This window comes from Bufo gargarizans, chromosome 6 (assembly GCF_014858855.1).
Source record: "Bufo gargarizans isolate SCDJY-AF-19 chromosome 6, ASM1485885v1, whole genome shotgun sequence".
In the NCBI taxonomy this organism is placed as follows: Eukaryota; Metazoa; Chordata; class Amphibia; order Anura; family Bufonidae; genus Bufo; species Bufo gargarizans.
Window position 1 is genome coordinate 252,548,083 of NC_058085.1, and position 105,673 is coordinate 252,653,755.

Genomic DNA, 105,673 nt, shown 5'->3' on the forward strand with positions numbered 1-105,673 from the left:
CAGGAATCATGACAGGTTCTCAGAAAGTCAGAGCTGCTTCAAAAAGCGGAAATTCACATTTTTGTACCATAGTTTGTAAACGCTATAACTTTTACCCAAACCATTTTTTTTTGCCCAAACATTTTTTTTTATCAAACACATGTAGAACTATAAATTTAGCGAAAAATGTATATATGGATGTGGTTTTTTTTGCAAAATTTTACAGCTGAAAGTGAAAAATGTCATTTTTTTGCAAAAAAATCGTTACATTTCGATTAATAACAAAAAAAGTAAAAATGTCAGCAGCAATAAAATACCACCCAATGAAAGCTCCATTAGTGAGAAGAAAAGGAGGTAAAATTCATTTGGGTGGTAAGTTGCATGACCGAGCGATAAACGGTGAAAGTAGTGTAGTGCAGAAGTGTAAAAAGTGCTCTGGTCATGAAGGGGGTTTCAGCTAGCGGGGCTGAAGTGGTTAAGGGCTTGTGCACAGAGAGTCCGTCATTATTTCGGCATATACGGTACATGCCAGTTCAAATGTGGGAATCAGTCACACAATAACGCCTTACAGTCTCTTCATGTCACTATAGCGCTTCATCATTCCTTTAGGGTGCTTTCACACATTTAGTGTTTTTCAAAAGCATAGCTTGCACGACCATGTGCGGTTTTCCAGGCATTTTGAAATCACCTTCTTTCTCTTTAGGTGAAAAACACTTTTGGTAAGCCACTGAAAACAACCCCATATCATTAGGGCTCATGCACACGACCGTGGTCGGCCTGGGAAACACGGGTCCGTTTGTTGCGTCTCCTCTGACCCGAACTGACTGTATCATAGTAATTTGTACCTCCCAACCTGTATTTCAGTGGCTGTCCCGTGGTTGGAGAACAGCTGAGGTATGTCCCGCTCTCAGCTGTTTCTGTGTCCATAGGATGCAGAGACAGCTGATTGTAAGGCCTCTTTCACACGGGCGTCATGTTTTTGGCCTGGATAAGATGCTAGTGCGTTGCGGGAAAATGCGCGATTTTGCCGCGTGAGTGCAAAATATTGTAATGCGTTTTGCACGCGCGTGAGAAAAATCTGCATGTTTGGTACCCGGACTTCTTCACAGAAGTTCGGGTTTGGGTTAGGTGTTGTGTAGATTTTAGGTGTTTTGGTGATGGATCATGTGACGGACCATGTGATGACCGCAGTGACGTCACCACAGGTCCTTTTCCTCAAAGAAGAAGACAGAAGCGAAGCAGGGCTGCGCGAGCAAGTGGATTAAGGTGAGTTAAATTATTATTATTTTTTAACCCCTCCAGCCCTATTGTACTATGCATTCTGTAGTCAGAATGCTATTATTTTCCCTTATAACCATGTTATAAGGGAAAATAATAAAATCTACACAACTCCGAACCGAAACCTGAACTTCTGTGAAGAGGTGCAGCTCTAAACACAGCACAGGAGCAGACCTTTCTCTTATACCTTATGTCTGTGGAGGCTCAATCACTGATGGAAATCACTGACCAAAACACTGATGTGTGAATGAGGCTTAAAGGAAACCTGTCACCATGATTTAGCGCATAGAGCTGGGGACATGGGCTGCTAGATGGCCACTAGCACATCTGCAGTACCCAGGTCCCATAGCTCTCTGCGCTTTTATGGTGTTAAAATACCGTTTTTAGTGATATGCAAATTACCTCCTATGTGTCCTGTAGCCGGAGATGAGTCCAGCGGAAGGGAGCCCAGCACCGCCCCGCGTCCGCCGAATCTCCTCCTTGCCTGCTGACGTCATAGAGCTGCAGTGCCGAAATCTCGCGATGCGCGAGCTAGCGCATGCGTAGTTCGTTCCCTGTGCTGATTCCAGTACAGGGAATGAACATGATGCCGAGACTGCGCATGCGCTAGCTCGCGCATCGCGAGATTTCGGCAATGCAGCTCTATGACGTCAGCAGGCAAGGAGGAGATTCGGCGGACGCGGGGCGGTGCTGGGCTCCCTTCCGCTGGACTCATCTCCGGCTACAGGACACATAGGAGGTAATTTGCATATCACTAAAAACGGTATTTTAACACCATAAAAGCGCAGAGAGCTATGGGACCTGGGTACTGCAGATGTGCTAGTGGCCATCTAGCAGCCCATGTCCCCAGCTCTATGCGCTAAATCATGGTGACAGGTTCCCTTTAAGGCTAAGTCTACACGGCGACATTTGTTGCGCGACATTTTGTTGCACTAATGTCGCGCGACAATTTTTATAATGGCAGTCTATGGTGTCGCACTGCAACATGCTGCGACTGCGACGCAACAGTCGCAGAAAATCGATTCGAGATGGATTTTTCTGCGACTGTTGCGTCGCAGTCGCAGCATGTTGCAGTGCGACACCATAGACTGCCATTATATAAATTGTCGCACGACCTTGGTGCAACAAAATGTTGCGCTACAAATGTTGCAGTGTAGTTGTGCCCTATCTGTCGTGCGACATTGTCGTCGTGTAGACCTAGCCTTAGGCTACTTTCACATCTGCGTTTTTCTTTCCGGCTTTGAGATCCGGCACAAGATCTCTAAACTGCAGGAAAACGCACCTGTTTGAATAATACAACCGGCTACATCTGTTCAGAACAAATCTGGTTGTATTATATCGAAAATGAATATGCCGGATCCGGCATCCAATAGCATTGTGCCAAGTAAATGGGCGCCAGATCCATTTTTTCGGACCTCCACGACAAACACAAAAAGCGGTTTTGCAGGGCTCCAGACTAAAAAAAATATCAAGGAGCCATTGGCTCCTAACCTGAAAAATTTAGTCGCCAAATTTAAAATACATATAATTACGGTATAACCGTATAAAAAAAAAAAAACACGTGTCTTACCTAGGGTTGCCAAAATTTTGACTCGATTTCGATACCATAAAAAAGTATTGCGATACTGGTGATGAAACCGCCCTAAATTAGGGCATTTAAGATAGACTCTGGTGTTCCAAATCAATGTACCCCCCCAGGGGTTAATATCCACGCATGGCTGAGAGACTAGACACTGACACAGAAGTTGGTCAAGGCAATCTCTAACCTTTATTACATGGGGTAAGCGTATATACATTTTCGGAAGAGGGCAGTCCTCACTAAGGCTTAAAACGTTCCATTGGTCAAAAAGGAAAAAGAGATAAGAGACAGGAGATAGCACCTTGGCTTCTGCGCACTGGGTCCTACTTTGGAATGTGAACTAATGTAAACATCTGGTTACCATCGCCATTTTGTAATGGAGTTTATTCTAACAAGAATACTGCCTACGTCATATGTGACACTTCAAAGAGGTGCTTCTCTATAGGCAGTGAATAATATATACATATCATCGAGCCATATGATTGGCTTACGCATTCCACCACACTCTATGGGACACCTGTAGAAAGATGAGAAATCAGACACTTCCCACAGCACAGCTCTTTGCCCCCCTCTCTCTCCTCTCCAGTCTTGAAACAAAGAGGGGGGTGGGTGGGCACTTGGAAGTAGAAAAAGTTAACTCATTACAGTCCTAGATATACAAAATATAGAATAAAATTCACACATCTTTAACACTGGATACCACGTGAAAAAAATAAAACACCAAAAAAGCTGTGTGCTTTCCAGATTTTATGGAACGTCTGGACCATAATAGAACAGTCCTAACCTAATTTTTGTTGGGACAAGGTGACAAAAAAATGGCAAATTGCAAGGTGTTGTTTTTTTTTTCTGTTACGGCGTTCACCACATAGGAGATATTTTTAAAAATTTTAATAGTTTGCACTTTTTCGGGCGTGGTGATATGTAATTGTTTTTATTGTTTATATGTAAAATTGGGCAAAGGGGGTGATTTAAACTTAATATTTTTTTTTACTTTTTATTTAATAACTATTTCCCCCTTATGGGCTAGAACCTGGGATCTTTCATCCCTTGTCCTATTCACCCTAATAGAGCTCTATTAGGCCCCTTTCACACGGGCGAGTTTTCCGTGCGGGTGCGATGCGTGAGGTGAACGCATTGCACCCGCACTGAATCCGGATCCATTCATTTCTATGGGGCTGTGCACATGAGCGGTGATTTTCACGCATCACTTGTGCGTTGAGTGAAAATCGCAGCATGCTCTATATTGTGCGATTTTCACGCGACGCAGGCCCCATAGAAGTGAATGGGGTACGTTAAAATCGCATAGCATCCGCAAGCAAGTGCGGATGCGGTGCGATTTTCACGCACGGTTGCTAGGAAATGATCGGGATGGAGACCCGATCATTATTATTTTCCCTTATAACATGGTTATAAGGGAAAATAATAGCATTCTGAATATAGAATGCATAGTAAAACAGCGCTGGAGGGGTTAAAAAAAATAATTTAACTCACCTTAGTCCACTTGATCGCGAAGCCCGGCATCTCCTTGTGTCTCCTTCGTTGAGCAGGACCTGTGGTGAGCATTAAATACAGGTAAAGGACCTTTGATGACGTCAGATCACATGCTCCATCACCACGTGATGGACCATGTGATTGGAGCATGTGATCTGACGACACCACAGGTCATTTAGCCCACAGCTCATTCAAGAAGTAAAGAGACCGGGAACTACGTGATCAAGAGGAGAAGGTGAGTTAACTTTATTTTATTTATTTTTTAACCCCTCCAGCATTATTATACTATGCATTCTGTATTCAGAATGCTATTATTTTCCCTTATACCCATGTTATAAGGGAAAATAATACAATCTTCAGAACATCAATCCCAAGCCCGAACTTCTGTGAAGAAGTTCGGGTTTGGGTACCAAACATGCGCGATTTTTCTCACGCGAGTGCAAAATGCATGACAATGTTTTGCACTCGCGCAGAAAAATCGCGCATTTTCCCGCAACGCACCCGCCTCTTATCCGGGCAAAAAAACTGACGCCCGTGTGAAAGGGGCCTTAGGGTGAATAGGACTTCACACTCTCCCTGCTGCTTTGTGCATAGTACACACAGCAGCAGGGAGCCGACTATGGCTGCCAGGGCTTCAGGAGAGTCCTGGCTGCCATGGTAACCGATCGGAATCCCAGGCTTACATTGCTGGGGCTCTGACAGGAAATGCCACCAATGAGGAGGCGGGGAGAGGGGACCCTGTGGCCACTGACACCAATGATTATAATATTTGAGGGGGGGGGGGGGTGGCACACTGCGCCACCAATGATTGTACTTTATAATACTGGGGTTGGGGGGGGGCATCGGAGGGGTTAATAGCGGCAGATCGCAGCGCGCAGTCATAGAGGCTGGGTGCCGGGTATGGGATATGTCCGGCACCCGCAGCCTGCGCTTGTATTAAGCATAAACGATATTCATTGGTGGTGCAGTGGCCACATCTACCAGCCCATTGGTGGCAGCAGCAGTACAGGGGGGAGGGACTGCCTTCTTCTCCCCTGTGCTGTTGAGAAGAACATGGCACGCGCTGACAGCAGCGCGTGCCATGTCAGTTTGTGAAAGCGGCAAAGCAGCAGAGGGTCTAGGCTCAAATGGCAACAGTCTTGTCGCCATTTAACAATTCTAGGTCGCATTTGTGACCATTTTGGTTGCCATCTGGAGCCCTGTTTTGTGTCTGGCATGAGGACACAACAAAACTGAAAGAAATGCATTCTGGTGCACTCTGGTTTGTTCAGTTTTGTTCTCCTTGACAACGAAGGGGGACAAAACTGATGCATTTTCCTCTATTCTGAGATCGTCTGCTGGATCTCAAAACCGCAAAGGAAAAAACTCAGATGTGAAAGTCGTCTAAGCCAATTTTCCTTTATACCAGTTTTGATAAATCTCCCCCTATATGTGAAACTGCAATTCACTACTTGAATATGTTGCATTTCCATTCCTTCATATCAAGCATAAAATAATTAATACAATGAGCCTGCCATTCCTGTAATCTGTCCACAGCAAAATAGCATCAGTCGCTTATTACTCATGCTGCTGCGCGGGCGACATCTTGAATATGGGCAAAGTCCGTGACGCACAGATGAGGTGTCCATGGCCAATAATGTAAGGGCATACGGTCACGTGCTAAATAGTCTCTGAAAGCAGTGAGCGGAAGTGACGTTACGGAGGAGAGGAATGCTTCCGGGGTGAGTGAGTTCAGGGGCATTATCAGCTGTTAGATTGTGTTCAGGCTGCTGATGCTTTCTTATAAGTTCTCCATAACTCCTTTCCGCTGTCGCATAGTACAGTGTGCTCTGGGGCAGAGCTAGAAATGCCCTACACTCCCTGCTGCTGCGGTGTCTGTGCCATGTATGATGCAAATACAGCACTCCTCACCTGTACCTGCTCTGCACACAGCGTATAAGACGCACCAGTCCTTCATGTCAGTAGCCACAAGAGCTGCTGGGGGTGCATGCACCACTGTGTATGGCTGCATTCTCTGTACACAGTATCTGTATTATGAGCACAGTATATGCCCACAGATAGAACGCGTCTGCGGTATTTTCAGGCCAGAAATGTAGCCTATGAGCCAGGAGCAGGCAGAACCTTGGTTGGAACCAGTAGTCACATTGCTGGAAGAACAACTCCAATCATAGCGCAGCAGTACTGCGATTGGTTGCTATGGGCAATGGACATGTAGGAGATGATACTTGGGGTCAGGAAAGGGTTACATTTGTGAGAATGAGAACTCGTGTGTCAGCGCTGAGAAAGTCCCAAAGCGAACACAGCAATGCTCCAGCGGTGATCAGAAAGGCGCCATACAGTACAGACCTCTGCTGGGCTCAAACCTGCAGCAAATGCCGGAAATGTTAAAGGGGTTATCCAAGGCTATAAACACCCCCCCCCCCCTTCATATGCCGGGCCCCTCACAGTGAATATACTTACCTGGCTCCCTGTTCCCCGCGCCGCTTCTGGTCCAGGCACCACCGCTGCTTCTTCCCGTGCTCAGATGAAAACATCCGGTGTCTGGGGAGCCCCACCTCAGCATCACGGTTGACTAGAGCAGAGATGCCCAACCTGCTGTCCTCCAGCTGTTGCAAAACTACAACTCCCAGCATGCCCGGACAGCCTACAGCTATCAGCCTACAGCAGGGCATGATAGGAGTTGTAGTTTTGCAACAGCTGGAGGGCCGCAGGTTGAGCATCCCTGCTCCCCCCCCCCCCCCCAACACCGAATATTTCCATCAGTGCACGGGGAGAAGCAGTAAAATCAGTGTGGGGGCAATTTATAGCCTTGGATTACCCCTTTAAGATTAAAGAGGTTGTCCGTGTTACAGATATTAATGACCTGTCCTCAGGATAGGTCACCAGTATCAGATCTCTGGGGGTCGGACTCTCTCTGCATCCTCTTCAGTGTTTACCTGCACCTTGTCTCTCTTGTAGTGGCAGTGCAGTGTGATTACAGCTTTTCTCTACTATTTACTTAAATGGGACAAACCGCTGTGATAACACTACACAGCCACTACAATGGAGGTGGCAGCAGCAAGCAAACAGTGAAGAGGATTCACGGCTCTGTAGTATTTAAGTGTGTAGGAAGGAGCCATTCCATAGAAGTGAATGGGATGACTTGTAATTACACCTGCTCACCGCTTCGAGAGGTATACAATGACGGGAAGGCAGTGCTCACACGGAGCGCGGCCTGATCGGCGGGGGTGCCGGGTCTTGGACCTCTGCAGAACTGATTTTGATGACCTATCAGGCGGATAGGTAGATTTAAATCCCGGAAAACCCCTTTATTCTAACAGTGACCCTACAGAATATGATTTAACTTTAAACAACCCCTTTAACTCAAGAATTCCCTGTAGAATTTTTGAGAATCATGTGCCAATCCAGTTAACCCTCCAGATACCGGAATCCCTAGTTGTATTTTGGGAGACTTTTGAGAATCCTCTTCAAGAGGGATTCATTCCCTGCACACGTTGCAGAATATGTGCGTTTTTTTTTTGCAGTGCAGATTCCCGTGCACAAAAACCACAGGGTAGTACGGTACCAGCAAAGTGTATGAGATTACACAAATGTCGCGTGAACTTTGCAAATGTTTACTGTGCAGAAATTGACCTGCAGTGTGGATTCCCAAATCCGCAGCATGTCAATTATGTTTGCAGTTTTCGCTGCAGATTTCACCCTTTTCAATGGAAGGGCGAGATCTGCAGCAAAAACGCATCAAATCCTTACCAAAAAACAGTTAGAAATAACGGATTTTGCTGCAGAAACACACATTCACACTGCATATTCTGGTTAGTTTTTGTAAGCCAAAGTCAGATGTGGGTCCAGTACATGGAAAAGGTACAAATCTTTCCATTATACCTTTTCTCTGTAGGTTCCTCTTCCAGGTTTGGCTTGCAAAAACCTGATTAAACTTTGCCATGTGAATGAGGCCTTGTCATGGTAGTTTGGCTCAGCTCCAGCTCATCTTATACTCCTTTTCCTTTACAGGAACCAGTCAGACTTGGCTCATACACCTTTAAATGTCTGTCAAAATCAGCAAGAGCCACCTACAAACATCTCATCTGGCCAGCTTGGTGTTGAAGTTGTACCCCTATGTCTTCTGTTTGTACTTGGCTAGAAGTAAGTTGTTTTGATGACTTTGTCCTGTATTATATTTCATATGCTCCTTGGGAATAGTTATTTAGGTTTTAGGCAGGATCGGCTGACCATCTAATATGTGTGGTAGTCACTAGATTTACTAGACCGATGGTACCTGTCTGGGTGGACAAGGATTGTTCAAGATGGATTTGAACGTGCCTGTTCCCTTGTTCCCACCAGGGGCTCTTTCCCTTTCCTTCATTGTGTATGGGAGTGTTATGAAGGATAGATGTCTGCTGTTCCACTTGCCTTTTGACTTACTTAGGGCTCATTCACAAGACCGTATCCGTTTTTGCGGACCTGCAAAACACGGATACCAGCCGTGTGCCTTGCGCATTTTGCGGAACAGAACATCTTTCTGCATGATAGAAATGCCTATTCTTCTCCGCAAATACGGACAAGAATAGGACATGTTCTAACTTTTTGGTGGGGCCTCTCCTGGGAGCGCTGTTGTTCTGGGGACAGAATGGCTCACCATGCTGAGATTGATTAAGCTATTCGGATGCTATGGCAACATCTGAAGGTTTCGAGGCCTGTCATAGTGAATGTTAAATCATTGCATTCTACGGGAGAAGCGAACAGATGATCACATATTCAAGTTTTGTTTTTTGGGGGGGGGGGGGGGCATAAATGTGAAATAAAAAGTGAAAAGTTTTTAAAGATATAAAAATTTAAACCATCCCCTTTCCCCATTTGGAAAAATAAAAATGAACAAAAAAAAAAGTAAGCCATTAGCCCAAACTATTGAAATATAGAAAATGTTATGTCAGTGCAAAAAAAAAAAATATATATTATATATATATATATATATATATATATTATTTTTTTTTTTTTTTTGTATTGCTCTAATGGTACTGACCCGGAGAAAGAAGTTAACAAGTCAGTTTTACTGCATAGGAAATGCTGTAAAAACGAAACTGAAAAAAACTATGGCTGAATTTATTTTCCCAATTCCATTTGGAATTTTTTTACATTTTCCCATTTTTTTCCCAAAGTAATACTTTTCCACTTGTCCTGCAAAAAACAAGCCCTTCTATGGCTTTGTAAACAAAAAAAATAAAAAAAGGAGTTCTGCAGTTTGTTTAAACGGATGATCTATCCTCTGGGCTAATCTCCATTCGAAGTGAACAGAGCTCCTGGAGCGCCGCTGCCTTCTCAAACAGCTGATCGGTGGGGGTCCCAGGGGTCGGACCCCCACCGATCAGACGCTAGAGGATAGATCATCAGTTTAAACAAACTCCAGAACCCCTTTAATATTACCCGTTATTAGTTCAACTTCTATTTTTTTGTCTGCAGACAGAATATATCACCTGATGATTAGGAATGAACAAACTTCTGTTTTCAAGTTCGGTGTACAAGGTTCGAGTTACCTAAGAATTCCGTTATATGGATTCCGCTACCACGGACCATAAGTTATGGTCCCTGGTAGCGGAATCCATAACAGAATTCTTAGATAACCCGAACCTTGTACGCCGAACTTGAAAACAGAAGTTAGCTCAACACCACTACTAATGACATCTCCTTTATAGTTTCTCCTGCAAGACAATAGTCCTGTTCCTGACTGAACTACCAAGAATGGACATGAGCAAAAAAGTGATGACTGAGAAGATATTAAATCTCACCCTGGAGATCATCTACCTGCTGACTGGCGAGGTGAGGAATTCAGCAAATTATGTCACATGACTGAACTCAGTATTAGGTCCCTTTCACACGAGCGAGTTTTCCGTGTGGGTGCAATGCGTGACGTGAACACATAGCACCTGCACTGAATCCTGACCCATTCATTTCAATGGGTCTGTGTATATGAGCGTTGTCTTTCACGCATCAGTTCTGCGTTGCGTGAAAAGTGCAGCATGTTCTATATTCTGCGTTTTTTTTCACGCAGCCCTGGCCCCATAGAAGTGAATGGGGCTGCGTGAAAAACGCATTGCATCCGCAAGCAAGTGAGGGTGCGATGCGTTTTTCACTGATGGTTGCTAAGAGATGTTGTTTGTAAACCTTCCGTTTGTTATCACGCGCGTGAAAAACGCATCAAAACGCATTGCACCCGCGCGGAAAAAACTGAACAACTAAACGCAATCGCAGACAAAACTGACTGAACTTGCTTGCAAAATAGTGAGAGTTTCACTGAACGCACTCTGAACGCATCCGGCCCCAATCCGCAACGCCAGTGTGAAACCAGCCTTAATCCAACAGCACTGTTGCCAGAAGGCCTTGATTTTTTTTTTCTTTTTTGGGGGGGACTGTCCTAGTATATAAGGGCAATCCTGGTAAATATTTGTTGGAGGCAGTCAAACAAACGCAGGGGCACCAGTAATATATTAATCTAATAGATAATTAGTTATTCACCTCTCATGGCTCATAGAAATTACACAGTTGAGTTACATTTTTCTGACCACCAGCTAATATCCAGAGTAAGCACCATCTGGACAGCAGCTAGACAGTCTCAGTAAGGTACTGGTAGGTTAGGTTCTCAAAGGTATCTGGAGCCATGCTGACTGCAGTGCATCCCACAGATGCTGGAGGTTGTGTGGGAGAGGATCCATAGAGCGAACACGACGATCAAGGTGGTCCCATAGATGCTAGCCGTGTGACATGTCGGGCATTTCAGGCATTTCTAGCCGTGTGACATGTCGCATTGTCTTTCCTGGGGCGGATTGGATCTTCCAGGAAGACAATCAGCAAGTATGAATGTACCTGATCTGCAAGGGTGGATTCATACCCAAATCTGTTGAGAGCACCTTCCACGTGGATGTGTAGGACCCAGAGAATTCCACAAAAACATTCCCTAGACCATAAAGCTGCCACCACCAGCTTGTGCCATTTGTCCACTGAAAATACACTTACACCACAGCAGCTCGAGAACAGTTCTGAAACTACGCAGTTTGAGAAATACTGCCATCCCAAAAGCCAAAATTCATCCCTTTTTGCAACTCTGATAAATCACCCGCCCATTATAGAACTGTCCTATCCTTGTCCATAATATGAACAATAATAGGACTTGTTCTATTTTATTTATTTTTTGTGGAACGGCCATGCACACATACGGAAACGGAATGCATTCGGAATAAATTAGTTTTTTATGCAGACCCATTGAAATGAATGGATCCGCATACGGGCCACAAAAAAAACCGGCACAGAAATGGGGAAAAAAATACGTTAGTGTGCATGAGCCCTTACGTTGTTCCCAATGCTTGGTTTCAACAATGCTGCAGCAGCTTCCATGATTGGGAAGGTGTTATACAGTACAGGCCTCTACTGGAATCAAGTCGGCAAGCTTATAATCAAGCAAGATAAAGTTTTGGAAACATCAAGAATAATGCCTATTATGGTTCATCACTGTATACACAGAGTTGCAATGTAGTGAAGAAGAAATCTGGTGAATGTGTGATCCCTGGTGTATCAGTAGTATGGAATAGGACCCAGAGCCCCACCATGAAGTCTCCACCTCTCCCGCTGATACCTGAGAGAAACAATGACCAGAAGATCCTAGAACTTGCCAACACGATCATTGAGCTGCTGACTGGAGAGGTGAGCGCTGCTGGGAATGCTGGGACATTATACTGTAACACAAGGGTTAATGTATCTGGATAATGACTGTATCATTGTGTGTGTCAGGTTCCTATAAGATGTCAGGATGTCTCTGTCCATTTCTCCATGGAGGAGTGGGAGTATTTGGAAGGACACAAGGATCTGTACAAGGACTTAATGATGGAGGACCACCAGCCATTCACTTCACCAGGCAAAGGTTTTACTGACGGTAAAGGAGAAAATAGTTTTGAGAGCTACTCTGATTATCACATATACACAATGTATTCAGTCACTGGGGGAAGGGTACAAAGACCAGCGCTTCATACAGCAAAAAAGGGACCATAATATTTTGTTGAAATCTGCACTTGAGCCAAGATTTGTGTCTTTTCTATTCCAGAAAACTATGGCATTATTCACCCCTCACCCACCCCCGGGTGTTTATCTCCTACAGATAAATCCAGTGAGAGAAATCCACCAGAATGCTGTATCAGTCCTCTGTATTCCCAGGATTGTCCAGAGGAAGATGAGAATGTCCCACAGGATGATCAGGTAGGTTAAGCTGTGGTCTCGCCAAATACCAAAGTGGATCTGGTTTGTTGTGAAGCTGAACCATTCCCTGGTATAGTCCCTGTTCTTTAGTGTGTGCTATGTAATAAGGAAGGAGATAATGGGATGAAATTAGGTCAGGCACTGGCCAAGGTACATTTGTATTACTTTGTCAAATCCTTTGTTGAAACAGGTTGAAGATCTCTTTGATATGAAAGTTGAAGTTATGGATGAAGATGAAGAGATGTATGAGATGGGTGATCAGCAGTTTAAGGAGGAGAGAATCCCTATAGGAATCAACCCAGGTCAGTATTGAGCACTAAATATAGAAAAAGGGATATCTCTTTGTTCAGTACTTACTAAACCTGAAGGACCTAGTCAACCTCATTTTGTCCTACAAGCATATGTTGCAGCGCTGAGTTATTCTGAGAATCCCAGTGTGAGTTGGTTTGACCGATAGTCTAATATGCATGAGAAGTTCCCCATCTAAATATTTTCACCCGATCCTTTTGGTCTGCCAGGAGATAAGCATCCACCAGAAATGTCAGACAGCAGGCTTCTCCCCTCTCCCCATTTACACTGAATGTATGGGGGAGTCAGGAGAGAACGTTTGGCTAACAGCTGTGTATGGCTAGCTTAAATGGGTTCTCTTATAATTTAACCTAATTGTTCTTTGGTACTAACCTGTGGGAGGAATATGTTTTACTCTTCGGGCAAAGACCCCCAATGCCGGATGAGCGGTGGACTCCGAATTAGAAGTTATATGAGTACTCATAGAGAAACTGACAACAGGCGCAGTGCTGTGTATAAGTGTTTCTAACTTTATTGAAAGTAAGCAGAGACTATATAGCAAGTTTCTGGATCATTTCCAACTGGACGCATAGTTATTCATTTACATCATATAACTCCTTGAAACCAAAATCTGAAATGAGCATCTCTTAGCTTTATATATGTAGGTACTGCGCGACTTGTACTCCCTATTGCTTTCTATATCAGAATGGCACCATGAAGATACGCAGTGGTTATAGCAGGGACTTACAGTTTGGTTGTGATGTCTTAATCCTAGATGCTCCTCTGTGGGCGCTGTTCTCCTGCGTCTTTCCAGTTCTCTTCTTTTTTTTTTTCTTTTTTTTTTGGTGCCGTTCGGGATGAGGAAAGGTTTGGGGAGCTGAGCCCTAATAGTAACAACTGTTTTTAATAAGATTGTTTCTTGAGCTTGCCCCGGCCGGTGGCACCGCTCGTGGTTTAAAAGAAGCCGCTTGTTCGCGCACGCTCGGAGCGCTGCGTGACGTCACGACAGTGGCTACGGTGGACCAGGAGGACCAAAGTTTTCTCCAACACGTTTCGATTAGTTCGCTAATCTTCGTCAGGGATGAATCCTCTGTCTCCTGATGCTACTTTTGAAGGTATGTGACTCCTCCCTTCCCTAATTCCTGCATCCCTGGCTTGCTTGATTGGTGTGTTAGTTGAAGGCAAATAGTTCTATCTCTGAGTTAAGACCCGAGGGTACCAAAGTGTTTAAATTAAATATCCAGCGGCTTTCTGATCTGGACATTTTCTTGATAAAATCTCCTCCTCTTTTGTCTTTTTTAACTATTTCAATACCCCGGAAAGTGGTGCTGCTATAGTTTCCTCCGTGTTTGTCCTTATAGTGTCTAGAAAGTGGGTGGCCCTCGTATTTCCTTCCTATGTTGTAAATATGTTCCCCTATTCTTTTACTTATAGTTCTCTTTGTACGTCCTATATACATTTTTTTGCACGGACATGTTATGGCGTATATTGCTCCCTGACTACTGCAGGTTATGTGGTCTTTTATTTTATATGTTTCTGTATCCCCTGTCCATTCGTTTTTTATTTCCATGTTGGTGTGCTGTTTTTTATTTATTTTTAGTTTTTTGCAGACACCACAATAGCCGCATGGGACAAAGCCTCCCTGGGATTTTGTTCCAAGAATAGTGTTTTGTTTCTCATTTTGTTTACTCAAGCATTTGTTGGTGGGGGCTATTATGCTGCCCACATTTTTGGCCTTTCTGTAAATGAATTTAGGATTTTTTGGGATCTGGTCTCCTATTATTTTATCTTCCTTCAAGGTTTCCCAATGTTTTTTGATGATCCTTCTCAATATTCCTGCTTGGCTGTTGTATTGTGTGATAATTGGTGGCATTTCAAAGGTTTCCGTTTTTTCTGCATTTTATCTGCCTCTATTCGGTATTCGCTTTCCTTTGTACAGTTACGTTTTAGTCTCATCAGTTGTCCCTTAGGGATATTTTCCAACCACTGTGGGAGATGGCAACTTTCACGGGAGATGAAGCCATTGACATCTGTAGGTTTATTGTATGTCCTGGTTTCTATTTTGCCATCCTCTATGTAAATGGTTAAGTCCAAGAAGTTTATTTCATTCTGACTGAATATTGGTGTAAATTCTAGGTGGTAATCATTGTTGTTGATTTCTTCGAAAAATGTATTTAGTGCTTCTTTCTCTCCTGCCCAGATGAATATAATGTCGTCTATGAAACGTTTCCACAGGACGAGATTCGACCGGAGTTCGCCGTGGGGATAGATGACTTGATGTTCCCACTGTCCGACATATATGTTTGCGAACCCCGGTGCGAATCTCGTCCCCATCGCGGTCCCCCACTGCTGTATGTAGAACTTATCCTCAAATATAAAATAATTTCTTTTTAGAATGAACATAATGCATGCACCAATAAAATCTATTTGTTTCTCCGGTAGGATTCCCTGATTCTGTAAGCAGATTTTTGCTGCGTTACATCCTTTTTCATTTTCAATGATGGTATATAGGGATTTGACATCCAGGGTGCCTAGAATGTAGTGTGGTTCCCATTTGACCTGATTTAAGATGTTGAGGATGTGCTGGGTATCTTTCAAGTGTGTTGGTAATATGTCTACACACGGTTGCAGGAAGCGGTCTATATATTCGGATAGATTGCTTGTCAGGCATTCTACTCCTGATATTATTGGTCTTCCCGGGGGGACCAATAATATCAGGAGTTCTTGTCTGCAAAAAACTAAAAATAAATAAAAAACAGCACACCAACATGGAAATAAAAAACGAATGGACAGGGGATACAGAAACATATAAAATAAAAGACCACATAACCTGCAGTAGTCAGGGAGCAATATACGCCATAACATGTCTGTGCAAAAAAATGTATATAGGACGTACAAAGAGAACTATAAGTAAAAGAATAGGGGAACATATTTACAACATAGGAAGGAAATACGAGGGCCACCCACTTTCTAGACACTATAAGGACAAACACGGAGGAAACTATAGCGGCACCACTTTCCGGGGTATTGAAATAGTTAAAAAAGACAAAAGAGGAGGAGATTTTATCAAGAAAATGTCCAGATCAGAAAGCCGCTGGATATTTAATTTTAAACACTTTGGTACCCTCGGGTCTTAACTCAGAGATAGAACTATTTGCCTTCAACTAACACACCAATCAAGCAAGCCAGGGATGCAGGAATTAGGGAAGGGAGGAGTCACATACCTTCAAAAGTAGCATCGGGAGACAGAGGATTCATCCCTGACGAAGATTAGCGAACTAATCGAAACGCGTTGGAGAAAACTTTGGTCCTTCTGGTCCACCGTAGCCACTGTCGTGACGTCACGCAGCGCTCCGAGCGAGCGCGAACAAGCGGCTTCTTTTAAACCACGAGCGGTGCCACCGGCCGGGGCAAGCTCAAGAAACAATCTTATTAAAAACAGTTGTTACTATTAGGGCTCAGCTCCCCAAACCTTTCCTCATCCCGAACGGCACAAAAAAGAAAAGAAGAGAACTGGAAAGACGCAGGAGAACAGCGCCCACAGAGGAGCATCTAGGATTAAGACATCACAACCAAACTGTAAGTCCCTGCTATAACCACTGCGTATCTTCATGGTGCCATTCTGATATAGAAAGCAATAGGGAGTACAAGTCGCGCAGTACCTACATATATGTTGCACACATCATTTATTTGATATCCAATGGTGGCGATACCATTGCGGTACCGCTGCGTCAGTTAAAACTCAGTGCAAGCGTCGGTGTATTACTACTGTTTTATCTCTTAGCTTTATGCCTGAAGCATCTCCTTGATTCTAACTGTGGGTGGTAATCACGTACCAGTCTCTCTAGTAATTATAGAAAATCCTTACTAGACCTGAGTGGTGGGGGCTAGGAGTGACCTTGAGGTTATAGCAACTTTCCACACAGAAATTCACAGTTTATAACATAAAATGGCAGTATGAAATACAAGATGGAGTCTCAACCTTCACACCCCGCTCTGCCATGCCGCCATCTCCACCGCACTGGCAAAAGATGCTGGTTCTTCCGCCTGGGTCCTGACCGGATGTACCCGCTTCATTTCCTGTTCAGTTGCATGGTAGTGAATGTAGTTGGGACTAAAGCAGAAGCGCCCGCGTCCTGTGTCAGCAGAGATGGCAGCATCGCAGAATGATTACGTTAATTGACCAGAGAGCCCCTTTAAGACCAGAGCTGTCCGGAAATAAGTATGCACTGACAATAATAATCTTTATTTAGATGGGATGTCAGAATTACGTTTTTTAATATTTTTTTTCCAGTTCCACCCCATTTAGAATTTTTCCAGTATCCCACTACATCGTAAGGAATATTTTTTTATTTTGCTATTTAATAATGAGCAAATTGATTAGTATGAATTGTGTTCATTCATAAATCAGCCCCTTGAGCAGTGAGGGGCTGACTGCCTGCTCAAGATACTCCCCTTCTCCCTTGTTTGACAGGGCCAGACATCTCGCTCGCGCTGCCAATCTCACGCCTGCACCATTGCTCCAAGTAGCAGGTCAAATGCAGAGGCTCTACTGCTGCTACCTGAGCATGCAACTGTGCAAGCACAGCTTACATCTGGGTACATCCGGAAGTGCAGAGGCGCATGCCGAGTCGGAATCTGCGCTGCCAAGGCGAGATGTCTGGCCCTCAGGGGAGGGTTTTGCTGCTCAGGGAGGCTGATTTCTTTTTTTTTTTTAACACATTAGATTTGTGAGAATCAATTTGCTTATCTCCAGTGCCATTAGAAAGTATAACTTTTATTGCAATAAACAAGCCCTCATACAATTATGTAAACAGAAAAATAAAATTAAAGCTTTTGGGAGACAGGAAGTAGTAAAACTAAAAATTAAAATGGTTAATGTCAGCAAGGTTGGAGACAAATCACTTGTGAACAGTAGGGGTTGGTCATCATATTGAGTCCCTATTTGATGTTCCAGCACAGTTTATAGGCATGTGAAGTTTCTCCACACAAACAGCTGTTTGGTTGCAAAAATGCTTTGAGGGTCATCAAAGCACGCAGAATTAGTAATGCCTACCTTGCAGAATGTGGGACACAATAGTAGGCGGCAGGAGGTCACAAGGCCAAAACGGCAGAGGGGTATGGGATCAGCGATGCCTCACTGAGCCTTATAGCAGATATTGAGTGGCTGAGAGCACATCTGTTTTAAGATGCTTCTGATTTACATGCTCCTCCCTACCAAGTTGCACTAAATGTGTGCCATGTGTGGTGCAAATTTAGTGCAAAGTGATCAAAATCACATTTTCACAGACATTAGGGGAAATTTATCAAAACTGGTGTAAAGGCAAAGTGGCTTAATTGCCCATAGCAACCAATTGGATGTATCCTTTCATTTTCCAAAGGAGTTCTCAAAAATGAAAAGAGGAATCTGATTGGTTGCTATGGGCAACTTACATCACTTTTGATAAATCTCCTCCATTATGCTTCTTACTACATTAGAAGTTTACATAAATCACTACAGGGAAGGTTCTAGAATATTTCCATTAAACGGTGTTTAGAACAACTAAAAATAATATTAATTTTTCTACATTCTCTACAGATGGCAACAGCAAAGGAAGTCTTTCACTTCCCAATTATGAATTTGGAGAAAATGATTATACACAAAATTCTTCAGGAAAAGATCACATGTCACAAATTATTTATCGAAATCACAGCCAAGATCTGTCATCTCATGCCTCATATCAAGATCATCTTTCTCCTCATAAATCACAAATCATTGCTAAACATAGAGAGTGTGAATTATTTCCTTTTTCAGAGCACAGGGAACGTTTTACACAAGAAGTGAATCTTCAAAATGATCAGAAGACCCACATGGACATCAATGAACATCCATCTTCGAAATGTATGAAATGTTTTACCCAGAATGGTAGTCTGTGTACTCATCTGATGATTCATAAAGGCTTGAAGAAGTTTTCATGTTCACTTTGTGGGAAGTTTTTTACCCGAAAATCATATCTTGTTCATCATCAGAGAATTCACATGGGGGCGAGGCCTTTCCCATGTTCAGAATGTGGGAAACGTTTTACACAGAAATCCGTTCTAGTTCAACATCAGAGAATTCACACAGGGGAGAAGCCATTTTCCTGTTCGGAATGTGGCAAATGTTTTACCATCAAATCAAGTCTTGCTGAACATCAGAAAATTCACACAGGAGAGAGGCTGTATTCCTGTTCAGATTGTGAGAAATGTTTTTCCAAGAAATCAGATCTTGTTAAACATCAGAGGTTTCACACAGGGGAGAAGCCTTTTTCGTGTTTGGAATGTGGAAGATGTTTTGCAAATAAGTCAAATCTTGCTGCACATATGAGGAGTCACACTGGGGAAAGGCCATTCTTATGTTCGGTATGTGGCAAGTGTTTTACCAAGAAATCAATTCTTGTTAAACATCAGAGATTACACACAGAAGGAAGGCAATTTTCTTGTCCAGAGTGCGGGACAATTTTTACAAAGAAAGCTGATTTTGTTAGACATCAGAGAACCCACACAGAGGTGAAGCTGTTTACGTGTTTGGAATGTGGGAAAAGTTTCACTCGAAAATCTGTTCTTGTTCAGCATCAGAAAATTCACACAGGAGAGAGGCCGTTTTCATGTTCAGAATGTGGGAAATGTTTTACCCAAAAATCTGATCTTGCCGACCATCAGAGAATCCACACAGGAGAGAAGCCATTTTCTTGTCTGGAATGCGGAAAATGTTTTACTAAGCGAACAAGTTTGGCTCAGCATCAGAAAACTCATACAGGAGAGAAGCCATTTTCATGTTCAATTTGTGGGAACTGTTTTACCCAGAAATCTTATCTTATTAGACATCAGAAAATTCACACAGGGGAGAAGCCATTTTCATGCTCGGAATGTGGGAAAGGATTTACCCGGAAATCAAGTCTCATAGCACATCTAAAGGTGCACACTGGGGAGGATCCAGCTCTTGTTGACCGTCAAATAATTCAGATAGAGGAGAAGTCGTTTTTTGATCAAACTCTGGGAGATGTAAATGCTAGTTCAATCTCTTTTCTACCTAAGATCTTCAACAGTGCAGACTCTTGATGTCTCTAGTAATGTTTTTCCAACAGTTTTTATTTTATTTTTTTTATTCTGTAAAATAATCCCTTTTTTGCTTGTATTGTATTTATGAAAAAGTTTTCTATGGCCAGTGGACAAGGTTTTGGATATGTAATTATGTCATACAAATTGTATTACTATACATAACTATGGTGTGGGATGGTGATAATAACAATATTCATTTTTATATGAAAGAATCTGGTCCGCACAGTACTTAATACAAGACCACTTTCACATGGTCAGTATTTAGCATTTGTATTTGTAAGTCAAAACCAGGAGTGGGTCCAAAACACAGAAGAGGCACAGATTGTTCCGTTATACTTTTTCTCTATATGTCCTACTTTTTGATTGGCTTACATTGATGCAAAAATACTGACTATGAAAGTGGCCTGAGTTATATGATCATCTACTTACACCATAAAACAGGTACAGAGGAAGATAACTGATAAATATACAAGGTAATACATTAAAGGGGTGTTCTAGCTAAACAAAAATATTTGACAGCAGGCTCGGGGGGGGGGGGGGGAAGGAGGGCTTAAGGCAATCCCCCCACCCCTTCTTCCATTCTGCCCGACATGCAAAGGGAAAATGACTTAACTGCTTCCCAGCTCCAGCTGCTTGCTCCTTCTCCTGCAGGCCTGCGATGCTCTGCCGGGGTCCAGCAATGTCAACATCCGGTTTGACATCACTGCAGCCAATAACAAGCCACGGAGGTGTCCGGATCCCCTTGCGACCATGTGACCATTTGTCATGATGCAAGGGGAGCTGGACACTGCCGTGGTCTGTTAATGGCTGCAGTGTCGTAAAACTGGATGTTGACATTGCTGGAGCCCAGAGGAGCATCACAGGCCTGCAATAGAAGAAGCGAGGAGCTGGCACCGGGAAGCAGTTAATTCATTGTCCCTTTACGTGTCTGGCAGAATGTGGGGGTTTCCCATTTCCTGTGTTTTAATATGGGAGGTAGAAGTAGAGTGCCATTCACATTTTTGCTTACATTAGAATTTAATGATCAATGCCTGACATGAGGACTAAGGGCTCTTTCACACCTGCGTTCTTTTCTTCCGGCATAGAGTTCCGTCGTCGGGGCTTTATGCCGGAAGAATCCTGATCAGTTTAATCCTAATGCATTCTGAATGGAGTGAAATCCGTTCAGGATGTCTTCAGTTCCGGAACGGAACGTTTTTTGGCTGGAGAAAATACCGCAGCATGCTGCGCTTTTTGCTCCGGCCAAAAATCCTGAAGACTTGCCGCAAGGCCGGATCTGGAATTAATGCCCATTGAAAGGCATTGATCCGGATCCGGCCTTAAGCTAAACGTCGTTTCGGCGCATTGCCGGATCCGACGTTTAGCTTTTTCTGAATGGTTACCATGGCTGCCGGGACGCTAAATTCCTGACAGCCATGGTAAAGTGTAGCGGGGGAGCAGCATACTTACCGTCCATGCGGCTCCCGAGGCGCTCCAGAGTGACGTCAGGGCGCCCCACGCGCATGGATGACGTGATCGCATGGCACGTCATCCATGCGCATGGGGCGCTCTGACGTCATTCTGGAGCGCCCCGGGAGCCGCACGGATGGTAAGTATACCGCTCCCCGCTCCTACTATGGCAACCAGGACTTTAATAGCGTCCTGGCTGCCATAGTAACACTGAAAGCATTTTGAAGACGTCTTCAAATGCTTTCAGTACACTTGCGTTTTTCCGGATCCGGCGTGTAATTCCGGCAAGTGGAGTACACGCCGGATCCGGACAACGCAAGTGTGAAAGAGGCCTAATGCCTAAAAGGGGTATTTTTTATTTATATAATAGGAAATCATACAATTTTCTAACATACATTATATAACATTCTGAATACATACCCTTCTTGTATCGGCATTTGACCCCTATATGCAGTAGAATGGTACAGCCCACGTGTCAGTCCTGTGTAATGTACTCATAGCCTAACTGAAACATGTTATCAGTCATGTGACACATCCTAAAATCCCTGACATTCACTAGGCAGCAGTGTTAAATACATATGCTGGGTTAGGACACAGGACATATTCATGTACTAGGTAAATAAGACTAGCGGTGGACTCATGGTTTTTATTGAGGGTATTACAATAACTACATTACCGTGTGTATTAACAAGGCTGCCTGTCTGTAGGTTAGTATGGAAAATGGCTACCTGTTTCTAGATGTTGTTAATAAAGTTTACGCAACACACACAGATTTGTTTCTACGCAGATACTGACAGATATGAGGACATACAGTCTCAGGTAGTGATACTATATGATATATACTACTCACCCGGCCAGTTAAAGGGGTATTTCAGTAAAGTAACGTAATTTTTGAAAAAATTGGTGCCATGAAAAAATACAATTTGTCCCTTAAACGATATGTCAACAGAAAAATCCTTGAGTGGTTGCCTAGGTTTTTAATTGCCCTATTCTCAATAACCAATCAGCTGTTATCTTGTAGCTCTGGTGTTGGATCTACACAGCTCCATCCGTGTACAGGAGTGGACTGGTCATAGACCCTGCAGGGAAATTTCCTGGTGGGACGATACCCAGGGCCCTACCAAGCTCCCCTCACAGCTGATGGCTGGGTACATGATCTGATGATCTCAGCATTAATGCTAGGAGCATCAGGCACTTATGCACCTGTCCAGCGGCTGCAGGTCCCCTCCTGAATTCAACTGTATCGCCGTCCTCAGGATGATGGTACAGTTAAATACTGCAACAGTATTTTGTGCTCCACTGTGGTGTTTGGTTCTGCTGGGGCAGTAATTTGGCTCCACTGTGGTATTTGGTTCTGCTGGGGCAGTAATTTGGCTCCACTGTGGTGTTTGGTTCTGCTGGGGCAGTAATTTGGCTCCACTGTGGTATTTGGTTCTGCTGGGACAGTAATTTGGCTCCACTGTGGTATTTGGTTCTGCTGGGGCAGTAATTTGGCTCCACTGTGGTATTTGGTTCTGCTGGGGCAGTAATTTGGCTCCACTGTGGTATTTGCTTCTGCTGGGACAGTAATTTGGCTCCACTGTGGTATTTTGTTCTGCTGGGGCAGTAATTTGGCTCCACTGTGGTATATTGTTCTGCTGGGGCAGTAATTTTGCTCCACTGTGGTATTTTGTTCTGCTGGGGCAGTCATTTGGCTCCACTGTGGTATTTGGTTCTGCTGGGGCAGTCATTTGGTTCTGCTGGGGCAGTTATTTGGCTCCACTGTGGTAATTGGTTCTGCTGGGGCAGTCATTTGGCTCCACTGTGGTATTTGGTTCTGCTGGGGCAGTCATTTGGCTCCACTGTGGTATTTGGTTCTGCTGGGGCAGTCATTTGGCTCCACTGTGGTATTTGGTTCTGCTGGGGCAGTCATTTGGCTCCACTGTGGTATTTGGTTCTGCTGGGGCAGTCATTTGGCTCCACTGTGGTATTTGGTTCTGCTGGGGCAGTCATTTGGCTCCACTGTGGTATTTGGTTCTGCTGGGGCAGTCATTTGGCTCCACTGTGGTAATTGGTTCTGCTGGGGCAGTCATTTGGCTCCACTGTGGTAATTGGTTCTGCTGGGGCAGTCATTTGGCTCCACTGTGGTAATTGGTTCTGCTGGGGCAGTCATTTGGCTCCACTGTGGTATTTGGTTCTGCTGGGGCAGTCATTTGGCTCCACTTGTGGTATTTGGTTCTGCTGGGGACAGTCATTTGGCTCCACTGTGGTATTTGGTTCTGCTGGGGCAGTCATTTGGCTCCACTGTGGTATTTGGTTCTGCTGGGGCAGTCATTTGGCTCCACTGTGGTAATTGGTTCTGCTGGGGCAGTCATTTGGCTCCACTGTGGTAATTGGTTCTGCTGGGGCAGTCATTTGGCTCCACTGTGGTAATTGGTTCTGCTGAGGCAGTCATTTGGCTCCACTGTGGTAATTGGTTCTGCTGGGGCAGTCATTTGGCTCCACTGTGGTAATTGGTTCTGCTGGGCAGTCATTTGGCTCCACTGTGGTATTTGGTTCTGCTGGGGCAGTCATTTGGCTCCACTGTGGTATTTGGTTCTGCTGGGGCAGTCATTTGGCTCCACTGTGGTATTTGGTTCTGCTGGGGCAGTCATTTGGCTCCACTGTGGTATTTGGTTCTGCTGGGGCAGTCATTTGGCTCCACTGTGGTATTTGGTTCTGCTGGGGCAGTCATTTGGCTCCACTGTGGTATTTGGTTCTGCTGAGGCAGTCATTTGGCTCCACTGTGGTAATTGGTTCTGCTGGGGTAATAATTTGGCTCCACTGTGGTAATTGGTTCTGCTGGGGTAATAATTTTGGCTCCACTGTGGTAATTGGTTCTGCTGGGGTAATAATTTTGGCTCCACTGTGGTATTTGGTTCTGCTGGGATAGTAATTTGGCTCCACTGTGGTATTTTGTTCTGCTGGGGCAGTAATTTGGCTCCACTGTGGTATTTGGTTCTGCTGGGGCAGTAATTTGGCTCCACTGTGGTAATTGGTTCTGCTGGGGCAGTAATTTGTGCTACGCTAGATTGCTGGCCCTGGACTTGCCTACAACATGGGACCTCTTTTTTAGTTTTTTTTTCTTCCAGGGCCACTTGAAAGGGGTTAGGCTAATTTCACACTTGCGTTTTTGCCTGACCTGGCAGGGATCAGCAAAAACGCTTCTGTTTGTGATAATACAACCGGCTGCATCAGTTATGAACAGTGTTCCCTCTAAGCTACGCGGGTGAGCGGCCGCACAGCAATTATTGTGCCCCCGCTCACAAGTTTAATAAGTCCGCTCAGCAGCACCCGGTCACAAAATGGCCACACTTGCCCACACTATTGATGACACTATACATGTCCCCGCACTACTGCTGCCTCCTCCTTTTCTAACTGAAGAGGAGGACTGAGCAGCAGTGCACAGGCAGAGGTAATGTGGCAGTCTGATGGAGAGAAGGGCCCCGCTGCTAACGTCCCCCAGCCCCATAAATCTCACTGCTGTGCAGGTGGAAGAAGGAGACAGGGCAATCCCTGTTCATGAAAATCCCAATGTATTCCTCACATCCCGCCCCAAAGCAGTCACCCTGACACAGGTATAGACTGTATATAGGTATAGGCTGTGTATAGGTATAGGCAGTATATATGTACATAGGTATAGGCTGTGTATAGGTATATCTATCTATTATCTTTCCCACAGGGGTTATATTGTCTGGCAAGGCATGGTGTAACCTCCATACATTTGCTGTACAGTATACTTTATAATCCATACACAATGCCGTTCAATATATAGTATAACACCTACACTGTAGGGTTATGTTGTATATTGCACGGCATGGTGTATGGATTATAATGTATATTATACGGCATGGAGTATGGATTATAATGTATATTTTACTGTATGGTGTATGGATTATAATGTATTCTGTACAGCAGGCATGCTTAACCTGCGGCCCTCCAGCTGTTGTAAAACTACAACTCCCACAATGCCCTGCTGTAGGCTGTTCGGGCATGCTGGGAGTTGTAGTTTTGCAACAGCTGGAGGGCCGTAGGTTGAGCATGCCTGCTGTACAGCATGGTGTAAGGATTATGCTGTATATTACACAGCATGGTGCAGGGCTTTCATTGTATGCTCTTTAACCACCTCAGGACCGCCGTACGCAGGATTGCGTCCTGCCGGCGGTCCTGCTCTTCTGGGTGGACGCATATACGCGTCCTCCCGCGAGAGCCGAGATTTCCTGTGAACGCACGCACACAGGCGCGCGCGCGCTCACAGGAACGGAAGGTAAGCGAGTGGATCTCCAGCCTGCCAGCGGCGATCGCTCGCTGGCAGGCTGGAGATCCGAATTTTTTAACCCCTAACAGGTATATTAGACGCTGTTTTCATAACAGCGTCTAATATACCTCCTACCTGGTCCTCTGGTGGTCCCTTTTGTTAGGATCGACCACCAGAGGACTCAGGTAGCTCAGTACAGTCGCACCAAACACCACACTACACTACACCCCCCCCCCCCCCCCCGTCACTTATTAACCCCTTATAAACCCCTGATCACCCATGATCACCCCATATAAACTCCCTGATCACCGCCCTGTCATTGATCACCGCCCTGTCATGCTCCGTTCAGACGTCCGTATGATTTTTACGGATCCACGGATACATGGATCGGATCCGCAAAAAGCATACGGACCTCTGAATGGAGCCTTACAGGGGGTGATCAATGACAGGCGGGTGATCACCCATATACACTCCCTGATCATCCCCCTGTCATTGATCACCCCCCTGTAAGGCTCCATTCAGACGTCCGCATGTGTTTTGTGGATCCGATCCATGTATCCATGGATCCGTAAAAATCATGCGGATGTCTGAATGGAGCCTTACAGGGGGGGGGGGGGGTGATCAGTGACAGGGGGGTGATCAATGACAGGGGGTGATCAGGGAGTCTATATGGGTGATCACCCCCCTGTCATTGATCACCCCCCCCTGGTAAGGCTCCATTCAGACATTTTTTTTGGCACAAGTTAGCGGAAATTTTTGGTTTGTTTTTGTTTTTTTCTTACAAAGTCTCATATTCTACTAACTTGTGTCAAAAAATAAAATCTCACATGGACGCACCATACCCCTCACGGAATCCAAATGCGTAAACATTTTTAGACATTTATATTCCAGACTTCTTCTCATGCTTTAGGGCCCCTAAAAAGCCAGGCCCCTATAAATACCCCACATGTGACCCCATTTCGGAAAGAAGACACCCCAAGGTATTCCGTGAGGGGCATATTGAGTCCATGAAAGATTGACATTTTTGTCCTAAGTTAGCGGAAAGTGAGACTTTGTGAGAAAAAAAAAACAAAAAAAAAAAAAAAAATCAATATCCGCTAACTTATGCAAAAAAAAAAAATTAATTCTAGGAACTCGCCATGCCCCTCATTGAATACCTTGGGGTGTCTTCTTTCCAAAGTGGGGTCACATGTGGGGTATTTATACTGCCCTGGCTTTTTAGGGGCCCGAAAGTGTGAGAAGAAGTCTGGGATCCAAATGTCTAAAAATGCCCTCCTAAAAGGAAGTTGGGCCCCTTTGCGCATCTAGGCTGCAAAAAAGTGTCACACATCTGGTATCGCTGTACTCAGGAGAAGTTGGGGAATGTGTTTTGGGGTGTCATTTTACATATACCCATGCTGGGTGAGAAAAATATCTTGGTCAAATGCCAACTTTGTATAAAACAAATGGGAAAAGTTGTCTTTTGCTAAGATATTTCTCTCACCCAGCATGGGTATATGTAAAATGACCCCCCAAAACACATTGCCCAACTTCTCCTGAGTACGGCGATACCACATGTGTGACACTTTTTTGCAGCCAAGGTGGGCAAAGGGGCACATATTCCAAAGTGCACCTTTCAGATTTTGCAGGGCATTTTTTACACATTTTGATTGCAAAGTTCTTCTCACACATTTGGGCCCCTAAATTGCCAGGGCAGTATAACTACGCCACAAGTGACCCCATTTTGGAAAGAAGACACCCCAAGGTATTCCGTGAGGGGCACGGCGAGTCCCTAGAATTTTTAATTTTTTGTCGCAAGTTAGTGGAATATGAGACTTTGTAAGAATAAAAAAAAAAAAAATCATCATCATTTTCCACTAACTTGTGACAAAAAATAAAAAGTTCTATGAACTCACTATGCCCATCAGCGAATACCTTAGGGTGTCTACTTTCCGAAATGGGGTCATTTGTGGGGTTTTTCTACTGTTTGGGCATTGTAGAACCTCAGGAAACATGGCAGGTGCTCAGAAAGTCAGAGCTGCTTCAAAAAGCGGAAATTCACATTTTTGTACCATAGTTTGTAAATGCTATAACTTTTACCCAAACCATTTTTTTTTTTTTGCCCAAACATTTTTTTTTTATCAAAGACATGTAGAACAATAAATTTGGTGAAAAATTTATATATGGATGTCGTTTTTTTTGCAAAATTTTACAGCTGAAAGTGAAAAATGTAATTTTTTGCAAAAAAATCGTTACATTTTGATTAATAACAAAAAAAGTAAAAATGTCAGCAGCAATAAAATACCACCAAATGAAAGCTCTATTAGTGAGAAGAAAAGGAGGTAAAATTCATTTGGGTGGTAAGTTGCATGACCGAGCGATAAACGGTGAAAGGAGTGTAGTGCCGAAGTGTAAAAAGTGCTCTGGTCATGAAGGGGGTTTCACCTAGCGGGGCTGAAGTGGTTAATGTGACAATTATTTTAGGTTTTCCTATCGCCCACCTTTGATGGCGCTGTGTCCAGCTCTGAGGCGACCCCGCTCAGCACCTGCCCAGGCTTAGAGGGAACACTGGTTATGAACAGATCCGGTTGTATTATCTTTAAAATAGCCATGATTGATCCGGCACTAAAACCATTGTAAGTCAATGGGGAGGGATCCATTTTCTATTGCATCCCATGCCAGACAGAAAACTGCAGCTTGCGGTTAAACGCAAGTGTGAAAGTAGCCTTCTCCGGTAAAAAAAAATGATGACCTATTACCAGGATAGGTCATCAATATCAGATCAGCGGTGGTCCAACACCTGGGACCTCCATACATCAGCAGTTAAAAGAGGTGCCGGCTCTGACGGTGTTGCCAGCAGACCCAGAAGCAATGAGCGCTTCCATCAATACAGATGGAAGCGCTCATTGCTTAAGCGCTGACACCCGTGACCCAGTCCCACACACTATGGCGGGACAGAGAGCGGAGCGCATAGTTCCCTGCCCCACCGCTGAGTAGGCCTGAAGCCTATGCGGTAGTGAAATCCCGGCGCGCGTGCCTGTGCTGGGACTCTGCGAGGAAGCGCAGGTAAGTATTTGGCTTTTAAGGTTTTTTCTCTCTTTTTTTTTTTTTTTTTTCTTTTATGTGCCAACTTTGGGGGATATGAGGGGGGTGCACACAGAAGGATGTGGGGGGGGGGATATGGTGGGATACTGTGTGGCACAGTGGGGGGCAATTTATTATGGGAGGGATGGCAATGTGGGGGACATTACTGTGTGGGGGACACTACTGTGTGGGGGACATTACTGTGTGGGGGGCAGCGTGAGGGACACTACTGTGTGGGGGGCAGCGTGGGGGGACTACTGTGTGGGGGACACTACTGTATGGGAGCAGTGTGGGGGACACCACTGTGTGGGGGGGCAGCGTGGGGGGACTACTGTGTGGGGGACACTACTGTATGGGAGCAGTGTGGGGGACACTACTGTGTGGGGGACACTACTGTATGGGAGCAGTGTGGGGGGACACTACTGTGTGGGGGCCTTTCTATTGGGGAGGCACTGTAGAGGCCATTCTATTATTTCTCTGGACACTATATAGGGATTATTACCTGGAGCACAGAATTGGGCGTTGTTATTACTGAGTGTACTCTAGGGGACATTATAACTGCTGTAGACATTATAGGGACATTTGGGGTAATTTATCAAACTGGTGTAAAGTAGAACTGGCTTAGTTGCCCATAGCAACCAATCAGATTCCACCTTTCATATTTGACAGCTCTTTTGGAAATCCAGTTCTACTTTTCACCAAATTGACAATTGTGTCTACTGGGGTCACTATTTCAGCAGTATAGTTCCTGGGGCATTTGGGGGCACAACATTGGGGGTGGCAGCAGGATGACACTGTGGGGATACCAGGATGGGGGGCGGGGGGATTGATGGAAAAACTGAGAAACCTAACATGTCTGTGTTACAAACTCTGTAGAGACGAGATGTGGCAGAAAGAATTTGTCATGGCGGTCTAACGGAGGAGAAGAGGAAAGAGAAGGTCTACAGGACAGGAGATGTCCCTGGATGTATCATGTAAGAGGTATGTGGTCAAGTGTTGAGGGGGGTGCCAGAGAAATGACCCGCTCCGGGTGCCAAACACCCTGGGCACGCCACTGCCCACAGTCTGACTCCTGCAGTACACTGCATGACATCCCGGCGCACCAGCAGTCTTGCAGAACATTGCATGACATCCCGGTGCACCCACAGTCTGACTCCTGCAGAACATTGCATGACATCCCGGTGCACCCACAGTCCTGCAGAGCCTGGTACCAGTGGTTCTGCTGATATTCCAGCACAGGGACCAGCAAGCTCCAGTGATGCAGCTGTGGTGAAACCAAGACTCCCGACATGCACACTAGCCTGGCAGCTTTCAGAAACGGTATATAAGTGAAAGGTGCATGAGGGGAGTTGTAGTTTCACCACAGCATGCTGTGCTCATGTCTACAGCAACTGCCCAGAATCCCGGGAGAACATGCATTGCTCCTCCCACAGGAAAGCCTGGTCACATGAGCGTGACGTCATCAGAGGTCCTATAGCTGGCTAGGAGTTGGCATCTGCACGAAGTGTTTCCGGGGCAAGTGAAGAGCCGCTCAGTGTGAAAAGAGTATGTATGACTTGTGTTCAGCGTTATTGTGTCCTGGCCTCCCCTCCTATTCGGTACAGATCTGTCCACTACCCTTCATCTACAGAGCCTCCTGCTGCCCCCTGTATCTCCAGAATGTATCTGCTGCCCCTCATATACAGAGATCCCCTTCTACCCCTATGTAATGAATGAGTGTGTGTACAGTGTGTGTGTATATATATATATACACACACCTCTGCTGTCCCCTGCCCCCTCATATACAGAGACTTCTTCCCCAGTGCCTCCAGGATGTCTCTGCTGCCCCTCATATACAGAGATCCCCTTCTACCCCTTGTGATGAATGTGTGTGTGTAAATATATATATATATATATATATATATATATACATACATACATACACCTCCTGCTGCCCCCTGTATGCAGGGCTTCACCTGTTCCTCTGCTGCCCCTCATATACAGAGATCCCCTTCTACTCCTATGTGTGTATATAATTATATATATATATATATATATATATATATATTTATACACACACCCGCACCTCCTGCTGCCCCCTGTTTGCACAGCTTCCCCAGTCTCTGCTGCCCCCTCATATACAGAGCCCCCATTATATATATATACCTCCTACTTCCCCAGTGCCTCCAGGATGTCTCTGCTGCCCCCTCATATGCAGGACGTCCCTGTGTGTAAAGTACATATCTTTTCTCTTCGTATATATAGGTCCTCCGATTGTCCCCCTATATACTGGTCATACCTGCTGTCCGCCTCTGTACAGGACTTCCCTTATGTCCCTCTTCACAGAGAGGGGACGGTCTGGTTTAGAAAAGTCACACATTGCAGGCCCCTTTTGCTTCTTTTTGCCTTTTTAAAAACTGGCCTCAGTACACATTCATATTAAGATATGAATAAAAAGCCTTTGGGTGTCATTTATGAAGATCGACATTTTAGGCGCTGGTCTTAATAAAGCCCTAAGCTGGTGGTGGATTTGCCAAAGTTATGAAGAGGCACAGGCCTCTCTAACTTTGGCGCATCCAGCGTTGGTCTAAATGTAAGACAGCTTCCTTTCTGGCTTAAATTTAGACAATTTTCTATGCCTAAAACAGGCGTAGAAAATGAACTAGACGCGCCTGCCAGCCTGTCCCCTTTGCGCCGCAATCTGAGACAGATGTACGACAGAAAACTGGTTTATGTCACTTAGTAAATGACCCCCTTTGTTCTTGGCGATGCAACATCCGATCTCCAAATAAAAGGTCTGATTTCTTTAGGTTGACACAGCCCTGCCAGGCATTGAGCCTGTATTGTGTGAGAATCCATGGGGTGGGGGGGTTGACACTATTGAGGTGGGTCACCAATATTGATAGGGATCAGATTGTAGAGACCAACAACACAGGACGCATCAGGATGGGAGTGGTGAGAGATGGATGAAGTGAGTATCTTTTTTTTTTTTTTTTATACAGGGTAAATGACCCTTTTTATCTCTCTTCACACCATTTGTAGTGTGTTAATCCAGACTTGAATCCCTTATGTATGCAACTGTATACTGTACAGCTACCTACATCTAATGTAGTGTAAAAAGTACAAAAGCTATGCAAAGAAGACTCATAGCCCTTGTAATACAACTACTATGTTTTTGTTTTCCCAGCTGGTCTTTTCATAATCTCCTACATGAAGCAGTGGTCCTCTCATTGACTAAACCTTGCAGGATGGAGAAGGCCAGGAACCAGATTTCCGGAAAGATATTAAACCTCACCCTGGAGATCATCTGGCTGTTGACCGGAGAGGTCAGTTCATTTTGCTCTTTTTATATAACTGGATAACGTGGACTGACCAAAGAGCTGAGGGATTCTGGGAATGTACATAGTGATATTTAGAGAAGCCTCTCTATACACAGGAATACACAGTAGTAAAGAAGACATCTGGAGAATGTGTGACCCCGAGCAGCCATCATAGTGTGTCAAGAGGGTGTAGCAGATCTCAGAGCCCCGTCACAGAAGCCCCACCAAACTCGCTGATATCTGAAAGAAACAACAAACAGAAGATCCTAGAACTAACCAAGAAAATCATTGAGCTTCTTGCTGGTGAGGTGAGCGGGTCTGGGAATGCTGGGACATTATACAGCAGGGGTGGCCGTAGACCCTACTGGGAAATTATTCTGTGGGCCAATCTGAGCACTCCTCACTGTCGTTGGCCGGGAACATGATAATCTGATGCTCTCAGCTGTATTAACGCTGGGAGAAAAAGGTACTTATGTACCTAACCGTCAACCATAGATGCTCTCCGGAATTTAGTTGTATGGCTGTCCCCATGACTCGCTCCCTGGATGTCCACCTTCATGGGCCACAGACCACTATATGAGGCAGTGTACAAATTGCACAGGGACACGGGTATCTCGAACCGCGGGCTGGAAAAGGCCTATGGCCTGCCCTGGAGATGGCAACTTGGAATGACACTCAGGCATTTTAATTGCTTATTATTATTATTATTATTATTATTATTATTATTATTATTATTAAATATCAATCAAGGGGAGGGGGTGTTACAGAGCAGTGCTCAGACCATGCGGCCCCGCCTCTAAGTGCTCGAATTGTTCATTTGCATTATAATAAAAATGCAGATATCTCTGCAGCTATTTATCATAAAAACAAAAGAAAGGTACGGTTTTAATCAGCATGAGGAGCCCTACGAGCCAGTATGTGTGGTTTAATAGGGTTGTTCCCGGTGACAGAGGCACTTTAAGTTATCATTTTCTACCTTTTTTAGGCGTAGAAAATGGTCTAAATTTAAGCCAGCAATGAAGCTGTTTTACATTTAGACCGGCGGTGGATGCGCCAAAGTTATGTAGAGGTTTGCGCAGGGGTTATTAAGACCGGCGTCTAAAACACCGGTTTTAATAAATGACCCCCATAATTTTTTGCCCTGTTAGGAGAACATTACCTATCTCCATACTGTACTGACCTTCCATAGAGTAACATGGTCTGATCACAGATCTGCACTAAATATCTTCTGGTAGGCCTACATTAAAGGGCTTCTGTCACCCCACTAAACCGTTTTTTTTTTTTTTTTGTTTACTTATAATCCCTATAGTGTGATTTCTGCATACATAAGCTAAATAATCATTTCGGTCCAGTAGAATTTGTTAAAAACGTAATTTTAAAATATGCAAATTACCTTGCTACCAGCAAGTAGGGCGGCTACTTGCTGGTAGCAGCCGCATCCTCCGATCCTAAAGACGCCCCCTTCGCATGTTGATTGACAGGGCCAGGGAACGAGATCGTTCTCTGCTGGCCCTGTTTGAATTAAAAATATCGCGCCTGCGCCGTACCTGTCTTCAATCGGCGCAGGCGCACTGAGAGGCGGCCACTCCATCCTCAATGCGCCTGCGCCGGGTGTAGATGTGATGTCATCGGCGCATTGAGGATGGAGCGGCCGCCTCTCAGTGCGCCTGCGCCGATTAAAGACAGGTACGACGCAGGCGCGATATTTTGAATTCAAACAGGGCCAGCAGAGGACAATCCCGTTCCCTGGCCCTGTCAATCAACATGCGGAGGGGGCGTCTTTAGGATCGGAGGATGCGGCTGCTACCAGCAAGTAGCCGCCCTGCTTGCTGGTAGCAAGGTAATTTGCATGTTTTAAAATTACGTTTTTAACAAATTCTACTGGACCGAAATGATTATTTAGCTTATGTATGCAGAAATCGCACTATAGGGATTATAAGTAAACAAAAAAAAAAAAAAAAAACTGTTTAGTGGGGTGACAGAAGCCCTTTAAAGGGAATGTGTCATCAGAAAATGACCTATTGTTTAACCATTTCAACCCCAGAGGATTTTCCGTTTTTGTTTTTCACTCCCTGCCTTCCCGGTGCCTTATTTTATTTTTTATTTTTCATTCACATAGTCGTATGAGGGTTTGTTTTTTGCAGAACAAGTCGTATTTTAAAATGGCACTATTTTAATATTGCATACAGTGTAGTGAAGCTGGGAAAAATTCCAAATAGTGTTGCACCGGGTATCAATAGATACCCAATCGATACTTTTGTACTGGTATCTGTTCCATACCGGGATTTGCCTTTCTGCACAGCCTAGTATCCCAGAACATGGCACGCGCTGCTCTCAGCCCGCACCATGTTCCGTAACCTCAGCAGCACAGTGGAGAAGGAAGCAGTCTCTCCCTCCCCACTGTGCCGCTACTGCCGCTACCACCAGTGAAAAGTGTCAAATAGTTATTAAATAAAAAGTAAAAACAAAAAAAACACCTAAATATTAATATAAATCGCCCCCTTTCCCAATTTTACATATAAAATGTACAAAGAATAAATAAACATATTACATATCGCCACGCCCGAAAAATCCAAACTATTAAAATATAAAAAAATATCTCCTATGCAGTGAACGCCGTAACAGGAAAATACCAGAGCACAGGGCTGGCAGACAGATGTGAGCGCTGCCTGGCCCTGTCAATCAGGACTTGGAGGGAGACGACAAAGGTGGGAGAACAGACCCTCTAGGAGCAGGAACAACGCCCCCCCCCCCCCTGCTCCTAGTGGTTTATTAGCATATTATAAAAGTTAGATTTCTGGCGTAATGGGGGCATAGATAAAAGTAGGAATAGGATAGTTAGGTTTAGCTGACATTAGCACATCGCCAATGTCAGCTAGCTTAATAGGGTTAAATCTGGTGACCGAAACCCTTTAAATTCCCAGCTTCTGCTGTACATTAAATGAGGCAGTTGGGAAGGGGTTAACTCATGTTTATATGTTTTTAAAAAAATTGGGTTCTTTTTAAAAAAAAAATTTAATTATATTATTATTGCCCATGTTACTATTTATATTTTAAAAAGATTTATTCCTGCAATTTTCACATTGGCCCCTAGGTCTAATAATAGGTCATGGTTTCCTGTTCTGTACAGGTAATTTATCAGTAGCTATTATAATTATCAGCACAGGAAGGATAACAATGACAGATAACACCTATATATAGATAACACAGATTCCACCATTCAGAATAGGTTATATCAAAGCTTATCGTCTCCCTTCTGACATCTGCACAGGACACAGAGACTGCCTAGAAAACTCTCCCATAGAAGTCAGAGGTCCTCTCCTGTTCATGCTGTCTACAGCCCATTTAGCTGCACTCAAAAGACTTGAAGTTTTAACGTGTTTTATGCCTGAGGGCTGTATTACACTAACTGATTATCTGACAGATTTTCTGACCAATCATTGGTCAGATGGCCGTTCACACACAACTATTGGTCTGATTAATCTTTTGGTGTAATATAGCCCTAAAACCCAGTGTGAAAACTGCGGAATTTTATGATTGTTTTTTTAAATATAGATAGTGACATGGATTTTTTTAAGAATAGAATATTTTATTATTCTATTGTCCTAAAGTGTTTTGTTACATTTCTTTCCAACTTCCCATTGACTGTTATATCTTTAATAGGAAGAAGATCTACTTGATATTAAAGTTAAAGTTATAGAAGATGATGATGAAGAGGAAGAGACATACATGATGGGTGATCAGCAGTGTAAGGAAGAGGAAATTCCAATAGAGATAAGCCCTGGTAAGTACAAGGTGACAGATATCTATTGTTCACTCTCCTCTGAGTATGGACTAGTAAACATTTTCTAGTTTCTTCACTGTCTTTCCAATATGTTAATGTCAGAAGTCTTATTTCTCGGTATAAGATATATATATATATATATATATATATATATATAGTACAGACCAAAAGTTTGGACACACCTTCTCATTCCAAGAGTTTTCTTTATTTTCATGACTATGAAAATTGTAGATTCACACTGAAGGCATCAAAACTATGAATTAACACATGTGGAATTATATACATAATAAAAAAAAGTGTGAAACAACTGAAAATATGTCATATTCTAGGTTCTTCAAAGTAGCCACCTTTTGCTTTGATTACTGCTTTGCACGCTCTTGGCATTCTCTTGATGAGCTTCAAGAGGTAGTCACCTGAAATGGTCTTCCAACAGTCTTGGAGGAGTTCCCAGAGATGCTTAGCACTTGTTGGCCCTTTTGCCTTCACTCTGCGGTCCAGCTCACCCCAAACCATCTCGATTGGGTTCAGGTCCAGTGACTGTGGAGGCCAGGTCATCTGGCGCAGCACCCCATCACTCTCCTTCATGGTAAAATAGCCCTTACACAGCCTGGAGGTGTGTTTGGGGTCATTGTCCTGTTGAAAAATAAATGATGGTCCAACTAAACGCAAACCAGATGGAATAGCATGCCACTGCAAGATGCTGTGGTAGCTATGCTGGTTCAGTATGCCTTCAATTTTAAATAAATCCCCCCCACCATCACACCTCCTACTCCATGCTTCACGGTGAGAACCAGGCATGTAGAGTCCATCCGTTCACCTTTTCTGAGTCACACAAAGACACGGTGGTTGGAACCAAAAATCTCAAATTTGGACTCATCAGACCAAAGCACAGATTTCCACTGGTCTAATGTCCATTCCTTGTGTTCTTTAGCCCAAACAAGTCTCTTCTTCTTGTTGCCTGTCCTTAGCAGTGGTTTCCTAGCAGATATTCTACCATGAAGGCCTGATTCACACAGTCTCCTCTTAACAGTTGTTCTAGAGATGTGTCTGCTGCTAGAACTCTGTGTGGCATTGACCTGGTCTCTAATCTGAGCTGCTGTTAACCTGCGATTTCTGAGGCTGGAGACTCGGATGAACTTATCCTCCGCAGTAGAGGTGACTCTTGGTCTTCCTTTCCTGGGGCGGTCCGCATGTGAGCCAGTTTCTTTGTAGCGCTTGATGGTTTTTGTGACTGCACTTGGGGACACTTTCAAAGTTTTCCCAATTTTTCGGACTGACTGACCTTCATTTCTTAAAGTAATGATGGCCACTCGTTTTTCTTTACTTAGCTGCTTTTTTCTTGCCATAATACAAATTCTAACAGTCTATTCGGTAGGACTATCAGCTGTGTATCCACCTGACTTCTCCACAACGCAACTGATGGTCCCAACCCCATTTATAAGGCAAGAAATCCCACTTATTAAACCTGACAGGGCACACCTGTGAAGTGAAAACCATTTCAGGTGACTACTTCTGGAAGCTCATCAAGAGAATGCCAAGAGTGTGCAAAGCAGTAATCAAAGCAAAAGGTGGCTACTTTGAAGAACCTAGAATATGACAGATTTTCAGTTGTTTCACACTTTTTTGTTATGTATATAATTCCACATGTGTTAATTCAAAGTTTTGATGCCTTCAGTGTGAATCTACAATTTTCATAGTCATGAAAATAAAGAAAACTCTTTGAATGAGAAGGTGTGTCCAAACTTTTGGTCTGTACTGTATATTAGAAAAAGTACCATGCGCTGCCTGAGTATGAAATGTTGGCCTGTTTGTATTTTTATGGATTGTTCCAAGGGTGCCCAGGAAGCCAATCCATATATTATTTATTTTATTTTTTTTACGGGGAAATAACTAATAGCCCTATATACCTTGACAGTTACACACTGTTTATTTTATTTTTACCTGTCCCCCTTAACGGTGAACTCCACGGAACTCTGCCTCCTTAAAGGGTTTCTACCACCACATTTTGACCTAATTAGCTGTCAGACACTAGCGGTCTGCTGTACCTAACCATGCTATTGTAATCCCTTTCTCTGCAGCGGTTATCCCTTTCTCTGCAGCGGCTATGCAAATGAGCCTCTAGGTGCTATGGGGCGTCTTTTCAGCACCTAGAGGCTCCGTCTACTCACCATGTCTGCCGCCCAGCTCGCACCTCCAGCCCGCACATCTCTAGATTGACAGCCTCCATCGCGGCCGAATTCTCGCGCCTGCGCCGCGTGCGTCTGTATTCAGCGCAGGCGCAGTGACTGTCAGACCGCTCACTGCGCCTGCGCATCTCCACTGCTTGAGGTCGGGCGTTGTCTGTTCCTGGGAGCACTCTGACGTCATCGGCGCAGGCGCAGTGGAGATGCCGGCGCAGTGAGCGGTCCGACAGTCACTGCGCCTGCGCCGAATACAGACGCGCAGGCGCGAGAATTCGGCCGTGATGGAGGCTGTCAATCCACAGATGGGCGGGCTGGAGGGACGAGCTGGGCGGCAGATATGGTGAGTAGACGGAGCCTCTAGGTGCTGAAAAGACGCCCCATAGCACCTAGTAACCGCTGCAGAGAAAGGGATTACAATAGCATGGTTAGGTACAGCAGACACTAGCAGATCGCTAGTGTCTGACAGCTAATTAGGTCAAAATGTGGTGGTAGAAACCCTTTAATAGTGACCTCAACAGCACACCCGTCCCTTTAACAATGACCAATAACTGTGGAGAAAAATGACTGGGTTGTTATGGAAACCTAGTGTAAAACTGTGTGTATGTCAATGAGGCGAAGACTGAAGCACCATATTAGCTTCTATTGGCTAATAAGGGTCATGTGACCGTGTGTATGTCAGCTAGGAGATGAGTGAAGGCCCTGCGAGCTTCTATTGGCTATTACGGGTCCAGTGATGGTGCCATATTTGCATTTCTGTGAATATCTCAAGAACGGAATGTCCTACTGAGCTGAAACGTTAAGAAAACCTTCCCAGACACCCAATGTGCCAAATTTGGTGTCCAAAAGTTCAGGCGTTTGGCTGCCTATAGAAGACAGTCGGATAGACAAACATTGATTTTTATAATATAGGTATACACACACACACACTCATTGACAAAAATAAATAAATAATGTACCCACATAGAAACGTCAGATTGCTGCAAAGATCTGTCTGCAGTCATATCTCAGGCAGATATGTAAATGATTACAGGTGTGGTCTAATTCAACACTACGTCTTGTCACAAGAGGGCGTAAAAGTGCTTTCCCCGTTGCCATACTCTGTTTGGCCACCTGCTAGAGGTGATCAAACAGGCTGCTACCTCTTTTCAGTTGTACAATTTAATCCCCCAACATCCTTCAGGCCTCAGATCAGAGCCCCAAGATACTTTAGACCTCAGATCAAAATGGAAGCGTTTATTAGTTTACTAATGTATTTATTGTAACTGTATTATTTTCATTCATTAAAAACCCACATCTTCATTGAATTATTTATGATTTGTATAGGGGGAAAAAACTGTTAATTCAGTATATATATAATAATCCTATATTTAAGGAGATATATAATTTATGTTTTATATTTACTTTCAGCAGATGACCACAGCAAGATCTTAGAGGGACATCACAAAAATGTCTTGCAAAATTATTCAAGGGAGAATCCCATTGCCCACAATGCACATTCAGGACATCACTTTGCAGATCTGTCACTTGATTCCCCTTACGATGAGGGATGTTCTGATAAATCACATAATGTTCCAGAACAGGCAGGTCTGTGTTTTGAATCTGGGGAAAGTTTTACAGAGGAGTCAGATCATTTTAGTCCCGATACAACAAACGCAGAGGAAGAACAATTTTTTTGTCCTGAATGTGGAACGTGTTTTTCCCAACAGGCAGATCTCATTGTACACTTAAGAATTCACAAAGACAGCCTTGATGGACTTGGCAGCAGTGGCACATCTGTTAAAAAGCTATTTTCTTGCCCACAGTGTGGAAAGCATTTTACTAAAAAGTCTCTTCTCATTGAACATCAAAGAACTCACACTGGAGAGAAGCCATTCCCATGCTCACAGTGTGGGAAATGTTTTACTAAGAAGTCAAATCTTGTAAAACATTGGAGAATTCACACAGGAGAGAAGCCGTTTTTATGTTCTGAATGCGGGCGAAGTTTTACAAACAAATCAGATCTGGTTAAACATCACAGAATTCACACAGGGGAGAAGCCATATTCGTGTTCAGCATGCAGAAAATGTTTTACCCAAAAGTCAGGACTTATCGAACACCAGAAAATTCACACAGGGGAGAAGCCATTTTCGTGTTCAGAATGCGGGAAATGCTTTACCCATAAATCGGGTCTTATTGACCACCAAAGAAGCCACACAGGGGAAAGACCGTTTGCATGCACAGAATGTGGAAAATGTTTCACTCGGAAATCGTTTCTTTTTAAACATAAAAGAGGACACTTAGGGGAGAAACCATATCCCTGTTCAGATTGTGGGAAATGTTTTGCCAAGAAGTCGAATCTTGTTCAACATCAGAGAATTCACACGGGGGAAAAAGCCGTTTTCGTGTTCGGAATGTGGGAGATGTTTTACCCAAAAGTCAGCCCTTGTAGAACATCAACGAATTCATAGAGGGGATAAGCCATTTTTATGTTTGGAGTGTGGAAAATGTTTTACCCAGAAATCTTATCTCATTAGACATGAGAAAACTCACACAGGGAAGAAGCCATTTGTATGATAACTATTTCTAGAAGCTGCAATCAGATCTTTTATAGCGTAAGTTATTCAGACATTTAGGGCTCATGCATACAAGTGATATCAAAGAGGACCTGAAACCACAAAATTCTGTGTAATCGGCAAGCAGCATGTTATAGAGCAGGAGAAGATAAGCAGATTGAGATAGACGGTTGAGTCACATTACTATGGCCACTTACTACTTTTGACGTTAGTAGTGCATAACTTATGAAAAAAGCCACGTGTCATGATCTGGTTTAGTGGGTATATAAGGTGTGTGATAGGCTGTCTGCACACATATAATTTGTTGTTGGGTAAAAGGGACATTTTATTGGCTTTCAGGCCAAGGATGGCAGAATTTCTGAACCTGTAAAGTTTGTGAACTGGTCTTGTGCTGCTGTGATAAAAGTGTATTGTTAGTGGACAAATGGCATCACTCTAAATGGGCTACGTGGAAGCTTCGGAGCACCACGTATCATTCATGGAAGAGGTGAATGTCCACTACAAAGGTGCATAAGGGCGGACTGACACGGTACAGTGGAGCAGCTCAATGCTAGAATGAGCCGGGGGACTACCAGATGTGTGTTTAAATCAACAGTTCTGTCAACCCTATTGTGTATAGGGCTCTGAAGCAGACGGATGGTCGCTGTAAAATTGCATTAGCAGAAAAGGCTTACATTTTCTCTGCAGTATCAGATTTGAACCACTGCAAATTGGCAGAGGGTTGCTTTCTTCTCTGGTGAGTCATATTTTCTGCTTCATTGAACGGATGGACATTGGCGTGTCAGGTGAGAAACAAACACCCTGCAACCATTTTTGGAAGAACATAAGCTAGTGGTGGCAGCGTTATGATCTGGGGAATGTTTTTGTGGCATTCTCTGGACCACTCATCCATGTGGAAGGCACGCTTAACCGATTTGGGTATGAATCCATCTTTGCAGATCAAGTGCATCTATACATGCTTATTGTCTTCCCTGGGGCAGACAGGATCTTCCAGGAAGACAATGCAGCATTTCATGGCTAGAAATGTCCGACATTGGCTAAAAGAGCATGACCAAAACTTCCAAGTACTATCCTGGCCGCCTAATTCCCAAAATTGTAACCCAATTGAGCATCTGTGGGACCACCTTGATCATCGTGTTCGCTCTATGGATCCTCCCCACGTACCCTTGAGCAGCTGTGGGATGCACTGCAGTCAGCATGGCTCCAGATACCTGTGAGAACCTCCTAGGACCTCACTGAATTACTCCCAGCCCATCTAGCTGCTGTCCAGTCTGAACCTGGCTGTTACTCTGGATATTAGCTGGTGTAATTTCTAACTTAAGACCACTCCTGTGAACAGCTCTCAGTACACAGTGAGGTGTTATCAGTGACTGACAAAAACCTCCCCATGTACTGAGGACCTGTTCGCTGGGGTAATCTTAGAAACATAGAATGTGTCGGCAGATAAGAACCATTTGGCCCATCTAGTCAGCCCAACATACTGAATACTATGAATAGCCCCTGGCCCTATCTTATATGAAGGATGGCCTTAATGCCTATCCCATGCATGCTTAAACTCCTTCACTGTATTTGCAGCTACCACTTCTGCAGGACTTCTGATGGGCTGGGAGTGACTCAGTGAGGCCCTGGTAGGTTCTCACAGGTATCTGGAGTCATGCTGACTGCAGTGCATCCCACAGCTGCTCAAGGGTACTTGGGGAGGATCCATAGAGCGAACACGACGATCAAGGTGGTCTTAAAGAGGACCTTTCATTATGATAAACTAGGCATACAGACATGGAGAGCGGCGCCCAGGGATCTCCCTGCACTTACTATTATCCCTGGGCGCCACTCTGTTCTCCTGGTATAGGCTTCAATATCTTCAGATTTTCGGCTCAACTGGGAGGAGTCTGCCCTTGTTCTACTGGGTGCCTCCTTCTCCTATGCTCTAGCACAGGCCAATCGCAGCGCTCAGCTCATAGCCTGAGAGGTTTTTTTTCTGAGAAGGAGGCACCCAGGAGAACAAGGGCAGACTTCTCCCAGTTGAGCCGAAAATCTGAAGATATCGAAGCCTATACCGGGAGAACGGAGTGGCGCCCAGGGATAATAGTAAGTGCAGGGAGATCCCTGGGCGCCGCTCTCCATGTCTGTATGCCTAGTTTACGATTTTGCCTGCAGATTGCATTTCATTTTGTGGTGGGCGGTCTTCTTTAAACTTAAGTTCTGTCAGTAAAAAACTGCAATTTTTTCCCCCCTCACTTTTTCTTCAGTGTTTTTCTGCAAATCTTTTAAGTTATCATTTTTAATATGTTCTTCATGTGTGTGGAAAAAAACTTGCAGCATCTCCTAGCAAGCAAGTGAAAAATGGAAGTCCTTCAGTGTGGTTCAGTTTTTTTTCTCATTGACCGATTGACTTGAATGGGCAAGTCCTGCGTGTAAAACACATTTTATGCCCGGCGGTTGCGTCTCTCAAATATAGCAATTAATTTACGTGGGTCCTTCTGTTAAAAATGCAAAAGATAGAACGTGCTGCATTTATTTTTATTTTTTTATGCACAGCGTGAAAAAATGCCTATATGCATAAACCTGTTGACTTTTTAATGGGTGCTGACAGACGGCACCCACATGTGACACTCACTCGGGTACATGAGCAGCGCCCTTATTCAATTTGGATACAATTTACCTAACCCAAGTTCCATTCACTGGTCGACAAAGCAGAGGCTCGCTGTCTTTCTATGAGAGGGTATTTATTACAGTGTTTTAGCTGATTAATTATTGTGTTTCACGAAGATTTATTTTTATAATAAATGGATGAATGAAAAGTATGTTTTATTTTTTCAGTCTTTCTGCGAAAATATTGATTAAAAGTTGCCGGCCAAGCATTGATTTGGTGACTATTAGATCATTCTGTGCAAGAGTTGGGTGGAGTAAGTGCTACTCTTGCTCACATATCAAAATTGTTTGACAGAATTCTGGCTGTGTACTATATCGAAAAAATTTGGACTGATTTTGGGTGGCATTTGACCTTAAAGGGCATCTGTCAGCAGATTTGTACCTATGAAACTGGCTGACCTGTTGCATGTACACTTGGCAGCTGAAGGCATCTGTGTTGGTCCCGTGTTCATATGTGCCCGCATTGCTGAGAAAAAAGATTTTTTTTTATATATGCAAATGAGTATCTAATTGCAACGCTGCTGTTGCCATTACACTTAGAGGCTCTGCTCTCTGCAACTGCTACGCCCTCTGCACTTCCATTGACAGGGCCAGACATTATGATGTTATCACTGCCTGGCCCTGTCAAAGTGCAGAGGAAGCGGCTATTGCAGGGAGAGCAGAGCCTCTAGGTGTACTGGTAACGCCCCCATTGCTCAGAGGATAATTTGCATATATTTAAACATAATTTTTCTCAGTAATGTGGACACATATGAACATGGGACCAACACAGATGCCTTCAGCTGCCAAGCGCACATGACACAGATCAGCCAGTTTCATGGGTATAAATCTGCTGACAGATGCCTTTAAAAAGTGGTAGGTAGGCCATTAACTACAGGAATCTCTCCAGTGCCTTACTATTTAAGTACTTTGCATACTATCTGAGGCTTTTGCCATCTAGTCTTTAGATGTGTAGCTCTGTTGCGATCTGGGTTAATAATGTAGAGATTCGTACACCAATCAGACCCCCAATGTCATTAAGACCTCAGATCAGACCCCAATGTGAATGACCCCACAATCAGACCTCAGAGCACCAATATAAATAAGACTCCCACATTCAGACCTCAGATGAGATCTCTAAGCCTCAAATCAGACCCCAGCCTCAGAGTAAAAAATAAATACACTTGCCTCTCCTGCTGTGGACGCTGCAGGATCCTGCTCTCTCTCTTCTTCCTGCCATCGGCTGAGCTGTGACCCGACGTGCACAGCGTGAGGTTACAGAGCGTCACGCTGTGCGGTCCACGGTTGCGTCGCTGTGTGTCAAGCCAGAACCAGGAAGTGGAGAGCAGCGGGCACCAGAACAGCACTGCCGACAGCAGAGGACCGGAAAGAGGTGAGTACAGAGCCTGGAGAGCGCTTCATTCACTACTTCCCAGCCCTCCAGTACTAATGAGTGCTTCCGTAATGGAAGCGCTCTCTAGTATTTGAAAAGTACGGTAATGCTAGTAATGACTAAAGGTGTTTTCCAATGTTTTTTACTGATTACCTATCCTATGGTGGGGGTCCTATCCATATCGGTGGTGTCCGCCACCCAGCACCCCGCCAATCAGCTGTTTGAGAAGGCACCACCTTACATTGTATAGTGGCTGTGCTTGGTATTGCAGCTCAGCACCATTCACTTCAATAGGACTGAGCTGTTCCTAGGCCACGTGATCGATGAACGTGTCATCACTGGCCTAGGAAATGTTGGAGAAGGCCAAGGCGCTACTGTGAGCACTGCTGCCTTTTCAAACCGCTGATTTGTGGGGCTTCCGGGCATCGGACATCCACCGATCAGGCACTGATTACCCATCCTGAGTACAGTTCATCGGTAAAAAAAAAAATACCTTTTAAAGGTATTTCCACCCAGTGCTTAGCTAATAATTTGAAACCATATACTGCCTATCAAAGTGGAGCGTTTGGATTAAAGGAGAGTACTTGGGTATCTTCACATTGAGTGATGAGCCAAGTCCTGGATAATGGTAAATCCGTATTGCGATGAATGCTACCAGCAAGGAGCCGCATGGGATATAAATCTATGTGGTTTTGGATGGCAAAGAAGCCAAAAATGAGCACTTGTTTGCCTTGACTGAAAAGCTTCAGCTTATTTACTGCTTGTCCAAAAGATGAGCAGACACCACTTTTGTCCTAGGCATGTGGCAGTTATGAGGTTTTCTTTTATTGCTCCTACAGCTGTTGAATGAAGATGATGATGACTCAGAAGTTAGATCAGAACTGCCGCATACACATAACAAAATAATTTAATTTGCCCACAACATGGGGAAACACAGCTTATGTACCTGGTCTGTGCTACAGCAGCTTGTGGGTGACATCAGAGGCGTCAAGTCGGTGGCAGTTATAGGGTAAAACCTGGTGACGGGTTCCCTTTAAATCCAGAAGAGTGCTAAGGCTCATCCAGTATACATGTATACTGTGCAGTGCTCCAGACTAAAAAAAATACCTAGTAGCCATTGGCTCCTGAACTGAAAAATTTAGGAGCCAAATCAAATTTTTAGTCGCCAAATCGAAACTGAATCAAAATTTTGGTATCGTGACAACGCTACGCCGATCAGATCGGCATAGGGTTGTTTTGATACCAAAATTTGGATTCGCTTTCGTCACCATAAAAAAGTATTACGATACTCAATACCGCGCAAAAAAAAACAACACCAAAAAAAGCCGCGTGCATTTCGCATTTTATGAAACATTCGGCCCATAATAGAACAGTCCTATCCTATTTTTTGGGGTGACAAGGTGACTAAATAATGGCGAATGCTCACCGCATAGGAGACATTTTTTAATAGTTTGGACAGCGCTATGTAATATGTTTATTTATTTATTGTTTATATATTTTATATGTAAAATTGGGAAAGGGGGGATTTAAACTTAATATTTTAGGGTACTTTCACACTAGCGTTTTTCTTTTCCAGCATAGAGTTCTGTCACAGGGGCTCAATATCGGAAAAGAACTGATCAGGCATATCCCTATGCATTCTGAATAGAGAGTAATCCGTTCAGGATGCATCAGGATGTCTTCAGTTCAGTCATTTTGACTGATCAGGCAAAAGATAAAACCGCAGCATGCTACGGTTTTATCTCAGACGAAAAAAACTGAAGATTTGCCTGAATGCCGGATCCAGCATTTTTTCCCATAGGAATGTATTAGTGCTGGATCTGGCATTCAAAATACCGGAATGCACCCGCACTAAATCCGGACCCATTCACTTCTATGGGGCTGTGCACATGAGCGGTGATTTTCACACATCACTTGTGCGTTGCGTGAAAATCGCAGCATGCTCTATGTTGTGCGTTTTTCACGCAACGCAGGCCCCATAGAAGTGAATGGGGCTGCGTGAAAATCGCAAGCATCCGCAAGCAAGTACGGATGCGGTGCGATTTTCACTCATGGTTGCTAGGATGAAAGTCTATTCACTGTATTATTTTTCCTTATAACATGGTTATAAGGGAAAATAATAGCATTCTTTAATACAGAATGCATAGTAGAAGGTCAATATAATAAACATTGGTGGCGCAGTGTGCCTTCCTAATATAATAAACATTGGTGGCGCAGTGTGCCCCCCCTCAATATAATAAACATTGGTGGCGCAGTGCGCACCCCCCCAACACCCTAGTATAGTAAACATTGGTGGCGCAGTGTGCCCCCCTCAATATAATAAACATTTCCCCCCAACACCCCCAGTATAATAAACATTGGGGGCGCAGTATGCCCCCCCCCCTCAATATAATAAACATTGGTGGTGCAGTGTGCACCCCCCCAACACCCCAGTATAATAAACATTGGTGGCGCAGTGTGCCCCCCCTCAATATAATGAACATTGGTGGCGCAGTGGGGAGTGCCAATGAGGGTTAAAAAATAAAAATTAACTCACCTCCTCCAATTGATCATCTCCTGTTCTTTCTTCAGGACCTGTGGTGACATCACTGTGCTCATCACATGATACATCACCATGGTGATGGACCATGTGATGAGCTCAGTGACATCACCACAGGTCCTGAAGACAGAACAGGAGACCGACAGCTACGCGATCAACTGGAGGAGGTGAGTTAATTTTTTAAAGTTATTTTTTAACCCTCATTGGCACTTTCCACTGAGCCACCAATGTTTCTTATACTGGGGTGTTGGGGGGGGGGGGCACACTGTGCCACTAATGTTTCTTATACTGGGGTGTTGGGGGGGGGGGGCATACTGTGCCACCAATGTTTCTTATACTGGGGTGTTGGGGGGGGGTGGGGGCTCACTGTGCCACCAATGTTTCTTATACTGGGGTGTTGGGCACACTGTGCTACCAATGTTTCTTATACTGGGGTGTTGGGGGGCACACTGCCACCAATGTTTCTTATACTGGGGTGTTGGGGGGGCACACTGCCACCAATGTTTCTTATACTGGGGTGTTGGGGGGGGGGCACACTGTGCCACCAATGTTTCTTATACTGGGGTGTTGGGGGGGCACACTGTGCCACCAATGTTTCTTATACTGGGGTGTTGGGGGGCACACTGCCACCAATGTTTCTTATACTGGGGTGTTGGGGGGGCACACTGCCACCAATGTTTCTTATACTGGGGTGTTGGGGGGGCACACTGTGCCACCAATGTTTCTTATACTGGGGTGTTGGGGGGGCACACTGTGCCACCAATGTTTCTTATACTGGGGTGTTGGGGGGCACACTGCCACCAATGTTTCTTATACTGGGGTGTTGGGGGGGCACACTATGCCACTAATGTTTCTTATACTGGGGTGTTGGGGGGGGGGGGGGCACACTGTACAGGGAGTCTAAGAAAGAATCGAATGAGTCACAAGTCGGATCTTTAGTTCTTTTCACCTGAGACTCATTCGATTCTTTCTGTTTCCCTGTACTTGTGTCAGTGACTCAGACTCAGAGCTGCTAGTGCTTGCCTCAGCTCTGATTGGTTGGTGGGAGGGGAGGGGCTGGCAGCGGGGCAGAGAACTATCAGCTCCTGTGCCCGCCGCTGTTCAACTGCAGAGCTGCCGCGGAGGGTCTAGTCGCAAATGGCGACAAGACTAAAAAGTCTTGTCGCCATTTGAAAATTCTTAGTCGCATTGGCGACCATTTTGGTCGCCATCTGGAGCCCTGCTGTGTAGTACATGCAGCGCTGTGGAGTGGAGTCAGTAAAAATGTACCAACTCTGACGTCAGCTTAAAAGGGTTCTCCAGGATTTACATTTTGATGACCTATGCTCAGGACAGATCATGAATATGAGATTGATGGAGGTCTGACTCCCTGGACCCTCGCCAATCTATGGGTGCTTAGTCCTCTTTCTAGGCAATGTAGTCACGTTCATTGGTTCCATGGCCTAGGTGCAGCACAGCCCCATTCAAGTTAATTGGGTGAGCTGCAATACCAAATACAGCCGCTATACAAAGTACAGCCTTCTGCTTGGTAAGCTGTGAGGAGGCCACTGCGTTCATGGGACCTCCTGAAACAGCTGAGTGGCGGGGTTGCCCGGAGATTTTCATATTGATGACATCCTGAGAATAGGTCAGGGCTGGCCAACCTGTGGCTCTCCAGCTGTTGTAAAACTACAACTCCCACCATGCTTTGCTGTAGGCTGATACCTGTAGGCAGTCTGGGCATGCTGGGAGTTGTAGTTTTGCAACAGCTGGAGAGCCTCAGGTTGGCCATCCCTGGAAAAGGTCATCACAGTATAAATTCTGGATAGCCTCTTAAAAAATATTATTTATACTTAATCCAGAGGAAAAAAGCTGTCTGGTTTGAGAGCTGCACTGTATTTTTGTATTTTTTCTCTGTCTTGCGTAATCCCCATTTAGTATGAGTTCTATTATTGACAGCGCAGTCCATTGCACATCTTGTCTAATGTATGCAGTTCTGGAACAGCCATTTGTTCAAAATGTGAGCAAGTTGCCAGTTTGCAATCGCACATCGTGTATCTAACCACTGAGAAGCGTTGACAATTTGGAAAAGAGTTTGCTGCTCACTGAGCAAGCACTCTATGGGGTAGATGTGGGGGAAGGTAGTAGCGAGGAGGCTCAGGAAAGTGAGGTAGGTTGCTGGATAACAGTTAGAAAGCGGGGTAGAGGAAAGAGTGCCAGGGAGACTAGCCCTGATCTGACACACCCCAACAAGTTTGCACGGTTGGTAGATGAGGGGGATGTCCGTTCAGGGAGAGCACTACAGCAGCCGGACCCTTCCTCTGCCAGTCAGGGGAATGTCGGCTCCAGTAAGCAGGAGAGCAGCGCAGGCCAGACAGGTGCTGGTAGTGGGAGACTCAGTTATTAGGGGGTACAGATAGGGCAATCTGTCACAAAAACCGGGATCGTCGAACGGTGTGTTGTCTTCCTGGCATTCGAGTTCGACACATCGCGGATCGGGTTGACAGATTACTGGGTGGGGCTGGAGAAGATCCAGCGGTCATGGTCCATATCAGAACCAATGACAAAGTTAGAGGTAGGGGGAGCGTCCTTAAAAATGATTTTAGGGATTTAGGTCACAAGCTTAGGGCAAGGACCTCAATACTTTTCCAAAATACTACCTGTACCACGAGCCACACAAGAAAGGCAGTGGGCGATTAGGGAGGTTAACAAGTGGCTTAAGAAGTGATGTAGGAAGGAGGGGTTTGGGTTCCTGGAGAACTGGGCCGACTTCTCTGTCGGCTACAGGCTCTATCGTAGGGATGGGCTGCACTTCAATGGGGAACAGGCAGCTGTGTTGGGGGAGAAGATGGCTAGAAGGTTGGAGGAGTGTTTAAACTAGCGACTGGGGGGGGGGGGGGGGGGTTAATTACATTATTGGATGGGAAGATAGTGCAGATAGAGACCGGAGGCAATGTAATAGGAATGGAAGGAGGAACTAGAATAGTTCAGAAGGAAAGGTGTAGGGTAAATAATACACAAACCTCTTAAATGTATGTATACTAATTGTATTAGATAATTAGATTGGCACTCACAAATACAGGGGTCATGTAAATGCAACAATATTAAAATGTATTGGATTAAAAATCCCTATACATAAAAATTAACAAAGTATATATTGGCCAATACTCAATATTTAAAACATTGTACATACATTAGTCCTGAGACTCAATATAAAAACCATTAATTCACATATACGGCTAATGGTTCATCAAATGTTACAATTGTGCAAACCTTTTGAATGTGAATGGCTCCTTTAAGGCAAACAGAGGTGGTGCCCCTTTAAGGCAAGCAAAGGTAGCTGAATAACTTGCAAAAGTGGCTACACAATTCTGTTATAGTGGCTTGAAAACTTGCTGAATCGAAAGTTCAGAGTGCACATTTGTTTAAACGACCAGTATAGGGCTGAAACGATTACTCGATTTAATCGAGTAATTCGACACAAAATAATCCTCGATGCAAATTTTTTGCATCGAGGATTCGTTTGTGTCATGTGACCATGGAGCGGGAGTTAAGCGCTTGCTATTGCTCACCGCTCCGTGGTCACCCGCCGGCCCGCACCGCGCTGTACTGGATCCTGACACATCATCAGGTGATAGTGCACGTAAGCGCGCACTATGACCCGACGCTGTGTGCTGAGTGGCTGGCAGCGGAGGAGGCAGGGCGCGAGTGGCGGTACAGATTAGAACTGCTGGCTGCTGGTTATCGGCGGAAGGCTGGTAAGTGGCTGCATGTGTGGAGGGGCACTGTGTGATTAGTGCTCACCATGTGTGTCCCAGCACGGAGAACCCCTATGATAACACGTTTACCACCGTACTCCTGTAGTCTGTTCCCACAGAGGAGCAGACTACCAGATTACACTGTATGCCGGAAACCCGCCGGATCCCATTGTAGTGAACAGGAGATGTGAATCTAGCCTTACTCACTCTCACAATCTCCCCACCTCTGCTGTTCTGATGCTTCGGTCCCATCTGGTCCCTAGTCCCAGCTCAACATACAGGAAATTCCCACTCAGGCAATCACTGGCTAAGGCGGTCCACGGTTGCGTCGCTGTGTGTCAAGCCAGAACCAGGAAGTGGAGAGCAGCGGGCACCAGAACAGCAGTGTCTGGGAATTGGTGAAGGCGAGCAATGCTTATTTTTCATTTCTAGCCTATGGTATTCTGGAACTTTTTTTTTCTCCCCCTAGAAAACACCTTTTTTTTTATTTTATTTCTTGGGTTTATAGATACTGTATGCCTCTTATATAGCAACACAACTTCACACTGCTAGACACCAAAGCATACAATTTGTAACAGACCACCGCTTATCATGTGCTTTTTTTTTATTTTGTTTTCTTCTCATGTGACAGCGGGAATGTTGGGTGGAGCATGGACTTCTAGTTAGAGCTGTGTCACCTGTGCCGGAATGGCCAGAGGATGATAGGGGTAGTAGTGCTCACTGGCCTTGTTTAGAGGGGCTGATGATTGGCAGCATAGGGTGTTAGAGCACCCCCTGTCGTTAGTGGCTGGTTCAGCGTGGTTTGGGTTTTGTTTCCTTTTAGTTTCTGATGTGGGTATATCCCTGCACTGTGACATCACCGAGCGCACTATCCCTGCACTGTGACATCACCGAGCGCACTATCCCTGCACTGTGACATCACCGAGCGCACTATCCCTTCACCGTGACATCACCGAGCGCACTATCCCTTCACCGTGACATCACCGAGCGCACTATCCCTGCACTGTGACATCACCGAGCGCACTATCCCTGCACTGTGACATCACCGAGCGCACTATCCCTGCACTGTGACATCACCGAGCGCACTTCCTTCACCGTGACATCACTGAGCGCACTATCCCTGCACTGTGACATCACCGAGCGCACTATCCCTGCACTGTGACATCACCGAGCGCACTATCCCTGCACTGTGACATCACCGAGCGCACTATCCCTGCACTGTGACATCACCGAGCGCACTATCCCTGCACTGTGACATCACCGAGCGCACTATCCCTGCACTGTGACATCACCGAGCGCACTATCCCTGCACTGTGACATCACCGAGCGCACTATCCCTGCACTGTGACATCACCGAGCGCACTATCCCTTCACCGTGACATCACCGAGCGCACTATCCCTGCACTGTGACATCACCGAGCGCACTATCCCTGCACTGTGACATCACCGAGCGCACTATCCCTGCACTGTGACATCACCGAGCGCACTATCCCTGCACTGTGACATCACCGAGCGCACTATCCCTGCACTGTGACATCACCGAGCGCACTATCCCTGCACTGTGACATCACCGAGCGCACTATCCCTGCACTGTGACATCACCGAGCGCACTATCCCTGCACTGTGACATCACCGAGCGCACTATCCCTGCACTGTGACATCACCGAGCGCACTATCCCTGCACTGTGACATCACCGAGCGCACTATCCCTGCACTGTGACATCACCGAGCGCACTATCCCTGCACTGTGACATCACCGAGCGCACTATCCCTGCACTGTGACATCACCGAGCGCACTATCCCTGCACTGTGACATCACCGAGCGCACTATCCCTGCACTGTGACATCACCGAGCGCACTATCCCTGCACTGTGACATCACCGAGCGCACTATCCCTGCACTGTGACATCACCGAGCGCACTATCCCTGCACTGTGACATCACCGAGCGCACTATCCCTGCACTGTGACATCACCGAGCGCACTATCCCTGCACTGTGACATCACCGAGCGCACTATCCCTGCACTGTGACATCACCGAGCGCACTATCCCTGCACTGTGACATCACCGAGCGCACTATCCCTGCACTGTGACATCACCGAGCGCACTATCCCTGCACTGTGACATCACCGAGCGCACTATCCCTGCACTGTGACATCACCGAGCGCACTATCCCTGCACTGTGACATCACCGAGCGCACTATCCCTGCACTGTGACATCACCGAGCGCACTATCCCTGCACTGTGACATCACCGAGCGCACTATCCCTGCACTGTGACATCACCGAGCGCACTATCCCTGCACTGTGACATCACCGAGCGCACTATCCCTGCACTGTGACATCACCGAGCGCACTATCCCTGCACTGTGACATCACCGAGCGCACTATCCCTGCACTGTGACATCACCGAGCGCACTATCCCTGCACTGTGACATCACCGAGCGCACTATCCCTGCACTGTGACATCACCGAGCGCACTATCCCTGCACTGTGACATCACCGAGCGCACTATCCCTGCACTGTGACATCACCGAGCGCACTATCCCTGCACTGTGACATCACCGAGCGCACTATCCCTGCACTGTGACATCACCGAGCGCACTATCCCTGCACTGTGACTTCACCGAGCGCACTATCCCTGCACTGTGACATCACCGAGCGCACTATCCCTGCACTGTGACATCACTGTGTGCACTATCCCTGCTGAGCTGATGGCACTGGGGGAGAACGAAGGGCGTTGGGGACTGATGGCAGGGGGTCTGGTGAATTTTTATAAAGGAAAACAGTCTATTAATTCATTTTTTCTTATTAGAATACTCGATTAATCGTAAAAAATAATCGATAGAATACTCGATTTCTAAAATAATTGTTTACTGTAGCCCTAGACCAGTATTGTATATTCGTAAGTATATTGAATATTCACGTACGTTTGTGCGAACCGTCTTTGAAAAATTCGATATAGATACAGTGGGACAGTAATTTGAGGTGCTCGCGATTTTATGATGCACAAGTTCGTATGAATTATTCATGCGGGCTTACTAATGCCAAAGATTTAATATAGGCACAATAGAACAAAGTTCGTAGAGTACTCACGATTTTCTCGGCCTCTCGATTTTTTGTTTTTGGCCTTACGTGCAATTTTTGTGGACACGATAAAACAATGTTCATGAAGTACTCACGATTATTTTCGACCTTGCACTCGTTCCAAGGTTTCCAATTCACCGCGTGTTGTCAGCGTGTATTGCTTTCATTACCCGAGGTTCAGGGTATATTATCGCGAAATCACTTCTGTGTCTCACTTCCTGGTTACTTGGTATCTGTTGACGAAGGTTTACTTGATTTTCATATCAGGCTGGTCCTTTCAAGGTGTTTGACGGCAGTATTTCTTTTTAAAGTTGTTTGTTCCTTAGCTGGCACTGGAAGCCGATTTCTTTGAACGAACCAAACGCGTGGTAATTTTATGAGCCTCCATGTGCCTCTTTTATATCCTGTAAACTCCACCCACACAATTCGAAAAGAGCTCAAAAACAGGGGTGGAATTTTCTTGTTGGACCAATGATTACAATGGACGTATAGTAAAAAAAGTTTAAAAATATGGTAAAAATACAGTTATACTTAATATATTATCTTTTGGCTAGACGTTTCTGCACATTAATACACTGCCAAAACCAAAAAAACGCATGTGCTGTTTCTATGCGTTTTCTTGTATATAGATGCGTTTTTTTGGCCAATGCTGCAGAATACTTCAGAGATTCACCCCTATGAAGCATTTCTATAATAATGTTTGCCTAATCACAAAAGTTCACAATTTATTAATCCTTTAATCTTAAAAAAAAAAAAACATGAAAAACGTGAAAACTTTCTCCAATGGTGTGACCCAGTCTACACGTTCTCTCATCAATAGAAGGAAGGGACCCCAAAACTCGAACTGGATGAAATCCAATTACTTAGTTATGTTGATATCAAGATGATCTAGGGATGGGGCCTCGGAACCAAGGAAGGACCCCGAGGTATGTATACTAATGCCAGAAGTCTGACTAATAAAACTGGGGAACTGGAATTAGTGATGTGTGAGGAGGACTATGACATAGTGGGAATAACTGAGACATGGCTGGATGATAGCTATAACTGGGCAGTTAATGTACAGGGTTACAGTCTGTTTAGAAAGAATCGCCAAAACCGGAGAGGGGGAGGGGTCTACCTTTATGTAAAGTCCTGTCTAAAGCCCACACTCCGGGGAGATATAAGTGAGGGACATGGACATGTGGAGTCACTGTGGGTAGAGATACATGGAGGCAAAAACAATAATAAATTACTAATAGGAGTTTATTATAAACCACCTAATATATCAGAGTCCACAGAAAATCTACTACTAAACGAGATAGACGAGTCGGCAGATCATAATGAGGTGGTTATTATGGGGGACTTACACTACCCAGATATAGACTGGGAAACTGAAACCTGTATCTCTCATAAAGGAAACAGGTTCTTGGCAATATCCAAAGACCATTGCCTTTCCCAACTGGTTCGGGACCCGACTAGAGGGACGGCCATACTGGACTTAGTATTAACCAATAGGCCTGGGAAATTATGTAATAAGTGGTCAAAATTAAAACTTAACATTTAATGGGTATAATTAGAAGATTGGTCCCAAGATATGACGATACATAAACATAAATCAGAAGCAACGCGGCGGGTTGCCACACGGAAAGACTGGTACCCTAAACCAAGTCAAACACTGAAAAGAGATGCTCGGCGGCACGAAAGTAATAACCGTATGGTCCTACCACTCAGATGAAAAGCTTCTGGATCCACAATTATCCGGCTGGTGTTGATGGATGTGCACACCGTTGCTCTGGCAATTGCGTGATACAGGGTGGTCTGTAGTGCTGGCTGGCCCTAGTAATACCCTGGAGCCCTACACTGGCCTATGTGACCGGATGGTGGTAAACCGCCACCAGTCGCCTACAGGAACCTCACCCTGGAATTAGTGCGCCCTAGAAGGCCCTCGCTTACCTGATCCCTACATGCACGCTTCGCTGAAAAAGATGAGTGACAGGCTCATCAGGGGAAAAACGGTCTGCTTGGGCTGAACCTGTGCAGGGTGCACTGACAGAGATGTCAATGGTGCACTCTGCATAGGGATTAAGTGACACCACGATCCAGATATAGATCAAAGTGGGCTGGTTAGCTATGAGGGAAAAGGGGGGTCAGGATATAGAGCCCCTCTTCAACTAGCTATCTAGACGCCTGGGCTGATGTAGCCTAAGGAGCACCTGAGAATCGCTACCTTTTGAAAAACGAGCCAGCCTCAGAATGAGGCTTGGCTAAGACACGCCTCCCACATCCGGAATGAGCGGTGCACGCCCGCGCATGCGTGGAGCGATGCATCGCATAGGAGGAGGAAGGCAAGGGGGCGGACATGACATGACAGCGATGACATGACATGACAGCGATGACTTCCCCATCAGGGATTTTATCAATTGTAAGACGGAGGGCGTCATATATAAGATCACCTGCGAATGCGGCTTGGAGTACGTGGGAAAAACGAAACGTGAGCTACGCAGGCGCCTTGGCGAGCATCTTGGCGACATTGCCAATAACATGTACACAACAGTATCTAAGCACGTACATGACTACCACCAGGGGAACGCAAACTGCCTTCGGGCTATTGGAATTGAGAAAGTAGCGCGTTCGGTCCGTGGTGGAGACTGGGACCGTTTGTTATTACAGAGAGAATAACCTTCCAATTGTCATTCAAAAGAGCATTTCTACAGGGAGGAACAAAAATACCAAACTTCAAAAAAGCTAAATTTAGCCAACTAAGAGAAGCAATAGGCCTAACTAACTGGGACAAAGTCCTCAAAAATAAAAATACAGCCACAAAATGGGATATTTTTAAAAGCATCCTAAAATCTATTTGTGAGGGGTATATACCTTTTTATTAGGGTTGTTTCGATACCATAATTTTGATTCGATCTCAATAACATAAAGTATTGTGATACACGATACCAAGCGAATAAAATAAAACGCAATAAAAAAACTGCGTGCATTCCACATTTTATGGAACGTCCGGCCCATAATCGAACAGTCCGATCCTATTTTTTTGGGGGGGACAAGGTGGAAAAATGGCGAATCACACGGTTTGTATTTATTTATTTTTCTGTTACGGCATTCGCCGCATAGGAGATATTTTTAAAGATTTTAATAGTTTGCACTTTTTTGGGCGTGACGATATGTAATATGTTTATTGTTTATATATTTTATATGTAAAATTGGGAAAGGTGGTGATTTAAACTTAATATTTTGGTGGGGGTTTTTTTCTCTTTTTTTATTTTATAAATATTAGCCCACTTAGGGGCTAGAACCTGAGATCTTTTTATCCCTTGTCCTATTCACCCGAATAGATCTCTATTAGGGTGAATAGGACTTCACACTCTCCCTGCTGCCCTCTGCATAGTACACACAGCAGCAGGAAGATTACCATGGCAGCCAGGGCTTCAGTGGTGTCCTGGCTGCCATGGTAACCGATCAAAGCCCCAGGATTACACTGCTGGGGTTCAGATCAGAATCTGCCACTGCACTACCAATGAATGAAGAGGAGGGGACCCTGTGGCCACTGCCACCAATAATTATAATACTGGGGGGGCACACTGCGCCACCAATGTTTTTAGTATTGGGGGAAGGGGGGGGGGGGGCGCACTGAGCCACCAATGAAGATGAGTAACCTTTTAATACAAATACAGGAGGTGACCTCTATGACAGGGCGCTGTGATCTGCGGCCGTTAACCCCTCAGGTGCAAGAGATTAATTGCCAAAGAGAGCAAAACTAACTATAAAATGTTCTTAAATTATATAAATGGTAAAAAGTATAAATCTCAAGGTGTCGGCCCTCTACAGAGTAATAAGGGTGGAGTTGCAGAGAGCGATGAGGAGAAAGCAAAGCTATTAAATATTTTTTTCACACTGTATTCACTGAGGAAATTAAACTGTCACATGAAATGCAGAATGTAAAAGTAAATTCCCCATTAAAAGTAAAATGCCCTCTCTGTGGTGTAACTCTCCAAATACATTATACTCAGCCTCGAGATTGCGACAGGTGTTGACAGCAGCTCAGAGAAATAGGGATTGGTTTGCATAGTGGAGTCACTTCAATGCTTTATTCAAACTTCCAACAAGGGATGGGGAACTCTATAGTAGTGCAGCGGATGTCTAAAAATCTATTTGTAATTTAATTGTACCTGTGTGTACTATGACATGCAATATTATTGTATACTGTTGATGTCATTTCTTTTGTATCAATAAGAGTTTTAAAAAAATGTATTCACTGAGGAAAATAAACTGTCAGATGAAATGCTGAATTTAAAAATAAATTCCCCATTAAAAGTGTCCTGTTTGACCCAGGAAAAAGTACAGCGGCGTCTTAAAAAGATTAAAATAGACAAATCGCCAGGACCAGATGGCATACACCCTCCGTCCCGTATCCTAAGAGAATTAAGTAATGTCATAGCCAGACCCTTATTTCTGAAAGCCCGGAAACTATGTCATGGGTAAACTGTTTGAAGGTTTTCTAAGAGATGCTATCTTGGAGTACCTTAATGAAAATAAGCTAATAACGCCATATCAGCATGGCTTCATGAGGGATCGGTCATTTCAAACTAATTTAATCCATTTCTATGAGGAGGTAAGTTCTAGAATTGACAACGGCGAATCAGTGCACCCGTGGTCAGATCTTTATTTTGTACAATAATCATGGGATTACCCCTTTAAGACTAGCACTGACTATAGAATATAGCTGCTCCATTTTTTACATCTTTCTGTTATTCCTAGTTAGACGTGCACATGATTTTCTATATTTCCAGGACTTGAATAGATATTGTAGTTTCTCTAACACTTTCTAAGAACAAATTCCTAGATTTCTTACAGTTATAACGTGTATAATAGTGGTTTCCAGTTATTAAATACGTAGAGCACTGCATATTTACTTACAGGAATTTAGAAAAGTTATTTGTGAGATTGTTTTTATAATTCATTTTTATTTATAAAAAAAATACCAAATTTTCAAAAATTTGCTAATTACCAAGTTTCAATTTCTCTACTTTTATAATACATAGTAATCCCTCCAAAAATAGTTATTACTTTACATTCCCCATATGTCTATTTCATGTTTGGATCATTTTGGGAATGACATTTTATTTTTTTGAGGATGTTACAAGGCTTAGAAGTTTAGAAGCAATCTAAAGTCACTTTGTGATTCTTACATAATAGAAACCACCCAAAAATGACCCCATTCTACAAACTACACCCCTAAAGGTATTCAAAACTAATTTTATAAACTTTGTTAACCCTTTAAGTGTTCCACAAGAATTAATGGGAAATAGAGATGCAATTTAAAAATTTCACTTTTTTGGCAGATTTTCCATTTTAATATTTTTTTTTCCAGTTACAAAGCAAGGGTTAACAGCCAAACAAAACTCAATATTTATGGCTCTGATTCTGTAGTTTACAGAAACACCCAATATGTGGTAGTAAACTGCTGTACGGGCACACGGCAGGGCGCAGAAGGAAAGGAGTTTTTGGGAGGCATACGGTTTTTGGGAGGCAGATTTTGCTAGACTGTTTTTTTTTTTATGCCATGTCCCATTTGAAGGTACTATTTTAGGGTACATATGATTTTTGGTTGCTCTATATTACACTTTTATGAGGCAAGGTAACAAGAAATAGCTGTTTTGGCACCGTTTTTATTTTTTGCTATTTACAACATTCATCTGACAGGTTAGATCATGTGGTATTTTTACAGACCAGGTTGTCACGGACGTGGCGATACCTAATATGTATACTTTTCTATTTATTTATGTAAGTTTTACACAATGATTTCATTTTTGAAACAAACAAAAAAAAAAATATCATGTTTTAGTGTTTCCATAGTCTGAGAGCCATAGTTTTTTCAGTTTTTGGGTGATTACCTTGGGTAGTGTATGATTTTTGCAGGATCAGATGACTGTTTGATTGGCACTATTTTGGGGTGCGTATGACTTTTTGATCGCTTGCTATTGCACTTTTTGTAATGTAAGGTGACAAAAAAAGGTTTATTTAGCACCTTTTTTATTTTTCATCTGAGGGAATTAGGTCATGTGTGGTTTATAGAACCGGTCAATATGGACGCGGCGATACCTAATATGTCTAAACCCGATTTGATACATATGCAAATTAACCTGAGATGAGTCCTGTATGTGAGATGAGTCAGGGACAGGACACATCTCAGGGTAATTTGCATATGTATCAAATCAGTTTTTTTTTTTTTTACACAATAAAAGCACACAGAGCTATAGGGTCTGGGTATTGCAGATGTGCTAGTGGCCAGGCTGGCTTGAATATTTTTATTTGTAAGAAAAGGCTTTTGTCTTGCCACTCCACCCCATAGCCCAGACATATGAAGAATACGGGATATTGTTGTCACATGTACCACACAGCCAGTACTTGCCAGATATTCCTACAGCTCCTTCAATGTTGCTGTAGGCCTCTTGGTAACCTCCCAGACCAGTTTTCTTCTTGTCTTTCATCAATTTTGGGGGGACATCCAGTTCTTGGTAATGTCACTGTTGTGCCATATTTTCTCCACTTGATGATGACTGTCTTCACTGTGTTCCATGGTATATCTAATGCCTTGGAAATTCCTTTGTACCCTTCTCCTGACTGATACCTTTTAACAATGAGATCCCTCTGATGCTTTGGAAGCTCTCTGTGGACCATGGCTTTTGCTGTGGGATGCGACTAAGAAAATTTCAGGAAAGACCAGCTGAACTTTATTTGGGGTTAATCAGAGGCACTTTAAATTATGGCAGGTGTATGCTGACTACTATTTAACATGATTTTGAATGTGATTGCTTAATTCCGAACACAGCTACATCCCCAGTTATAAGAGGGTGTGCACACTTATGCAACCACATTATTTTATATTTTTTGTTTTCTTCCCTCCACCTAAAAGATTTTAGTTTGTTTTTCGATTGAGTGGTACAGTTTATAGGTCACATTAGGTGGGAAAAGTTCTGAAATGATTTATCTTTGTCTCATTTTTTTACAGCACAGAAACCTGACATTTTAACAGGGGTGTGTAGACTTTTTTATATCCACTGTATATCTTAGAGTAAATGGGATTTGTTTCCTTACTTAGTTTTATCCCCTAAAGAGTGCACAGCTTGACCATGCTGCTTCAACCAATATGGATGGAAAGAAATGGCACATATTTCTGCATGGAACGGCCCACCGGCTTGCATAACTTACCTAAAAGACGTAACAAAGCAGCTAAATCCAGGCATGGCAGAACTGTACAGGGTACCAACGTACTGTACCAGAATTTAGCCAAGCTGGAGGGGGGCACAGGCAGGAGCAGCATTGGCTGTGACCTCAGTGAAATTCGTAGTCCAGTACAGCCCTGACATGTTAGCTCTGTACTAGAAGAATGATTTTAAGGCACAATAGCACCAGGACTTTGGGTGCCTATTTCAGTAGGAAAACAACATAAGTGATTAATAAAGTATATTAAAAAATCATTTTTGGGCAATTTAGAACATTGTAAAAGTTTTACGAAAGTTTAGTTTCTCTTTAAACCTATGCCTTTTACTATACGCCAGCTTCACGTTGCTGAGCACCCTATACCTGCACCTAATTACGTGGCTGCCAAAGCAGACTCTATAGGTCTTGATTTTCCTCATGTGGCCTGCCCTTCTTGGTGCTGCATTCTAAACCTACACTTTAAACCACAATGCCTTCACTCCTTTAACCCTGATCTCGGTTAGGGCTCATGCACACGCAGTGCTGGACTGGGCTACTCAGGGCCCATCAGTGTATCTTATTCTGGGGCCCACCTTTTTTTCCCCCATGTCAGTACCGTGTACTTCACTTCAATGGGGCGGCAAAAAAAGACTCCATGTGTGTTCCGTGTCTATATGTCCGCAAGGCCGTTCTGCAAAATGATAGAACGTGTCCTAATATTGTCAGCATTAAAGACAAGGATCGGATGGTTCTATTAGAGACCGGCTGTTCTGTTCCTCGGTACAGAACACGCACCCGGTGTCCATGTTTTGCGGATTGCAAAACATACAACGGTCGTGTTCATGAGCACTTACAGTGATAACAGAAGTATTAAAGATGAAGTATGATGGCAGACATTCACAGCAAAATGCACAAACATGCATGTGGCAGAATTTACACATTTATGGATATCCTGCGCTTAAAGGGTTTCTGTCATGAGAAATAACATTATGTAGCTGACTGACATGAGCGATGTGCTAATGTCAGCAGTACATAACAGTATGTTTGTTAACTCCCTGCCTGCCGCCGTTCTGTTAAAAAACTGACTTTTAGAATATGCTAATGAAGCCTCTAGGTGCTATGAGGGCGCTGCTTCAGCACCTAGCACCCAGAGGCTCGATCTACTTGCCTTTTGGCACGCCCAGGTCCACTTGACTGACGTCCTTCTTTACCGCATCGTTCTCATAATCCCGCGCCTGCAGTCCTATAACGTAATCGGCGCAGTGAGGAAGCTGGCGCAGGATTATGAGGACGATGCAGAGAAGGACGTCAATCAAGTGGAAATGGGCGTGCCAAAAGGCGAGTAGACAGAGCCTCTAGGTGCTGCAGCAATGCCCTCATAGTGCCTAGAGGCTTCATTAGCATATTATAAAAGTCTGTTTTTTAATAGAACAGCGGCAGGCAGGGAGTTAACAAACATACTGTTATGTACTACTGACATTAGCACATTGATAATGTCAGCTACATAACGATTTTTCCCACGACAGTCAGAAACAAGACACATGCAGCGCACACCAATCACTCATTGGACAGATGTGGGACACAAGACACTTATACATGGCTCACATGCCACTGATGCATATGTCACATACTGCACATACACCACTGATACATAGAACATATATAGCACACACCAATCACACATAGGAAACATCAAGACATTTATGCCTAACTTTATTAAATGTAGCACACTTAAAGGTGTTGTCTCAATTCAGAAATTGGCATTTATCATGTAGAGAAATTGAATACAAGGCATCACATTATACACAGCTCGTATCATGGTTTTGACCACTCTGCAATCCAGCAGCGGTGGCCGTGCTTGCACACTATAGGTAAAGGTGTTGGCCTATGAGCACTTCCAGCCTTTCCCCATAGTGTGTAAGCACGCTGCTGGATTATACGGTGATAATAACCACAGATACATGATCACTATGGATCATGTGACGGACCATGTGAGGAGCGCAGTGACGTCATTAAAAAGGTCCTTTTCCTACTGCGCAGCAAAGATGAAGACAGAAGAGAAGCCAGGCTGCGCGAACAAGTGGATTAAGGTGAGTTAAAACATTTTTTATTATATATATATATATATTTTTTTACCCCTCCAGCCCTATTGTACTATGCATTCTGTATTAAGAATGCTAATATTTTTCCTTATAACCATGTTATAAGGGAAAATAATCTACACAACACCTAACCCAAACCCGAATTTCTGTGAAGAAGTTCGGGTTTGGGTACCAAACATGCCGATTTTTTTTTTTTAAATGTTTTGCACTTGTGCCGAAAAATCGTGCATTTTCCCGTAACGCACCCGCATCTTATCTGGCCTAAAAACATGACGCCCTTGTCAAAGAGGCCTAAAGGTATACTTTGGGTGTAAAAAATAAAATGAAAAATTTGCCCCAAAATATGTGTCCAACTAAAATAGAAATGCTCGCCTGTTAAAAGGGCCTGTGTCCACTTTTCTAGTTATCCTGTATACACAGGATCAGGGATAACTAAGTGATCCGTGGGGGTTTGAACGCTGGAGCCCCCACTGATCCCCCTTCTTGATTGGCAGGTCGAACATATGCCCTGCCTTTCCATCCATTCTCTAGGGGGTCGCTGGAGATGGCGTACAGCGCTGGATATTTCCAGTGGTTCCAAAGAGAATAAATGGAGCAGCAGGGCGTATGTGTGGCCTGCCACACATTCAAAAAGGGGGAACAGGACCCATTCCTGGGATCAGTGGGGGTCACAGAATCTCGACCCCACAAATCATATAGTTGTGCCCTATGCTGTGGAAAGGATAACTTAAAAACCTAGACAACCCCTTTAAATCCTCCACCACCAGTATCTCTTTACATGGCAACAATGATGCCTGTAAATACAGAATATCATCACTACCGCCATGTAAACCATACATGTCAATACTGGACAATGTAACGCACTGTGCAGAATTTTTCAGTCATAAGTCCAACCCCCTTTTTAGGTGGTAACCTTTGACAAAGCCCAAGCAAAGGTTCTAGAGGAGCAAAGGGCACAAACGGAGGGTCATAACTGAAACAGAGGCATTAGGGTCACCTGAGCCAGGGTAATAGTGGGGATCCTGGAGCAGGGGTAACTGGAGAAGAGGCAATATTAGCAGTGCATTTAGAGTGGGGGCATCTGGAGCTGGGGCATTTATGGGGGTGCACCTAAAGCAGAGGCATTGGGGGACCTAGGGAAGAGTCCCCCCAATGCCACTCTGACTTCTACAGAGAGCAGCACACAGATCTGAGTCTACTATAAACAAATCCCCTATTTCCCCCTTACAGTCTCCTACAGCTCACTACTGTCACACACCTGAGAAATCAGCCCAGCACCGCAGAGGAGTCCTTCTCTCCAGCAGCCAGTTTTCTGACAGCAGGGAGGGCAGGAGAATGGCCAGACATGTTCTCTCCTCCTTCACTGCCAGCAGCCCTGAAGGTTTAGAAGATACTGTGGGGCCTCCTGTACAATTTACACCAGTAGGAGGCTGCATCACCTAGTGGCTACAATAACTATCTCTCCTGAGAAACAAAATAAATAATTACTCCTCCGTCTCATCTCCGGGCGTGGGAGACTGGGGGCCTACCGAGGTATTCCCCCGCCTCCCCCATGGGCCAGTCCGAACCTGTGCACACGACCGTATTTGGTCCATTGGTCGGATGCAGACCCATTCATTTCAATGGGGCTGCAAAAGATGCGGTCAGCACATGGAGTGCTGTATGCATCCGCATGTCCATTCCGCAGCCCCGCAAAAAAGATAGCACATGTTCTATTCTTCTCCATTTTGCGAACAAGGATAAGACAGCACACGGCCCGGATCCGTGTTTTGTGGACTGCAAAAGGGATACAGTCATGTGCATGATCCCTTAGATGAGTTTTTACAGCACTTCACTTGCAATTTTGTTTGTTTTAAAATAGTTTTTATTGGTTTTACAGCAGTAGGACGTACAGTCTTTGCTTGCCCTACATGGGCGCAAATACAAGAATGCATCTGAAGTAGTACAGTCGTTTGAGAAAATGCATATCACATAATAACAAATAAAAGAGGAAGACAAAAACGTAGGAAGGTCTGAGGGAAGGAAAGGGATGGGGGGGGGGGGGGGGAGAGAAAACCTCCCTAATGTTGCCAAAAGGTAGGACTAGTTCCATATAGTTGTTGCCATGCTACCTTTGATGTTCACGAGATCCCTAAAGCTGTACAAGTCAGATCGAAAAACCTCTATAGTCTTTCCAAGGTTTCCATATCGCCTCAAATCTGTGTGGTGTTCGGGCTTCCCAGTGAGCTATCTGCTCCAGGCGGTACAATTGATCACATCTAGTGATCCATTGTTTTAATGGGGTAATCTCCGTCTTTTTCCACACTTGCAATTTTGGAATGGAGACTCAATGACCAAAGACAAATGCTTCATGGTGACTCCTGGGTAGGGACAGTTTATTCATGCCTGCAGATCTGAGAGGATGGTAAGGAGCCTGTGGCCTCAGTGGTTCTGTAAAGTAGCTGGGGCCTAAGTTGTTTATAGCTTTAAAGTTTGGCAAGCAAATTTTATAAGTTGTTCTACAATTTATGGTCAGCCAGTATAGTAAGCGAAGGACTGTTATTGGGTTGGTGATTAACCTAGGTGCAGCATTTTGAACTAACTGAAGGTGGTGTGTTGCCTACAAAGTGTACATATAGGGCATTATAGTAGTCTGGACATCTACAGCTGTACCTATCCGACATCTCTACAGCTGTGCCTACTAGGTGATAAACCTACTTGGCTTCGATATTCCAACTTTAAGCTATCTCAGTTTATATTATTAGCGGCAAGAATACATATAGCTTATAAGTGGAGGTCACCTGACCTAAGTTACCAAGCGGTATTAGACAGGGTCAACAGGATCTTATTGAATGAAAGATTATCGGCCATTCGGATGGATACTTTCTCCACCTTTGAAAAATTCTGGGAACCTTGGCTTTCATCCCCACACTCCTCAGACATACGTTACTGTCTTACTTTGTGATTGGTAGTGACATGTCGAGATGTATATCATCAACTCACTGTCTGGTTTTATATTCTGCCTTTATTGCACCGACTGTACTAAATCGTGTATCGCAATAGGAATGTCACCATGTACTGTTATTTCATTCGAAGTATATTCAAGTTTAAGACCTGAATTGTTCTATATTGAAATGTTATACATTTTTACTATGCTCTCATCAATAAATACCCCATTGAAACATAGTAGTCTGGACATGAGGATATGAAGCTCTGTACCAGTGTAGATAGATCTCCTGGTGGAATGAGGTATCATTTTTTGATGTTCTTCAGATGGAAGTGCTAAGATTTAACAATAGCAGATAACTTGTTAATGAGAGTTCCACCATCAAAAACTACACTAGATAAGTGGTCTGAGCTTGGAAGTGTTATGTCACCCAGGGATGTTGGATATGTTGGTTTCCATTTTACCGTTAGCGACTGTTTTCTGACCAAGAGAACTTTAGCTTTGTCTTGGTTCTTGTTTAGCTACCTGGTATTCATGCATCCTTATATAAACTGTTGGGGATAGAAATTTATATTTTGACCGAACAAGTGAGAATGATGAGGCAAGATATACTCTTTATGGTCTGCAAGCTTGCATGTTTGAAACGTGGAGCTTGCCTTTCCTCCTTTTACTGCATCTCTGTGGTACTACTACCAAGCTTCCATTGGACGCAGTTATATGTTACTTTGCTTTGCCAGCTATAACTAGATTACACTTCCCTGTTATGGATCCTGGTTGAGTCCCATTAGGCTTCAGATCTCCTGGACATCCGCCTTTGTCAGCTGTATTTTTTGTTCCCAACTGCATAGTTGTGTGTGCATCTATCCATATACTTCTGCATCATTGTTGCAAAGCCAGAATGCCCCATAAAACAACGTCAGCGAGAGAGTGCTCACATAAAATATCAGATACAATCTGTCCCAGGAAGAGTGTCCCCATAAATCAGAGCAGCTAGAGGCAACCTTCTAGCACCCACCCACTACACATGCATTGCTCTGCTACCTGAGCCTGAAACACAGGCATAACAGGAGAACACAGACAGGAAAGGGCCTCTAGGGCCCCTGTGCAAGAACAGTATATGGGCCCTTGCGTTCCAACAGCCATCATAGATTACCGCCTGTGTCTAAAAATCTATTAATTTAGATCAATGGAATTCATTTATTCAGACAGTAGTAAGAAGTGGCAGTGAGCCTACTGGATCCCTGCGCAGTTGCACATATGTTTTGCTGCCAGCACATTACATGTCTGTAACTTATACATAGCTATGCTGCCTTCAGACCTGCTTGTGCATTGCACATATATCACATAGCGAGGCTCTTTTGTGTAGTGTGCGTATGGCAGCTGAGCGGTCTGTGTATTTGTTATGCGTTTAATGCAGGGATCTGCAACCTTCGGCACTCCAGCTGTTCAGAAACCACAACTCCCCAAATGCTTCATTCACTTCATTCACTAACATGCAAACAGCTGAGCATGTTTGCATGTTAGGAGTTGTAGTTTCACAGTAGCTGGAGTGCCAAAGGCTGCTGAGCGCTGGTCTAACAGTAAAATCAAAAAATAAATCCGTATTGGAAATCCATATAAAAGACAACAGGTACATAAGTAAAAGTCCATAATATCGCTTACGGGTTTTGCACAGGTACCTGCTTAATTATAGCATAGGGATACAATGTACAGGACGGGATGGAAAAAACAAAGGACCATTTAACAGCGACATGAAAATGACGTCAGAACAACTGCTCTATGAGTAGCAATTATACAATACATAATATATATTCTATAATTCAGAATGGTCAAATAATATTCTCAAATAAATGTCTGCTTCTTTGATTTATCCGTTGTCCACAATTCCAGAAGGATTTATCCAGTAGTTTATCTAGCTCAGCTACCACATCTGCGATTAAATGGACTGGTGAGCTTTTCAGTTGTTTTTTTTGTGTTAAATGTTTAGACAGAACAGCAATGAGTGGGTAATATACAGGTAGCAGAGATGTGTGTGCAATGTCCATGGAGCACAGTAGCTCTGCTGCATGCACTCTCCACACACAGGACTGCTGTCCATACATTATAGACCCCTACAGGCAGGGGTCAAGTCCTGGGAAAAAAAGTGTGGGAACTCACCCAAGATCCACTGCAACCCCCCCCCCCCCCTCCAAAAAATAAAAAAGCACAGAAAATCTAGCATGCTGTAATTTGTGCCGCTGCGGACTAAAAAAATAAATAAAAAAAATAACACTTTTAGAAAAGTTTGTCCTGGGATTCGATCTCATGACCTCTACACAGCAGAAGCAAGGCATATGCCCTCACAGCTATGAAAGCTGTCTAGCTTGTTACTTTAAAAAAAATATATATAAGACTTCTACTGTAGGTAACTTTGCCCACTGTGTATGGATGTAGCAGAGCTGGGTGTGTTGGGGCAGCTGTCATGTGTATGGTTGTACACTAGGTATCAGTACACTAGGTATCAGTAGAAGTATCAGAAAAAAAAAAAAAACACTTTTAGAAAAGTTTGTCCTGGGATTCGAACTCATGACCTCTACACATTACAGGCAAGGCATTTACCCTCACAGCCATAAAAGCTGTTGAGGTAGTTGCTTAAAAAAAAAAAAAACTAAGACTTCCACTTATACCTAGTGTACTGATACCTAGTGTACAACCATACACGTGACAGCTGCCCCAACACACCCAGCTCTGCTACATCCTTACACAGTGGGCAGCTGTCATGTGTATGGTTGTACACTAGGTATCAGTAAACTAGGTATCAGTAGAAGTCTTATAAAAAAAAAAAAAACACTTTTAGAAAAGTTTGCCTTGGGATTCGAACTCATGACCTCTACACATCAGAGGCAAGGCATTTACCCTCACAGCCATAAAAGCTGTCTAGGTAGCTGCTTAAAAAAAAAAAAAAATAAGACTTCTACTTATACCTAGTGTACTGATACCTAGTGTACTGATACCTAGTGTACAACCATACACATGACAGCTGCCCCAACACACCCAGCTCTGCTACATCCATACACAGTGGGCAGCTGTCATGTGTATGGTTGTACACTAGGTATCAGTACACTAGGTATAAGTAGAAGTCTTATTTTTTTTTTTTTTTAAGCAACTACCTAAACAGCTTTCATGGCTGTGAGGTTAAATGCCTTCCTCTGATGTGTAGAGGTCGTGAGTTCGAATCCCAGGACAAACTTTTCTAAAAGACATTCTAAATGATCTCGTAGTGAAGGAGATTATGTCATTAGGGGGCGGGGCGCCATGAGAGGAGTCGCAGGCAGCGGCACCGCACAGACAGCTTCCTCTCAACTGAAGCCGCCCCTCCTCCCTTAGCCTGCCCTGCACAGTGCGCTCCGTCTCCCCCTGTGAATCTGATTCAGCCGTGTTCTCCTGACTTGAGGCTGAAAGGGAACGGCGTTCCTGCCATGAAAAAAGTGCAGGAACGCCGTTCCCATGCGTTCCCCCTCCACTCGACCCCTGCCTACAGGTCTGTTATGTGCACATTCTGCGTGCATACCCCTGATGCCAAACGAGTTCCACCTCTAAGAAAGAGAAGTAGTAGAGTTTCTCTGTGAGATAACAAAGCCCAGTGCCTGACTCCTCCCAACCAGTGACTAAACACATTGCCATGATGACGTCACCAGTGGTGTAACCAGAAGAGGAAGTGATTCTACAGTCAGGGGTCACTGATCACTCCAGGGGGATGTATTGCAGCTTCTTCAGAGGAGGTGAGTGTAGGATTAATAATGCTGTTCTCCTCATTGCAACTTTAACCTCTTCTTATCCCCAGACATCCTGCTGCACTGGTGAGTACAATGCTGATGAGGGGGTATAATGTAATCCCCTTGTAATGTCCTCCTCACAATACATCTCCCCACCAGCATGTCTGTATTCTCTGACATTTCTCCTCCAATCACAGAATAGATCGCCTGTCAGAGAACTGGGGGTTGAGAGTAGCGACTAGTAAGGAGCTCCACACTGGTGGTGACATACTGGTTGTGGTGGGACATGCTGACCTTTAAAGAGCCACACTGAGAGTAAGGCTCCTAGCCTAGTGCTGCACTTTTGTGTCATTTCACGGGGGGAGGGCTTTGAAGCCGTAAAAATATTTTGTCATTTATACAGGGTGTCTGAGGGAAAGCAGATGTCCTAAAACTTCTGTGGTGTGCGCAGTGTGCTAGGGGAAGGGGGTAAATAGGAGAGAATAATGAGTCAGAGGATGGTTACAGGAGGCTGGGATGAGTGTGAGCAAGTTACATGAGGTTGTGAAGAGAAAGGAGCATACAGAAATTTTTCACAAATGTGAGGATGGTTACAGAAGGTTATGATAAGTGTAAAATTATGATAATTTATTATGGGATATATTTTTAGATTTCTGTCTCTTGACTTCATTATCTCATGGTCCAACTCCCGCTCAACTCCAGAGTCTTCTCATTGACTGGCCCATGAAGGATGGACAAGCATGGGAACCATATAACTGAGAAGATATTAAACCTCGCCTTGGAGATCATCTACCTGCTGACCAGAGAGGTGATTTTAGGAAATAGTTAAATGATGTCAAATAACCCATGGATATAACCAGGGAGGTGAGGGATTTGGGAAATGTATATAGCCATTTATCATGGTCTATCTCAATACACAGGATTATACAGTAGTGAAGAAGACATCTGATAATTTTATGAGCAATTGTGTGTCAGGGGGATGGAGCAGGACCCAGAGCCCCATCATGGAGCCTCCAACTCACTCACTGATACCCGAGAGGAACAATGACCAGAAGATCCTAGACCTCACCAACAAGATCATTGAGCTGCTGACTGGAGAGGTGAGCGCTGCTGGGACATTATACAGTAACACAAGGGTTAATATGTCTGGATCATAACTGCATCCTTGTGTCTGTGTCAGGTTCCTGTAAGGTGGCAGGATATCACTGTCTACTTCTCCATGGAGGAGTGGGAGTATTTAGAAGGACACAAAGATTTATATAAAGACATCATGATGGAAGACTACCAGCCTCTCACATCACTGGGTAGGAGACCACTTTTGAGGGTCACCCAGATATTCTCATAATCTGATAATTACAGTGTATTCTGTCACTGTGTTTCTTACAGATATTTCCAGTAAAAGTAATCCACCAAAGAAGGATCTGTACAAGGATGTCATAATGGAGGACCAGCAGCCCCTCATATTACTCGGTAAAATGCCATCCAGTAGGCTGAATTCACCAGAAAGATGTCTCAGTCCTCTTTATTCCCAGGGCTGTCCAGAGGACAATTATAATGTCCTACAGGAACATCAGGTAGATTGAGCTGAGGTTTATGATACTATAGAGGCACACTCTGTAGGACTTAAAAAAAAAAAACATTATGGGGATTTCACAAACAGTTAAATGAAATTTGAAAATCCAGCCTTAAATGGTTTGTACCAAGTTTGAAACCTATCCCCTACCTGAAGTATAGGGGATAAGAGCGTGAACGGTGGGGATCCAATCACAGGGCCCCCCACCTAAGTATGAAAGTTCTTATATGTTTCTCTGTATGAATGGAGCGTAGGCCAACCATGTACGGCTGCCCATCCATTTATGTCTGAGACTGCTGGAAATTGCTGAGCCCTGTTCTTGGCTTCCTTTCATTAGTTTTATACAGATCAATAGAGAAGCAGTGTGTATACTTATTATTCCAAACCTGGAAGAAGCATGGCACTCACCATTACACAAACTTGCAATCATTGATTCGCCCCATAACAGGTACATATCCATATTATGGGTATAACAAGGTACACACAGGCTGGCCAATGGCCGTTTCACATACATAGACGCTTTCTCAAGGCCTTAGGAAAGCATTTATGTACATGAAACGGTCCTAGGTCATCCTGCGTATATCTTGTTATACCTTTAATATGTACCTGCAGTGAGCCTCTGGTGCAAAGGATGGGAGTGGTAGTGGCCATGATGAGATCTTGTGTCAATGTGTACTCCCTCAAGCAGTCTCTCCCTGGGGGTTGGTGCGTGAAAAGGTAGTTTGAGAATAAGTCAAGAAGTAAACGTATAACAGTCTCTCTTTACTCAGTATAGAATATAACTTCACTGCCACCAGATGATGAGGTATGATGGCTGGTTGGATGGCAATTGGTTGGCACTAGCAAGCACTTGTGGATTTAGGTGTCCACTGTAGTACAGGCTTAGGGGGAAATGTATCAAAACTGGTGCAAAGGAAAACTTACTTAGTTGCCCATAGCAACCAATCAGATTCCACCTTTCATTTTGCAAAGGAACTCTGAAAAATCTAAGGTTAAATCTGATTGGTTGCTATGGGCAACTAAGCCAGTTTTCCTTTGCACCAGTTTTGATAAATATCCCCCTTAATGTTTGTCTGGCCTAGAGATGGTTAGGGCAGGTGGTGGTGTCTGAGATCTTTTCCCTTACCTTGCAGCAGTGTCTGTAAAGCTGTATTTTGACATCACTGGCCTAGGAAGAGACTGCAGTGCTCACCAGCAGGAGTCAGACCTCCACTGATCAGAAATTCATGAGCTATCCCTAAGGACAGGCCATCAATATTGTGCTCCCGGAAAATCCCCTTTAACACTCCACATGTACACCCCAGATGGTGTAGAATGAGAAACTACTTTTAGCATGTGCAAAGAGCTTCTTTTGTAGCTTGATAAATGCCTTAAAGGGGTTCTCCGCTTTAGACCATCTCTACTTGTTAGAAGGGTCTTTTGACAATGAGCAGATCTGAAAGTGTCCCTCTGCTGGCACCACCAGTGAACATCTGTAACCTTGGATTCAGTGTTCAATTTCCTTTCAGTGTTACCACAGGAAAAGTTAATCATGGCTCAGTGCTCATTGAAATCAATGTGTTGTCTGTGTAATCCAGGACAGGACAAGTCCTCTATTAACTCAAAATTCTCTAAAGAGAACTGTAGATAGCTGGACAACCCTTATAAATCTCAGGAGAGATGTCACCAGGCATTAGGTTGCTTGTCTTATTACAATGAACCTATAATGGCTTATACGTTTTTGGATGTCATGGTTGTTAATTGGTTCTTGACTTGTATATTACTCTTACCTGTTACTCAGGGCAAAGATTCCACTGAAATTAAAGCCGAGGTTATGGAGACAAAAGTAGAGTCATATGCTAGTGGTAATCATCAGTGTAAGCAAGAGGAGATGCCTTCAGATCTCTGTCCAGGTGAGTCACAAATTGTATTTGTTAGATCATTACAACTGTCTTGGTGGGCATTGCAGTACGTTTATTGATTAGCAGCTACTACAGGTTGAATTCTAAATATACTGTATGTTCAGTATAATATTAATGTCAACTGCACTCCATTAAACTGACATAATGTCAGACGCACATGAATTCACCGTCAGGCTTATAGGAAAATGATTTTCACATGCATCACCCACTCATATACAGGATCAGCTCACCAGCAAGATTAATCCATGTTAGGCCCATGCATATGACCGTATTTTTGTGCTGTCCCCATCTGTATGTCCGTTCCTCAGGATAGGTCATCAATATAACATCAGCGGGGGTCCGACACCCGGCACCCCCTCCGATCAGCTGTTTGAAGAGAAGGCATGCGCCGTGCCAGCGCTGCCTCCCCTTCACTGTTTACCTTCTAGCCGTTGCATCTGCAGCGGGGAGCAGGTGTAATTACACCCAAGCCGTCCCATTAATTTCACTGGTACGGATCGCTCCTATACACGTTTTGTCCCGAGGCAAACTTTCTCATGGTGCATGTTCACTGAGGGTGTCATACACAGTGGATATAAAAAGTCTACACACCCCTGTTTAAAATGTCAGGTTTCTGTAATGTAAAAAAATGAGACAAATATAAATAATTTCCAAACTTTTTCCACCTTTTTCAGAGGCACTTTAAATGATGGCAGGTGTATGCTGACTCCTATTTAACATGAATTTAAATCTGATTGCTTAATTCTGAACACAGCTGCAACCACATTATTTTAGTTTTTTGTTTTTTTTTCTTCCCTCCACCTAAAAGAATTCAGTTTGTTTTTCAATTGAGTTGTACAGTTTATAGGTCACATTAAAGGTGGAAAAAGTTCTGAAATGATTTATCTTTGTCTCATTTTTTACATCACAGAAACCTGACATTTTAACAGGGGTGTGTAGACTTTTTATATCCACTGTACAGATGATACTATTAAATAAAAGGGCGTTCCCTAAAAAGACACAGACTACACTGCATCTTCTGCACAATAAGCTAGTTACTTCTTTACTAATATACGTTAAAAAAAATAGTTAAGTAAATGGTAAGTAAAAAATACTTAGTACTGATGTACTAAGACTGGTGTTTTATATGCCAGTCTTAGTAAAAAGCCCACTGGATCTTCCACCAGTCTGTGCAGCTACTCCAGGTTTGTGCTATAATGGACACCATTTTCCCCTCTGTTGGTAAACCCCGCCCATCCTACTTGTCCCAGCCAGGCCTCCACCACAGTTGTAGATGGTAGAAGAAAGACCTGGCCCTGCCTGCAGAGCCACTCTTCTTTGTCAGACTGCTACAAACACAGTCACACACAAAAAAAGGCCCATGGCAAGATATCAGGAACTTCTTTCCCACTCTTGCAAGACTCGTTATACATAACAGTCCACCTTAATTTGTTCATTTTGAACTCCTAAATGAAGTAAAGACCTTTCCCAGTTATGGTCCTGCAAATGTTGGCCATGCTTGTGTGGTGCAGTGGAACATGGGCAGAAAATAGTAATAGGTCTTAAGTTTCTATAGTTCAATTATTATTATTTTTTCCCTTGGCCAAGTGTCCTTCCTGTTACTGTAGGGCTGTACCCTTATTACCAAGCCAGACTGAATTTTTATGAGGTCTGATATGATGGTAAATAGGAAGGGATTGAGGAACACAGGTGCCAGATCCTGAGACTTCCTTCCCACAGTTGACCTTTCCCCAAATGGCTTTGGGCATAGCATTACATTACCTCTACTGTTTTCACTGTTCACTTGTGTAAGATGTGTCCTTTGCATTGGCGCACATTGCACTTGTTTAGCCAGGATAAGTAATTTCTTTGTTGTTTGGTAGAGGAGTAGGACTTGTCAGCACCCCAGGACCTTTCTCTGTGCCACACGATCATCTCTCATATGGGAAGTTAGGGCTCTTTCACACTTGCGTTCTTTTCTTCCGGCATAGAGTTCCGTCGTCGGGGCTCTATGCCGGAAGAATCCTGATCAGTTTTATCCTAATGCATTCTGAATGGAGTGAAATCCGTTCAGGATGCATCAGGATGTCTTCAGTTCCGGAACGGAACGTTTTTTGGCCGGAGAAAATACCGCAGCATGCTGCGCTTTTTGCTCCGGCCAAAAATCCTGAAGACTTGCCGCAAGGCCGGATCCGGAATTAATGCCCATTGAAAGGCATTGATCCGGCCTCAAGCTAAACGTCGTTTCGGCGCATTGCCGGATACGACGTTTAGCTTTTTCTGAATGGTTACCATGGCTGCCGGGACGCTAAAGTCCTGGCAGCCATGGTAAAGTGTAGTGGGGAGCGGGGGAGCAGCATACTTACCGTCTGTGCGGCTCCCGGGGCGCTCCAGAGTGACGTCAGGGCGCCCCAAGCGCATGGATCACGTGATCGCATGGACACGTCATCCATGCGCATGGGGCGCTCTGACGTCAAGTGTGAAAGAGGCCTTAGAGAGACATGAAGTCATTAAAAATTTTAGGAATTACCCATCTCATTTAACAGAATAAAAAGATTGCCCTCATTACTTGATGATCTGGAAATCTGTATAGTTGAGTTATTTTGTGTGTTTTAAAAAGAGAATATTGCCTTTTGTTTCCAGCAGACAATTACAGAACTTATTTCGAGAAACATTATAATGATACTACAGCAGATTCTCTAGAAGAGCATTTCACTATCCCAAATATATATTCAGGACTTCACTTTGCTGATCTATCATCTGTTTTCTCCAATTTTGAGGAACCTCCTGAACATCTTGCTCCACAAAGTTTATTTTCTGAGCCAGTTGAATACTTTACTCAGGAATCGGATGATTTTGCACAAAAAAGAGCGAGTAATGTGGATGAGTTATTTCCTTGTCCCGAATGTGGGCAGTGTTTTGCTTACAATGCAAATCTTGTTGTACACCGAAAAATTCATAAAGAAAGTATTGAAGGACAGAAAACCACATCTCTTAAAAGACTATTTTCGTGCTCGCAGTGTGAAAAGTGTTTCACCAGAAAATCTGTTCTCAATGAACATGTAAGGACTCATACTGGGGAGAAGCCTCATTCATGCTCACAATGTGGGAAGTGTTTTACCAAGAAGTCAAGTCTGCTTAAGCATGAGATTATTCACACAGGGGAAAAACTATTTTCATGCTTGGAATGTGGAAAGTGTTTTATGTTCAAAGACCATCTTGAGCGTCATCAGAGAATTCATACAGGGGAGAGGCCATATCCATGTTCAGAATGCGGGAAACGTTTCATCCAAAAATCAGGTCTCAGTAAACATCAGAAGGTTCACACAGGGGAGAAACCATATTCTTGTTCAGAATGTGGGAAATGTTTTGCAGAGAAATCGGGTCTTATTAGACATCAAAGAACTCACACAGGAGAGAAACCATATTCCTGTTCAGAATGTGGGAAATGTTTTGCACAGAAATCGGAGCTTGTTGACCATCATAGAAATCACACAGGGGAGAAACCATTTTTATGTTTGGAATGTGGTCAGTGTTTTAGCAGGAAATCAGTTCTAGCTAATCATCAGAGAATTCACACATGGACAGTCCATACTGAAAAGTCTTCCAACCCAAAAGAGAGTCTCCTCAATCTAATGAATCCCATGAACTCCTCAGACAATATGTAAGGTATTGAAGTTCTTCACCATCGTGGACAAAGACTGAGGTTGTGGAAGGACCAGAAGCAGTATAATATTAAAGTGTGGTGAATAAAATGTTACGTTCTCAAAATAAAGTAAAAGTTTCACATTTGTATTCTATCCACTGTGTACCAACTGGCTCTGGACTGATCTCTTGTAGGTTTTTGGAAAAAGAGTCTTGTCAGGCCATTGGGATATGCTGGCTAACTACACCGCCCATACTCATTAGGTTCATGCCCACATATACCAACAACTAATATGCGTTTCCAGACAGTCCTCCCTTAACAACAAGTTTCAGGAAAGATAAGAACCGCACATGTTCAGTTTTAGCATAGCTGATCTTTTTTTTTTCCAGTGGTGTCTGCGTTTCAAATTTCATGATAATGCTCAATTTTCAAGGAAATAAGGGCACAACTAATATAGGGGATATGCCAGAATTGAAACCAAGTATCTGCACACATTTAGATGTTATTTAAAAGGGTTAAGTTTAAATAGAAGTGTTAATTTATTGAATTGTATGGGCCAGCTAATATAATAAAATTGGTTATCCTCCTTAGGGCTCTTTCACACTTGCGTTGTTCTTTTCCGGCATAGAGTTGTGTCGTCGGGGCTCTATGCCGGAAAAATCCTGATCAGGATTATCCCAATGCATTCTGAATGGAGAGAAATCCGTTCAGGATGTCTTCAGTTCAGGACCGGAAAGTTTTTGGGCCGGAGAAGATACCGCAGCATGCTGCGTTTTTGCTCCGGCCAAAAATCCTGAACACTTGCCGCAAGGCCGGATCCGGAATTAATGCCCATTTAAAGGCATTAATCCGGATCCGGCCTTAAGCTAAACGTCGTTTCGGCGCATTACCGGATCCGACGTTTAGCTTTTTCTGAATGGTTACCATGGCTGCCAGGACGCTAAAGTCCTGTTTGCCATGGTAAAGTGTAGTGGGGAGCGGGGGAGCAGTATACTTACCATCCGTGCGGCTCCCGGGGCGCTTCAGAGTGACGTCAGGGTGCCCCATGCGCATGGATGACGTGATCGAATGGATCACGTCATCCATGCGCATGGGGCGCTCTGACGTCATTCTGGAGCGCCCCAGGAGCCGCACGGACGGTAAGTATACTGCTCCCCCGCTCCCCACTACTACTATGGCAACCAGGACTTTAATAGCGTCCTGGCTGCCATAGTAACACTGAACGCATTTTGAAGACGGATCAGTCTTCAAATGCTTTCAGTTCACTTGCGGTGTTACGGATCCGGCGGGCACTTCCGGCAAATGGAGTACAAAACGGATCCGGACAACGCAAGTGTGAAAGAGGCCTTAAATGGGAAACAATTGTTGCCTGTCATGAGGCAGGTGGATCTCATGTTACTACAATAGGCAATGGTCGACTGGGCAAACCAAAGGTAAATTTAATGGATTTTCTGATTATTACGTACATTACCAGTACTGTTGTTATAGATATCTACAAGACTCACTGGTTATCATGACCAAAGCAGGTGAAAACTAGATATATGTTAAGTGAGTGATGATATGTGATGTAGTCAGCGGCCTGTTAAAGGGGTTTTCTGAGATTATTATTTTTTTTTTTACTGATGACCTGTCCCCTAGATAGGTCACTAGTATCTGATAGGTGGGGGTCAGACACCCAGGACCCCCACCGATCAGCTTTTTGAGAAGGCAGTTTTGCTCCTGTGAGAGCCACGGCCTTCTCTCTGCTTTTCCTGTCACATGGCCTAGGAGCAGCTCATTCCCATAGAAGTGAATAGGGCTGAGCATGATATCCAGCACAGCCGCTATACAAGCTTGGCAAGCTGCGAGAAGGCAGAGGCACTCACATGAGCCCCGCTGCCTTCTCAAAACAGCTGATTGGCAGGAGTCCCGGGTGTTGGACCTCCACTGATCAGATACTGGTGACCTATTCATAGGATAGGTCATCTGTAAACAACTGTTGGAAAACCCCTTTATTCAAATTATTGCTAAAGCTCTGGCCTTTAATAGTGAGTGTCCATGTACTGTATGTGTGGCCAGAAATGGGGACCATGCAACCCCATGATCTAGATCATGGGGCTTGCACAAGTTATACCCTCACTAATCACTCTCTTATGGAAGTGTCATAGAAGTGTCTAGTATGCAAACTTAATTATACAGTATACAGTGTAAAGCAGAACTTGTTTGCTCAGATTGCATTGTACCCTTCTATATGTTGTGCACCATGTGTGTCTACAAAGTTACCTGTACCCTGTTCTGCTTGTGCATGTAGTTCTCCTTAATAGGGACTTTTAGTAACCTCTCCCAGGCTGTTCTGTATCTGAAATACTCTTCAGACTATAATCAAATCTAAAACGTAACCTGAATGCTTGTCTATTTTATACTATTTCTTAGGCCTCTTTCACACGGGCGTCAGTTTTTTTGCCCAGATAAGAGGCAGGTGCGTTGCGGGAAAATGCGCGATTTTTCCGCGCGAGTGCAAAACATTGTCATGCGTTGCACTCGCGTGAGAAAAATCGCGCATGTTTGGTACCCAAACCCGAACTTCTTCACAGAAGTTCGGGCTTGGGATTGATGTTCTGAAGATTGCTATTATTTTCCCTTATAACATGGTTATAAGGGAAAATAATAGCATTCTGAATACAGAATGCAGAGTATAATAGTGCTGGAAGGGTTAAAAAAAAATAAAAATAAAGTTAACTCACCTTCTCCTCTTGATCGCGTGGTTCCCAGTCTCTTTACTTTTGAATGAGCAGTGGGCTAAATGACCTGTGGTGATGTCAGATCACATGCTCCAATCACATGGTCCATCACCGTGGTGATGGAGCATGTGATCTGACGTCACCACAGGTCCTTTAGCCCACAGCTCATTCAAGAAGTAAAGAGACCGGGAACTACGCGATCAAGAGGAGAAGGTGAGTTAACTTTTTTTAATTTATTTTTTTAACCCTTCCAGCACTATTATACTCTGCATTCTGTATTCAGAATGCTATTATTTTCCCTTATAACCATGTTATAAGGGAAAATAATACAGTGAATAGACTGTCATCTAGCAACCATGCGTGAAAATCGCATAGCATCCGCACTTGCTTGCGGATGCTATGCGATTTTCACGCACCCCATTTACTTCTATGGGGCCTCCGTCGCGTGAAAATCGCACAATATAGAGCATGCTGCGATTTTCACTCAACGCACAAGTGATGCGTGAAAATCAACGCTCATGTGCACAGCCCTATAGAAATGAATGGGTCAGGATTCAGTGCGGGTGCAATACGTTCACCGCACGCATCGCACCCGCACAGAAAACTCGCCCGTGTGAAAGGGGCCTTACAGTTAAAAAAGATGGCCCATGTCACATGTTGGTGGCATATTGCTAGGATATGCCACCAATCTCAGATATGTGCAGGTCCCACACCTATTTCTAGAACAGGGACAAGAGAACGAACATGAGGCCACCCTCTATATAAGAGTGCCGAAAATATCTATTAAGTCTCCATACACAGTACACAGAGAAAAGATCCTGCCCGCTATCTCTCACACAGAGAAGCATGGAGGGTGTTATACAGCAATACTGAGCAGTGTTGTTGTGAATCCGACAGTAGGGTGAGATAGAACACTTACAATAGAGGCAGCAGGTTATGTTTGAGGAAATGTGCCTCACGGGTCACGTGCTAGAATAGCATCCCGTTTCTCCGCATGAGCAGTCTTCCACCATTTGAGGCTCAAGATAGTGGGAGTAGGATTTTCAGGCAATTGCATGGTGTTATAATTGCTAGTTACCAGTTTGTATGTGAAACGCCAGCAAGGGAAGGAGAAGAAGGAGTTATCCCTCGAGGAGGCGCAAATAAACAATGTTCTGAATCTTTCCGCCCAGATATTGAGTGATGATCATATCTCACTCTTGAGCAAAGGACTGGGCTTTTCACCTAGTTGTCACTTTGATTTGTTTGGGACTATCGTGGATGTCAATCGTTTCTCCGGTTTACTAACTGTTAAGAGACATTTTTCTTTAATGGATATGGCAGATGAATCCAAGGAAATAAGCGTGGTATAGTTTGTCTCCTGAAAATAAATTGCATACTTCTGTTGGACATCCCACTTTGTTATATCAGGATGAATTGTCTAGTACTATTTTGAGGCATTTGGAGTCTGAATCATGACGAAATATGTCCAAGCACCAGCAATTGCTATTCCGAATCATGACTTTTATGCAGTCCAGGACTTCAGTACTGGATAATTGTCAGGATTTGGTGGAGTCTGAATTAGTTTGTCTTCATAAAGCGTCTTTGAATAATGAGCATGTTAATAACCTAACTAAAAATCAGAATAATGAAAGGATAGTTGTGCGTGCAGCAGATAAGGGGGGTATGGGGGGTGTTCTGGATTGTGCACTTTATAAGAAGCTGAACCTAGAACTTTAATGCAATACTTCCACCTATTGCAAATTACCTTGTGAGCCTATCCCACATTTCAAACACTCCCTTGCCAAACTTTTGGCTGAAGGTATGTCTCTAGGAGTTTTGAATGAAGAAATTAGAGACTTTTTTTTTTTTTTTACTAATCCCTTATCCAATTGTCCCTATATTCCACTCACTGCCCAAAGTCCACAAGGAGGTATTTCCCCCTCCCATGAGACCTATAATTGCCGGTATAGGCTCTTTGAATGAAAGACTAGGTCAGTGGGTGGATCAGATCTTGCAGCCTTTAGTACTACAGGTCCCAGGTTATCTCTGTGATAGCAAGCATGTTTTGCAGTCTCTTCAGGGCATTCAGTGGAATGATGTTGCCTCTCTGTATTCCAGCATACCGCGTGAATTGACACTACAGGCTCTGTCCTATCACCTGAACAGTTACAGTTCTTACAATAATGAGGTAAAACACTTTATTTTGTCCTCAGTTTATTTTTAATTTTTTTAAATAAAGAGTTCTTCTTACAGGTGCATCTATGGGGGCAAAATTCTCACCTTCTTTAGCCAACCTTTCTGTGGCGTGGTGGGAGGAGTCCTATTTTTTTCAGGAAATAATCCCTTCTCACCACACCTGATATGGTATGGCAGATTTATAGATGACCTCCTCATTATATGGGTGGTTGCCAAGAAGACATTATTTCTTTTGGAACGTTTATCAATAACAATGATTGTAACTTGAGTTTCACTTTAGATTGTGACACAATGAATTTACATTTTTTGGATTTGTCGCTTACTGCATATAATCATGATATTGTTTCTGCCGCTTACACTAAACCCACTGCGGGTAATTCTTTACTACATGCGAAATCTTGTCATTTGCTACACATTATAAAAAATATTCCGAAGGGTGAGTTTATAAGGTCTAGACGTAACGGTTCAGATGATGCGACTTTTCAGAGTGAATGCCAAAGAATCTCTAGTCGTTTTTTATCGAGAGAATATCCCACCTGGTCATGGGATCGAGGAGTTGAATATGCCACCCGAACTAGGAGGAGGGACTTATTGGCTTCATCTTCTAGGAGTACACGTATGAGTCAGCCCGAAAAGGAAGGTGTTGTCTTTTCTACAGTATATAGTTTGGAGTACGGACAGGTTGTCAGCATCATAAATAAATATTTTCACATACTGTACCTACTGTAAAAGTTTATTTTTTTAAAGAATTTTACAGGGGTGTATTAAATGTGTTGCTAAAAGGGCCTCTACTGTAGGTTCTATACTTTCCCCTAGCATGTTCCTCTTTGAAAAACCACCATGCACTTGGTTGACATCAGAAGGATTTTATAGTTGTGGACACAAAATTTTCCGGTGTTGCAACAACAAAAACCTTTTGATCGTATACAACTAACATCGGTTAGAAGATATCCTCTTATATTAATTGCAATACGAAATACATTGTGTACCTCATCTGCTGCACCTCTTGTAGACTGCAGTACGTGGGATGCACTACTTAGGCTACTTTCACACTTGCGGCAGTGTGATCCGGCGGGCAGTTCCGTCGTCGGAACTGGCCGCCGGATCCGCCGATCTGCTGCTGCCTCACAAATGCATTGCAAGGACGGATCCGTCTCTCCGCTTGTCATGCGGACCGACAGATCCGTCTTGTACATTTTTCTCATTTTTACCGATCTGCGCATGCCGGAACGACGGATCCGGCATTCTGAATGCCGGATCCGGCGCTAATACATTCCTATGGGAAAAAATGCCGGATCCGGCGTTCAGGCATGTCTTCAGTTTTTTTGGCCGGAGAGAAAACCGTAGCATGCTGCGGTTTTCTCTTTTGCCTGATCAGTCAAAACGACTGAACTGAAGACATCCTGATGCAAACTGAACGGATTGCTCTCCATTCAGAATGCATGGGGATATGCCTGATCAGTTCTTTTCCGGTATAGAGCCCCTGTGACGGAACTCTATGCCGAAAAGAAAATACGCTAGTGTGAAAGTACCCTAATACCTTAAAAACGAGAATTTGGAAACATTTATCCGATGCAAACAATGAAAAGGCATTGAATGCCTTATCTTTTTTCACCTTCTGCAGAATTGAAAGGGTATTCAAACCATACAGAGGGGGCAATCACAGGAAAAAATTATAGGCAAGGGAAACCTTTTGGATTTTTATGCTTGAGACTAGATTTCCAACTGGTTTAAATAGGCGACAGGGTGTTATTTATTATTATCGATGTTGTAAATTATACATATATTAATTTACCATCTTTGTTTATAGTATATTTTCTGTGGTGTTGGTAAAGCATCCTGTGTGTGTCTGAACAGTGTTCTATTCAATTGTGCTGATGAAATTGTTGAAACACATTCCATCCACAGATGCCTGTTACCCTGGAGCTAATTTAACACATTTTACTCCCACCTGTTGACTGTTGATGATGTGTCTTCTCTTGATAGGTAAATCTATTTTCTAACATGTATTTTCCATTTCATCCTCCACGACGGCATACCATGAGAGATGATCCTCCTCCAACCAGGTAGGGACAGGAAGTTTAAAAGTAGGCCCTCCTCCATATCACCTTCAGTGTCTTCCTGTCCCTCCATGCGGGGAGAGGCCATCTCTCATAGCATTTGCTATGGGACCACTCAGGAGGCAGTGCTGGGTGGAGGTGAAGAAAATCTGCCCACCTGCATGGAGGCAGATGGCAGACCCAACCCCTAGCTTAGGGTACCTGGTGCTGCCGGAGCGGAAGCGGTGCTTATGGCCTGGCTTCTCTCCTTCCTGCAGTCGCGGCAGGAAGGCCCATGCAGCGCCGGACACTCAAAGAGTCCCTCCGGTTAAGACGTGAAGATCCCCCTGCCATCCATTAGGGTTGCTCTGGCAGGGATCCGCAGGAAAGCGCCGGGGAGAAGGCCATGTGAATCTAACCTGCAGCGGTCCCCGGCGTGCGGCCGCACTGTGCGCATGATGTGTGGGCAGAGCTAAAAGATTTGAAAAAAGCTTGCCAGACTGGAAGGAAGCCCAGCTGATCTGAGGTCTGTAAGTAGAAGGGGTGTACAGGTCCTTCTAAAAAAATTAGCATATTGTGATAAAGTTCATTATTTTCTGTAATGTACTGATAAACATTAGACTTTCATATATTTTAGATTCATTACACACCAACTGAAGTAGTTCAAGCCTTTTATTGTTTTAATATTGATGATTTTGGCATACAGCTCATGAAAACCCAAATTTCCTATCTCAAAAAATTAGCATATTTCATCCGACCAATAAAAGAAAAGTGTTTTTAATACAAAGAAAAGTCAACCTTCAAATAATAATGTTCAGTTATGCACTCAATACTTGGTCGGGAATCCTTTTGCAGAAATGACTGCTTCAATGCGGCGAGGCATGGAGGCAATCAGCCTGTGGCACTGCTGAGGTGTTATGGAGGCCCAGGATGCTTCGATAGCGGCCTTAAGCTCATCCAGAGTGTTGGGTCTTGCGTCTCTCAACTTTCTCTTCCCAATATCCCACAGATTCTCTATGGGGTTCAGGTCAGGAGAGTTGGCAGGCCAATTGAGCACAGTAATACCATGGTCAGTAAACCATTTACCAGTGGTTTTGGCACTGTGAGCAGGTGCCAGGTCGTGCTGAAAAATGAAATCTTCATCTCCATAAAGCTTTTCAGCAGATGGAAGCATGAAGTGCTCCAAAATCTCCTGATAGCTAGCTGCATTGACCCTGCCCTTGATAAAACACAGTGGACCAACACCAGCAGCTGACATCACTGACTGTGGGTACTTTACACTGATTTCCCTCTCCCCAGTCTTCCTCCAGACTCTGGCACCTTGATTTCCGAATGACATGCAAAATTTGCTTTCATCCGAAAAAAGTACTTTGGACCACTGAGCAACAGTCCAGTGCTGCTTCTCTGTAGCCCAGGTCAGGCGCTTCTGCCGCTGTTTCTGGTTCAAAAGTGGCTTGACCTGGGGAATGCGGCACCTGTAGCCCATTTCCTGCACACGCCTGTACACGGTGGCTCTGGATGTTTCTACTCCAGACTCAGTCCACTGCTTCCACAGGTCCCCCAAGGTCTGGAATCGGTCCTTCTCCACAATCTTCCTCAGGGTCCGGTCACCTCTTCTCGTTGTGCAGCGTTTTCTGCCACACTTTTTCCTTCCCACAGACTTCCCACTGAGGTGCCTTGATACAGCACTCTGGGAACAGCCTATTCGTTCTGAAATTTCTTTCTGTGTCTTACCCTCTTGCTTGAGGGTGTCAATGATGGCCTTCTGGACAGCAGTCAGGTCGACAGTCTTACCCATGATTGCGGTTTTCAGTAATGAACCAGGCTGGGAGTTTTTAAAAGCCTCAGGAATCTTTTGCAGGTGTTTAGAGTTAATTAGTTAATTCAGATGATTAGGTTAATAGCTCGTTTAGAGAACCTTTTCATGATATGCTAATTTTTTGAGATAGGAAATTTGGGTTTTCATGAGCTGTATGCCAAAATCATCAATATTAAAACAATAAAAGGCTTGAACTACTTCAGTTGGTGTGTAATGAATCTAAAATATATGAAAGTCTAATGTTTATCAGTACATTACAGAAAATAATGAACTTTATCACAATATGCTAATTTTTTGAGAAGGACCTGTATATTCTGGCATCATTTCAGCTCCCTGCAAGTGTGAGGATGACTGATCTGGGAGCAGAAGCCATAGAGACCCCTGTGGGCCCTTCTGCTGTGAGTCTTTTAAGGATATATGCACCATCCATTATGTACATGGAAAAATTAGTTTTTCAGCATATCTACCCTTTTTTTTTCTATCTATCCATGCGTGCGTGTAGAGCGATAGATATAGTGCTCATAAGTCTAAGACAACGGCTAAAATAAGGAAATGTGCAGTATGCTCTTCTAAATTGTCAGAATCTTCTTCAAGCCGATTATGTTCTAGGTGTGCTAGTTACATTACTAAAGATATTGTTCCTTCCCTTAAGGCCTCATGCACACGACCGTTGTGTGTACCCGTGGCCGTTGTCTCGTTTAACGTGATTTTCTGTGGTCCCATTGACTTTCAAAACTCGGCTAATGCACCGTTTGTCACCCGCGCCCATGATCCGTGTTTCCAGCCCGTCAAAAAAATATAACCTGTCCTATTTTTTTCACGGCTAACGGTTCGCGGCCCCATTCAAGTCAATGGGACCGTTAAAAACGTGGTTGCACACCCGATTGACATCCGTGCCCGCGTCCGTTTTATTTCTTAATTTTGCCATGGCCACCTGTGCCTAGAAGCTTCTGTGTGGTGAGGCAGCCTATTTGAGATAATTTCCAGCCACCATGCCGCATTGGAATGTTGAGAAATTGATTACCCTGGTCCAGGAGAGGCCCGAGCTTTGGGATACCAGAGCTAATTCATATTTGGACCGTGTCAAAAAGGATGCGGCGTGGGAGGAAGTGGCCCAGGGCATGCGAAAGAGTGAATGGGCCAAAGCAGATAGCCGAGGCTGGGCAGAATTAGGTAAGTAGTCGCAATGTAGTTGTGCTGTCCTTGCCCCCTGTGTTGCAAAATGATGTAGTTTTAAATTCCGTGAGGTCACAATAGTGTTTATTTAGTGGTCCAGCTTCATTTAGCATAAAGGCCTGTACATGGTTTAAAAAAGCGACGTGTAATAAATACCATACCCCACCATTTCTAACTCTAAATGGCTGTCCCTCCCTTTGCTACAGCATACAGTACTCATGTATAATCACATGTCTGGGCACTTTTTTTTGGGTGACACACGTGTCCTTGTAATTGAGCATCTTACAGTTGTCACCTTCACATATTGTAAAGTATTTTAGTCCTAATGGCTTGCACGACTAGTCTCCTCCTTCTTGTACTTCTTCATTAGTATCCACACACCTGCTGGACTGTACCATGTGCTGTTGAATCTGTCCAATTTGGAGAATTTTGTGCTTTGACCTTTTTTTTTTTTTTTTATGATATTTGTATGTCTTTTTATTTTAAATATTTTTCTCAAAATTGTCTATTATGTCATTTTTTTAACAGTAAAACAAACTAAAACCCGATGGGCGAGTTGCCGGGACCAATTCCGGAGGGAGGTTACGAGCAAAGGCCGGAGTGGGGAGGCTACATCGCGGAAACGGCCTTACATTTATACTGCCCAGTTGCAGTTTTTAAGACCAGTAATGGATTTGAGGCGGTAAGTATTTAAAATGTTTTTTTTTGTCATTTTAATTTTTGTTTAAACTTACGTTTGAATCTGGGTGAGCTAAAGTGTCCAAGAAAGTAATGGGTTGAGTTGTGTTGTACTATTGAAGACCTATCCTTTCAGTATCTCAGCCATGTCATAACTGACTCCATCCAGCTCTTTTCAAACTGCAACTCCCAGCATGCCAGAATAGCTGTAAGCTAACCAGTCCTGCTTGGAGTTGTAGTTGTGCATCAGCTGGCGGGCAACAGTTTGTACATGCGTGGTGTTGGTTGTCGCCATCATTTCTGTGGGGGAGTCACACCAGGCACCACTGCTGATGAGCTGTATGATGAGACGACACGTGCAGTGCAGATAGCGCCTCTCCTCTCTGTTTTGTGCCTGTTGTAGCAATTTATTGACGGTCCTGGAACATAGATGTTTGCAATCTGAACAGGAATAGAGAAGGGAGATGACACGTGCGCACTGCACGCATTATCTCCTCATACAGTTGATCATCGTGTTTGTCGGCTGTTGGTCACACGCCAACATATTCTTTTGTACCTATCCTATGGATAGGTCTTAATTTTCAAAAGGTTGGATAAAGTCTTCCTTTTTTATGGGAGCCCTGAATAGTGTGTCCATTTTTTTAATTTTTGGGTTGGGGTAATATTTTTCCCATAGATACCCATTATCTTACTTTTGTATGTTTTGGAAATTGTTACCCATTAGGTATTGGCATTGACATCTATATAGGTTAAATGTTATAGCACCTACCCCAACATGGATTCCTTACATTGCTCATATAAAATTATAATAACCTAATCCTATGATAATGGATTATAATGTTGTTCCAACTACGCTTGACCAGCAGGATTAAAACTACTACTCCCACCATGCTGAAGTGTTGCCTGGTACATGTTCTTTCTCTGTAAAAGATGTTCTACTAGGTTAACATTACATCTTGTATGTTTGGATGGTGGAAGCGGGCCACATACAGACGAGATGGCCAGAATATTAGCACTGCTTTTGGTCCTTGAATGAGTAATCCTCTTCTGAGGCTGGACAGCTCCAAACGGCAAACAATGTTTTCCCATTACAGTTACATTAGGCCTTTACAAGACTTGTCCCATCGTTAATAAAAAAATAAAAAAAATAGGAATGTCACTATTCACATAGAAGCTGTTAATCATTGAGTAAAATCAAATATCTGATGTATGGTGCCACTCCGTATATATTGTCTACACACGACTGTTTACACCTAATATAAATGATGTACTTTTGTACTGTTGAAATCAAATGATTTTTTTTTTATTATTTCTTTCAAATACAGTACTGTGGACAGTCTGGATCCCTCCGAAGAATCGGATTCGCCTGGGAGTGAAACAAGTCCTGCACCAACGCCGGCAGAGGACCCAGGTGACTCCACACTGGCCCAGGCCCCCCTACCACTGGCCAGTCCACCACTTCTTGTCCAGCCACAGCCGAGACGTCGCCGCCAAGTCCCTCCCTCTTCCTCTGAGCAAGAGAATCGGGAAATGATTGTCGCACGAGTCATAGATTTTCTTGCCCAGAGGAGGAGTGATGGCTTGGAGGAGAAAATGTTAAGGGGACTAGGGCCGCTAATGAAGCAGGTCACTCCTGGCGAGCATCACGAGTGCCTGGCTTTATTGGCCATAGTTATCGAAATGTTTTCATGCCCTAACCATGGCAACATTCTGGGCAAATTAAATGCCATGAAAATCGACATTGAAAATGCCGGACAGCACCAAAGAGCAGGACCCTATCAGTAGCCACCCAAGGGCCTTCTTTCACCCCACAACCCTAGTACGGTCTGCCTCAGGGCCCAATGCATCATGTGCCTCAGCCCGTTTACCCGACCAGTTTGCCAACTGGGGCACCTCAACAGGCCCAAGTAAGGCCACGGTCCACTTTTGCACCGGGTTTCTTTACGCAGGACCTTCTTGATTTTATAATTTTGTTAATTTTATTTATTTGGAGCACTTTTCATATTTTGTGCTTAATGTTGAAAACATTGCCTTTCATTTGGAATTGGTGATCCAAATATTTTACTTAAATTTGGATTGTGCGAAAACTATTTGTTGTTTTTTTTGCACACTCCACACAACATTTACATTTCAAAACACAACATAAAAAATAAACCACACGCACTGTAGCTCACAAAACCACACTTTATTTTGATGAACAACATCTTTATTTTTGGATACTGTGATGATGAGGTATTAGAAATTTTTTGGGACCAGATATTACAAATATAAAGATGTTAAAGTCAATTTACATTTACACAAAAACATCATTTATATTGATAGGGGCTTGGCCTGAATAGGCTTTGCACCTCATGGTGCCATTGAAACATAGGTTGCTATGGACTGTGTTTTCTGCCTTTTTTCCCCTTGTCTGTTCCCTGTGTTTCTGTTTATTTCCCTCAGGTCAAGTAAGCCAGCTGGATACCGGGCAGCTTTTGGATTGGTCTGTGTGGCTGAAGGGGCAGTGTTACTATTGGTTAAATCGGTTGCTGTCCGGTTGCTGGGCCTTGTTCTATTTTTATCTAGGTCCTGGATTGGTTTGTGGAGCGTTTCGGCGGGAATTCTACCTATTTAAGAAGGTGTCGTACCTGTCAAGATCAGTCGCCGTGTCAAGAACAGAGAAGAGGCTTGTCCCTCCCGCCCTCCCCTGAATATTGTCGCGGTCTTTGTTTCTTTAAAGGGGGGGTTAGTCGCTCAGAATTCTGGGTGGATTTAAATTAATTCAGTAAATGGACTTGAATTTTATTAATATGGTTTTATATTGGTTGAGTTATGTAACCCCCAATAATTTAATAAAGACCGCGGCCTTTTCATCCACTTGAAGTTTCCGTTGTTTTTATTAATTATTATTACAGTTTAGGTTGGTGAAGGTATATGTCTTTAAAGGTTATTGTTGAATATGGCACCATTAGTTCTATGCAGTTTAAAATATGTGATGTCTAAAAAATCTCAGCCCGCAAGCCCACGTCAAGGGTCCTCATTATCTTGCGAGTCCCTACACTCAACTACCACAATAATTTTTAGTAATCTATCTACAAAATAAAAAAAAAAACTAAATAGCCCAGAAGATTTCAAAAACTGCCACGAATAGCGTCCCTCTGCCATGGCAAGGACCCCTCTCTGGGCTGTAAAAGTAGTCTGCATAGAGTTCCCGAACTGCAATGCCTGCAGTCCCAGGTCGTCTATGCAGGGTCCTTTCCAAACCCAAATCTGAAGACGTAAGAAGATCTTCCATGTCAACAGAAGAGGAAGCCTTGTGAATCCTGGTGAAGTTGTGTAGAACAACACAAGCTTTAATCACCAGGGTAGCATTCTCCCGATCCATCTATATGGATGACAAAAACACCCTCCACTTGCTAAAGAGTATCCCGAAAGCACACTCAACATACCGACGGGCACGAGTCAACCGGTAGTTGAAGATAAGCCTCCTGACATCCAAACCACACTTTGGAAAGGGCCGCATAACATGTGGAGTCGGCGGACCTGCATATCCAGGCAGTCTTCTGGACTCGGGCAGGGCAAGCTGGTTGGCACGAAGCCGCTCACCCATTCTAGAAGCACTAAAGATGCGAGCATCCGCAGTGCTTCCATAGGCCCCGATATCGACCATTATAAACCGGTAATGATTGTCAGCAACAGCCATCAGCACTACCGAAAAATATTGTTTATAATTGAAGAAACGGCTCCCTGAGTGTGGCGGCTTCTTCACACGGATGTGCTTGCCATCCATTGCCCCGCTGCAGTTTGGAAACTGCGCCGAATTTTGGAAGCCCTCAGCAATCCGAACCCAATCGTCCGCCTTGGGCTGCGGCATCCCCGTCTCTCGGAGTTGCTGCCAGATGACATAGCAAGGGTGACGTACAATTCGCGAGATCGTTGAGGTTCCTAAAAGAAACTCAAAATGCAGTGATGCAAAAGAGTTCCCAGTTGCAAGGAATCTGTTGAAAAATTGAAAAAATAAAAACTACCAGTCAGCAGCAAATCAAAGGGAACAACAGATTTATGATTCAAGTATAATGTTGTATACAAGACATGATTGTAAACACCCTATGTCTAGTGGTGGGGAACCTATGGGACGGGTGCCAGAGGCAGCACTCAAGGCCCTCTCTGTGGGCACCCACACCCTTTGAAAAGTCTATGGTTTACCAATATACACCTTAGACTTTACAAAGCATTCATCAGGACAGGCAGCACTGAATTTAAGCGGCCAATTATAGCAAAATTATAAAATGCAATGACGCTAAACTATGTTGGACTATAGTATTCATGTTAAATTGGCAGGTTGACATTTTGCAATAAAAGCTTTGGTTATGGGTTGAAGTTTGCAAACTCCGTCTGAAAATGGCTCGCCATCACTGACCTATGTCCTTTGTTGAATAAATCTTAAAAAATCACTAACAGCTATTGGGGTGTGGCCAGTACTACCAGAACTAAGTTACATCTACTGTGTTTAGCCCCTTTAAAATGCTGAAAGTGATGTGCAAGTTCAAAATTATGTGAACATTAGGCATGATGAGGACGTTAGCTGGAAAGCTCAGGGGTTGGCAGCAGCACAATCCTACAAAATAAGGTACAGACCGGTATATAGACATCAAATAGGGTGGTGCACGCAGCTAGGGATCCTGACAGAGGGACTCAATTCTTTCAGACACTACAAAAATACCCAGCACTCGCCAGTAATTGTCGAAAAATGTTGAATTATTCACTCAGGCAGGTTACAGCCTGCTGTAACATGGCTGACTGACTGAATAAAATACAATTTTTAAGAAACTACTGGTGAGTGCTGAGGATTACTGGAGTGTCTGGAGGACGTTAGCTGAACACAAGTTTAAAACTTGGCCAAAAGAAAAAAAAATTCAAAATTGGGATGTTATGTGACAGGGATTAACGGGTCAAAAAACCAACCATTAAATACAAAAAAAAATAATGGGCAAAGAAAGGTTACTTCAGCAAACAGTAGCACATGTCTCACAGCAGCCATTTTCTAGCACGTTACTCCTGACAGAAGCAGTGCACATTACTGGTGAAACTTTAAATATAAAATAATTCTTACCTCAACGTGACGATGAGCCTTTCCTCTGGAGAAATGCTGCACCTCATATTGGTGTCCATGAAGGTAAGGACAGTACGTAGAGACGACCGCAAGCGATCAAATGTAGGCACTGACATCCGATAGGCGCAGATCTTTGTAGAGGGTATTAAAGTGTCCTTTCCGGTAGCGTTGTGAAACTATCGGATGGACCCAAAATCGTCGCCTTCTACTCGGTTCCTCATTCAACACAGGAGCGCGCTGTCCCCATTGCCGAGAAACAAGCTAATGCAGTCAGACCTCTTCCTCTGAATCCGACATGGTGAAACAGCAAAGACAAGCAACCAAATGAACCTCTGTACTCTGTAAAGACTACAGAAAATGGCCACAAAACCATACTCAGGTGCCCTTCATTTATACCAGTATCCTGGGTGGAGATATTAAAATTACATTTTTTTCACCATTCCTTGTTTTCTGACGGGCCGCAAAAAAAACGGGCACACGGAAGCACAACAGGAGAAACAACGGAACCACGTTTTGCGGACCGTTAAAAGATACTGTTGTGTGCATGAGGCCTAAGGATGAACTTAGGGAAGTCATTAAACAAGAAATGCGGTCTTCCCTAGAAGGTTTTTCAGTTTCTGAGCCCTATCCCTCTTGTTTGGAAAAAGAGAGAGTCCAAAATAGTGATTTCTGACTCAGATTTGGAGGTAGAGTTGGTTGACTCGGAAAATTCATCCAGATCCGACTGTGTTTAAATGCTATTTGTTTTCTTCTGAGGACACCGGAGAGCTTATTAAAGCCGTCAGAACCACTATGAATCTTTCAGACGAAAAGATACATAGATCTATACATGACGAGATGTTTAGTAGCTTAGAAGAAGAGAAAAGAAAGTTTTTTCCTGTTCACAAAAACCTGCATGATGCTTTGATATATCGTGAATGGAAAGTTCCAGATAGGAAACTTTTTGTTCCGAAAACTATTAGACGTAGACTACCCTTTAGTGATGAGGACGAGATGGCCCTAAAGTGGAAGCTTCCCTTACAAAGCTAGTTAAAAGCTCTAATTCAATTCCCTTTGAGGAAGGATCCCATGGATAAAAAGGTGGACGCATGCCTTAACCCCTTCAAGCCCGGGCCTGTTTTCACCTTCCTGCCCAGGCCATTTTAAAAAATCTGATGTGTCACTTTTACTTATACAGGCCATTCTGAAATGTTCTCGTCACATATCGTACTTCATGACACTGGTGAAATGAAGTAAAAAAAAAAAACTATTTTTATTTAAAAAAAAAAATTTACCCAAAATTTAGAAAAATTTGCAAATTTCTAAATTTCAATTTCTCAACTTTTATAGTAATACCTCCAAAAATAGTAATTACTTTACATTCCCTATATGTCTACTTCATGTTTGGATGATTTTGAAAATGACATTTTATTTTTTTGGGACGTTAGAAGGCTTAGAAGCAAATTTTAAAATTTGTAACAATATTTCCAAAAGCCAAATTTTTCAGGACCAGTTCAGTTATGAAGTCCCTTTCTGAGGGCTTACATATTAGAAACCACCCATAAATCACCCCATTTTAGAAACTACACCCCTCAAAATATTCAAAACAGATTTTACAAACTTTGTTACCCGTTTAGGTGCCCCACGAGAATTAAAGGAAAATGGGAATTAAATTTCAAAATTTAACTTTTTTAAGCAGATTCTAAATTTTTATCTATTATTTCTTCAAAACATTAAGGGTTAACAGCCAAACAAAACTCAAACTCTATTACCCTGAATCTGGGGTTTACAGAAACACCCCATGTGTGCTCAAAAACTGATGTATGGGCGCACAGCAGGCTTCAGCGTGGAAGGAGCACCATATGGCTTTTGGAGAGCGGATTTAGCTGGATTTTTGGGTCTTTACCCTTTTTGCAGTTTGTGGCACTTCACCAGGGAAATGTTGTCCTGGTACAACACTGGCACCATGACCTCCAGAAAGTACTCGGGCCCTCCCCTTCCTGACTTTGGAAAATTAGGGCCTTGATTACCACCTCTTGGAACTGAAGGAAAGTTCCTGTGTGGCCTGCAGTTCGATGTACATTGTACATTGCCATCTGTACAATGTATACGGCAAGCTTTTTGTACCACACCTTAGTTTTACGCATGGCACTGTAGGGCTTCAGAACTTGATCGGACAGATCAACCCCTCCCATGTGCCTGTCTTAATCAAGGATATAGTCAGGCTTGTTGACAGGGGTAGTGGTACCTCGCACTTGGGCAGGAGAACTGGCGTTTGTGTGAATGGTGAATAGTACAAGGACATCCCTCTTGTCCTTGTACTTAACCTCCAACATGTTCTCATGGCGGAGAGCCTTACTGTCACCTTTCCGCAGTAGTTGCCCTACCAGGGATCTAGGGAGCCCTCTATGATTTTTTCGCATTGTGCCGCAAGCCACAGTACTTCTGGCTTTTAGGGACATAAATAGGGGGATGCTGGTGTAATAGTTATCTACATAGGGGTGATAACCATTATCCAGCAGTGGGTGCAGTAAGTCCCACACAATCTTGCCAGTAACTCCTAGGACAGGGGGGCATTCAGGGGATTGCATCCGGGAATCTTTCCCCTCATAACCCGGAACCTGTAGGTGTACCCGGAGGTGCTTTCGCATAGCTTGTACATTTTTATTCCGTACCATGCCTACTTGCTGGGCAGGTACTGGCGAAATTTAACCCTTCCTTTAAAATGTACAAGGGACTCATCTTTTCTGGGCTGAACACCTCTGTAAATTTTGAGTTGAGGTGCTCCAAGAAGCGTCTTTTTTTGAACAGACGGTCGAAATTTGGGTCATTTTGGGGGAGGGGGCACTGTGCGTTATCATTATAATGTAGGAATTTCAAAATGGATTCAAATCTTGAGCGGGACATGGCCATATTGTAAATTGGAGTGTGGTACAAGACATCTGAACTCCAATATTGTCTCATTTTTAGTTTTTTTTGTTTTACCAGGCCCATATGCAGCAGCAACAGCCCCCAAAACTTCATAATGTCTGCTGCATTTACAGGGGTCCAACCTAGGGGTCTAGCATATGAGGATGTTGGGTTTTGAGAAAAAAAACTGCTGGGCATACAAATTTGTTTGGGTCACCATCAAATTTATGAGATCGGCAGAGAAATAGAATTTGAAAAAAATCTATTTCTGTGAAGCCCGTGCAGTCAATCTGGATTCCAGAGTTTCCCACAAACTCTGGAATTTAGGGCTCATAATCCTCAGGTGGTGTGGACCATAGAGGATCACGGGGGGGTGGGGCTACTTCATCTCTCCTGGGGCGTCTCCTTGAGGGTCCCTCATCACCGGATGACAATGATGATGGAGTAGAAGAATGTGGCATCCTCTTCTCCCTCACTTACAGACTCCGTTTCAGAGGCAAGGATGACGTATGCCTCTTCAGCCGAGTACATTCTCTGGGATGAATTGGACATTTTTATTTTTATTGGTGTATGTAAAGTGAAAAGTGTCAGGGGGGTGTATGTAGTGATTTAACACGTGAGGGGGCTTGTAATAAATTAATTAAAATAAAATTTATGATAAAGAAAAAAAGAGAAAGAAAGAAAAGAGAAAAAGATATGTAAAAGAATAAGATACAAATTTTTAAAAAAAGGCACTAAACCTGAGCAGACGCAGTCAGTAATTGACAGTACTGACCGATGCTCAGCAGGTGCAGGACCCACGTACGCAGTCGGCACTTGTGTAGGTGTGTGGGTTCAAAAATACTACTAACTAAAATATATATATATATATATATATATATATATATATATGAGAGAGAGAGAGATAGAGAGAGATAGAGAGAGATAGAGAGATATAGAGATAGAGAAGAGAGAGAGAGAGAAAAAAAATGTCAAAGTAGGAGATCCCTACAGCGGTCACTCTCTACATATATTCAGTTCGTTATATGTTTTGTTTCATATTGTGCCTAATATATAATATATATATATATATATATATTGTTCAGCCAACAGTTAAGTAATAAACACGAACGGATATATGGGACATGTTTCCCACAAGTAAAATGGCGACTATAGGCTGACCCCACAGAACGCATGCACATGACCTCTGCACTGTGACGCATACGATGACGCCATTCTGGACATGCGCAGTGAGGAGATGGAGACGCTCAAGGAACGCAATGGTATATGCAAGTATCATGGCTTCCTAAGGTTGAATTTCTATGATCCCCATTCATTACACTGCTATTATTTAATTGTAATCTAAATTCTAATTTAGTTTTGTACATGTTTTATTCCACGTAATATAGATTATATTTAGAAACTATAGACTGTATGGCACTGGTCACTTTACGCACATGCACTTTATTTATTTGTATCAGATGGATGTAATTCACCTTGATTGTAACCACACCCTGATGGGTGGAACACTTTTTGTAATGCCTTTATATGTCTTCACTTTCACTATCTCTATGCTTGAGGAAGGCTCGTGTGAGCTGAAACGTCGCGCTATATATATATATATATATATATATATATATATATATATATATATATATATATATATATATATATATATATATATATATAGATCGAGCGAGCTAGCACCCAAAAAAAAAACTGATCAGCACTTGCCAGTCACAGCTGTGGCGTTGCCGTGGGAAGACCTATCCCTGGGGAGCGGTAGTTCTGTGGCCGTGCCGGAAGCCGCTCCCCACAAGTCTGCCTGCTCCCGCACTCGCTACCGGTCCTGCGGGGAGCCGCTGTGGCCGTGTTCAGGCGGCTCCCCACGCCGAAATGCCCAGTTTAAAGATGGCGCCCGCGCGTCTAAGCGCTTATGCGCATGCGCGGGGCCGTCCTTCAGAGGGCCGGCTTATGACGTTAGGGGGGGCGGGGCTCTCTCCCGACGTGCAGGACCCGGAAGTGAGGGCCGAGGCGCGTCTTTTAAAACTATAAATGCGGCAGCAGGTGCAGGCAGCCAGCGGGGGCACAGGTTTTTTGTGCTGAAGTAGGAGCCAGCTGGCAAGCATGTCGGAGCCTACAGATGGACGCGCTGAACCCCTGGACCCCTTGAGGCCTGCAAGTCCGGTACTGGTCCTAAGGACGGGGAAAGGAAAATTCACTTGGTGAGAACGTTCCTTTTTACTAATAAGGTGTTTCTATCTTAGATCCCAAAGCCTCCTAAAAAATCATCTTCCAAGTCAAAACACAAGGAGTGTGCAGACTGTAAAACGGCTCTATCTGCATCCTATCAGAAATCTCTGTGCACAGCATGTATAGACAAGCTGGTAGCGGAACAGTCCCAGAACCTTACAAGATCTATGAAGTCCTTAATCAAGGCATCCTTCAGGGCTTTCAGTAAAGGCCGTGCCAGATCCCCGGATAAAGCCACAGAATGTGATAGTATGGAAATGGACTCGTCCGATAGTGAAGCCAGAGAATCCGGACAGTTAGATTCCAGTAATTCGGACTCCTCGAACGAGGAATATTCAGGGAAGTCCTTCTTTTCCCCTGAGGATACGCAGCCGTTACTAAAAGCGGTCCGAGCAACTATGCAGTTGGAAGACATTAAGCAGACCAGATCGGTTGCGGATCAGGCCTTCCAGGCATTAGGCCCTAAAAAGCATAGAGTTTTTTCTATGCATGAAAGCATGCAGGCGATTATTAAAAAGGAGTGGAAGAATCCTGACAGAAAGTTCTTCATGCCCTCCTCTGTAAAAAGAAAGTACCCTTATGAAGAAAAAGTGTCCTCAAGCTGGGATAGGGCCCCTACGGTGGATGCACCAGTCGCCAAGATTGCAAAAAAGTCTGCCCTCCCCTTTGATGATTTAGGTTGTCTTTCGGACCCGTTAGATAAAAAAGCGGATATATATCTTAAACGGGCTTGGGAGACGTCGGCCGCCTGTCTCAGGCCGGCAGTCGCAGCCGCTTGGGTTTCCCGGTCGCTGAGACTGGATTGACCAGCTAGAGACACACCTTAAAGAAAAAAGGCCTAGAGAAGAGCTCCTAGCCTCTCTCCCCTCCTTCTCAAAAGCAGCTGATTTTTTAACGGATGCTTCCACTGATGTGATGCGCTTTTCCGCCAGAGCCTCTGCTATGTCAAACGCGGCTAGAAGAGCTATTTGGCTTAGATCCTGGAAGGGTGACCAGGGATCTAAGGCCAGACTCTGTGCCCTTCCGTGTGAGGGCGACAGGTTATTTGGGTCATCTTTAGATGACATCCTGGAGAAGGCCTCTGACAAAAAAAGGGGATTTCCTGTCCCTCAGAAGCCCCCCTTTTTTCGTAGGCCCCAGCAGAGTTTTAGGAGGCAGAGGGGCAAGCCCTACGATAGGAAGGAGAGGGATCGGTTTCAGAGGAAATCTAGCGGCTTCCTTTTTAAAACCCAAGATAATAAAAAAGATAAGCAGCAATTACGCCAGTCTCCAGGTTGGGGGAAGACTCTCTTCCTTCCTCCCGGCCTGGTCAAAGGTCACCCAGAACAAATGGGTTTTGGGAGGGATAGAGGGATTCAGATTGGAATTTCTCTCCTATCCCCAAAATTTATTCACCCACACTCCAACTCGGAAAGATCCCTTAAAGTCCACAGTTTTAGAGGAAGAGGTTCAGTTGTTATTGGACAAAGGAGTCGTTTGCCAAGTTCCAAAAGAAGAGGAGGGCAGGGGGTATTACTCCCCACTCTTTCTGGTAAGGAAACCCAATGGGTCTTTTCGGATGATTTTAAATCTAAAACGATTAAACAGGTTCCTGAAATACAAAAGATTCCGGATGGAGACGATAAAGACAACTATAGACCTGCTATACAAGGATTGCTGGATGGCAAGTATAGACTTAGAGGATGCTTATTATCACATCCCTATTCATCCCTCCTCCCAAAAGTATTTGAGAACGGCAGTCCAAGTGAAGGGCCAGCTTCTGCATCTTCAATACAGGGCCCTCCCGTTTGGGGTCTCACAAGCCCCGAGAATTTTTACAAAGGTTGTGGCGGAGATGGTGGCATTCCTCCGATTGTCCAGGGTAGTGTTAGTACCCTATCTGGACGACTTTTTGTTTATAGCCCAGACGAAGGTACAGTTACAGACGGAACTTGTCCTGGTGTGTTCTCTATTGAAGGATCTGGGATGGAAGATCAATCGAGAAAAATCTTGCCTAACCCCCTCTCAAAATTGCATATTTTTAGGGATGCAACTAGATTCCACGGCTCAGAAAACATTCCTTCCTCAAAAGAAGGTAGTTTCAACAAAAGAACATGTTTGGATCTTTTTCCGCTCCTTCCGATGTTCCATCAGAAAGGAGATGACAGTATTGGGGCACCTGACTGCCACGATTCCCACCGTACCGTTTGCTCAGATTCACACAAGATCGTTACAGTGGGATATCTTAAAGATATGGAATGGTCTTCCACAAACGCTAGAGGAAAAATTTCATCTCTCCTCCAGAGCAAGGTATTCCCTCCTATGGTGGACATCCGAGAAGAATCTTTCGGCAGGAATGCCCTGGTCCTTCATAGAACCCATACGGATAACAACAGACGCCAGTCCGTGGGGTTGGGGGGCTCATTCAGATGGGAATTACTGGCAGGGAAGATGGGATTTAAGAACCCGAGCCTGCACATCAAATTACAAAGGAGCTTAAAGCAGTAGAAAGAGTTCTAAGGGTGGCAGTTCCAGATGTCTTAAACAAAAAACTGGTCTTTTACTCGGACAATTCAACGACGGTGGCCTATATAAATCATCAGGGCGGAACAAAGATACCATCCCTAATCTTCTTCTGCCAGGAAATTTTCAAAATAGCAGAAGACAGGAACCTGCTCCTATCAGCAATACATCTGAAGGGAAAAGAGAACACGGTGGCCGATTTTTTGAGGTACTGAAGAAAGTACGGAGGGAAGGTGCCTCTATAATCCTGGTAGCTGCGAAATGGCCCAAAAGAATCTGGTACTCCACCCTGTTAAATCTAACCAGAAGCCCCCCCTGGATGATCCCTCCAAGGGAGGACCTCCTTTTCCAGGGGCCTGTATGCCATCCCAATCCGGAGATTCTTCAGTTGGCAGTATGGAGTCTGACAGGGACATCTGGTTGAGGAGAGGGCTTTCTAACAAAGTTGTTTCCACCCTTCTAGGCAGTAGGAAAGCTACAACAGCCAGGAAGTATAATAGAGTTTGGAATATCTTTGCTTCCTTTCTAGGGTCTAGCCCTGATCCATTTAGTTCTCCAGAAATACCTAAGGTTTTGGACTTTTTACAGGCAGGTTTAGACAAGGGACTCAAGGCCTCCACCCTAAAAGTACAGGTGTCGGCGTTGAGCTATTTTTTCGACTACCAGTTAGCAATCCATCCTTGGGTCAAACGTTTCCTTTCTGCCGCGGCCAGAATCCATCCTTCTGTAGGACCTCTTTCCCCCCCATGGGACCTAAACAGGGTCTTGACAGCCCTAACCGATAAACCATTTGAGCCCTTGTTGGAGATCCCAATTGACATCCTGTCCATTAAAATGGCCTTTCTCCTGGCAATTACCTCTGCTAGGAGGATCTCGGAGATCCAGGCCTTCTCAGCACATCCACCTTATACTGTCATCCAGGACAATCAGGTAGTAATCAGGCCCCTGCCTTCCTTCCTTCCCAAAGTTGTCCCGGATTTTCACAGGAGCCAGGACATTGTGTTACCTTCCTTTTTTCCTAACCCTTCCAATAGCAGGGAAAAAAGTTTTCATTGCTTGGATGTTAAAAGATGCTTGTTAGTATACCTTGATGTTACGGCTTTGTGGAGGAAAGACGAGAACCTTCTTGTCCAGTTTTTAGGTGGGAATAGGGGTAAAAAAGCATCCTGCGGGGTTATTGCCAGATGGGTGAAGAAGGCCATAACGAAGGCTTACATCTCCTTGGGTCTTTCCCCTCCTTCTGGGTTCGGGGCCCATTCCACTCGGTCAGTGTCTACTTCATGGGCGGAAAGGGCTGATGTGTCTTTAGCTCAGATTTGTAGGGCAGCTACATGGAGTTCCCCACATACCTTTCTCAAACATTATAGGTTGCAGCTCCATTCTGACGCCTCATTTGGGGAGAAGGTCCTTCAAGCTGTGCCCCCCCCCCCCCTAGACTCTACTTATAGTCTATCTCGCACTGGGTGCCGTCATGGGTGAGGGGAAAACAACATTGCTTACCAGTAATCATTTTTCTCGATACCCATGACGGCACCCGATAGTTCCCTCCCCATATACAGATACATTTATATAAATATATATAGGGTATCAGTCAGGTCTATATAAAGTAATATAGATTTATAAAAAAAAAAAAAAAGGGGGGTCTTTAATCCCTTATCACTTCTCTCCAGAGAACAATTTTTTTCTTCCACTGGTGTTGGGTGGAGGTGTGTCCTTTTTATCTTCTCAGGTTTCCTGTCCTGATGGGAGGTCCTGAGTCGCACTGGGTGCCGTCATGGGTATCGAGAAAAACGATTACCGGTAAGCAATGTTGTTTTTTCGGCAAATGGGAAAAAATAACATCGAATTCCTGGGTTTTAGACATAGCAAAATCCGGTTACGGGATAGTCGTCCCCCTCCACTAAATATATTTCGGATAACTCCAGTTCAAAAATCCTCTATTCTTCAAAATGAGTTAGAAAAAAGGCATAAGGGAGCTTTTAGATTTACACGCAAACGCTCTGGTCCCTCAAGACCAAAAGGAAACTGGTTTCTTTTCCACAGTTTTTCTTGTACCGCCTCATAATAAATCTTAAAAAGTTAAACAAATTCATCAAGTATCAGAAATTCAAGAAACTATTCCTTCCACATCGAATCTTCTTCTAAAAAAAAAGACCGGAGAGGCACCTAATACCACATTCCAGTCTGTTATGCAAATCAGAAATATTTAAGAATGGCGGTGTGGGAGTGCTCCATCATTTCCAATTTAATGTCCTCCCCTTCAGAATAATGTCAGCACCCCATGTGTTCACAAAAGTAATGACAGAGGTTGTCGCCCATTTAAGAAGCAGAATATTATCGTTCCGTATTTGGACGATTTGCTAATAATCGGAAACTCTGCAGCACTATTGGAACAAAACCTGTTACTGTCCGGTCAACTACTTTACCAGCTGGGGTGGCTAATAAACTGGAAAAAATCTAATCCAGTTCCCTCTCAGCAGATAAAGTTTCTGGGGGTGGATTCCACCAAACAGAAAACTTTTTTGCTCCCCCAAAAAGTAGAATCCTTTATTTCCAAAGTATCGAGTTCTGCCCAGTCAGAGAGGCCATGTCCTTACTGGGGTCACTGACAATGTGCATCTCTGCTGTCAGTTCCACACCCGCATTTTCCACGATTGGTTGCTAAAAAGCTGGGACAGGGATCGCAACTCCTTGGAGGCAAATATTGCCATTCCGGGTTGTGTAAAGGACTCCCTGCTTTGGTGTCTGAATCCTGTCCACCTACAGAAAGGAGTTCCTTGGATCTCCAAAGACCTAGTAGTTGCAAGGAGAAGCTGAAGATTTAAGCAAGGAGAATCGAGAAGATTTAGGCTACTTGCACGCGACCGTATGTGTTTTGCGGTCTGCAAATTGCGGATCCGCAAAATAAAAACGGATGCCATACGTTTTTTGCGGCTCCATTGTAACAATGCCTAAAACGAACAAGAATAGGACATGAGTAAAAATAGTAGGGCACACCAATATTTGGTTCCACACGGACACTTATACTAAATGAACAATACTAAATGAACATGTTATAATTACACACTCTAAAATTAATAGAATTAATAAAAATGTTAAATACAATAGTAAATAATAAATATTGATGTTTTCTGTATTTTGACCAGAGTTTCAGGGTCTATTAAATGGTATAATAATGTATTTTCAAAAGGGTTAATTAACCTAATCAATATCCCAGTAAGCGATGTTTCAATAGTAGAGGTAGACTTGATATTTGTGTACAGTCTTTGAATAGTCACTTGTATCGTTGCGACTTGTCACTTCACATATATTGTCACTGCAATATTACTGCCTGTTAGCAAGAATAAGCCGAAGCTGTTTTACTCACAGTTTTAGATGGAGTAGTGTCGGCTTTTATTGCATCACTGGTGGCGTCCCACGTGTGATGGAGTTCTCTCCAGGCTGCGAAGTATAGAAATTTCGTTTCCACAGGATTTATGCAGATTCAGGATCCTCGGTGGTCGTATACAGCCGTACTGTATTGGATGTCAGCTGGTAGTGTACTCCTTCTGCGCTTAGTTGATATCTCGCAGGGTTGAACTTCACCAAAGATAGACTCTCCAAATAGATAGGTATCAGCTTGTCTTTGCTTTAAAAAAGACGGAAAATCACCGATCCCTCTCCTCTTTCTTTCTTTAAGCGCTTGTGGTCCTCCGGTACTGTACTTTATTTCATGGGATAGTTACCATAAGCGTTTCGGAGTAGGCTACGACTCCTTCTTCCATCACACTTTAACATGCAATGATCAAATTACTTCTCCCATAGTAATTTAACATTGCAGCCTATAGGAGATTCACTATGTTCCTAGGCAGGGCTCCATAGGAACTTTGTTAAAACAGGCCTCAGAGCCTTCAGAAGGCTTGTGGCTCCTACAGCAAAATAATGACTTCTTCACTCTCGGCATGTGGGAACTGTTTTGGCCCTGGGAGCGCAGTGCTCTTGGTATGCCACTGCTCAAATACTGTAGTCCATAATCACAAGCACCCTACTGAGTGGGCACCATCATGAACAGCAGATGTCAGGAGGAGGTTAAAATGTTTGTCCAGCCTTTACTAAGTGGTAACCTATCCTTAGTATAGGCCATCACTGGCTGATCGGAGAGGGCCTGACATCTGATTGGCAGGGGTGCAGGGTGTTGGGACCCACACCAATTCTAACTTGATATGGTATCACTTCTGGTTTAGCAGGTGTGTGAATCTTTGGTATATAAGTTCAGCAATTTTGTGTGTACACTGATGAAAAAACAAGTTCCTCATCTTCTGAAATACATGACATGGACTAAACTTGTCTAGCAAGAAGTATACAAAAAAAAAAAAAAGGAGTTTGAAACTGGGTATTCCACATGCGGCCAAGGCAATGTAACTTCATATTCTGCCATCTAAGGAGTTAATGTGACTCTCACTAACAATATGTGTAAAATCTGCCAGAAACTGGCGTAGGGAGTAATCATGAATTACCCCCATTGACTCCATAACTCCCTGTAATGTGCCATTGTAAGCTCCCAGTCTATCCACCATAACAGTGATTTGTGTAGCAATTGGCTTTGGCACTAAGTACTTGTTTTCTATTTCTATGCATAAACTGATATTCTCTGTCAAACAGTGTTTTTAATACATAGTGTTTTTTACATAATTTTTTGGTTCCATCCAAAGCAAGTAATAATGCAATACAATTGGCCAAAAAGTACAACCCCAACGTTTCGGTCGGCTGTCGACCTTTATCAAGGGATCTGAAAAGAATGTACAGCAATGTTATAGTAAATATCATGGACCAAACGATGATGTAAAGCCTAATACTAAAATCTAGGTGAAAAATACTAATGGCTGCTGGATGATGTCATCTTGAACGAGTATAGGAGTCTATATTTGAGACAACAAATCACATCCGCTCAGCAGTCCGAACAGAATGGTGAAGAATAAGGGAAGGAGAAAAAAAGTCTAACAAAACTGAAAATTATATAATGTATAAGATGACTAAATATATACCATGCATATAGCACCTCGGTACATGAATCAATAGGTACATGTGATCAAATCAGGTTTTTAGGTTCCCCCAGGTTTGGAACATTTCTCTCCATTGTGCTCAGTGTTCGAGTGTAACAAGGGGTGATACTATTACACATCCAGGGGCGGACTGACAACTCATAGGGCCCCCGGGCAATAGGACATTATGGGGGCCCCTGTGTCCCCACCCACCCTCAAGCCACACACACACACAGCCCCACCCACATCGGCTCCAGGCTCATGCAGGCCCTTGGGCGATAAAGTCTCGGTGGGCCCCCTTAAACAGTGATAATTCTCTGAGTACAG

At 43.9% G+C, this 105,673-nt stretch overlaps 1 protein-coding gene and 1 pseudogene across 1 annotated transcript; both read left to right on the plus strand.

Annotated features, from left to right (window-relative positions):
• The first annotated feature begins 6,016 nt into the window (after nt 1-6,016).
• On the plus strand, nt 6,017-20,518 carry LOC122940053 (oocyte zinc finger protein XlCOF6-like). The gene is made up of 8 exons (XM_044296371.1): nt 6,017-6,048; nt 8,339-8,470; nt 10,018-10,141; nt 11,840-12,019; nt 12,107-12,248; nt 12,417-12,568; nt 12,759-12,870; nt 18,435-20,518. Exons 3-8 carry the CDS (start codon nt 10,064-10,066, stop codon nt 19,934-19,936), a joined length of 2,166 nt encoding a protein of 721 aa, XP_044152306.1. The 5' UTR covers nt 6,017-6,048; nt 8,339-8,470; nt 10,018-10,063; the 3' UTR covers nt 19,937-20,518.
• Nucleotides 20,519-30,214: 9,696 nt separating this feature from the next.
• LOC122942127 lies at nt 30,215-77,189 on the plus strand (annotated as a pseudogene).
• The last annotated feature ends 28,484 nt before the right edge of the window (nt 77,190-105,673 follow it).

Excerpts from the sequence above, each read along its gene's own strand:
- LOC122940053 (XM_044296371.1), top strand. The coding sequence starts at position 10,064 with ATGGACATGAGCAAAAAAGTGATGACTGAGAAGATATTAAATCTCACC. Across the intron at positions 12,249-12,416 it reads AGGCAAAGGTTTTACTGACG|AAAACTATGGCATTATTCAC; the intron begins GTAAAGGAGAAA and ends TTTCTATTCCAG. Across the intron at positions 12,871-18,434 it reads CCCTATAGGAATCAACCCAG|ATGGCAACAGCAAAGGAAGT; the intron begins GTCAGTATTGAG and ends CATTCTCTACAG.